A 139,446-nucleotide genomic window follows, 5' to 3' on the forward strand; every position below is an offset into this window, starting at 1 on the left:
GTTCACAAAAATTTACGTTTAACAATTTAATATCTGTATTTTCAAAATTGTAATAATTTAACCGTTTCGATGACATGCCAAATGAATAAATAATACTATTGAATTTTTTCATATTATCCCGATATTCAAAATTAACGTTCGTGGCACGTGCACGTTGTATTCCAATCTCGTGTGTATATTTTTACTACACCACTCTTATTAAAATTACAACAATATTCATGTTTGGTAATTAAAATTAATATTGTTGAATAAATTGAAATATTGATTAATATTTTAAGCAATAAATTAATTTTAATCTAAGATTTAAAAAATAATTTTTAAGACTAAGGATGAAATAATTACCGAAACGAAGCATTTAAATATATAGAAAAACGTAAATTAAAATGCATTAAATTTGCAACGGGAATAAATAAAAAGACGTTTTAACTTATTTTTACAAAATAGGAAAATAAGGATAAAGTAATTAATAATTATCGAATATATTATTAACAAATTTGGAATATAGTGTTATTATTATTATTATTATTATTATTATTATTATTAGTTTGTTTTTTGATGACCTGGAAATTCCTTCTCAAGTCTGGGCCAGGAGAATGCGTATCGTCTCATCGGTCATTGTAAACGACGTCGTATCGAAAGACGAAAGGGCCAATCCCGTGGGCCCCACTCACACGGGCGGACCGTCTCATTGATGATGTTGACTTTTTACCTCGGTAATTTTTATATTAAATTATCAAATTAATTTTCAACTTTTGATTTAATAATTTTAAATTATAAGTTTTATTTTGGCACAAAATTCAAAATTCAAAATTTTATTAGACAGACATTTAGTTTTATATCTGAGAAAATAATTTATTTTATTTTAAAAAAATAATTATGAGTATAATTACGACTATGATTTTTAATATTTTAAATTTATATGGACAAGAAATTCGAATTAAATATATTTTTTATAAAATGAAGAAAAAACTAAATGGAATGAATAAACATGAGTTGTGAGCAAATTATAAAGATAAATTTTTATTTAATTTTTTTGTTTTAAAAAAATGATCGCGGATGAAAATCTGTAATTTAACCACGGTAAAAATAAGAGAAGGTAAATTCCGCCACCTCGCCATAACGGCGTTTACCCGGTTCTTGATATCCGAGTGCGACCGAGCGAATCCCGTAACGGTGGGAATTTTTGGCGGTAAAAGAACCTGTATTCCACGTGTCGATATCCCATTGGCTGTGGATGTATGTATGTATATGAAGCATGGTATCATGACATGTTGTTGTTTTTCCCGCGCAAGACCATGCTAAAGGGTTTTCCTGGAAGAGTGAGAACAGAAGCCCCAAAATTTTAGAGAGAGAAGGGGAACGGAGGAATTCAGAGAGAACAAGCGACAGAGTGAGAAGATAGGGTTCGCGGTTTCGCCCTGGATTTAGTCTCGACGGAGAAAGCCGGCCATTGGAAGGGTTTCTTTACTGGATCTGCTGGTTGGTGGGAGTTCAATTAGAGATCGGACTCATTTCTGAAGCCTTTGGCGAGCAGTTTTGGTCTGTTTTTTTTTCTTGTTTTTCTTCCTCGTGGTTTTTAAGGTGCGTTTTTTCCCGTTCAATGCTGTCGTGCTCTTCGTACCATGAATTTTTCTTGGTTTCTTGTCGGCGCTTTGTTGTAAACTCGTTTCCGAAATTTTATTTTTGAAGTACGTGTGTATTTGGAGGGAATAGAGGTGGTTTTGAAGTGATTGGTTGGGTATTTGCTGAGGAAACGAGTATGGAAATTCCCATAGGTTTGATTTTGTAGGAAGGAGCTGTTTAGTAATTAGTTTGTGGGTTTGTGGGTGTATGAACTAGCTTACTCGTTTGATAAATGTCGGGGGTTTGTGTTCTAGAGAATTGATTTTTACTGTAGTCTTCGCATTTTTGTAAGTATTAAAGGCGCCCTAATTACTAGCTTTGGAATACCTGTTCTTATAGTTTTGGTTTCTCATATTTAATTAACTAAATGGATTGTATGTATCAGCTAGGGTTGTGTTAACGGAAAACATGGAGGAGACGAAGCCATCAGCTACAAATAATTGCCATACCGATGGCGAACCAGACACTGTTGAAGTTCAATTCACAGAATTGTGTCAGGTGTTTTTTTCCCTTCTGATGTCTTTCCAGTTGTGATTTGTTCTTTTTTTCGTGCACACATAACTTGTACATTTATCCAAGTCAAATCATTTACATAAAATTTTACTATAGTTATAATTTGGCTGCAGAATGGATTACATCTGGACGAGAGTTGTTGTAATCAAGCGTTGAAGTTATTTAGAGAAACCAAGCACCTTTTGGTGGCGAATATATCAGCAATTGGGAGTGGAATTGTATATATATCTTTTAATTGTTTTCAAGATTGATTTATTCTTTTTAATAAAAATCACCTTCAATCTAACCAAGTTTTACTTTAACAGCCTGAAGAAGCCGAACGTTTTTGGTCTGCTTTTGTTTTATATTCTGTGAAGAGGCTGAGAGATAAGGATCCAGAGAGTTCACATTCAGGACCTGAGAACAATAGCTTCACTTTATGTCATATATTGAGAATTTGCAAGCTGAAGTACGTTTTTATCGATACTGTTTTGTTTCACTTCTTAGTAGATTCTATTTGTATAGACTTTATTATTCATTTTTTTTTTTGTTATCCTGCTTATCATCCAGTATTGTAGAATTTTTTAAAGAGCTGCCTCAGTTTGTTGTTAAAGCCGGTCCAGTATTGAGTAATATCTATGGTGCGGATTGGGAAAATAGACTAGAGGTACAGTAATTTTTGGCATATATTTTGAGAGCTTATTTTATACAATGTCATCATGTATTTTTGAATTAAGAGCATATTTTATTTAAATTACTTATCGTTTTTCTCGTGTATTTCCATTTTTGCAGGCAAAGGAGTTGCAGGCTAACTTTGTGCATTTGAGCCTCTTAAGCAAGTTAGTCTTCTTTCCTTGGTGCTTTGCGAGATTCATTAGGGGCTCTAAACTAGTTTTTTTTTTTTTTTTTTTTTTTTTTTGTTATAGCATCTTTTATTTCCTTGCTTTGTTTGCATTGTGCAAATCATTCCAGATTTCCTAAATTATTTAAATCACACCTATGTTTCAAGGTACTATAAGCGTGTCTACCAAGAATTCTTCTCCACCAGTGATGCTAATGTTGACAAGCAGTCAGCTAAATCCTGCCATACTGGTTACTTGTCTGATTACCATCGTTTTGGATGGTTGTTGTTTTTGGCACTTCGTGTACATGCTTTCAGTCGTTTTAAGGACTTGGTGACCTGCACCAATGGTTTGGTTTCCATTTTGGTGAGTTTTGTTCTTCTATGAATCTATGACTGCTGTAATTAGTGATAATGGAATGATCTAAGCAGCATTAATGGATCGATGCTGTTCATGAGTTATCTTTTTCTCTGGTCAATCTGAACATAATATTCAGGGTGCTAAAATTATTATTGTGGACTAGAATCTTATCAGATTTATCAAACATAATGTTGGATATATGTACAATGACCGCCCAGCCTTATAAGCAGTAAACTCTTTGACAGGCTATATTAATTCTTCATGTTCCTGTTCGTTTCAGAAACTTCAACATTCTTGACTCTGAACGCTTCGGTAATATTCTCTCCAAATTTGTTATGCCATTTTATTTTCTTATAAACAAAGTTGTCTTTTTCTTATAGTTGCTTAGCTCGCCTATATTTTGTTCAGTTAAGAAAGGAGGAAAAGGAGTGGACCTTCATAGATCACTTTGTAATGTCTATGACACCTCGGAGGAAGAACTGAGGGAAGTAATGGAGAAGGCAAATAGTTTGATAGAAGACATTTTGAAGAAGAAGCCTTGTTTGGCTTCTGAGTGTAACAGTAAAAGCTTGGAGAATATCGACACTGGTCAGTTCCAGTGTGCTGCATTTGATCATTCAGTTGCACTCTATTTTATATCTTACATGCCCTTTGTGAAAATTTCATTTTTTCCTTCGGCATTTAATGCAGAGGGTTTGATATACTTTGAAGACTTAATGGAGGAGTCATCTCTTTCATCCAGTTTAGAAATTCTAGAAAAGGACTATGAAGATGCAATTCGTAATAAAGGTGAGCTTGATGAGCGGGTGTTTGTTAATGACGAAGATAGTTTACTTGGGTCAGGCAGCTTGTCAGCAGGTGCTGTTACAATGAGTGGCATCAAGGTATTTTCTTTTGAGTTATGCTCATATTCCCTTCCAGTGACAACCTACATATTGGTACTTTATTTTCTTATATTCCCATATGGGTTATGATTTTGCTCCTAATCTCTTCAGAGGAAGTTTGACTCAATGGGCTCACCTGCAAGGATGATAACTAGTCCAATGTCTCCACTTCGCTCTCCTAAACATGTTAATGGCACTCTTAATAGTGGCAATGCAAAACTTGCTGCCACACCTGTTAGCACAGCTATGACTACAGCAAAATGGCTCAGAACTGTTATTTCTCCACTTCCAGCAAGACCTTCACCAGAGATGGAGCGCTTTTTGGCTTCATGTGATAGAGATGTAACTAATGATGTAGTTCGCAGGGCACATATAATATTAGAGGCTATATTTCCAAATAGTGCTCTAGGAGAGCGTTGTATACCTGGAAATTTACAAAGTGCAAACCTCATGGATAACATTTGGGCAGAACAGCGACGACTAGAAGCACTGAAGTTATATTATAGAGTTCTGGAAGCAATGTGCAGAGCAGAGTCTCAGATGCTGCATGTGACTAATTTGACCTCTTTGCTGACTAATGAGAGGTTCCACAGATGTATGCTGGCTTGTTCTGCCGAATTGGTTTTGGCCACACATAAAACTGTTACAATGTTGTTTCCTGCAGTATTGGAGAGAACTGGCATTACAGCTTTTGATCTTAGTAAGGTGATAGAAAGTTTCATTAGACATGAAGAATCACTTCCTAGAGAATTGAGGCGACATCTTAATTCGTTGGAAGAACGGCTATTAGAGAGCATGGTATGGGAAAAAGGTTCGTCAATGTATAACTCCCTGATTGTTGCTAAACCTTCCCTTGCTGCTGAAATAAACCGTATGGGTTTATTAGCTGAACCCATGCCATCTTTGGATGCGATTGCTGTTCAAATTAACTTTTCTGGTAGTGGGGTATCAACCATGCTGATTCCGCAAAAGCATGAGAGTTTGCCAGGTACTCTTGTTTTCATCTTTGGTTTATTAGCATTAAATTCAATTGGTTAACACATGGAAATGACTTGTAAAATGCAGCATTAGCAGAAAATAATCTAGTTGTCATCTTAACGTTTGCAGAAATCATCAGTTTTTGTGTTTTAATCTTTATAGATAGAAATGATTTTGACTGCCTTGGAGTTTGTCTCTGTCCAAAAGCGTGCATTTAATTAACAAATGTGTTTCTTTTCTTTCCCTAAATTATGAACTTGGATCTCTATGGCCATCCTTCAGGTCAGAATGGGGATATTAGGTCACCAAAAAGATCGTGCACAGACTTAAGAAGTGTTCTAGTGGAACGGAATTCCTTTACTTCTCCAGTGAAGGACCGTCTCCTGGCGTTCAGTAATATTAAGTCTAAGCTTCTACCTCCTCCTTTACAGTCAGCATTTGCAAGGTATAATCTGCCTCTTCTAAGTGCTACTTCTAACTACTAAACCATTTTACATGCTTTATAACCTTATTTGCAGTCCTACTCGGCCTAATCCTGGAGGAGGTGGCGAAACGTGTGCTGAAACTGGAATTAGCATATTTTTTAGCAAGGTATAAATCATATCTTCTAATTTTCTTTTGATTGGAAGTGTAGTGGTCAGTCATTAACTGTATGATTGTATAAGATATCGTGGATTTGTGAGTAGGTTAAGGATCTACTTCTGGCTACTGTGGTATCAAGATAACTGAACATTTTTGGACATCCTAATTCGTGATTTCTAAAGGACAGTAAGATGACAATGTAATAAAAATTATGAATGGATCAAATTACTTGACTTATTACTCAAATAATGGGATTAAAGTTTGGTGAGCAAATGGCAATGATAAGTGTGTGTGACCTGCACTCTTTATTCATATGTTGAGAATATGAGATCTCTCATCCTACTGGATTTTTTCTATTCTGTTTCCCCTTCCCATTGCTATTATCTATGATTTTTATTTTCCTATTGTTTTCCTTTAACCATTTTGATAATAAGCGCTTTGCACGATTTTCAACTTTTAGATCGTCAAGTTGGCTGCTGTTAGAGTAAATGGTATGGTGGAAAGGTTGCAGTTATCTCATCAGATCAGGGAGAATGTCTACTGCCTTTTCCAACAGATACTCAGTCAAAAGGCATCATTATTATTTAATCGTCACATTGACCAGATCATCCTTTGTTGTTTCTATGGCGTTGCAAAGGTTAGCTCTAATGGATGTTGATAGAGGTTTTGATACATGTTATTAAAAAAAAAAAAAAAAAGAAAAGAAAAAAGAAGAAGAAGATAGTTCTTTGATACTTTTGGGTTCAGTTTCTTCATAAGCAAGCTTAACACAAACGATGTTGCAGATATCTCAATTGAGCCTCACGTTTAGGGAAATCATTTACAACTACAGGAAGCAACCACAATGCAAGCCACAGGTCTTTCGCAACGTGTTTGTCGATTGGTCTTCAGCACGTCGTAATGGGGTATGCTGTTGTTTTTAAAAAGAATTTGATTAATAAATGCACATTAAAATGGGAAGTCTAACTCCTTGAATGCTTGGATTCAGAGATCTGGACAGGATCATGTGGATATAATTACGTTCTACAATGAAATATTTATTCCGTCTGTAAAACCTTTGCTTGTTGAGATTGGCCCAGCTGTTTCAACCATGAAAACCGACAGAGTTCCTCAAGTTATCAATAATAGTGATGGTATACCTGGTCAAGTTTATTTTGGCTGTAATGGTGATTTCGTCTTTGCAGTTTACATATCATTTCTAAATACGTTTTTTGGTCTTCTTTTGTCTTATGATTAGCACCTTGTCCTGGATCACCTAAGATATCTCCTTTTCCAAGTCTTCCCGATATGTCTCCAAAGAAAGTATCTTCTGCACATAATGTCTATGTCTCTCCGTTAAGATCATCAAAGGTATTTGTATATTCATGCATTCGATTCTGCATTTTTTTTTTCTCTCTACTCCGCTGAATTGGTCATTTGAATGTTTTCTATATCTTATCGAGTCCATATTGAACTGTTGAATCCGAAAAATAATTTAATTTATTTTGTTAGTTATTTCCTTTTAACTTGAGGCATGATATTGTTCAGCATTCGTGTTACAAGTTTCATAGGCTATCTTTTGCATCGTTTTATTCTTAAAAAATCATGTAATAATCTTTATTCTGATGCAACAATTAAGGTAACCATGTACCGCAACACAGAGCTATGGTAATGTCGATGTTTCAGTTCAACATACACGCCCATCAATAATTTGAAAAAAAGTTGGATAAAATTATTCCCATGGGTCATCATTGTGTGTGGCACGTATCGTTTATGATCACATGACTTGTTGCTTGTCTTACCTCACAAAAAAAGAGGGAAGAAAAACTTATTGCTTATCCTTGTCATACCCTTATCCGTTTACTAGATGATCCGTATCTCATGGTTTCTTATGCTATAACCTGGCCCAGAGTTGGCACTTTTTAAATGTGTGGAGTTTTCAGTGGACCCGTGGCACCTCCTTTATTCATATTCCATTTTGTAGTGGCATGTCGTTGTCATTAGTTAAATTCTATCTTTGGGGCGTTTCATCCGGATATATTCTTATGAGATCGCTGATTGAAGTTTAATTGTTCCTGTTAGTCTTTTTTCAATAACCACATCACTTGATGATTAGTGACCAATCATAAGTTGCCTTAGTAGTAGCACTAGCACGTTAAACAATATTTGGGGTGGAAGATTTGAACTTCTGACCTCTTGATTGAGAATATATTTCTTAACTAATTGAGCTATACGGTATGTTATTTAACCAACTTTTGAAAAATTGTGTACAGATGGATGCGTTGATTTCACATAGTTCTAAAAGCTACTACGCTTGCGTGGGAGAAAGCACTCATGCGTTTCAAAGCCCTTCAAAAGACCTCACCGCCATAAACAACCGTTTGAATGGTTTGAATGGGTACGCTTCAATTCACGTCAACTTAATTTTTGGAATGCAATTGCTCTTTAAAAAGAAAACAGGATTTTCGTCGTTAATAAGTGGCATTGTTAATATGCTAATTAACAACATTTCTTCGATCAGAACACGGAAACTCCGAGGCACGTTAAATTTTGACGACGCAGACGTTGGTTTGGTCAGTGATTCTCTGGTGGCTAACAGCCTTTACCTACAAAATGGAAGTTGTGGATCATCTTCAGGTGCACCAATTAAATCTGAACAACCTGATTCTTAGCTTACAATTTTCCAAACCCGCAGGTACATATATCTATCTATCCATACATATATCTATCTATCCATATATATATATATATATATATATGTATATGTTCTCTCTTCTCCCCTCACTCTCTTTGCCTCTAAAGTTGTATTACCACGGGGGTATTGTATTGAGCGGTGAGTTAGTGTGTAGAATAGCCGCCACCACTCCCCTTTGTTTTAGGCACCCATCTGAAATTTGTAGTTGGCTATAATTATTTAGTTTAGTTCAATTTCAGCTGTCTTCAATTTGAGCAATTTAATTCATTGCAGCTGTTATATGATAATCTATTACCATATTCACCAGCAAATGTGCCAATGATCTAGGTAAGATATTATGTAACAAGGAGTATTGTGTTAGTGTCTTCGTTTTTTCCCCTAAGATGTACATTGAAACGTGAATTCGGATGATGAACTGCCAAATTTTTTTATCCAAACACATGGAAGTCCATTTGTTCGTAGTCCAAAAACAACTGTTTCACTTTAATAATGTGATGTGATGTGATGTAGAGAGATTTAAATTTCTTAACCTCTCGATTAAGTGTGTTTGATCTAATCAGTTGAACTATGATCAAGATAAGTAAATAAAAAAACAATAAAAAATGGTTTTCAATGCAATTCTTTAGGTGATGGGTACCAAAATAAGTAAATAAATAAATAAATAAAACGAAAAAGATTGTCCCTAGAGACCAACACACATCTTTCGGTCACTAAAAAGTAATATGTACTTACTAGCATAGACAACGATTATCAGTTTATTTAAACCTTTTAAAGCCAATTTTTCATACTCTCAATATCTTTCTTCTAAGCGTAGTCTTCTAATACTTAGACATAATGTGTTACCGTGTTACCGACTTTTTGTCATAATTTATCTCTAAATCACGTCCTAAAAGTCTTGCTACGATACGATACCATTTCTAATGCCATGAGCCTAGGATTCAATGATTCAAAATCTCTGTCCAAACCCTAATCCATCTTTCACCTTGTCTAGCTAAGTTGCGCTCAAAAGCATGGACTTGATATAATTTTGGCCCAAATTCATTCAAAACCAAAATTATATCAAATTCTAGCATCACGAACCATTGTACAACGTCATTGTAAAGGCATATTAGTGAATTCCTAGAACATCAAATTCCTCGTTGGGTTCTGTGGAAATACAACATTAGAATACAACAATCATAACAAAACTTAATGGCATGAATAACCATAGTACATGATGTCAACTCGTTTACATTCTCAATGCCTATTAATATAACTTACATATCAAGAATTAAGAGTCAAAATTGGGAAAATCCATGAATGAATCTTCTGCTACTATCACAAATAACACGCATGGAGATCGAACAAGTTTCAAAACATAATTAGAAACCAAGCATCTGTCATTTGCTGTTCGGTACTTTATCTTAGTGTGAAAAGTTGTACGGGCCAGTGGTGCTTCCTACCATCACCCGCAATCCCAGTAGTCTCGAGTGAAATGTCAATGCTTCGATGTTTGGGCGCACGGACAATGCTAAGGCGCAAATGAACTTTGATAGCAGGGGAGGCAAGGCTGCCCACTGTTGCTGATTTGTTGGTGGCAGATTTGCTTGATGTTATAGCAATTGGTTCTCTGAAGGTTAATATGGTTTGAGACCAGTGAGTTTTGGGAGTGTATGGGGATGTAGATAGAACAGCCGGTGATTCTTTGCAAAATCTGCTTGTAAAACCAGTTTCAAACCATAAGACAACTCCATGACACCAAGATGTTTCAATTTCACCGTTTTCTGATTTGCTTGAAGGCTTATGCAAATTTGGTTCCAACTCAGTACTTGCAGTGAAGTCTACTTCGTCAGCATGCATAGTTGCTAGATCAAAAGTCTGTACCAAAACAAAGAAAACCAAGGCATGTCATTATAAAAGAAACCAGCATGTGAGATATTTTCAGAGTTACATTACACATACCACCTACGGCAGGGGTTAAATCAATCAAGCCATTCTGTTAAACCGTACATATGATGTTCTTAAAAATGATGCAAAAATCATGGATAATTGAAGGAACAGCTCAAGACTTGCTAAGCATACAAATCACTAGTGAAGAGAGGAATACGTAAACAAACAAACTGGGGCAAAATATATCTGAGACCTTATGAGCACAATGCATCTAACTTTTATCCATTTAGGGAGAGGGCAAAATCACTGAAAAGAAGAAGTGTGGAGAAGTATAAAAGATGATGCTGTTAGAATAGTGGAGGTGTTAGCAATTTGACCTAAACACTCACAGATATCAAACAAAGACCATGAGTCCCACTAGATGTAGGATGATGTGAGCATTGTAATGACCCTAAGCCCACCGCTAACAAATATTGTCTTCTTTGGGCTTTCCCTTTCGGGCTTTCCCTCACGGTTTTTAAAATGCATCTACTAGGGAGAGGTTTCCACACATTTATAAAGAATGCTTCGTTCCCCTTTCCAATCGATGTGGGATCTCACAATCCACCTCCCTTTGAGGCCCAGCGTCCTCGCTCACACTCGTTCCCCTCTCCAATCGATGGGGATCTCACATTGTGAGCATAACTTAAATAGTAGTTTGATGAAAGATACAAGAAATAGTGTTTCGAAACAGTATTCACAAACTATCGAGTGAGCACATTAAAATATTTTTGTCCCAGTAATTACGTCTCTTTCTAAGTATACTTCTTTCAGGCCGTGCAGGAAGAAGACTAACGATTATAAGAACCATGGAGGAAAAAAAGATTGCCAAGCTCTAGTAGTATAGTGCAATGCATCCACAATGGATATATTTTCTTTTCGGGTAGTACTTACATGAAGTATTGCTGCACTAGTAACTAAATCGTTAGCCTCCACAGTGTCAACGATGGGACCTTTGGCAGCATCCTCTACAAGTTCCTTCCCTACACAAGACATATTGAAACCGTACACATTTTCCCAAAATGGAAGACTAGTTCCACCAACTCCAAATCCTGCAACAAGCTGAAAAGTAGATAGAGAAGTTACTAACAACAGCAATAAATATAATTTCATGATCAGACCAATCACGAGGTGAATCAGACCAAAGCAGACTTACAATTGTGGCAGTATCTGGTAAGATGGCACCTCCAGGCTTCAACCAACGATCCCTTGCAAAGAGCACTGAACTGAGCATTGACTCATACAGCAAGCAATAGCCCATCCATTCACTCAATAATACGTCAACACTGTGAGGCTGAATCTCTATGTTCTTATCAAGTTCTTCTACCATACCATTAACGACTTCAACAGTCCCACTTGACATGCCACAATCCCCACCCTGTTTCCTATTCCGCAAGAGGCCGTTATCTTTTGCAATCTGTAGCCAAGTTCAGTAAAGGAGATGGTGTAAAATAGACCATCAGAGAAATAAGGAAACTAAATAACTATATTGAAGTTGATTCATTACTTGAGTAGCCACTGCTGCCATCTTTTCACTTGCTTCAACAGCAATAACTCTTGATGCACCCGCTTTTGCAGCAAAGAGACTGGAGAAGGGAAGGAACAGATGAAGATTACATAGACATTGTAATTAGATGAATTACGAGGAGTGTATGGTTTGTCAACGTCAACGAAACTCCGAATGAAAAACATGACAAGAAAGGGGTGAATATGTATATGTATACAGTCTACGGGAGCTGCTTATTGTTATTGCACGTCATTATAATGTTAAAATGGCCCAAATGAAAAATTGCAGCCAATTGCACCAATTTATTTTCCAGCTCACCTAAGTATGCCTGTTCCACAGCCCACATCCATCACAGCTGCATTGCGGAAGAGAGAGGGGTTTTGCAAAATAGCTTGCATATAAGCATCCATTCTGACCTGCATAAAAAGTAGTGTTGGTGATATATTACAAAAATGAATCATTTTATGATGTTCTGTTATAAAGTAGACTGGAAGCAATATAGCACCTTGTCACTTAACATCTCTCTGTGTATGCCAAAAGAGCTATATGAACCAAAGTAGCTTTCATTTACATTCTTGATATCCTTCGAAAAAAAATTTCTTCCGGTTATTTTTAATCGATCGTCTTCCTGCATCTTATCGTTCAATTCCAAGGTCTCTGTGGCTTTCACGGTATTCTCAATCACGGCCTCTAAGTTAATTGGAGTATTCAAATAACCATGTGAAGAAGAACTACAATCTGCCATTTCATGTTCCTTGCTTCGGTTAAGATTAAATGGAAGACTTGCTCTATTCATTTCATCAACATTGCAATTACCTCCATTGGTATCTGTATTCCTCTGTAGATTGTTGGTGATAGGTGAAATGTCATCATCCTCTTCGTCTTCTGCAAAACTGTACAAGAGGGGATCATCTTCACTGAAGGGTTTCAGGTATTTATCATCATTCCAAAGAGCCTTGATTTCATTGAGATTGAGTGTTTTGTGCAAATGGTTCTGTAAATCTTGGCTTGATTGACACAAGAAACCACAGCTCCAACACCTATTTTCTGCTACCTGATCAGTACCAGGAATGTTAAAAAAATGAGTTAACACTTGTTTGAGAGCTAACCAGATTTGTAAACTAAATGACTAAGATCTGTTGATCGTATATTTTCTGGAGCATATCATATCTTTTCTGGATCATTTTGTCAATAAATAGCCAACAAACATGAAACTCACAAAATTTAAAACTCCTAGAAAAAACTCGGCTAACCTGAGATCGTATGTAGTTGATAATTTTAAACGAACCATAAAAGTCTAAACCCAGACCCTTCCTAATGCCGTGAAAATCAAAATTATGAACCGAGTTGCAGTGGTTGAGCAGCGTGGCGCAGTCATTATACTTCGATGTGCAGAACAAACACAGAAAACTCGAGTCAAATCCTTCTTCACCTTCTTCCTCATCTGCATTCCAATCGTCCCAGTCGTCTTGTACATCTTCTTCCTCCTCCTCCTCCTCCTCTTCCTCTTCCTCTTCTCGTTCAATCTTGTTCATGTTGCATACTTCTCTGTCGAGTTCTTTGGGAAACTGATCCATGGAGTATGTCGAGAGGAAACAGAGTATCAAAATTATAGTTATCCGGTAGCTCGCCGGCGATGCTTAAACCCTATCAACCAAGTACCAGCCGCCAGGGCTTTTTCCCTCCTTAGGAATTGACAATAAAATAATAATAATAATAATAAAAATAAATAAATAAATAAATCTAATTATTAGGTCACTTTAAAAAAAAAATATATTTTTCTTATTTAAATGAATTAGAGCATAATTCAATAATAAAATATATATGTTTATTTATACTATAAATTTCAATAATTAAAAAAGTAATTAATTAATTTTTCAATTTATCGATGTCATTTTTTTATTTTCGGTTACTTGATATAAGCTTTTAGGTTTATGCTCTATTATGAGTAAGGCATACATTTTAATATATTTATTACTATTTTTAATTAATTTATTTATTTTTCGTAAGTAAAGATAATTGTCGTGGTTATAACAGGTTAATTCTTTTATTTATTTTAGCAAATATTCAAATAATATTTGATAAAATATATATTTTTTATATTTTAGTTGACAAAAATAATAAACTTTTTGTATTTATTATTTAATTGAACCCATTAACAAAAAAAAAAAAAAAAAAAAAAAAAAAAAAAAAAAAGAAAAAAAGAAAAAAAAAGAAGAGATATATATATATATCTAAAAGAAAAATAAAAATTGGTTAATTTCTTAGTTCAGCAATCTAGGATCCAATCAACCCGATTGGTATCTAAATTTTTCAATAATAAACATTATTAGATTCCGAGGATTAGATCCATCTCCGATTTCTCAGCTCAGGCGCTCAATTTCTCAGTTCATGTTTCCATAGCTGTAATTCCAGTTCTCACTTCAACCATTGATTGTTGGTCTCATCGCCATTGTTTCGGCACTCATTTTCTTCGACAAGGTAGCTGCATATAGCCAAGGTATCGATGGGAGTTTTGTTTCTACTGTCTCTCTAGCTTCCAATGGATTCTCTGAAGTTGCAACTTCTTCCCGGTTGCAGAACTGATACGAAGTGAATTGGATGAGGTCGAGTGTTTTATTGCTGAAAGCTACTTCAATTTGCAGGATCCAGTGGCTTCCGGTATTGTAGCAGTCAGAATCGGACCAGCTCGTGGTTCAGCTTGTACTGGGAGGACTCTACACAGTTTGTCATTTGTAGGAATCGAGGTATGGTTAGATTCCTTGACTGGAACTTGAATTGTTTCCTGAATACGTGAAATCCAGGAATGCACAGGAAAAGTCGTTTATCTTGAATCTATTACCTGTGACGTGCATTTGTAATGCTCTGGTTTATGAATTTGATTTCCAGTTGGCTGTTGATTTAACGCATGATGGTATATTCGTTTGTGACTTTGCTACCAGAACAAATTTTATCGCTCTGAGATGGACCGGATGTACATTGTCTGAAATTGAGGGATTTCACTGTTAGTATCATTTAGCTTCACCATGGAAGAGTAAGTGTCTCCTGGATATCTAATGACTATTCTTTTTATGGAACAGTGAAATCGAAGGCTTATCATTTTAGTGTTACTTGAGTTTGCCTGTTTGGACTTCCATTTCTTTTGTTTTGGATGAACAATGTGTTCTTCCTATCATACAGGGAAAATGCCATCGAGCTTTTACAACGCTACAGGCGGGACAGACAGATACTTCTTGATTTTGTACTGTCTGGAAGCTTGATAAAGAAAGTTGTAATGCCTCCTGGTGCTGTTACCCTTGATGATGTTGATCTAGACCAAGTTAGTGTGGATTATGTTCTTAATTGTGCTAAAAAAGGTGCTTTGACTTGTTCATACTCATATTTATAAGTTTCATTTATTTCAAATATATTCTTATGCTATCATCTGCAAAAACAGGCGCCATGCTTGAACTATCTGAAGCCATTAGAGATTATCACGACCTTACGGGGTTTCCTCAGATGGTGAGTATGACATGCAGCCCCCACTCTCTTCTTAGTCTTGTTTTTTCCTTCTTTATTTCACATGCTGTAGGTTCTGTGAATGTAATTTTCCCCTGTCATACTTGATTTATGATTTGAGTTAATAAATCGTTGCTAATATATATGTTATCTTGACATCCCAGAACAATTCAGGTTCTGGAGATGAATTTTTCTTGGTCACAGATTTAGATTCATCAGGGTCGCCTCCAAAAAGGGCGCCACCTCCTGTTCCTGCTTTCACACCTCCTCCTGTCTATACACCTCCGGCAGTAATTGCACCAGTACCTATTCCCACACCATCACTAACTGAAACAAATGTATCCAGATCCGAGTCTTTTGAGTCCTCACATGCTCGGGAACTAACCGTGGACGACATCGAAGATTTTGATGATGATGAAGATGTTGAGGTTAACAGCATGAGGATGTCAAGAAGAAACCCAAATGATGCAGCAGATCTTGCTCTCAAACTGCCCTCTTTTTCAACAGGTAGTATTAAATATATTGGCTGACGGATTGTGTGTGTTGAAATGGCTGGAGTTGTGTGTAGCTGTAGATCTGAACAAGGCAGTGGGCATGCTTAGCTGTTTTAATGTTCTCCAAGTCTTTATTACTTTCTAGGGTATCTAATGTAACAACATCGATCATCTCCATCTGCATTTAGGCTGCAAAGGATAGAATTTTTGAGGTTATATCTTTCAATTTTTTTGACTGTTGGAGAGTCTGTTTTATACTTTCTGTTTTGTTTGTTACAGGAATCACAGATGACGACCTTCGAGAAACAGCATATGAGGTTCTTTTGGCTTGTGCTGGGGCCTCTGGGTATAACATCTTATCTTGTACTTTCTTGCTTTTGCTTTGACTCGTTTCTGGAGTAATTCTCAAGGTCATTGGAGTACATTATTAATGACTCTTAGGTAACTAACCAAGCAATAAACCACCTGACTACTTGAATAATTGTGAAATAGAATGGCAACTTCAGCAACTAATCAGAAAAATGCAAGGAAAAATAAACATTAACTCCCTATGTCTGTTCTTCCTTTTAATAAAAACCTGTTCTCAAGTTTGAGACGTGGCAGGCTGGTCACGGTACCTAAAAAGAAAATAGAAGTTCCACTTCTTTCTTGTGTTGTAGAAAGGTACAATTAAAAGACTAAGATAACTCTAGTGCTTCCGATGGAAATGAATTCATAAAACTGATCTTTAAGATTATAAGGCATACCCCTTTTTTGTATAATTTTATACAATCAATAAAATTGTTTCCAATAAAAAAAAAAAGAAAAGAAGATTATATACGGCATAATACCGCTGTTAATGTCGTAGGCAGCCGTGCTCAATATCTGAAAACAGTATCACTATCCTCCTTAATGTGATCTTTGCCAATAGGGTTTTTCCGATTTTCTGTTGTGGTAGCGATTGGCCTAGACAAAAACATCGGTCTGATAGCATATGATGTAGCCTAGGAATATTTCTCAAGGAAGTCTCTCCAAAATTTTTCATTCATTAAAGAAAAAAGAATAGGGCTACTACAACAGAGCACAATGGAGGCTTTCAGCTAACTTATCAGCTAAAGAAGTAAGAAATGGTAACTGTAAGCTAGTACAATAGCTACTGATAATGCTGCAAGATAAGGAACATACATGTTTAGCCTTTTAATTCACTGTATCATTTTCTTGTCATATGGCTCAGTTATTCCCGTTTTTGACAGAATTTATTGTTCATCTTCATATTAGATTTTGTTATTTCACAATTTCTTAAATCTGTCTTCACTATTTAAATAGGGGTCTTATTGTACCATCAACAGAGAAGAAGAAAGATAGAAGGTCTAAGTTGATGAGGAAGCTTGGACGTAGTAGTAAAAGTGGAATTGTTGTCGAATCTCAACGTGCTCCAGGGTTAGTTGGGTTGCTAGAAGCAATGCGAGTACAGATGGAGGTAGCCTTGTCATTTAATGCTTATCTTGACACGATGACAACTTTTATACTTGATTTTAAATTATTACTTGCATTGTGGATTTTAATGCACTTGATATTATTTATGGATATTCAGCATCCATAGCAATGGAACAGAACCTGTATTCCATACGATTGATTTAGGAATTTAATTCTGTTTGTGGTGACTCTTAAATGGAATTCCGGGACTCATTGAGCAAGCTAGTTTGCAAATGCACTCACCTCATCATGTTAAAGTTTATAATCCTTTGGGATATGGGGTCTCACCAAATTTTTTGAGAGATTTGGTTGGAATTTACATTACAAAAGCATTTTTCATTAATTTATGAAAATATACTCTGATCAAAGTTAAGAAAACAGCTCCCCTAGGGAGAATAAATGAGTACTAAAAGAGTAATTTCCACTGATATGTCTAGAGAGGTTGAAGAGCATTGGGATATTATTCATTTGGTTGTCTCTATATTGTTCTATTGCAACATTTTGTAATTACTAACATGCTATGTACTAATTCGAAAAACGTTTTTTTTTTCCATGCCTCATCAGCCATTGCCCCTGTTTTTTTGCTTTTCCTATCTCAAATAAATTGTCATTTACCTGAAGAGAGAGAGAGAGAGAGAGAGAGAGAGAGAGAGAGAAAAACATTGAGAACGATTGGGATAGAGTCTGGATGTTTTATCTTCTTTGGAGTATGAATATTAGTATTGGTTTTGAGTTTTCTTTGCTTATTTGTATTGTGGGGCTGATGTGTTTTCATATTGTACTACTATCTTCATTTTAAGAAGGCTACTTATCTTATAAGTCTTCGATTGGAGGAATGCTTTATAGTTCATTTTTGCGGCTAAATTTTATTTCTAATACCATTTGCAGATATCCGAGTCAATGGACGTGAGAACACGGAAAGGCCTCCTAAATGCCCTTTCAGGAAAAGTAGGAAAAAGAATGGACACCCTCTTAGTTCCTCTGGAATTGTTGTCATGTATCTCAAAAACAGAATTTTCTGATAGAAAGGCATTTTTACGCTGGCAAAAAAGGCAGGTAAGTTTCTTCATTCTCTTTACTTGCTTCAACACCCCCCTCTATAATTTTATAATAAACCTTTGATTTGACACGTTAAGTGCTCAAATATTCCTGCTGACTTTGATCTTTTGTATGCGAACAGTTGAACATATTGGAGGAGGGTCTTATTAATCACCCTGTTGTTGGATTTGGGGAATCAGGGCGCAAGGCAAGTGAGTTGAGAATTCTTTTGTCAAAGATTGAGGAATCCGAGGTGCGTGTGTTTTTCTCTAAGTTTCATTTTTTAATTCAATTTTACTAGTTTACTCTATTTTTATGCTAATTTTCTTTCTATGAAGTTTTTCCTTTCCCTGATTGAAAAACTATTTTCCATTAAGAGAAATGAAAATGCAAGAGCAAGGACCTTAAGAAATGAGAGGCCCAAAAGAGGGGCCAGAAATGACGAAGAAGGCTCCAACGGTTAAACAATGGGTAGTTATAAAATCTTTTTTTTCTAGACACCCAAATTCTTTTCCCAATTCTCCATGGGACTGAGCCACCTTTTTACTGTCTTCTAATTTTTTTAAAATTTTAATAAACTAAAATAATCTAATATGTCATACTAAAATGATCATTGATCGTATGTTTATCAAATGTCATAAGTTTATAAAGAGGAAAAACTCAATAATACAACAAATTTAAAGTTTAAATGGTCTTAATCGTGTTAGTTTTATTTCTATTATATTTTATTTCAAGCCTAGTTAGTTACATGACTTGATAGGATTTTGAGTATTATTGTAACATAAAGTCACTCTAAAGGATGCAAAAATGTTAAAAATGTATTTTCTTCCCATGGGAATCTTAGAAACCCTTGTTAAAGATAACAACCTTATGGATGCTCACCTCATAGTCAAGCAAGGATACCGAGATGCCTTGGTATCTGTAAGTCTTGCAAGACAAATATGAAAATCTAGCTATTATATTCCTATAAAACAAATGGCTAGAAAGGTTATACATTTTATCTCAATCACATGGATGAATACGATGTTGGTAATTTTGTTGGAGATTTGGAAGGATAGGAATAAAAGATATTTTAAGATAAACATAGAGGAAGAGTAGGTGTAGGTTGTGGTAGAATTTTGTCTCCTCTCATTTACAGATTGGAGTTCTTTTTCCGTTGTCTTCATTTTCTTTTTTGGAGAATCAGGTTGGATGTTTTCTATCATTCTTATTATCTTTTTATGAAAATGGAAGCATAGTTCTTATGGGAAAAAACTGGTTGTGCCATTCTTTTCATACATATGCATACACACGTTTGTAGCTGACATTTTGGAATTTTCAGTCTCTCCCACCTTCCACAGGGGAACTCCAACGAATTGAATGCTTGAGATCCCTTCGAGAGATTGCCATTTCACTTGCTGAGAGGCCAGCTCGGGGTGACCTGACTGGTGAAGTTTGTCACTGGGCTGATGGTTATCATCTTAATGTCAGGCTTTACGAGAAACTTCTTCTCAGTGTCTTTGATATGTTAGATGAGGGAAAGTTGACTGAGGTTAGTGCTTTGTTTTTCTTTGTTAAACACCATTTTCTAAGCTTGTATGACAAGTCAACTGCACCGGTTACCTTCAACTTTTCCAAAATTTAAAGATCTTATTTTTTCTCTGTCTTCCTCTTGTGACTTATCATTCCACTTTACTCAGTAGCTTAGAGATTTTTTACCCTTAGTAAACCCATTTGTATTCTTCTATTTTTCCTGGTGAAAGTTCGTTTTTTTTTTCATAAAAGAGCACGAAAAGAAAGAAGTAAAGAAATAGAAAAGATGCTATCCTAACTTTTTATTGTTTTACTTCACTCTCTTTTGGAGTTTTTTTTCTTCTCACACACTGTTCGAATTTACATTTATAATTGAAAAGAAAATTAGATGCATTTACCGGGGCATTCCTCTTAATCTGCATGGATGATTCTAATCCGTTTATATTTTCAGGAGGTAGAGGAAATCCTTGAGCTCTTGAAGTCAACCTGGCGAGTTCTTGGAATCACAGAGACCATCCATTATACCTGCTTTACTTGGGTACTATTTCGTCAGGTACGACAGCCAGTAAATTATCAAATGAAAAGTTTAAGCCATTATTTTTTTCAGTCAACCCAGCATTCCTTACTATCAAGTTTCCAGGCATCGTGTTTCTCCAAAATTAGCCTATGAAATAATTGAATATATCACTTCACCAATATAAAGAATGTTCACGTGTGAGGAATAGGGACATATTTTAGAAAAAAAAACTATATTAATGAACATAAAGGTATGCTACACATGATAATTTACAAGGATCAGATATTTATCTAACTTAAAAAAAAATCACGTATGTCAAGAAAGAACCTCAGCTGCTCTAAGAACTAGCAAGCAAGGTGGATAAATGAGTGAAATTGACATCCCCATTGCAAAAATAAGCAGGTATCGTATTTTATCTTTTTCGTGAACTATCAATATCTATACCCCTATTTTCTAAAGTAGTAGTAGTGGCGGTGATTGTTCTTCTTTCCCTTTTTCTTTGCAAAGAAAAGCATTAAAATCACAGAAGCAGGAGTATAAAAGAGGGCAGAGAAATAAGTTCTCTCCCTCCCAAAATGATGGGAACTCAAAGAGGGCCCCGTTCAAGGAAGTTCCCATGCAATGCTGTCCAAGATGTAGCCATGTACTATACATTTTCCAAAAATGAACAAAAGTCTCCACTCTGATTCTTAAAAATGATTATTTTTCCCTCAATCCAAAGCATTTAAAGAAGAGTTCTAGCAGCATTTATTCCAAGTATTTTTTGTTTTTCCTCTAAAATACAGGCCTGAAAATCTCTCTGTAGTTTCTATTTTTATTTTATAAGAAACGAATAATTGTATTCAAACCTGACATTATTGCAGAAGTGCAACAGACAAGCCCAAATTTACAGTTCAGAAATTTCTAGAAAAAAATAAAATAAAATTACAGCATAGGTCAAATGATGGAAAATAATATATGGACTCCTCTTCTGATTTGCGAGGACATGCTAGGGAAAGAGAGCTGGTTTTGTTTTTTTTTCCCTCTCTCTGCAGTTTCTGACAACCTAAAACAATTTGATGAAAAGACAACGTGTGAAACAGAAAGCATAGTAAATATAACTTAGAAGCGTATAAAATTCAGTAGAAGATATGTGGTGCTTATCTCTTACAGGGAATACATTGCGAGACTTGGAATGAAACAAATCATGGGGATGCAAAACATATAGAGGTTTATGAGAAGCAAAGTTTTACCTGAGAAGAGAATTTTTTGAACAACTCATCAGTTTAAGTCTCCGATGTTAGTCTCCTTTGTTATATGTCTGAAAATTAAATTTGCGGGTTGACTTTTTTCCTTAAAAAATAAAAATAAAAATAGTGGTTTGACTTGTTTCTGACGGATCAATTTGATTTTGATTTTGATATTCTTATTGTCATCATTATTTCATCTTGCATTACAGTATGTTATTACATCCGAGCAAGGAATGCTGCAACATGCAATTGAGCAGTTGAAGAAAATACCATTGAAGGAACAAAGGGGTCCACAGGAGAGGTTGCACTTAAAAAGTCTACATTCAGAACTGGAAGAGGAAGGGAGCTTTCGAGATTTCTCTTTCTTAAAATCCTTTATTGTTCCAATACAGAGTTGGGCTGATAGGCTGCTTGGAGACTACCATCTGCACTTTTCTGAGGTTCGGTAAACCATTTTGTGACTGCAAAGCTTGGACTGGAGTGGGATTTAACTTTGTTAATTAGGAAAAATTTTCTAGGCCAAAATACGTAGGGGTGTTAGATTTGGTGCTCAACCAATGAATTTATTGGTTCTGTTAAAAAGTTGACTTGATAAGTGCTCTTTCCTGTTCAATCATTGTAAGTATCACGGTTGAATTTGAATTATTGGCATCTTAAATCTACTATGATTGGTTTGCATTTCTATATTTCAGCGTCTAGTTTTGTGGGTCATTGGAGATAGATTGTGACATAGGTAGAGCCATTTTGTGTTTGTGTCGTCTTTTTTAGGTGAATGGTCTATCACAAAAAATAATCCAATTAACTCAATCTTTATTTTTTTTTTTATTTCTGTATGTTGATTGAATCTTTATAGAATATTAGTTTATTAAAGCTCAAGTCATATATTAAAACTCAAGTCATACCTATTCTTCTCTCTTCTCAGTAAACTGTAAATGAATACTGCAAAGAAAGAGTTTCTCTCATTAATCCTTTTTGTGGGGTTTATTATTTTGGGGTTGGAGTAGTACTCTGTTCTGCTTTCCACAGTGGGTTGGGTCGGTCTTCTTTTCCAACGCTTTTGATGTATGCCTTAGATGATTGTCAAGTGTTCTCTCTCCCGTTTCCCTTATTCTTTTCAGTATTCTAAATATAAAGTTCTGTTGTTCACTATTCTAATATTTCTTATGCACCTTGCAGGATCCTAGAAAGATGGGGAATATTGTCACCGTTGCAATGCTTTCCAGGAGGCTACTTTTGGAAGAATCTGAAACTGTATGTCTATGGTTTTATTAGAAGGACATGGATGCTCCAAATAAGTTTGTCAGTGATGGGTTCTTCTCTCACGCAGGCTAGAAAACTGTAGTATATCCGCTGATGCCAGCTCTTGAGCACAGAGGAATAATTGTCTTTGAGATGATAATTCTCTCTCCAACAAAAACTTCCCCAAAAAGATGGACACCTAGCACTCACAGCACTTACATTTTAAAATACCATCTCCTTTTCAATTAACTCTTAACCCTACAATTCCCTTTTTACCCTTCTAGAATAAGTATGCATGACTTGTAGTCTCACATTAAAAGAAGATAGAGGTCCAGGGTTTGGAAGTCTTAGGATGGTAACAACATGCCTTTTCCAACAACATTCATTCACTGAATTTATTTTCCCATATTCTATTTGTTCTTCTTGTGCTTCAGATATATGAATATTAAAACTTTATGGTTCATGTGTTACAGGCAGCAGAATCAATGTCTAGAACAGATAAAGAGCAGATTGAATTCTATATACTATCATCCCTTAAGAATGCATTTTCCAGGGTAAGCGATTATATTATTTGTGCTTTATTTTCTGACTGATGCTTGATGGATGGGACGTATGTTATTGAGATTGTGGGATAATGTTGGTAAATCCTGGCTTGTAACTTGTAGCATTGCCCCTAAACTTCAATTTGGTGTGGAATGGGGTTTCTTTTTGTCCTATTGTTCTTTATCTCCTTCTTGATATGTTGTGTGTTTGTCTGGCATTGAGACTCCTGGACACCTTTTTGGTTGCTGCTCTTTTGTATGTTTAATGGACTTCTATGTTAGAAGCTTTTGGGTTTGGCTTTACCTCAGAATGTATCTCTTAGCTATGACTTTTGTGGGCCATCTATTTTGTGGTCTAAAAAAGATGTTATGGTTGGCTTTTAATGGGGTGTTCTTTTGATCTCTTTGGGCTGAGAGAAATGGTCAAATTTTTAGCGATCTCCAATTTAGAAGCTTCGTTGAGTTGGTTGTTTTTAGTTATTTGTATTGGCGCAAATGTAAATGCCCCTTTTCTGGTTATAGTTTTTTTTTTGTCTTTAATTGCTAATTGAAGCTCTTTCATGTAGTACACCTTTGGTGACTGGGAGCGTTCAACTCATTTTATTTCATTTATCAATAAATTGTTTCTCTTCTCAAAAACATTACTCAACCATCCATTATTTGTAATTGTACTCAATTCCCTTATAAAAAACTGAAACATTTGAAAAACTTCATTTCCCTGCATTGAACGTTATTTGTTTTACTACTTCATTGTTTTATTCTGCAGGTTTTGCATTCCGTGGAGAAATCTGATAGAAATCACGAACATCCTCTAGCCTTGCTTGCTGAAGAGACAAAAAAACTTCTAAAGAGGGATTCATCTCTTTTCATACCAATCTTATCTCAAAGGGACGCTCAAGCATCCATTGTTTCTGCATCACTTCTCCATAAACTTTATGGTCATAGACTGGTAAGATTATAGCCATTTTTGGTAAGGTTGTTTCATAATTCCTGTCTTTTTAGTCCATGATGCAGTGGGGTATTATTCTGAAATCTCAAGTTCTTTCGAAACCTTGTAGAAACCCTTCCTCGATGGAGTCGAACATCTGACTGAGGATGTTGTATCTGTATTTCCGGCAGCCAATAGCCTCGAGGAGTATATATTAACCCTCATCACATCTACGTGTGAAGAGCTGGGTGCTGATATTCACATCAGAAAACTTGCTCTATACCAGGTTAGACACCAGTTGCAACTTGCTTAAAGTTTTCCCCTTGTTTCTATGAAAAAGATATCTTCTCTTTCGTTCCTTTGTAAGTGTGTAAATTGCTTTCAAGATTATCAAAGGGAACAATTTCTGCCCCATGAGAAAAGATTATAGATATTGAGGTAACATTAATTATAAAATGGGGGATTCTTGATTTAAAAGTATAGAATTTTAAATTTAGTACTTCGTTTTCTAAAAAGATTACAAGATGCTATTGTATCTCTTGGTGTGCTATTATCAATGAGGTTAACATGAGGATAGCTCAACTGGTCAAGGCATGTGGACAGGAGGTTCAAATTCCTCCCTTCTACATGTTGGTATTCACAAGGAGTGGATATCAATAATTCTTATAATAACTGATAATTGATTGAGTCTTGAAGGGGTATCATTAGCAATGAACTCCTAGCTCCATCCAAACAAAATTGGCAAAAAAATCTGTTCCCAATATTTCTTTTCTTTTTGTTTTTATGTAAAAAAAAAATTCATTGATGTATAAAATTTACAGTAGGGATGTTAATCCTTTGTGATTACAAATGACCTTCCCTAGAAATAGCATGGTAAATAACAAGATCAAAGAGCCTAGCATGAGATTGTTCCTTATCTAGGAAGACCCTTCGATTACGTTCTTGCCAAAGAATCAAAAAAAAAAAAAAAAAAAAAAAAAAAAGGCACGGATGAGATTCTTCTACAGCAAAGCTTTAGGATCCTTGAAGGGGTTGTGCGACAGAGCTTGTGGAGGAAATCTTTAACCCCCCAAGGAAAAGTTAAATACCAACCAAAGGCTTTGAGAGCCCTGTTCTAGAAGTGACGGCCATAGGGGCAGTTAATGAACAAATGATTCAGTGATTCATCATTAGTTTAGCACATAGGGCACCACCTTGGGGTCAAAGCCAAATAAGGCATTCTTCTCTGAAGGTGTTCTTTGGTATTTATAGCTTTCTGTGCTCCCAGAAGAAATTTTTTTTATCTTTTTTTGGTACTTCTCTTTCCAGATTTTGTGGGCCAATAAAGGATCCAGGATAGTCATTTTTTTCTCCCATATCAGACAGTAAGGATTTTGTGGAGAAGGATCTGCATTAGGGAGCCATCTCAAAGACTCGATGAGAGGACTATTGGAGCGAAATCTAGGCTCAATTCAGCCCATTCAACAGCTTCCTCATCGTTTAAATGTCTGCTCTCGATGTTTTGTTGAGGCCCTCCATTTATAGCTGACTGAAACCTTCGACATATCTTTTTTCATTCTTTCCATTGCTCTGGCTGCATGCACCAAAAGTAGAAAGGATAATAGTAGCATTAGGAAGTATGGTAAAGCGCATTCAATTTTGGGATGCTATTTTATTTATTGACGATAAGGTGAAGTTCTCCCATGATCAGTTCAATCCTCTATGTACATTATTGATAGTTATGCTTATGCATATTTATGTGTGTTTGTGAGTGTATAATGAAAAATCATACTACCAGAAAGAAAATGGAAGGATACAACCTAGAAACACAAAAAATCAGCCCAAAACAAAAGGAGCCTAGAAAAATCCAAAGACAAAAGCCTCTAGAAAAAAACTCCTACTGTTCACAAATGAGAAGTAAAAGATGGTCATAAAACTCTCTGGTTACAGACACCTAACGGAGGTGTTACACCTGATCGAAGGTCAAACCTTCTCTGAGATGTCTCCACCTAAAAATTCTCCTATTGCTCTCAAGTCACTTTTCTGGGGAGACAAAACTCTACTAAATCTATTTTTCATAAATATAGACGTTGAAGTTGGTAGATTTTTTTTTTTAAAATAATAATAATATAATTTTTTTGGGGTATAAAATCTTAAAATTGCTATTGCTTCCCAGTACTTGGTTCCGTCCATGAATATTTTTCTCATGCTCTCATGGTATCAACATTTCTTAAATTTTTTAGATTGAATCTATATCTGGAACCTTGGTGCTGCGCTGGGTCAACTCACAACTTGGACGGATCTTAGGATGGGTGGAAAGAGCTTTCCAACAAGAGGCAAGCACATAACCTTTTTTTTTCAGTAAACTTCCTAGTTCTGTGTTTTTAAATTCTACCATTCATCCAGGTCATCGTAGTGAAATAGTATTGCTCATATAAATTTAAAACAGAAGTGGTTACTTAAATATTCAAATATAGTTTTGTATTGTAACTGGAAAAGTGTCCAATGAACTATGACTAATATTTGAAAAATGTTCTGTAAATCACCACCAGACAGTTTTTACTTAATCTCGTTTACTTTCTTGGTCGTGAGTTTTGACATATAGGTTGTCCAAGTGGTGTACGATCTCTAGCATGGTAAACTAAAATGAATTTCACTTAGTTATATCGCTTTTGTTCTTACTGATTTGCTCTATTATAATACTTTTAAGGCCATTTTATTATTAATATTAATTCGAAGGTCAACAGTGTTGGATTTGATCAGATTAATTTGTTTTTGAAATGAGATCCTATTGCTACATTTCTGTCGTGCTCTTTCTCTGGTGCCTATGGAAAGAGAGAAATGATACAAATTTTTAAGGCAAGGAGAAAACAACAGCAGCCCTCACTATCTTTTAGGGTCTTTTCTTGGTGCAAAAACTTTCTTCCTTTCAGTAACTATAACTTCCCTTCTCTGATAATCAATTGCAGAAACTTTTTCTGGATGTTTCAAGTTATCAATGAAACTGTTTCCTAAAAAATTTTGTTTTTTAATAATGGGATCTTGTCAAGGATTTCTTATCCGTGTTCTAAGTACAGATTAATTGTGTTTTTGTTTAATCAGGGTGAAAATAACGGTTGGGTGTTATATCCCCTTGGATGTGTGGTTGGTTTGTTTGTACTGTCCCATAAATGAAACGTTGCTGTTTCCCTAAGAACTTATTTCGTCGTAATTTAGTGGTTGGTTTACCCAGTGTCTGATGTATTCTTTTGCTATCTGTAATATCGACACTTTTGTGCAATATCTTTTGGGGCAGTCATGTAATTTTAGTGGTTAGGTATCCCAGTTAGCCACAATTAGCCAATAAGAACAATGTTACCATGCCTATGTTCACTAGGTTGTAGACATTCAAAATAATGAATGTATATGACTACTTATACTCGTGGTAGAGTTGGGCCAAATCAATTTTATGTTACCATGCCCATGTTACTGTGTCTAAACCTATAAATATCACTAGTTCTAAGTATTCAAAATAACATTATATAACTAAGATAAATTATTTTTGGTCCCTAAATTTTAAAATAAATTTCACTTTTGTCCCTAAGTTTTAGAATGTGATATTTTTATCCCGAGGTTTTGAAAAATCCTCACATTGGAAGACTTTGCCAATATCTGCTTATTAGCTACGGGGAAAAAAGTGGCTAGATCTTTTTAATTCTCTAATATTTTAGTTAGCTAACATGACAACAACTTATTACTTTTATTTTCAAGTTCTGCTTACACAGTAATTTGAGTAATAAATTAAACATATTTATCTATTGTTCTTCCCGTCTGCATCTCCCTCTCTATAAATACATACTCAAACAAAAACGTGCTGTCAACCTGACATGCTGCCAATCTATGACAATAAAATCCGCCAATACTTAGGCTTACCTTTAAAAGTGTACCGTCAAGAAGAAGAAACCCCATTCTGTAAACGAGAAAGAACACTATTTTCTTTTAGGCTGATATGCAAAATTCTGTTTTCTGGACTTTTGGGGGCTTTCTGAAAAAGATGAAAAGAAAGTAGAAATGGGTGGGGGCGTGCGTTAGTATTTATTGTTAAATGTTCGAAGGGCAAGAGGGTCTGAAGTTATGATTTCTTTGCTGAACATTTTGTTTAATATAAGTATTTAATGTCTAATGTTATTAAATTAGGTTTAAGAACTAAATTTGCTACGTAAGCTTATTTTGACATATAAAACTAGTTGCCACTTCAGCATAAAATATTGTAAGATATAAGGGTTAAAAAATCTAAGATGTCTCTCATGTCATATCCGTGATATTGACAAGTTTATTTTATTTTCTTGTCTAACAGCTTGCTTTTTTTTTTCTTTTTTTTTTTATCTGCTTTTATCGAACCCTTTAATGTATTAGTAGTAATCTATATATTCTATCTCCTTTTGATACAGCGATGGAATCCAATATCCCCTCAGCAGCGTCATGGAAGTTCAATTGTCGAAGTCTATAGAATCGTTGAGGAGGTATGGCTGTCACTCTTTTATGCTTTTCATGACATTTTTTCCTGGTTATGAGTGTTAACTTGAAACTACTTTCACTCTATTGACGATTGTTATTACATTCTTGTGAATCCTTCTGTGGGCGTGAACACTGGCCTACATTACCGTGCTTGCTAAAATTAGGCATTGAATAAACGAAGGGGCACAGTGAATGACTAATTAAGCGCAACAAGGGTGTGGCTTTGTCATAAAGTTTTATTCATGTTTGTGTTATTGCTGGCCGTAGTGTTATAATTACACATTATAATGAAAAAATGTGCAGTTCAGAAAGAAGTTTATTTAGCTGTCTAAAACCACTTCTTTTTTTTTTTTTTTTTACAATAAACAAAACTTATCATTGAATAAATGAAAAGAGACTAAAGCTCAAGGGATACAAACTTTGCAAAGAAGTAGAACAAGACAAAATATCATAAAGTGACCCAATAGGAAGATCGTCAAAGAAAAGCTAAAAAGTAGACAAGCTTGGAACAAACGAATAAAAATAAAACTTGCGAAGGAAGAACCAAAGAAGCCAGCTCTCTGGAGGCTCACACAAAAGGCCGAAAAAAGCAACATAGAGGCTTCTCACTCCCAAAAAAAAAATCCTTACGCTGAATCTTTGGATAACAATGAAGGAATTTCATGTATTTCAAGACCACAAGCTTCAATAAGAGATGCAAATTTGCAAAGCATTGATGAAGAGAGGAAGAGTCTCCTTTGTTTTCCTAAAGTAAAAAGAAATTGATTTCCCATAGACAGCATTAATGATTCCACTCTACTTAGGCGATCTTTAGATTCAAACACAGAGTCATCATAACGAGAGGGAGAAGGAAGAGTTTTTTTTTTCTTTCTTTTCCGAGAAGAGAAACAAAGTTCATTGATAAATAAAATAGAAGGAGCTTAAAGGGCTCCTAACACCAAGAGGTGACTTACAAGAGTCGAAGAAGAAAGACTATAATCTCTTAAAAGGATGTTTAGTCTTACACTAGTACAAAGCATGAAATAAAATCAAATTAAAAAATGATCAAAAGTCGAGAAATCATCCCTAAAAGTTCTTATGTTCTTCTCACAACAGAGATACCGGAAGAAAGTCTAGTTGATAAAGAGCCACAAGGTCTTTTTCACTCCTTGAGAAGGATGACCCTCAAATACTGAAGCCAGAAGATAAAAAATGTCATTTGGCAAAATCATAGGCGGCTCAAAAGCCTCAAGCACTGTTGTCCAATGCTGAGAAGCAAGGGTGTAGTAGGAAAAAAGATGACTAGGAGATTCTAGGTGAGAATGACACATCACACACCATGAAGAAGATAGAGTAATACACAGCATGGCTAAGTTCCCATAAGAAAATTTTAATTTTCTTAGGGTAAATACTCTTCCAAACACTAAATACAAGTTAGTCGAACTAGGACCAATGAAATGAACTAAAATCATCCGTGAGAGATTTTACAGTAAAAGCTTTGGTGGGATCAAGAGGTCAAATCCAACAGTCATCAGTTGACCCTATGATATACGGCAAGAGAAATTGGGTTAGACTCCAATACCCCCAAATCATTCAGATTACGATGCAAACACAAGTCTCAAGCAGCATTCAAACTATTCCTAGCCTGTGCAGCCGTAAGATTTGGTTTAGTAGTAAAATGAAAAAGCCCTGGATAGGCAGTAGCAAAAGTCTCACAATTCAACCAAGCTTCATTCCAAAAATAAGTACTCCTCCCGTTGCCAAAACATCTTTGGACACGATTAGTAACAAGGTAACATGCTAAAAAACTATGTTAAAAATGCTAAAATGATAATAAAAGGAATTAACCAAGAGTAATATCTAATTAACCACTAATCCTACTACATCGGTAGATATCACGTATTAGTATGTGTAAACTTTACTCCTTGATATCAATGTCAGTATCTCCAGTTATCTGATACTTGTATGTGATTCTTACTGGCATAAGTAACAATCATGGGCATTAACCTCCGGGTGAGTAGGTATCATGTGTAAGTGACAATCATGAGCATTAACATCTGGGTGAGTAGATAGTATGGGCAAAATGTGCCAGTTACAAAATAATGCCCACAATTGTTTTTGGCATTTTTTTTGAACTAGGATGGCTAATGCTAATGAAGAATTAAAGATTGAAGAAAGATTTGGGTGGGTTTTTTATGATTCTACAATTGGCATAAAATTTTTTGCATGCTATAGTTGCTATATCTTGAAGCAGTATAGTATAATTTGATAATCCAGTTGAAATCATGATCGATGATGATGAAGAGGAGAATATTGTTGATGTATTTGTTCTATCTGTTGGTTGTGTGTAATTGGCATTGTTATCTTACGGAACACTGGGTCTTTAGCCCTTCAATGTTTTGGGTATTCTTAGTTTTTTTAATTTCAAAAGCTAGAATCAATTTTACTTCTCTGTTATGTGGTCCTGGGTTGAAAAGTTGAGTTTTCTTGTTTTAGTATAAGGATCTCAAAGCACTCTTGTGGAGCTTTCATTCATAGAAGCCAATGTATTTTGAAAATAACAACCTTCTTGGAAGGATAGTTTCCAGACAATTAATATTTTTTTTGCATTTTATCTTTAAGTTATTAGAAACTTTCTGCTGATGTCTTGAATTGTTGTCGGGATGGTTTTAAATGTCTGTGTGCATGTGTGTGTGTGTCAGCCCATCAACTCTATTTTCTTATAATCATGTTGGCCCTTCTATGCAGACTGTGGATCAATTTTTTGCTCTTCAAGTCCCAATGAGGCTGACTGAACTTAATTGCTTGCTTCGTGGCATAGACAATGCATTTCAGGTGTATGCCAATCGTATCATTGAGAACATGAGTAAGTATTGCATTCAGACTTTTGATTTAATTACTCGTTCACATTTTTATTGTTATTTTTATCTTCTTCAATAAGAGACCTGCTTTCTTGAAGAGAAATGAAACTACAAAAGGGGGCCTACAAGAAGAAATTGCCCAAACATGGAGCTAAATAGTGAGAAACAAGAGATCATAGGAAGTTGCCCTAATGTTTTTTTTTTTTATAAATATAATTCATAATAGATTATTATTATTATTATTATTATTATTATTATTATTTTTAATGAGAATACTTAAATTAAGAGATTGAAATGAGCCTCCCATACGGACATCAAAATTTCTGAACATTCTCCTATTTCTGTCCAGCTAAAAACTCCCTAAAGTAATGGGAAAGACCAGCTTACCCAATTATCATGACCTCATCCTTGTCCTTGTTGTCATCATTGGCGATGCTACTGTTATTACTAGTGACGTTGTTTCTTTCTCCTCCATCCTTCATTTTGTCCTATGTTGCAATTTTTATTAGGAAGTCTCCAAATATCTCTCTCATTCATGTGTATTTTTCCTTTTCCTACCACCATGCTCATCATATTCTTATATTTGAGCTCTACACATCCTTTTCTTTTTCGTGATTTTTGCTTTAAAATTACAAATAACTTACGGTATCTAATTTGTTCATGCAGCAAACAAGGAGGATCTCATTCCCCCTCTTCCAATTCTCACACGATACACGAAGGAATCCGGAATAAAAGCTTTTGTGAAGAAGGAAATATTTGACTCCAAGATGACTGATGAAAGGAGATCCACTGAAATTAATGTGTTGACTACACCAACACTATGCGTTCAGTTGAATACATTATATGTGAGTTTCAGTTGCTATTTATTGTCAACCTTACTTCGTATAAAAAATATCTAGTTCATTTTCCTGTATATTTGTTTCAATTTTATGCTGGATCTTTTTGCAATGATTATTTGATGGTTATAGCCTAAGATGATGACAATTGATTCTGGCTTCCAATCTTAAGTTCGCTGAGTAGAACTTTTTACATGTGGTCCTATGGTTCAACTTTATCTCATGAGATTTGATTTCATTTTATTTTTCAGCCTGCGTTATTACCTGTAGATCTTTCTAAGCTTCCTTGTGCCTTTTGCTAATTCTCAGCTTGCTACCCAAAATTGAAACTCTAAGCTAATTAACAAGGATTATCCTGGAAAAAGCTGAGTTCCTTTCTAGTGCTAGGGGGAAGGGTAGGCTCATGGTCTTCATGGCATTTGTTTCTTTGGAGTGAGGTCTGCCTTTATTTCCAATTCAAGGAAGAGAGAGGAGAAACTATTTTCCAGAAGGGTTGAAGGAGAGTCACAAGTTAGAATTCAGGTCAATTGGTTGATCGGCCCATCAATTTTTCAAAGGAGAGAAAGCAGGCTTGGGGTGTGAACAAGTAGAGGAGCAGAGAAGAGGTCTTGCCTTCATCAAGGTGGAAGCTGGTCGTTGGTTTACTAGTGCCGAAAAAAAATGGATTTTTTTATAACTTTGGACTTGGGCTCAAGCTCAGCAATGGAGGTTTGGGGAGGGTTGGAAGTGCGTCAGGCTTTGATGAAGAATGAACACGCGAAGTATGGTAAGTGCTGAAGGATGTGAAGGGCCGTGTAAGATGTTTGAAATGGAGCAGCTTGATAGGGAAAGAAATTGATTTAGGCCCCAGGTTTTTTCCAAGAGGAGTAAAATGCATGGAGGGTGGAGACCCACTGGCTTCAACTGGTCTTTTTCCTTTTTCGCTTAAACTTTCATTTGGACTTCAAACCTCTCTAATCTTTCAAGTGTCTGCTAGTCATGTGGTTAGTTGCTTTGATGTGGTCGCGGCCATTTAAATTGTTAGTTGGTGCTTATTGCTATTTTCTTCTTTTTGGTATTGTACGGTGTCAAGTCAGTTTTGCCTGAGGTAAAGTTATTTGTTATCAGCTTGAGTTTTAATAAATTCTGCAAGATTCCCTCAGGAATCTTCGTTGTCTTCCTCTTCCACTTCATGGGTACCCTTCAAATGTGGACTTAGCCATGTTGGCTCTCAAACCTAAAGTTTTTAAACTCTTGTGAACTGATTTGGTTCTATGATTCAGTAGTTCTATTAGGATAATCTCATAATTTCTCGTTGGTGAAAGGATCTCTCTACCTTCAAATACAGTCATGTTAAGTTTCTGGAGGAAAAAGAAAACGAGGAGACAGCAGCTTCTTGACTTAGGTTTAGGATTTATGGACCAGAAATGTTCGATACTGTGTAAAAACTGAAGGGTGATTGATATTTTGTACTCATTCTGAAATGACTTAAAACATTGATTTACTAGCAGAGAATTTGCCAACCGTTTAAGGAAACTACTTCCAGGCCTAAATGTTTATTGAAGTAATCTCTTATTGGAGGGAAGAACCCCTCCAGAAATAATAGAATGTAAGGATATGATTTCAGTTTTCAATCTTCAATCCTTTTCCCGGGTTCCCTTTGTTTTTAACGAAGAAGAAACAAGTAATATTGGCTGCTATTCAAGGGTTGTTATATTAATACATATCAATTGTTATAATGCTTGTTTAGTTCTATTATTTTGTTGCATTTAAATCAAAGAAACGATTAGCTCTAGGCTCTTGGTTATTTATCATTCATTTCCAAGTGATGAAGTTATAATGATGATATTGTTGTGACTATTCACAGTATGCAATTAGCCAGCTGAACAAGTTGGAGGACAGCATCTGGGATCGTTGGGCAAGCAAAAAAAATCGTACGGACACACACCTTTATTTATTTATATATATTTTTTGTTTTAACTTTTAAGTATGTGTGAGTGTACGTGCTCTTGTACATTTAACTTCGTTCTACTGAAAGTGTGGTTATTTTTTCTTTAGGATGGCAGAATTTCTATTAATAGAAAATGATTTAGTTATAGGAGGATGGGGATTCCTTTCAACTAGTAAAACTAATTGAAAAAAAAATCCTGATGCAATGTATCAGAAATGTTTTAATTGCAAGCCCAAAAATGAGGCTGAAACTATATTCCTTAGAGTGGACAAGTAAGATATTCATCTTTGTCTTAATATTTGCCTAGTTATTTAAACGAAGCTGCAACTGCCCATTTTCAAATTGCATGCCCATTTCGTAGTTGCACAGTAGATGTTCAACAGAAAGCCATCCAAAATTTTTGAAAAAACTGAATCAAGACATTGAACATAAGGACAAAGAAAAAGTAAAGAATGAGCAAATGCCATAATCCCTATATGTTGAGTGCAGCCGTTGTGAGAAATAAAAATGAGGCCCCTTCTCTATTGAATTTTAATATCTCGGGAATTAGCCCTCAAAAGAGTCTATTATAAGCATCATAAGACATGATGATCGGAAGGAAGCCCCTTATGCTTATTGAAGTAATGGCATGTAACGATAGGCTTGGAAGAGTTGCTACATATTAGTAACATAACTCTTTCTATAGATAACTTAATCGTCCCTTATTGAGTGAAATCTGATATGACTTGCAGATATGTGCAGATCAAACTCTTTTGTATCATGAGATGATGAATTCTCTCAAGAATTAATATTTGATGCAAATCTCGTTTTATCTCTATAGTTTAATTTCCTAAAAGAAGAATCAAATTCACGAATGAGGAAAATGTTGTAGAAATTATGTGAAGTAAATCTGGAAGTAATATAGAGACCACTGTGCTCAATGTATTAACAAAATAGTTTTTTGTAACCCATTACAGAAGGAAATTTTTATGATGAAAAAGATAAATGGAAATTCCCATTTATAACTTCAGGATCCACTTGTTTGGTTCCCCATGTATTTCTAAAAATTGAAATGTATAGTTTGAATTGGGGAATATGTATGCATTCTAACTTTGCTGTGTATTTCATTAATATCAGAGTCACTTGTGAATCTCATGATGGTTATAGACTTAGGAGTTTTATCCTTTACAGAACTACATTATATAATAAACCTGCCTTGTCATACCATAATAATATGTGAATGTTGATTTTCCTGGGTAGAAAAATCCATGGATGAAGAATCAAAAAGTGGTACCAAGAAAAAGGAATCCTTTGATGGAAGCCGAAAGGATATAAATACTGCTACAGACCGCATTTGTGAGTTTACTGGTAAGATTTGTAGGAAGAATTTATTGCTGTCAATTTTCACGAACTCATATCTTCGTAAAACTCAAAAGTTTTCTCTATTTTCAGGAACAAAAATTGTCTTCTGGGATCTGAGGGAGCCATTCATTGATGGCCTCTATAAACCTAGTGTTTTCCATTCTAGGTTGGAAGCCCTAATTGAACCCCTTGATACGGTAGGAGTTTCCTTGCAATCTTCATGTATATTGATAGTTTTGTCACTAATGTATACTTTACCTTGTATTCTGTAAAAAGTTCGTAGTTTTGATATAATAATGAGTTTTCCCCTTCGTTTGATGTCCGTGTGATGTTTTAGATGGAGATTACATTGGTACTCCAGATTCTTTATTTTTTACTATTATTATTCTTTTATGGGAAACAATGCACTCCAGCTTGGTAGTTTTCACATTGTGGTCAATTGTGCAGGAACTAAGTAAACTCTGTGATATTATTGTTGAGCCACTCAGAGATCGCATTGTGACCAGCCTCCTTCAAGCATCACTGGTCAATTTCTTCACCTTGTTCTATGGAAACATATATTTTACTCTCTCTCTGAACTTTCCGTCTTCGCCACTTCATTTAATCTGTATTATCATTTATTTTCTTGTTTCTAACACTGTTTAAATTTTCAGGACGGTCTTCTTCGAGTGATACTGGATGGAGGGCCGTCACGGCTATTTAGCACCAGTGATGCAAAGCTATTAGAAGAAGATTTAGAGGTCTTGAAGGTATTTACGATTCTTTCATTTCAGGGCTTATAAATGTTCATTGTTGGGATATTGGAATTTCAAAATGTTTGAAATTCTTAGGATCAAGAAACCTCGTGAATATGTTGAGTTGCCTTGTTTGTTCATAATGATTTCTATATGAGAAGACTGACCCCTTATCGATTGTTAGGAATTTTTCATTTCTGGAGGAGATGGTCTTCCACGAGGGGTGGTTGAAAATCTGGTAGCACATGTACGGGATGTCATAAAGTTGCATGGTTATGAGGTTAGTTTCTTTCTCTGTTTTGCATTTGTAGTTGATGGTTCCTGCAAAATCCGTAGCCTTAAATCCAAAAATGCTGAAAATGCTTCGTACTTTTCAGTTTTTTCTGATTTTTTTCCTCTGTTCTTAACTTCTTGATATGTCGAGGAGCTGGATCGATAGCCAAAAAATGGCCTCTAAATCACCTCTGTTTTTAGTAAACCCATATGCTGTAGGACGTGTAAACACACAGTAAACCCATAGAATTAAGAGGAGTACGCTCCTGATGTAAATTCGAAAGGTCTCTAGTTCCCATGAATTGTTTCAATTCAACTTGCATTTAAAAAATTTCCTCATTGGATAACAATTTTATTATTATTATTATTTTCTTTCTGAAAATTATGCTTGCTATATCTATATCTGCTCGTACATATGCCTTCTTTGTTTACTATTTTACTTCTTAAAAATGCTTTTAAATCCCAGCAGATTTCGTTGTTCTTTTCCTGGAGAATGAAGTTTTTTTTTTTTTTTTTTTTTTTGTTACTATGTAACAGTGAAGCCCACCGCTAGCAGATACTATCCTCTTTGGGTTTTCCCTTTCGGGGTTGTAGATACTGTCCTCTTTCGGGCTTCTCCTCAAGGTTTTTAAAATGCGTCTGATAGGGAGAGGTTTCCACACCCTTATAAAGAATATTTCATTCCCCTCTCCAATGAATATGGGATCTCACAGTCCACACATTGGTTGTATAAGGGTGTGAAAACCTTTCCCTAGCCAACGCATTTTAAAACTTTGAGAGAAAGCCTAAAAAAAAAAAAGTACAAAAAGACAATATCTGCTAGCCTTACATACATTGTACCACAGTGAACTTGGGTTGTTACATACATTGTACCACAAATATTGTGAGAGATTTGAATCTTAAACTTCATAAAAAAGAATAGGAATAGATATCCCGAACTGTCGAGCTAAACTCAGCTACTACGTCTAATACTCATATACGTAAGCATTTAGGTTTTTTACTTGAACACATTCTTATACCTCAGCAAACTTCACGAAAAAGTAGGCACTTTTTAGCCACTTCTTTTCACAATGTATCTCATATGAATGCCACTCTAAACTGCATAAGCGCAATGGAACCCTTCTTGTTTTGCAGACCAGAGAACTGATTGAGGATTTGAGATCTGCTAGTGGAGGAAACATGCATAGCAGCAGATACAAGCCAGGGGCAGATTCCAAAACTTTGTTGAGAATACTGTGTCATAGGAGTGATTCAGAAGCCTCCCAATTTCTCAAGAAACAGTACAGGATTCCCAAATCTTCAGTGTAAATTATTACCTTGCCCTGTTTACATGATGTTAATGATGTTTAGGCTGCTTAATTGACAGTTTGACCAGATTGTTATGTTTTTTCTTTTCTTAGAAGGATCTATCTCTTCTTTTAATTCAATTTTTTGATAACGTACGTGTTGTAATAGTCGATATTGTTACTTATATTTATTTTGATCTATTTTGTTTCAGGTCTTGTTTGTCATTGTCAATGGGTTTTTTTAAGACCTAAAATTACATCTTCGCCTAAGCTACCCTTAATCATGTAATTAAGGTCTAATTTAATACTTTAAGAGAAAGAAACTGTTGTTTAAAAATAAAAGAGGGTTGTGATGCTGATTTTTATAGCCTTGAGATGCCCATTAATTTTGGGACGAGGTGGTACTCAATGATATTATAGCTTATTTGATAGTTTTTTAGACATTAAATATCATTGGATAGGTTACATTTTATTGGCACCGGAAGAACTAACACATTATGTCAGGATAACGAATCTTCCACTTTTTGATGGAATGGTTAAGAGATTATCTATGACTAATCTCTTCGCAACTTATTAATGGATGGTATATCAATTTGGGTGTGGATGTTCTTATTTGCTTCTCAGAATTACTCTGCTGGGTTTGGAGTCGTATTGACTCAGTAATAACTAAACCATAGGAACATTGTATTTCTATATGAGAATTTGAACTTACAGTTGAATTGTACTTTAGTGAAATAACATCAACAATGTGACATTTTATTATGTTTCATTTTTTTATTTTTCCTTTTACCTCTTCTTTCGTTATTGTATTTCAATTTTTGGGATACCAATATTTTTGGGAGGGAGTCCTTAATTCATTAAAAAATGGGAATACTACCTTCATTAGGATGGCCATTCTAAAAAGTTATTGCTGGTAAATGATCGGTATTTCTTGTAGAACTGAAACTAGTAGGGCAAATGACTACTACATTTTCGTTTAGAGATCTTTTTAAATTTACGAACTTAACATATCATTTTTTGAAACTTTAAGGACTCGATAAAAAGGGTTTTTAATTTCAATGATTAATATATATATATATATATATATATATATATATATATATATATACACGGATTTCTTGAGTGTTCGCGTTTAATTATGGCATAAAACAACTTGCTAAGCTGGTCTTTGGTTGACGCTATTATGTGGAAAAAAACTCTACTCAAAGATTAGAGATGGAACTGGTACTATGTCTCTGTCTTTGACCTCTCGATTGAGCAGTCATTTTTCGTATCTGTCTGTGGTGCGCCCTATCATATCACCCTAAATCTAAGCGATGGAAGCGCCAAACCTTTATAGTGGGGTAAAAGAAAAGAGATTCATTGACTCAACCTATCCCACTAATAAATAGCCTTTACAATTCAAGAAGGGAGAGGGAAGCCGAAACTCGATATATATATATATCATATTTATTTATTTATTTATCAAAAAGAAAAAAAGAAAAAAAAGAATAATAATAATGAATTTGACCTGCCGGGTAATTTTTCGCCGGAAACGGAAATTTGACAGTAAAGCCCAAATTCATTGTTTAAAACCCACGAATTGTGCAGACCCAAAACTGAGTATCTGAAGTTCAGAGAGCTTTGAGAGTGACAACTATGGCGTCGGTAGGAGCAGCCGCAGGTGGAGGCGTAGAGTGGCATGTCAGGCCTCCTAACCCTAAGAATCCAATAGTTTTCTTCGACGTCACCATTGGCACTATTCCCGCTGGTCGTATCAAGATGGAGCTCTTCGCCGATATTGCTCCAAAAACCGCCGAGAATTTTCGGTATCCACACTGCTTTCTTCTGCTTGTTCTTCTTGTTATTCTTTAATGATCTTCGATTGCTGTGAAGCGATTTGAATCATTTACTAGTCGAAAGGGTTTTTTGTTGAAGTTTTAGCTTTGCTATGGAATATAAGTTTGCGTTAGCAGGAAGCCGGAGGTCTACTCTGCTCCGTTGCTCTATTAAAATCTACGGACAGCTCCATCGATTTTTCTAAAAATGAAAAAACTGATTTTCCTTGAGAAAAAAATAGAAGAATGCAAGGAAATACAAATCAAAGAGTTCACAAAAAAGTGAAGAAGAAGGGAAGCAAACTAAAGATTCATCGAGTTTAGCATGGGTGGAAATATCATATTTGTTTGTTAACTTGAATCCACGTTTGCTAATCGACCTGACGAATGGAAGCACCTTAGAAAGAAGATTATAAGTACCTTGAACTTGAACTCTCGTGGATTCAACTACTTTCTTCTCTTACCTCTATTTATATGTAACAATATTGCGTAGAATCATGTAGCTTTATGTATTTGTAACTATTTATGTCTTCCCCGAGACATTGCTTTCTCTTCTGTGTATTCAGTTTGTTTATTTAGCGTTACTTTTCCCATCTATTTCAGTCTCCTAATTTCGATTACTTTGTCTCTGACAGGCAGTTCTGCACCGGAGAATACAGGCAAGTAGAACTCTAAAACCAGAATTTTACAAGTATTTCTCTATTCGACCTAAAATAGGGTACTCTTTTTAAGTGTGAGGAAGTCATTTGAAATGGATAGTCTTTTTAGTATAATCTTGATAGAAAAAATCATGCTAGTGGTAGAACTTCTAGTGATCTTTTCTACTCATCTTCTAATGATTGTAACTATTTTAGAATTCTGTTAGTTCTATCTGCGTCAGCTTAGAGTTTAAAATGGTTTTGTTAACTAGTGTGAAATCTCAGCTACAGATTTCTGAAGAATCTATTGACTAAGAAATTCTAGTTTCATTCTTAAATTTGGGAAATTTTTGAGTTTTTTTTCCCCATTAAGGAACAATTGAACTTGTCACGTGTAAATATAGATAACATGCAAGAAGGCTATGATCCATTTCTTTTCCAAAAAAAAAAGATTTGCAACTGGTTAAACTTCGGAGTTAAAATATTAGGGAAACCTCTACGTACACAAGGTTTAGAGTTGAGAGTCGAAAGGGGCTTTGGGGTTAGCTTTACATTGAACTCCATCGTCTACCCTCTAGAGCTATTAAAATTACACTTTTTTTTTTGTTTCCACATGAACTATTGTGAGTCCAACGTCTCTTATAATATATTAATTTATTATTAAAATTTGTGGTCAACTTTTAAAGGTGGAAGTCTCCAATGCAAGCTCGTTTCATGTATGGTGAACTTATTTCAACATTTGGTCTCAATTGACAGGAAAGCTGGATTGCCTGTTGGTTATAAGGGATGCCAATTCCATAGAGTAATCAAGGATTTTATGATTCAAGCTGGTGACTTCGTCAAGGTAATCCAGTCTATTGGTCTGTTTAGGCAATGTAGGTATTAACTAATATGTGTATTATGTATTGATTATTATGTGCTGATGAGAACACTAAGTACCATCTATATCTTTAATTCTAGTATTCCGGCCCTTCGGTTAACTACAACAAGAATAGGAACATAGTTCTAAATTTCTTGTCTTGAAAGGAAAAGTGATCAAAATCTACCATTTTACAGTTATGTTTCTCCTGCTTTATCTTACTTTGAATCAAACTCTTCTGCTGTATATGATGATTGATCATTATAGTTTTCATTATTAAGGTTAATTCCCAGACAGAGATTACATTTGTCATTTCATTTAGGTTGAACACTTATTTTCATTGTCAGCATGGTTCCTTCCTGTTTTTTTTAATTTTTATTTTTTTATGTCGTTGTTTAAACATATCAACTTAGTCGTCTCTTTTTGTTTTAATGAAAATAAAGAAAACTCCCTCTACTCTGATTGCATCACTTTGTAGAGTGTTTCTTTACTCACTTTCACCTCATCATCTATAAGCATTTTCCGATCTCTTTGTTTTGCAGGGTGATGGCAGTGGATGTGTTTCCATTTACGGACATAAGTTTGAGGATGAAAATTTTGTTGCTAAGCACACTGGACCAGGTTTATTGTCAATGGTATGCTTTTCTATTGAAATGAGATTCAATGCTTTATATATGTTGTGTAATTGTACCTACGTTGCTTAATTTTATTCTCCGTAAATATTTGGCATGAGAGGAATAATGAGATTTTTAGGGAGAATGAGAAGTCGGGTGAAGAGATTTGGGTTGGAAGGTTGTTAGATTTCATGTTTCCTTGTGGTCGTTAGTCAATATTCTTTTTGTAATTATGGTATTGATCTTGTCTTTTATATGTCTTTGTATTTTTCCATTTTTTCAATGATCGTTCGGTTTCTTCCCAAAAAAAAAAAAACAAAAAAGAAAGAGCAGAAGAAAATACTATATTCACTGTAAAATTATGAATTTTGCACGGATGATAATATCGTCAGCAAATTAAACCTTCTGCCATCATAGTATTAAAGGTCTTTGAATCCTAATGGCTTTGATGTTAAGGGCAGGATGTTTGGAGATTCTCTCCAAAGTCCTAACAGTAAGTCTGTAGATGGAGAACTGTTGGCAGGGTGGAAAATTTATTCTTCATCCGTTTTTGTACTCGTTTATCGACTTAACACTGTGTTTCTTTAGATTGAGGTCTTAGGTAATAAATTCTACTCTACTAGTGGAAAAATCTCTGATGCTAGTAGATTAATTATCCACCATGTTTGTTTGTCAAATAATTGATATGCAAGTACAGATTTGCTTATGTTTTAGAGTATTATGTTTAGAAGGTCACTATTCACTATTTTTTTAATCTAGTGTTGTCATTGTATAATTCTTACTTACCATGATGTCTGCTTCTTCTACAGGCAAATAGTGGGCCTGGGACAAATGGATGTCAGGTACTTCAATAACGTTGCTGTCTCTCTCTCTCTCTCTCACACACACACACACATACACACACCCCTTCTTCCGGAATAAGTTCTATTTTCCAAAGAACTTAAATTTTTTGTCTCATAAAAAAAGAGTTTAAAACCTTTCAAGGATGGTAGTCTTTCAACTCTACTAAACAATTGGGTTTCTTTGTTGTAATCCACCTTTGATGACTCCTCATTTCATTCATCAATGAAATATCTTGATTACAATTTTCTCACGCTTTTGTACGTTTGTGTATGTGTTCAGAGTTATTTTGATGAGAGATGAATTGAACCTCCAGTCTTCCACATAGTTCCTACTTCTTTCTAATTTCCAATTTTATATCAGTATCAGAAAACATCCACACATGCTTTCTGGCCATTCTGATAAGAGATCTAATATAGATTTTAGAAGTTGGAACAATAATTTGTATTTCAACAGTCACAGATGGTGAATAACTATCTTTGATATGTTATGCCATAGTATTAAAGACGGTCTATATGATTTGTGCTGATGGGCATCTTTGTTAAAGCTGCTTTTACGTCATTTGGAATGGTAATTATTTTGTTCTTATAGTGATCGCGTTTTGCTGCAGTTCTTCCTTACTTGTGCCAAATGTGATTGGCTCGACAACAAGCACGTGGTGTTTGGGGTATGCTTCTAGTCCTTCAACCTTGTTGTTGCATATTATAATGATAACATATATGATATTTGAAAACGTAAAATTATCTGGTTGATGAGACTCATTGCTTAAATTTTTCCTGAGTCAATCCCTTGGGATGATTCATTGGAGGGAAACATCTCATTATTGTGATTTTTGAATTAAACATACCTCGAGATGTGTTCCCAACCCCCCAGAATGGAATGTTTCTAGCACTACCATAATCATCCACCGCTAATATCCCTCTGCAATCTAACGTACATGTTTTGCTGCTTGGAGAAATCCCAATTGAGGCTTCTGTGTTCATATCACTTTGATGCACCAAAATTCCGTTGATCCCTTCCCTTTCGTGGGAATCTGTAAACCAAATGATTCCTTGGGATTTTAACTTGTAACGTTTCTATACCATCACAAGTGTAAATTCTGAGTGCTAGATCAAAAACGGCCCTAAGAAGCTCAATGTGAACGCTTGCCTGGTTTTAATTGATCAGTTGACTAATGATAATTGAAATTGTGCATGTGTATTTTTCGCTTGCTTCCATGTTTATGTTTAAAATATTTAAGAATAAAAATACTTAAATATTTTAGAAAAAAGATTTAGATATTTTAGAAAAAAGATTTAGATATTTTAGGAGAAAAATTTAGATATTTGAGGAATAGATTGCGTAGCCTATACTATAAATACCTCTCCACTCTCTACGTAGCTCTGCATCCCAAAAAATACAAAGCACAGAATGTAGTAGTACCAAATGTCTTGTAATCTCTTCTCGATTGATGTTAATAAAAAGTGCTGAGTGTTTTCCACAAAAAGTTGTGTTCAACATGATATGTTTGTGTTCCTTGTCTTCATAGTTGTTCTCATCCCTGCATATTCTTTAATCATATTCAGTCGATTATGTTATGTTACTTATTAGAGATGTTTATAAGACGAGATGACTACTTTCCTAGCTTCATTTTGTAGTCTAGGCAGGAATTCTCGAATTTTGTCGTTTTTTATTTTCTGCTCCTAGGGTGCTAGTCTTATCATCTCTGTGGTGGTTTTTGCAGAGGGTACTGGGTGACGGCCTTTTGGTTGTCAGGAAGATTGAAAATGTAGCTACTGGCCCTAACAACCGACCAAAACTGGCTTGCGTTATCGCTGAATGTGGTGAAATGTAAAACTTGAGTTACACACTTCTACTCTGTTGCCCAAAATGTATACTTCTCTAATTGTCATTATAGAGTTTAACTTCCCTGCCAGTTTCTGCTGAAATGGAAAGCAGACCATGCTTTTTAAGGATGTGAATCTGTTCAATACAATGTGCCTTAGGTCCTTGATAGCATTTCGGACGTGTTGTCGGTGGGTGCATGTCAGTTATAACTCCCTTTTTTACCAAGCTTTCATTACGTCTTTCCTTTAGCATAGTTGTTTATTTTCTTTGTATTATGTAGGCGTACTCTCCTTCCTACCTTCCTACTTGAGTTATATGCTATGATCCTACTTGAGTTATATGCTACGAGTGTTGTTCTCGTCTCTATTTGCTTGCTAGCTTGCAACAAATGTTTTTTTAACGGTTTTCAAAACTTTTTCTCTAATTCCACCTTCCTCCCATGATCTCTAACCGTCCTATTTTTTATACATTCTTTTGGAGGAATAGAATTGTTTTCTACCAAAAAAAGAGACTCGCATTAAATAACATACAGATACAATGATACATACAGATTGTTGCAAGTAGCATCTTTAGATTATCACAAGACAGATACCATGTAATCAGGCACACAAATGAAAAATGGAAACTATGGAATTGTTTATCTAATGGCTTTTGTCGATATACTTGGGGAGACATCAAAACGTCATTCACTCTTTTGGACGAGCTAGCCACAGGGAACTAAGGGCTCGTAGTCTAGAGAAGTAATCATGGATTGCAAGAAGAGCACGAGCTGATTGACGAGTTGTCAATATCCGGTGCATTTGTTGCAGTGTCTGTTGTCGTAGATTGTCAGCCTGATATCATTATGCAAAGACCCTGGTTAGAAAAAGTGTCTAGGGAAGATAGATGTAACAGCTCATGCTCAGGCCCACTGCTAGCAGATATTGTCTTCTTTAGGCTTTCCCTTTCGGGCTCCCCCTCAAGGTTTTTAAAATACGCCTGCTAGGGAAAGGTTTCCACTCCCTTATAAAGAATGCTTCGTTCTCCTTCCCAATCGACGTGGGATCTCACAATCCCCTTCCCCCCTTCAAGGCCCAGCGTCCTCACCGATACTTATTCCCTTCTCCAATCGATATGAGACCCCCCAATCCACCCTCCTTCGAGGCCTAGTGTCCTTGCTGGCACACCGCCTCGTGTCCACCCCCCTTCAGAGCTCAATCTCCTCGCTAGCACATTGCCTAGTGTCTGGCTTTGATACCATTTGTAATGGTCCAAGCCCACTGCTGGCAGATATTGTCCTCTTTGGACTTTCCCTTTTGAGCTTCCTCCCAAGGTTTTTAAAACGCGTTTGCTAGGGAGAGGTTTTTACACTCTTATAAAAAGTGCTTCGTTTTCCTCCCCAAGCGATGTAGGATCTGAGAGACAGAATGCATTTCGGTGGGATAAGTTCAAAAGAATGTTAAGCATACCTGGAGAATAAACCCCTCAAGAGTCCCAAGTTTCCCCATGGCCGTGGCCATTTGGCCCATGTAGTTAGCCACATTGCCAGACGCATTCGAAGAGCCAAGTGATCCACTGGACAATGTCTCAGCCAATGATTGCTGCAACGCTTCCATGCCTTGTGACAATGCATCTTCAGTTTGTTGTGAAGACTGCTGCAAGTTTGATATGCCCAACAATTGCTGTTCTGTGAGCGGCTCTAATTGATTTACAAGAAGCTGCAACAAAACCAATCATTTTTAGTCAAACTCACAGCTTTACATCAAAACATCAGTTTACATTGATAATGCTAAGAAACAAAAAAACGTTCCCAAAGCGGAGGACGAAGGGCAAGGGCAGCTAGTCCCACGAGCCCTCTGTCCCACACATCCATTCATACGAATTGTTCACGGTTCCCAAAGCGGAGGAGGAAGGGCAAGGGCAGCTAGTACCACGAGTCCTCAATCCCACACATCTATTCAGACGAATTGCTCGTGGTTCCCAAAGCGGAGGAGCAAGAGCAAGGGCAGCTAGTGCCACGAGCCCTCTGTCCCACACATCTACCTAGACGAATTGCTCGTGGTTTGTTAATTGGCCATAATGTCCGGCCTTCCAAAAGTTTATATCATATCCTTAGTCTACATATTTGTTGTTCTATAAAGATTGTGAGAGCATCAAAATGAGCAGACCTTTAGGAGCTCTGATGAACGGAAACCACCAAGCCACAAAAAACATCTTTCAGCTGGTGTTTTCCACATGCCCGACAATAAGTGAAAAACATCAGCCTTTGCAGCGACGCTTTTTAACTGAAAAAACTCGTCGTAGTGAAGCAAGATGCCATCGACAACCATTCGAAGTTCGGTATCGCTTGCATGAGAGTTTACGGCTGCTCTCAATTCATTGATCTGCTTGTTTTGGTCTTCCAACCAACGGGCGTATTCCACATCGAACGCCATGGCTCCTGCAAATGTGAAGTATCTGATGCTATGCAACTTCAAACTGAAAAGATAGCTAAAAGAAAATACATTTACTATCACAAAGTTGGTTAAGTTTATATAATTCGAGCACACAGTTTCGAATGACGACTGAAATAAACGGAGCTTATTGAGCTCCCAACAACGGAAGGCGAAACAGTGTCGGGCTAATAATCATGTCAGATTACAGTGTTTCTCACAGACAAACATAATCGAATCACAAATTTCAGGTCGTCTCGTGAAAGTAAATATCGTGATTCGAGATAGTTAAAGTACCATTTCCAGCCATTGAATGAGCCTGATCTCCAGAGCTTGATATGAAGATTCCCTAAACAGAGGGACACAATTTATAGGCATTTTAAAGAGATTCAAACTTAGGAGGTAAGAAAAAAAATCATGAGAAGGAAATGCAGGCAACCTGCTGCCGTGCTCGCTGAAGCTCCTGCTCGAGTTGGGTCAACTTTAAACGACTACTCTCGAGCTGTTGAACATATGCCTACAGATAACGTAAGATCGGGAAAAAAGTTGAATTTAGCGACGCAATCATTACATTTGTTGTTTTAAACTAACCAAGTAATCTTCATTACTGATATTAGTTTGACATGCTCGGGAAGAAACACTAAGCACGGAGGCAAATGATGAAGCGTCACAAGGTCTAGAGATACATAAAATAAAGAAACATCGACACAAAGATAACATACATGGCTTTATATAACCTCAAAATGAAACCCTTGACCTTCCACAAGACGTGTCTTTCAAGAGTTTGTAACATTCATACTTTATGACCATAATTAGCTACTATGTAACTGTAACCTAAAAATAAATAAAAAGTCTTAAAACTTAAAATACTTGAATGAAACACCATAAATCTATCCATCGTAAATTTGTAACCATCTAAGAATAAGTGAAGCAGCTTGAAGCCTAGTTGCATAAATGAGACTTGATTCTTCTTAACGTGAAATTGATTGCAACTTGAGTTCAACTTTAACAGAACTTGACTTTATCTTGCGGTAATTTGAACAACATTCTTCACGACTTCCTTCAAGTTCATATTGTATGATTGAGATGCCTTGGTTCATATCACCATGCATCAAATTCGAGATATGTATTGTCATAAGCCTAGACATATGAAACGTGATTGATTATTTCTTGATTATTGCACATACAAAGATCGTACGATAAAGAGGACTATTGGAAGATGGCGCAAATCTCGAGGTCTCTACATCTATGAACCACACATGTCTATACATGCTCTCGAGTGTCCTCTCCCTTTGAAGAACATTGTTGTTTGGGTCCTCCATCTATTTTAGTGTTAAAGAGTTTTCATCCTTAGTTTAATAATTTGTCTTCTTTAGATTGTGAGTCCAGCTAGTTTCAATGTTTGAGTATGTATCCTAGGACCAATAAACGAGCTAGAGCTCCTTTTGAGTTAGCCCATTCTGATGTTAGAAGTCCATGTCCTATTGATTCCGAGAGAAGATTTCGGTATTTTGTACTTTCCAAAGTTGTGAACTCTGATAGATCATTAGGCTTCTATGCTTTCTAGTATGTTGAGGTTGGATCATTAACACTTAATGAGCATGACGAGCATGTTGTATGCCTTTACACGTTTATTATGTATGATTTAGGATTTGGATCGCCCATTGTTGCCCAGTTATGAGTTGGACTACCGCTATGTGCCATAGAGTGCTAGTTATGGTTTCCATAGACTACGAGTTACTGTTTCGCGTATTTTGATCCTAGTACCTAGTCATGAATTTCATAGCTTCATTGGGTTCACCAGGTACCTTGTAGGGACGGATAGGGTGCAACCACTATTCGTGAACTAACCAATAGAGGTAAGGGTCTACTTATTACACATAGCTTAATTCTCACCCATAAGGATTTCAGGAGTTGGAGGGTATACTACTGAATTACCATTGGTGGTGCCTAATGGGGAGAGCCATGACCTATTTACTGTTTCAACTTGAGTGGCGTAATGACAGGTAATTTTACTGTTCTAGCCTGAAAAGGCAAAGTACCAGGTAGTTACTGTTCCTAAGACATGTAGTTCTACTGTTCTAACCCGATGAGGGTACATGAGCAGGTAGTTTGTTGTTCCAGCCTAGAAAGGAATAGTGACAGGTAGTTTACTGATCTTAGGAACAAGTAGATGTTGCCCGGTGTCACAGTCATGCTTGTCCAAGGCCCTGTTATCTATGGCCACATGTCAGATGTCCCGGTCATGCTTGTCCAAGACGTGTTGTCCATGGCCACATGCCAATTCCAAACTCCTTTTACATGCTTTGATCTTAGATAGGTCTTTACTATTACCGTTCACCAGAATCACGTCTACACCCATCATGGCTAAAATGCCCCGAAATGTACTATAGGGATACGACTAGTTGTCTATTCCTCCTACACTAAGTTATATGCTATTTAAGCTATGGTGTTCTTTCTTTGCTTACCGCCATATAATGTTGCTTTCTTCAATTCTTTCAAATTGTTTTCAAATGTATTTCCTCGCTCAAAAGTATTTTCTCGCAAACATGACTTGAGGCTTGAGCATACACTGATCTTGTCCGGGAAGTCCGAATTTCTCAGGTCTAACTTGTTTGCTGGGTTAGAACAAGTGTCGCACAATCACTGTCTCACTGTCGCAAGAGTGCGATTGTGACACCCGACACCATTAAGGAGAATTCGCTAATTAGAGCTCAATGAGTAGATATATATGGAGTACGGTCACCATTTAGAGAAAAAAGAGCTCTCCAGACTTGTGAGCATTACCCTAAGGCCTTTCCATGAGCCACAACCACTTGAGGTTGTAGCAATTAAAACTTTGAGCTAATAATTATATCCATTTAAACCTTGAACTTTTATAAAAATATCAATTTACATCCCTTATTAGATCATGAATGAAAAACATTAGTTCACACGCGTGCAAACTTATAATAATATAATTAAACTCTCGAACATTCATACATGAATCAATTTAGACTCTTAGTTTAAAAATCATTCCGTCTCCAATTCTTACACATGTAAGCTTCTAAAAAAAACTCAAACCTTCTAATTAAAGGTCGTCCCTACATTTGAAATGGATGGTCTAAATTGATTCATTTGTGAAAGTTCAAGAATCTATCCGATACAATTACAAGTACACACCCGTGAGAACGAACGTTTTTCAATAAGTTGCCTTTCTACTACTTCAATTACTTAACAAAATAATAGCAATGGAAACGACACCATGATTGTAAGGACAAATGTAGAGCCGTACCTTTTTTCGCAGTCGACTTTTTCGGGCAGCTTCACGATTCTGTGCAAGCCTACGTAGAGTCTGAAAGATAATAAGCCATTTTTGTCACAGCCAAGAATATGAATATCTGATATCAATTACATAACTAATATAGGAGCACAACCTTCTGATCAGACTTGTCTTTTGTTCTATCACTTGAATCAGAAGCCACAGCAGCATTAAGCAGAACCATATCAAGCTGTAATAGAAATATATATATATATATGAATCATGTAAATGAAAAAGTAGAAGATAGCTCATTGTTAGAATATGAAAGACATATTACCCTCTGGTTTTTGTCATCTGTGTCGACGTCTGTAGAGATGTCGGTCCCTGGACTGCCATCAGCCATGGCATATACTTCGAGGTTCTCTGTAATACTGCAATGATATGGAAACCAAAGGCATCACTGCATGGGAAATGCTGTGGGAGAATGACTGAAAAGGACTACATAGTACTGGATTCTAAATGAAACGACCCTAAGCCTACCGCTAGCAGATATTGTTCTCTTTGGGCTTTTCTTTTCAGGCTTCCCCTCAAGGTTTTTAAAACGCGTCTGCTAGAGAGAGGTTTCCATACTCTTATAAAGAACGTTTCGTTCTCCTCTCCCAACGATGTGGGATCTCACAATCCACCCCCTTCTGGGGCCCAGCGTCCTCGCTGGCACTGAATTGTGAGATCCCACATCGGTTGGGGAGGAGAACAAAACGTTCTTTATAAGAGTGTGGAAACCTCTCCCCAGCAAACGTGTTTTAAAAACCTTGAGGGGAAGCTCGAAAGGGAAAGCCCAAAGAGGACAAAGGCTATAAATAACCTTTTTTTCCGCGGAAAAGATACAATCTCTTTGAAATAAACGAAATATATAAGGTCAAAATTTGAGTTGTCTGTGTCAGGGGAAGATAGTAGTTATGAAAGAGATTAGATCTAATACACCAAGAAGAAGCTAAAAAACAGTAATATTAATTAGTTGTTGTTAGAGATGGGTAGGAAATGCAATTCAGCCTTAGATAGCAATATTGTGAGATCCCACATCGGATGGGGAGGAGAAGGAAGCATTCTTTATAAGGGTGTGGAAACATCTCTCTAGCAAACGCGTTTTAAAAACGTGGAGGGCAAGTCCAAAGAGGACAATATCTGCTAGCGGTGGGTTTGGGCCGTTACAAATGGTATCAGAGTCAAACACTAGGTGATGCGCCAATGAGGAGACTAAGCTCCGAAGCGGGGTAGACATGAGACGGTGTGCCAGCAATGGCACTGAGCCCCGAAGGGGAGTGGATTAGGGAGTCCCACATCAATTGAAGAAGGGAACGAGTGTTAGCGAGGACACTGAGCCCCGAAGGGGAGTGGATGTGGGATTTCACATCGGTTGGAGAGGAGAACGAAGCATTCTTTATAAGGGTGTGGAAACCTCTCCCTGGCAAATATGTTTTAAAAACCTTGAAGGCAAGCCCAAAGAGGACAATACCTGCTAGCGGTGAGTTTGGGTCGTTACAAATGGTATCAGAACCAAACACCGGGCGATGCGCCAACGAGAAGGCTAAGCCCCGAAGGGGGGGTAAACACGAGACGGTGTGCCAGCAATGGTACCGGGCCTCGAAGGGGAGTGGATTAGGGAGTCCCACATCAATTGAAGAAGGGAATGAGTGCCAGCGAGAATGCTAGGCCCCAAAGGGGGTGGATTGTGAGATCCCATATCGGTTGCGGAGGAGAACGAAACATTCTTTATAAGGGTGTGGAAATCTCTCCTTACGCATTTTAAAAACCTTAAGGGCAACCCCAGAAGGACAAACCCAAAGAAGACTATATCTACTAGCAACTATCATTATATCATTATGTTTGAATGCAGCAAATCAGCAAGCAAACCACCTCAGATATCGACTTTCGTGTTCTTAGTATTACACGAACAACATGACAAGTAGCCTAAGAGTTACAACTTAACATGCCTCGATGCAACAATGAGCATATATAAAGGGAGGAACTTACAATTGGTCACAAATGGATATCCCTGAAGCGGATTCGAACCACTTACCCAAGGATTTTCAGTCCTTTGCTCTAACCAGCTGAGCTGAATACGCTCTACCTTACCACTTGACTAGTAAGGGAAAAGCCCTTTACTCAAAGAAACAGTTAGGGCTTGATTTGCTTGTTCGTCAAGCTTTCGAGTCTTGAAACTGCCGCCTAATCTCCGAACACGCTCAAAAACCGAGAGCCGCCCACCCGGCATCCCACTCGCCACTTTCTTCTCATTTCTTTCTCAATTCGCCTGGTTTATTCCCCCTACAACAGTCACCCAAGATACCAAAATCAAAACAACCCAAAAGCCTAGCTAATACTCGCAGGAGATTCGGAGATATGCATAGAAACCGATGAGGCCAGGACAAGATACAAGAAGCCTTGAAGAGAAGATAGAATCAAGTATATCAGCCATGAACAGGAAGCCAACAGGATATCAAGGAATAAGTAAAAACCACCTAGCTACAGGATCATCGGGATATCAGCCACAACCTTTTGGGTCATGGAACTCATAAACCAAAGAGGTCAAATTCAGTAAATATGATAATCAACTGAAGAATCAATCAAACTGATAAACAGAGTATATACTTGATTTACCATCAACCCAGAAATCAAATTTACCCAAATGATGCAGAAAACTCCCTACAAGAGTCAAAACCATAAAAACCCCACAAAACACCGTACAAATCAACAATACCCAGATGTCAAAATCACCCAAAAAGGCATATCAGGACTTGGCAGCATGTATTTGACCTCAAACGAGCGCGACCCAGATGGCGAAAATGGAGGGATTGGAGAAATTAGAAGGCCCCCCTTACTCCGATCATGAATTTAAGCAAAAATCAGGAAGAATTGCAGTAGATAATCGATTGGGGTTGTGTTAAAAGTCTGAGATGAAGGAAAGTAAACCCAGTGGAAGGTTTGATGACGATGATGGTGGGGGCTGTGAGGTGGCGCTCGTGTATTACTGGTTTAGAGTGTGCGAAAGATGATGGTAGAGAGGGACGTTTGGGCGTTGTTTTTGCGTGCAAATCTTCAACTTTCCATTGGCCAATTGTTACTTACCTTTAGCTTGTTGGGTCGGTGGGTTTGACATGGATGATTTTGGGGGCAATTCTTTGTTAGTGATCTAAATTTAGGGATTGAGATTGAATTTGAATTTGAAAATGCATACACCATTGTCAATCTCTTTACAGTTTGTTTGACTGATCTTGTGGCAACTCTAGAAAACTCCCAAATTCTGTTTTTGTGGGTAATTTGTTGAGTAATGATTGGTGGATTTGTTGAAACTATGGGCTTTAAACATCTCAAACTTTTAGTAGAGACCGTTAAAGTAATAACTTGTGATGCTCAAGTAAAAGAGATTCATTTTATCTATGGGGTCGGGACCCGCGGAGGTACATCCCGAATAGGGTGGGGAATAGGGATGGGGAATGTTTTTCTCAGTTACACGGGGCTAGGGATGAAATTATGTTACGGCTCAAATCCACCGCTAGTAGATATTGTTCTCTCTGACCTTCCTCTAAAGGTTTTTAAAACGCGTCTACTAGGAAGAGGTTTCCACGCCCTTACAAAAAGTGTTTTGTTCTCCTCCCCAACCAATGTGGGATCTCTCGTTCCCTTCTCCAATTGACGTGAGACCCTCAATCCACCCCTTTTGGAGATCAATCTCCTTTCTAGCGCATCGCCCGGTGTATGAATCTAATACCATTTATAACATCCCAAATCCACCACTCTATAAATAATGTTTCGCTGTCTTCCTCAACGGATGTGAGATCTCACAAATTATATTTTTCATCTCTGTTTTCGTCCACATACATTTCTACTTCTTAACCATATTAAAAATGAATAAATCAATTAGTTTGGAAACTCTTATTATAAAATTTAAACTAAAAATTACGTTAAGATTTTTTTTAATTATTAAAAATTATGTTGTGATATTAAAATTTAAATTTTTAGAAATTAAGTTTAATATATTAATTTTTAAAGATTTTTTTTACGATTTTAATAAAGATTATATAAAATAAAAAAAATGAAGACTAATCAAAATTATAGAACTAATTAACATAAATAAATATATATATATATATAATATTTTAATATATTTTAATATTTTAGAATATTTTAGTATATGCTAAATTAAAATAATTTAGATATAAGTTTAGTCATTTAACTTTCATATATGTATATATTTGATTTCTGAACTTTCAAAAATATCTAATAAGTCCCTAAACGTTTAATTTTGTATTTAATAGTTTCTTGACACGTTCAAAATTCTGAAAAAAAAAATAAGAGATATGATAGATATAAATGTGAATTTTATATATAATGAAACCTTAGAATATTAATTTTGAGTCGAGGAAATCCGTGAATTTCAAAAAATAGTTTAGGGACTAAATTAGTAATTTTAAAAGTTTAGTGTGAGATCCCACGTCGGTTAGTGTGGAGAACGAAACACCCCTTTATAAGGGTGTGGAAACTTCTCCCTAACATAAGCATTTTAAAAACGTTGAGGGAAAGCTTGAAAGGGAAAGTTCAAAGAAGACAATATTTGCTAACGGTGGGCCTGAACCGTTACAAATGGGATCAGAGCCAGACACCGGATTATGTGTCAGCGAGGAGGTTGTTCTCTAAAGGGGGTAGACACGAGGAGGGTGTTCTCCGTGGGGGGTAGATACGAGGAGGCTCTTCCTCGAAGGGGATAGACACGAGGCGGTGTGCTAGTGAGGACGCTGGCTCCGAAGGGAGTGGATTTTGTAGAGGTCCCACATCGATTGAAAAAAGGAACGAGTGCCAGCGAGAATGTTGGGCCCCGAAGGTAGACACGAGGCGATGTACCAGTAAGGACGCTAGCCCCGAAGGGGGTGGATTTTGTGGGGGTCCCACATCAATTAGAGAAAGAAATGAGTGCCAAGGACCACGAGGAGGCTCTTCCCCGTAGGGGGTAAACACGAGGCGGTGTGCCAGTGAGAATGCTGGCTCCAAAGGGAGTGGATTTTGTAGGGTCCCACATCAATTGGAGAAAGAACGAGTGCCAGCGAGGACGTTGGGCCCCAAGGGTAGACACGATGCGGTGTGCTAGTAAGGACGCTGGAACCAAAGGGGGTGGATTTTGTGGGGATACCACATCGATTGGAGAAAGAAACGAATGCCAGCGAGGACACTAGGCCCCGAAGGGGGGTAGATTGTGAGAATCTTCAGGGGAGGAGAACGAAACACCCTTAAAAGTTTTGAACGAAAACTCGAAATGGAAAGCTCAAAGAAGACAATAACAGTAGGTCGGGGTCGTTACAGAGACCAAATTAACATAAAATTCAAAATTTTCGAAAATAAATTTGTAAATTAGAGTAATTTTTAAGTACATGCATTTGGAAATGATTGATTGTGACATTGATTTTGATAGATTGTGCATATATACCAAAAATCTTTCCAACTTTAGATATGATTGAGAACCTTAGCTGCCTAACTGATTGATTATGTTTCAAAGGATGTCTTGTCGCTTCTGTTCTAACTTCATAATCGGTATCACTTTGTTACAAAAAAGAAAAATTACGAGTAAATTTTTCTATTTAACATTTTTTTTTCTCCCGAACGAGCATAATTTAATTGGCGTAGAACATATATCATCTCTTTAGTTTGTTATGTATTGACATCAGCCTCACGATTTTAAAACGTGTCTACTAGATAGAAGTTTTTATAAGAAATGTTTCGTTCCTCCTAACCAATGTGAAATCTCACAATCCACCCTTTTGGTCTAGCGTCTTTACTGGCATACCGGTTCCAGCGTCCTTACTGGCACTCCGCCTGATATCTGACTCTGATACCATTGTAACGACCCAAGTCCACTGCTAGTAGATATTGTCCGTTTTAACTCCTTATGTATCACTGTCGTTTCCACACCCTTATAAAAAACGTATAGTTCTTCTCTCCAACCAATGTGAGATCTCACAATCAGGGACAACCGAGGATATTGTCCCCTTCACCATCTACAGACCCGAAAAGGATCTCTAATCTAAACTCCATACCTGATCAAATCAAAACAGGGTAGGGCCTGTGAGACCCGACCCCATGAGTAATTTTGCTATCCCCAAGTATAAAATATGAAGATTTGAACTTTTAATCTCGAGAGGAGTACATTTCAATTATCGATGAGACATGCTCGATTTTTTTTCAATTTCTTTTAGTTTCGTCCAACCAATAAAAGACAAATTTACCCTTGAAATTCTTGGTCATAACATGTGATTACATTGCATAATTTCTCAACTTGAAAGCGAAATGGTTAGTTTCTTGGATTTTTCCTTTTGACCCAAAATGTGGCTTTCAAGCTTTCGTGTTCCTATTTTTTTCTCCCTTCATATTATTATTTTATTACAATATTTTTATTAGGGTGGATAATATGATATTTAAAGAATTAAAATCCGCAATATTTACAAATAATATTTCTATTTTCCGGTCGGGTCGAGCGGTCGAGTTATTTAAATTATTTTATAAATTTATATTTATTCACGATACATAATCATTCAACACACTCTTAAAGATATATATAATCATTCAACAAAATCAATGACAAGCAAGCGACGTTCGTGTGCAATTAAGAGGGTCTATGTGAGTATTTAAAATATATATATATAATTTCGAACGAAAATTATTAGTATTTTATTTCTAAAATATCTTTAAATTTTAAAAAATTTAAATATATATATATATATATATATATAATTTGAATAATTTTTAATTTTTTTAGAAACTTTTAAATGTGAACATGATTTTTAAATATTTTTTTTGAAATGATTTTTTATTTTTGGATTATGAAATCAAAGTCAATAAATTGAATTTTTGGATATAATTGATTTACTCAATTGACTTTTTTTTTAAAAAAAAAAAAAATTAATTTTTAATTTCATTCAATGTACCTCAATATTGATTTATTCCCTAAATGCCCTTGTGAAAACAAAGTCTACCCCTCAATATTCTTTGTAATTTATTTAACTAAATAAATATGGATTAATCTCTTTTTCAAATTATAGTTTTGACACGTTATTTAAGTCAAATTATAAACTTTTTTTTTTTACCAAAATTAACAAATTATAATTAAAAGTTAGAATTTTGTCCTTACAATTCAATAAATCGAGAAAATACTCGTGGTATAATAGAGTCTATTTTTTTTAGAGTTTTATCAAATTATAGAAATTAATTTAAATATTTAAAGTTATAAGGACTAAATTCTAATTTTTTAAAATTATAGGGACTAAATTGATAATAATAAATTATACCGAGCACACAAATTTTCATAATTCCATGGATGCCCTTGAGATGCTAGCAAATTTGACATAGACAGCTCCGAATTGTCTCTTTTTTGGTATTCCAAATTCCACTGTGCCCTCTAATTTCCTTTCCGAATCTTTGGGATGTTCATATTTTATTTTATATTTTATTTCTTAAATTAATTCCGTGGAAAGAAAGTAAAAATAATTTTGGTATTTTTTTAATTAAAAAATGGTTTCGTTTTTTAATTTTAGAATCATGTTGCTGACGTGGCAGTGATGCAAGGAAGCTTAACAAACAAAATAAACAAATAAATAAAATAAAATAAAATAATCGTCCGTATGGTATTTCGAATGTATTTTCTTTTTCCTTTCTAGAAGCTTTTTTTTAAATAATAATTAATAATATAGATCTTAATTTTTTTTAATAATTTAATAACACGTGAGTTCGAGATTTAAATCTTTGTCTTGTGAATTGAATCAGTTATGACTTAACCATCGAACTCGAGCAACTTCATATCCAACGACAACTCGAGCAGCTCATGAACTCGACGATGACCACACAACCAAACTTGTATAGCAATGACGACGCAAGCAAAATACTCATGCGAGCGTTGACATGACAATGTCTTCACGTTGACGCCACAAAAACATCGATGCAAGAAAATGATTTTCAATAGCTACTTTCCGTTGACACCATGAATGGCAACGATCAAGTCAGTGTCCAACGATTCCACAATGGTCGAAACAATCCTCTCTAGCGAAGTCGAGGTAGCAATCGTTTTTCCCCAACGAATCGATATCCACGAGGGTTTGTTCCACGTCATTTGGTTGTACTACGAGGGTTTTTATGACCTACATGTAAGCCTCTTCAAAACTGCCTTCTTCAACTGTGGGTGCCTCGTTTATATATAATGACTCACGGTCATGATCTGGATCAGAATTCAGAATCTGGATTTGACACCTGATGACCCCAGCATCTCTTGCGACATGGTCACATTACTTACTTCTCGCTTCCAAGAGTACCCACAGACCAACACATGTCCTTTCAACATATTTTGTTTTCACTCACATGCATCTCACGAGACCACCCAACATAGAAATTGCTCAATGTAGGTTCGGTTCATTCATGTACCCTTATTTACTCGGGTGTCATAGTCTAAATTCAAAATGTTCGATCCTCACGTTCGTTCTAGTTTAATGAAATATTTTTGAATGTAGAGTCACATGTATTATTATTAAATAAAAAAATTCATAACTTTAGCTTTTAAAACAACTATTATACTTTATTTAATACTTTTAAGCATATAATATAAGTATATATTTTCAAACGGTCAAATTGATGTAATGTGGATCATTATTTTAAAACTATAGTGTTACATAAAATAAACCAAATTATTATATACTTTTGACTTATTTTACTACAGACTTTATTAAAAGTGAACAGGTCATCAATAAACAAAAATAGAAAGGATCAAGTCCAATACTTTATTTTTTAAATAATAATAATAAAATAAATAAAATTGGAGGGTGATTATCTCAATGATGAGCAACAATAGCCACACGTATGATTTCAAAGGTCAAATATCAAAAATTTATAAATTATAAGTTAATTATAAATTAGTCGGACCTGATAATCCGACCAACTCAGACTATTTGATCTGAATTATAAAAGTTAGGTTAGGTTGATTTTTTAGATTTAAATTGGGACGAATTGTCGGAAAATCGAAAATTCAGTTTGATTTTTCAATTGACATTTTTTTTATCGGGTCAACCGAACTAACCTTACCATACTTTTAAAAAAAATTAAGAATATTTAATGTTGTAACCGAGGTTAGTAATGCATTGTGAATTGTAAATATTTAATATTTAAAGTTTATGAAATTTTAATTATTAATATAAAGTTGGTAAATTAATTATTTTATTAATACTTTTTAATTTAATTTCAGTCTTTGTAAATTTATCTAATTTTATTCTAAATTCGTCGAAAAAAAAAGTTTATATTTAGCCTCAAGTTAAATAAAAATATTTTTTTAATATTATATATATTTTTTTTCAACATGTATAACGTGACTTTGAATATATTTATTTTTATATTAGATGAGTTGAAAGGAATATTAGATGAATATATACTAAAATAAGAAAAAAAAATGTTAATTATAATTTTAAATTTTTTTAAAAGATAAAAATACTTACTTTTAAAAATATTTTAAAAAACCCCTTTAAAAATATTAATCGTATCAATTTCCGTTCTTTTTAAAAAGATTTAGAGTATTTTTTAGAAAATATCTCCAAGTTCAAAATTAAAATAATTAAAATAAATTTTGATTTTTTTTTTATAAATGATAAAAAAATAATACCCTTAAATCAATATATCTAAATATTATTACATAAATTATATGAATAATTTTTTAAAATTAATTTAATTTTGGAAAAAAATAAAGGTGGAATAAATTAAAATTAGATTTATACTCTTTCCTGGAAAAGCCAATGGTCCCAAACGGTAATTTCACACGTCAGCCATGGATTGGGGGACACGTATTCACGGTGTTCTCAGAATCCGAAACCTAGAATTCCAAGTCAGACATGGCTGCGCACGTGGCTTAATTCTTTATTATTATTTTTCCATTTTCTAAAAATAAATGTTCGAGTTTATCAGCTATTCCAATATTTTACTCATTAATTAATTAATAAAGCTCAGAAAATTATCATTATTTATTAATTTAATTTATCCTAAATAATTTTAAATATATATTTAATATTAAAATATTAAAATTGTTAATAATACATGTCTGAACTAGACTCACGAGTCTGGATTAATTATATTTAATTTTAATAATTAATTTTAATTAAACTAATTTAAAAAGTTATTATTTATTTTATATTAACTATATATATTAGGGGTGATTTAGGGACATGTGGAAAGAAGCTTCTATTGGGTTTCTTTCATTTTCATTGGGGATTTTCCCTATTCTCATTTTTCCCCCAAATTTTCCAACCCTAACATTTTCCCGGAAACCGCCTTTGTTTGTTTCCCGAGAAAATTTCTCCTCGCCTCCGTACTTCTTATATAAATCACCGCCTCACACTTCCATCCTTCCACTCTAAAATCATTCACAGAACTCGGAATCTGATGGATCTTACCGCCAAGAAGCAGTCAAAGCGCCGATCTAGGAAATCGGCCGCCGCCGATTTCAAAGTCGTGTACATTTCGAATCCGATGAAGGTGAAAACCAGCGCCTCCAGGTTCCGATCTCTCGTCCAGAAACTCACTGGCTTGGATTCCGACGCCGAGAGGTTCATGGAATTGATTGCCGCCGCTGCTTCAAGTGATCGGAATAATCTTCAATCGTCGACATCGGCGTCGGCGTTCCTTGATTATCAACTCCTCGGCGATGACGATTTAACTGATTGTGATCATCGGCTTGTGGCGGGAAAGATTGAAACGGCGGCGTATCAGTCGTCGGTGGCTCCGCCGGAGGATTTGGTTATGGAGAACTTTGATGCGAGTTTTGCGGAAATGTTTCAAAGCTTTTTGCATGATTCTTCTTCAACGCAAACTGAGATGCCAGGTTTCAGTGCTCTACTGTAAATTCGATATTACGTTTTAATTTCTCCATTTTTTTTTAAATAATGTGACGTGGATTTTTCTTGTCACATTTCTTTTGTGATCATAATATTATTTTTAATATAATATAGTGAATTTTGAGTAATTTATACTGAGTTTATTTGGATTTGAAATAACTATTGGGTGGTCGAGATCGAACTAGTGGTGTTTAAGTAATTTAGTGACCGAAAGAACTCGATCAATTCATCAAAATCTTCGGTGAAAGTTGAATTGAGTTTATGTAACAGTCCAAGTTCACTGCTAGTCGATTTTGTCCGTTTTGGTTTGTTACATATCGTCGTCATCCTCATGGTTGGAGAGGTTTCTACCCTCTTATAAGGAATGTTTGGTTTCCCTGTCCAACCAATGTGAGACCTCACAATCCACCCCCTTGGGGCTAGTGTCCTCGTTGGCACATCGCCTGGTGCCTGACTCTAATACCATTTGTAACAGCCCCAAACCCACTGTTCATCGATATTGTCCGCTTTGGCTCGTTACATATCGCCCTCATGGTTTTAAAATGTGTCTATTATATATTTTGTATTATTATATTCACGAGATCGTTGTTGTTGTGGGTCATGTGTGTATGGAAGCGTTTATATCTTATCTTTTAAGTAAATGTCAAGCTCATCTTAAATATATCGACAAACTAATATAACGGCATATTCCCAAGATTAATCTTGAGTTTTAATCCATAAATCTATAATTAAAATTAAATCACAAAATATTTTTGACCATTAAAGAATAAATGAAACCCGCTTTTAAAGTTCGTAAGGTATAAACAAAACGTGTTAATTCATATCAAATTACGTATAAATAACTCATATTTGCAAGCAAAAAAAAAAAAAAAAAAACATCTTTGAAGTTCTTAACCGAATCATTGGAATCAAGAGTTATATAATAGACAAATTTAAATGTTCAGAGATTTGAATTTGGGACCAAGAGTATAAGGGTGAGGAAACGTCTCATTAACGGACCATTTTGAAACTGTGAGGTTGATAAGAATATATAATGAGCCAAAATTGACAATATTTGCTAGTAGTAGGCTTGGGTGTGAGATCTTACATCAGTTGAAGAGGGGAACGAAACATACCTTATAAGGGTGTGAAAATCTCTCCTTAACAGACGTATTTTAAATTCGTGAGGCTGACAGCGGTACGTAGGGGCTAATGTGAGATCTCACATCTCTTGGAGAGGGGAACAAAGCATTTCTTATAACGGTGTGAAAACCTTTTCATAACAGACGCGTTCTAAAGCTGTGAGGCTGATGATCGTATGTAATGGGCAAAACGGACAATATCTATTGACAGTAGGGTTGAGACGTTACGAGTGGTATTAGAGCTAGACATGAGGTGGTGTGCCTACGAAGACGCTAGGTGTCACGGTCATGCTCGTCCAGGGCATGTTGCCCATGGCCGCATGTCCATGACAAGCCAAACCCTTGTTATGTCTTTTCATTTGAGTGTTTTTTCCTTTTGTACTTCTAGGGCGTATGACGCCTCAAAAATATCATGTCTAGGCCTGCCAGAACTAAAATGGCCCAGAATGTACCATAGGGGGATATGACTAGTCGTCAACTTCTCCCTACCCAAGGTTATATATGCTAAGCCATTGTTATCTTTCTCTTGCTTGCTTATATAACGTCTCTTTCTAAAATCTCGCTCTCTTCTCGTTTTCTAAAACCTTCTTTTAAAACCGAGGCTAGAGGCTCGACCGTACGTCGCTTGGCCGTAGGCGACGCAAGAACAAATTGGCTTAACTCACTTGTCGCTAGAAAGTGAGTGCCGCACAATCGCTAGTCCGCTGCCTTCGAAAGTGCGATTGTGTCAAGTGGTATCAGAGCTTTGTTAGCTCCGTAACGTCATACAGACCGAGATCATGTCGATGACAAAGTCGACACCCAAAGCACAAGCCGACCGGCTTACGCTAATAGAGGAGGAGATGCTGTTCCTCAAAGAAGTCCCTGACACCCTCCGTTTCCTGGAAACACGGGTGATCGAATTGAGTGAGAAAGTCGTCCAAGTCGACGCAATGGGCAACCGCCTGGATGGGTTGCCAATCGCAGAACTGATGTTTCGAGTGACCTCGCTTGAAGAAAGAGTTGCTCCTACGAGCAGCCCAAAACCGTCTAGTAGTCTGGATAGCTCTGTCGCGCACAAAGAGGGACGTGGCGAAGAGTTCGACGTACTACAAAATACAATGATGAGTTTGTTCAATGGATTGGCTGATGAATTCAGAACAACAATCGACGACCTCCAAGAAAGAATGGCCGCCATGAGCACTCGAATTGAAGTTACCATGAAAGCCATGGAAGGCGTCACGGCTGGACAAACTAATGTAGGATCTAACAAACTAAGGTTCCCAGACCCCAGAGCCTTCAAAGGGAATCGGGACGCCAAAGAGTTGGAGAACTTCATCTTTGACGTCGAACAGTACTTCAAAGCCACAACGGCTTGTACCGACGACAAGAAGGTGACCGTAGCCGCAATGTATCTCATAGACGACGCCAAACTGTGGTGGCGTACGAAGGTGCAAGACATCGAGGATGGATTGTGCACCATCGACTCATGGGAGGATCTCAAGAGAGAGTTGAGGAAACAATTCCTCCCCGAAAACGCAGGGCATATAGCAATGGAGAAAATAGTAGCCTTGAAACACACTGGAAACATACGGGACTACGTCAGACAGTTCTCAACCCTGATGCTGGATATCAGGGGCACAGTAGAGAAGGACAAGGTGTTCTTTATAAATGGTCTACAGCCATGGGCCAAAACAAAGATACATGAGAACAGGATCCAAACCCTAGCTGTCACAATGGCCTGCGCCGAGAGACTCGTAGACTGTGGGAACGAAGCAGGATCCCAAAGAAGAGCGACACCAGCCCCAAACAATGGGGGGCAAAACATACAGACCACCAGGCCATCGAAATGGAAGCCCCAACAGACCGAGCGGATGGACGGATAGACCTCCTCAGAACAATCAAGCGGGGACATCTCGAGGGCCTTACCATCAAAAGAACCACCCGACGATGCCTTTGCAATGCATACTGTGTAAAGGCCCCCACAAGGTATCCTACTGTCCTCATCGGGCCTCTCTCACTGCACTCCAAGTGTCTATTCAAGAGAGCAATGAGGCAAGGGTCGAGACTTTGCTAGACAAGAAGGAAGATCACGATAACCCCCGAATGGGCGCACTCAAATTCTTGTCAGCCCTCCAACGGAAAGTCGAATCGAAGGAGATAATAGAGAAGGGGCTCATGTTCGTAGATGCCACAATAAACTCTCACCGAGCAAGAGCACTCTGATAGACTCTGGAACAACCCACAACTTCATTGCCGATCAAGAAGCCAGAAGATTGGGACTCACCATAGGAAAAGACCCGGGGAAAATGAAAGCTGTCAACTCCGAGGCCTTGCCTATTGTGGGAGTTTCCAAAGGAGTCCCCTTCAAAATAGGGGATTGGACTGGAGAGCTAGACCTTGTCGTGGTTCGCATGGACGACTTCGACGTGGTACTTGGGATGGAGTTTCTCCTAGAACACAAGGTCATCCCAATGCCATTGGCAAAATGCTTGGTGATCACCGACCGCAACCCCACAGTAATACCTGCAAGCATCAAGCAACCAGGTAACCTTCGAATGATCTCGGCCATACAGCTGAAAAGGGGACTCGCACGAGAGGAACCCACATTCATGGCCATACCACTGATAGAAGAAGCAACCACCGAAGAGGCTGTCCCGGAGGAAATCAAGGAAGTACTAGACAGCTATACCGACATAATGTTAGAGAGTCTACCCCAAACACTACCACCTCGTCGAGGCATTGACCATGAAATCGAACTCCTCCCTGGGGTTAAGCCGCCAGCGAAAAACGCATACCGGATGGCTTCGCCTGAGCTAGCCGAATTGAGGAAACAACTGGACGAGTTGCTGAAGGCGGGATTCATTCGCCCGCCAAAGGCACCTTATGAAGCCCCCGTACTGTTCCAGAAGAAGAAGGATGGGACGTTGCGTCTGTGCATAGACTATAGAGCCTTAAACAAGGTGACGGTACGTAACAAATATCCTCTGCCGATAATATCCGACTTGTTCGACCAATTTCACGGGGCCAAGTACTTCACGAAGTTGGACTTACGATCAGGATATTATCAAGTACGTATTGCCGAAGGGAACGAACCCAAGACGACGTGCGTAACAAGATATGGGGCTTTTGAATTCCTAGTAATGCCCTTTGGCTTGACAAACGCCCCAGGTACGTTCTGCACGTTGATGAACCAGGTTTTCTACGAATACCTGGATCAGTTCGTCATAGTGTACCTCGACGACATCGTTGTTTACAGCACAACCCTCAAGGAACACAAAGTGTACTTGAAGCTAGTGTTTGACAAGCTCCGGCAGAATCAGCTGTATGTGAAGAAGGAGAAATGTGCATTCGCACAAACATGCATCAACTTCCTTGGACATGTCGTCAGATGTGGACAAATTAGTATGGATAGCGACAAGATAAAAGCTATCCAAGAATGGAAAGTTCCTACTTCCGTATCTGAATTGCGGTCCTTCTTAGGACTAGCCAACTACTATAGGCGGATCGTCGAAGGGTTTTCACAACGAGCCGCCCCATTGACAGAGCTGTTGAAGAAAGACCACCCTTGGTCGTGGTCGAATGATTGTCAAATGGCCTTTGAAAATCTGAAAACAACCATGACGAGGGGTCCTGTCCACGGGTTGGTAGATGTCACAAAGCCATTTGAAGTAGAAACTGATGCTTCCGACTTTGCTCTAGGTGGGGTTCTTATTCAAGAAGGTCACCTCATCGCTTACGAAAGTCGAAAGCTCAACGATGCCGAACGAAGATACACTGTCTCCGAGAAAGAAATGCTGGCTGTAGTCCATTGCCTTCGAGTCTGGAGACAGTATCTCTTAGGATCACAGTTCGTAGTGAAGACGGATAACAACGCCACTTGCCACTTCTTTGATCAACCCAAATTAACAGCAAAACAAGCCCGGTGGCAGGAGTCGTTGGCCGAATTCGACTTCAAGTTCGAACACAAAGCCGGAAAGAGTAATCAAGCAGTCGACGCGTTGAGTCGGAAGGGCGAACATGCGACCCTGTGCATGTTAGCCCATATTCATTCAAGTAAGATCGATGGATCGATGCGCGACATCATCAAGGAACATTTACACAAAGACCCATCGACCAAAGCTGTCGTCGAACTAGCTAAAGCTGGAAAAACACGACAGTTTTGGGTTGAGGGGGACCTCCTGATAACCAAAGGAAACAGATTGTACGTCCCAAGAACGGGGGAACTGAGGAAGAAGCTCATTCAGGAATGTCATGATACCTTATGGGCCGGACACCCTGGGTGGCAAAGAACATACGCCCTAATAAAGAAGGGGTACTTCTGGCCAAACATGCGAGACGACATCATGCAATACACCAAGACATCCCTCATCTGCCAACAGGATAAGGTCGAGAAAGCCAAGGTCTCTAGACTCTTGGAACCTCTACCTGTGCCAACAAGACCCTGGGAAAGTGTATCTCTGGACTTCATAACACACCTTCCAAAGGTCGGGGAATATGACGCCATCTTGGTTATTGTAGACCGGTTCTCAAAATATGCGACATTCATCCCCACTCCCAAATTATGCTCGGCGGAACTCACAGCCCAACTGTTTTTCAAACACGTCGTAAAGCTATGAGGCATTCCGTCGAGCATCATCAGTGATAGGGATGGCAGATTCATTGGGACATTTTGGACTGAGTTATTCGCTTTCTTGGGAACAACCTTAAACATCTCCTTGAGTTATCACCCTCAAACCGATGGACAGACAGAACGGTTCAATTGCTTGCTCGAAGAATACTTATGTCACTTCGTCGACGCTCGCCAAAAGAACTGGATACAATTGTTAGATGTCGCTCAATTTTGCTTCAATTGTCAAACAAGCTCGTCTACAGGGAAGAGTCCCTTCGAAATTGTAAGTGGACGACAACCGGCCTTACCTCATATTATTGATCATCCTTATGCAGGAAAAAACCCTCAAGCTCACAACTTTACAAGAGAATGGAAGCAGACGAAAGACATAGCCCGGGCATATTTAGAGAAGGCTTCCAAGCATATGAAGAAATGGGCGGACAAGAAGCGTCGCCCCCTTCAATTCCGAGCAGAAGATCAAGTCCTCATCAAGCTAAGACCAGAACAGATCAGATTTCGTAGCCGAAAGGACCAGAGACTAGTTCGTAAATATGAAGGCCCGGTTGAAGTTCTTAAAAAGATCGGGGCTACCTCCTACCGAGTTGCACTACCCGCATGGATGAAAATCCACCCCGTCATTCACGTGAGCAACTTGAAGCCCTATCACCCTGATCCAGACGACGACCAACGAAATGCAACCACAAGACCGAACATCGATCTGAAGCAAAAAGAAACAAAGGAAGTGGAAGAGATCTTAGCCGACAGGGTTAGAAAGATAGGAAGACCTGTACGGACGATTCGTGAATTCCTTGTCAAATGGAAGAATCTCCCTACAGAGGAAACAAGCTGGGAACGCGCCGAAGATCTGAACTCTGTCGCCACCCACATCGCAAGGTATGAAAGTAGTCGATTGACAGGGACGTCAACCAATTAGGTGGGGGAGGATGTCACGGTCATGCTCGTCCAGGGCATGTTGCCCATGGCCGCATGCCAATGACAAGCCAACCCTTGCCATGTCTTTTCATTTTAGTGTTTTTCCTTTTGTACTTCTAGGGTGTATGACGCCTCAAAAATATCATGTCTAGGCCTGCCAGAACTAAAATGACCCAGAATGTACTATAGGGGATATGACTAGTCGTCAACTTCTCCCTACCCAAGGTTATATATGCTAAGCCGTTGTTATCTTTCTCTTGCTTGCTTATATAACGTCTCTTTCTAAAATCTCGCTCTCTCCTCATTTTCTAAAATCTTCTTTTAAAATCGAGGCTAGAGGCTCGACCGTACGTCGCTTGGCCGTAGGCGACGCAAGAACAAATTGGCTTAACTCACTTGTCGCTTGAAAGTGAGTGCCGCACAATCGCTAGTCCGCTGCCTTCGAAAGTGCGATTGTGTCACTAGGCCCCCCAACGGGGGTGGATTGTGAGATCCCATATCGATTGGAGAAAGGAATGAAACTCCTCGAACGCGTTTTAAAACTATAAGACTAACATCAATACTTAATGGGTCAAAAAGCAATAATGACAGTCGTCTACATCCCCAAAAGTTCAAAAGTCCACCGAGAGAATGCTAATAGGTGCATTTGAATGTGAGCATATGACACTATTTGTGACATCCTAGTTCAAAAGAGATACATGAATGAATCGAAACCACATCTGAACGAGACAAAAAAATTACGTTACTACCCATATCAATAAGGTGCACTTTCTTTTTTGGTGGCTCAATCATAGAAACTCCATTGTTAAACGTGCCTTACTTAATGGATGTGACTGATGACAAAGTGAGCTGAAATGATTCGTGTTTTCACTCTTAAGTAGTGAGGAGTGGATAACGTGACCGTCGTAGAGGATGCAAAGGAATGTCAGAGCCATTAGATATCAACTCCCCATCTGAATCCTAGATAAATTATCAATTCACTATATTAACTAATGTTGGAGTGAAAATATATTATTTGAGTATATAATATTCTTTTAACGTAATTACTGATGATATTTTAAATAAATAATTGAAATTGCTTTTCTAAAATATAATACAGACAAAATAGTTTTTGGGCCTAACTTTAGGGCCTGAAGTATTAATCTGCAGTTTGAGATCCAAAACTTTATTGGGCCTGGGCCCAAATATGAAGAAGCCCACTATCCAGTATGAGGTGCTCTAGGGTTTTTACCGCTCTTCTCTCTCTATATATATTCAGCTTCCGGATATTTCGGAGGAAAAGGAAAGCGGCCGAGCAACACAGCTGGGAGCTGAATCACACCCTTCTTGCAGCACAGCCCCTTCCTTTTTTTCTCTTGTTGCCGCCGTCGCTCGCCGGAAAGTCACCATCACCTTCTGCTGTGGCCCTTTATCCATCTCTTGCTCATTCTTAAGGTCTGTCCGGATCTATGGTTTTTCTTTTGTTTTTCGTTTTGGTTTCTTTAGTTGAATCAACTTCAAAATTGGGGAAATTTGGAATTAGGTGAGATTTAATTTGAAATCCTTCCGAATTCGAGGAAAAGAAATAGAAGGTTTGTGTTATGTGCTGTTTAGATTTGGTTGAATCTTCTCGGATAGGAATTTTGTTCGTTTACATCGCTATTGACTGATTGTACTGATTAGAATAGATCGTGATCTGAGTGTCAATTCACAGTTAGCAACGAGTAAAATCATGGTAGGAGTTGTTGTTCATGTTGTGTTTCGGACTAGGGGAGTTATTAGACAGATGAGGGTTTTATCCTGAAGCACTAGGATCGTTTGGAACGAAGATTTTATAACAGCTCAAGCCGACCACTACCAAATACTGTTCTATTTGAGCTTTCCCTTATAGGTTTACACGCCCTTATAAAGATGGTTCGTTCTTCTCTCCAACCGATATAGGATCTCATAATCTACCCCTTCGGGCCCAGAATTCTTGCAGATACTCATTCTCCTCTCCAATCGACGTGGGACCCCCCAATTCACCCCCTTTGAGGCCCAACGTCCTTGCTGTAACACTGCCTGGTGTCCATCCCTTTTGGGGCTCAACCTCCTTGCTGGCATGTTGCCTGGTGTTTGGCTTTGATACCATTTGTAACAACCCAAGCCTACCACTAGTAGATATTGTCCTATTTGGACTTTCCTCATGGGCTTCCCCTCAAGGTTTTAAAACCCGTCTGCTAGGGAGAGGTTTTCACACCCTTAAGAATGCTTTGTTCTTCTCTCCTGCTGATGTGGGATCTCACAGATCTTCTTTGTTTTATTGAAAGGAATCTTTTAGTATTCGTTTGAATGTTAGGAGAGGCTAACCGTTAATTTGAATGCATTATTTATCAATCTTGTTTCTTTTCCAGATGGAGAGCGGGAAATATAAGGATGATGGAGATGATAAGGCGAAAGACAGAAAATCCAATATTTGCCTCGAATGTGGCGCTGCTTTCAAAAAGCCTGCTTACTTGAAGCAACATATGCAAAGCCATTCGCTCGAGGTATCTTGAGATGTTCAATATCAATTTCGTTTGCTTAAATCAAGTGCCCATGTTTGGTTTTTTATTTTAGCCATCCTAATTACATGTTCTTCGCCCGGTTTTCATTTATTATGAATTATTCACAGGTTCTTACTGAATTCCTTCCTGTCAATTCATTATCTTTTCTCTTGAATTGAAGAACATTGGTTTTGCAGGAAAATCCTTAAATATATTAACATAATATGAAAGATTCTGGATACCTCAGCGTGAAGCATTGGATCCCACATTAAGAACTCCAAAATGTATGAGGCTGCATTTTCCTAGCTTGATTGGATCAGTATCAGGTTGGGAGACCTCCTGAGAAGCTCCATCAAGGGGCCTCACTCACGCTACTATAGTTCGAGGTTTGAAGTCGAGTAATTAAGAATGTTGGGAAGTTACTTTTTAGTTATTTAACGTAAAGTTGACCGATCTTATTGTATTATGTTAATGCAGAGGCCATATATTTGTACCGTAGATGGCTGTGACGCGAGTTATAGAAGAAAGGATCATTTAACTCGACACCTTCTCCAGCATCAAGGAATGATATTCAAGTGTCCTATCGAAAATTGTAGCCGTGAATTTGCATATCTATCCTGTCTGAATCGACACTTGAAAGTTTTCCATGAAGGTGATACTCCTGAAGTTGAATGTCAGAAGCGTTTTGTTTGCCCGGAAGATGAATGTGGAAAGGAATTCAGATATGCCTCTCAACTGCAAAAACATGAAGATTCGCACGGTTGGTCCCGATCTTTTCTATAAGAACTTAATTTTGACTGTTTGACTCGATGTATTGTGTATTAATTTCAATATTTACTGTACCGTAGCTAAGCTAGACTCGGTAGAGGCATGCTGTTCTGAACTGGGTTGCATGAAAACATTTACGAACAAGCAATGCCTTAAGGCTCATATGCAGTCCTGCCACCAATACATTGAATGTGAGATTTGTGGTGAAAAGAAATTGAGAAAGAACATCAAGCAACATCTCCGACAAAAGCATGAAAGTGATGGTCCGCAAACGACAATTCGATGCACGCACGAGGGCTGCAGTAATGTCTTTTCAACAGTAAGTAGCTCAAACTCTGCAAACATCTCCGAGCTTTGTTCTTCTTTAGACTGGAACGATCTTTGATGTGCTCCTTCGTTATTGATCTCCCAGAGTTCGAATCTCCGTCAACACGTAAAGGTCGTGCATCTGGGACAAAAACCTTTTGCTTGTTGTTTCCCTGGTTGTGGCATGAGATTTGGGTACAAGCATGTTAGAGACAATCACGAGAAAAGTGGCCAGCATGTCTACACCGATGTAAGTTAGCATTTAGCCATCGTTGCGTATTCGTATACTTTTGACCTTTAGATAGATGATTAACGGAGCGTTTTTCTCTGGAATCAGGGGGATTTTGAAGTAGCTGACGAGCGATTCCGCTCGAAGCCAAGGGGTGGGAGAAAAAGGGTTTGTCCAACTGTTGAAATGCTTATACGGAAGAGGGTTACCCCCCCAACTGAGCTGAATTTCATGATGGATGAGGACTGTTAGTATGTCCCTACTAGAAAAGTACCCAACCCAACCCAGCCAGACCCCTTGTTGATACTAATCCTACGCTCATTAGAAGTATTTTGATAGCTTATGACTGATAGAATCTGTATGTATAATCCCGCGTTCATATTAGAAGTATTTTGATAGCTTATGAATGATAGAATCATCTGTAAGTAATGTAATATATACTACACTTTCCCAGAATTAGAACAGTCATAGTATGTATTTTTGTGTTCTTTGTATGATAATCAAGGAGTCCTTTGATTGTTATCGACCGTTCTTTACCTATTGTAACAGTTTAAGCTCACCGTTAGTCGATATTGTCTTTTTTAAGCTTTTTTTTTTCAAGCTTTCACTCAAAATTTTTAAAATGCGTTTGTTAAAGATAAGTTTTCACATCTTTTGGGTTCAACGTATTAGCTGGCCACTCGTTCCTTTCTTCTATCGATGTGGGATCTTTTAATTCATCTTTGTTGGAGGCTTAGTGTCCTTATTAGCATATTGTCTTGTGTTCACCCCTCTTCAAGGCTTAGCCTCATCGTTGGCACATTGTATGGTGTTTGATACTATTGCTATTTGTAATGGTCTAAACTCACCGCTAATGGATATTGTCATCTTTGGGTTTTTCCTTTCGGACTTTTTTTCAAGGTTTTTTAAAACATTTGCTAGGGAGGTTGCCACTCCTTTTTAAAGTGTTTCATTTTTCTCTCTAATCGATGTGCGATCTCATACATATCATATTATTTAACACGAATAAATTCATAGCATTTTATCCATACTTATCATATATGATAGATCATGGTGTCTCATGAAGTATATGCATCACAAAATTTATTCAAAAAATCATAACATGAATAGTAACACATAGATAGAGTCATAGAGTACGTGTTATTCATGCCTCAAACAATTTCATACAATCTAGCTCCTTGTTGACATTCACGATTCACATATTGTTTATAGTTTAAGACTCACTTGATGCTTCTAAGCTCATCTTAGCCCGTTGTTTTTAGGTTCATAGAACAAATAACGAAATACAATATAAAATTTTTGAAGGGTCTAATTTTAATTATAAAAAAATCGAGATTATTTCATATCACAATGTAGTACGTGGAATCTAGTAGAGTCCCATTTCATTTGATTACTTAGCAGAAAAGACAAAATATAAACATTTTTCATATGTTTAAATCAATTTGGATCTTGTGAAATGAATGTCAAATATAGGAGGTTAAAGGTTAAAGGTTAAAGGTTAAAGTCAAACGTAAAATTTTCTAAAGTAAAAAATGAATGTCAAAAAATGACAACTATTACCCTTTCTAAAACAAACATCGAATTTTTATTTTCACATTGAAATGACGTTAAATAATTTTCACGTGTTATATTTAGGAGTGTATATAAGTTCGGTAGGTTGAACTGGAAATTTTTTGGACCAACTTGAAATATTGGGTTGGGTTGGTGACTCGAGCAACCCAAATAAAGTTTATAACCCAACTCAACCCAACCCTCTATCTTGTTATTATTTAAAAAAAATCTTACTTATCCCGATACATGTTACATTAATAACTAAAATCTTATAAACTATAAATATCAAACATTTACAAGTCACAACGTATCATTAATATCGATTATTTAAATATTCTTAGTCTTTTTAAAATAGGGTTCACGGTTGGGTTGACTCAACCAGATGTCAATGTGCAAACTAAACCAAACTTTCAATTAAAAAAAAAAAAAAAATCCAACCCAACCCGAACAAAAAAAATAGCACAACTCGACCTTTATCGTGTAGGTTGGGTAGTCGAGTTAGTCGGGTCAAATGAATGAACAACCTAGTTACATTTAAGAAGAGAAATCTTCCATTACGACTTCTAGCTCGAGCCTCTAACCACTAATTCTCATTTACGAGGGAAGAAAGCCAATGAAAAACATAAAACAAATGCAAGAACGAACGTTTCGAAGCCTTCGACGTTTTAACTTCTTATAGAATCGACATATAGAGTAGGTTTACGATTTTAGAGCTTTAAAAAATAGAAGATACTAATTCATCTTCTTCACTTATTCTTAACATGAAAAGATTATAGAAAACGTGAACTCTAAAAGTGTTCTTATCGAAAATATTTCTTTATGTAATGAAATTGACATTAAAATCCGATTTTTTTTTTTTTTGAAGTATTTAAATCTAAAAAGAATAGAAAGTTATATTTTCTTTAAAACTCTTTCTCATACATCAATAGGAAGAGAACTACTTCGAACACGACATGGGTGTCGGAAAAATTTCTCGAGTTCTCATCTTCCTTTTTTGTTTTTTTTTTCAAAAAAAAAAAAAAAAAAAAAAAAAAAAAAAGAAAAAACAAGAATTTTTATTATTCATATTAAATGGGACAACCTTAAAACCTAACATTTTAAGGTTTTAAAACCTTAAAACCTTAAAACCTAACATCGTTCCACTTTGCTTTATTTTTTTTCTTTTCATTTATTCGGGTTTTTTTCCGTTTCATCAATTTTATAGCGGAAGTAAAATGGAGGTATGAATAATAGTAAGATCGTCGATATCTTCTAGACTCTCGTAATTTTCTTGATGTCGGGTTTATTTTTAGATTACAAAAATTATTTTTATTCAATTTAGTCCATATATTTTAAAATTTGTAAAAATTTAGTTCTTTTTGGGCAAAATATACGACTAAATTTTAATAAAATGTATTAAAAAAAATTAAAATTACAACCAATAAATTATTGCCGACTAAAATTTAAATACTAAATTATTATTTTCTTTAAAAATCAATATTATTTGAGGAGAGGGAGGGGAGGAGCGCGTGAGATTCACACGTGAATTGTTAGAGAGTCAAATTGAACGAAATTGCAGCCATGTGGAGTGGAAATTTACCCACTTGTTTTATTCTCTATCTTCTCTGCAACTCTCTTGAGTTGCGCGTGTAAACCACGCGCATCCACTCATTAAAATAAATAAATAAATAAATAAATAAACAAAAACAAAAAAAAAAAAAAAAAAAAAAAAAAAAAAAAAAACTAGTGCACTGAATTGAGACGATTTGTCGTTTCCAATAAATTCCCCAAAATCACATTCTCCTTCTTTTACACATTTTTCACTTTTACGACAATTCGTTTCCACCAACCTAACTCTACAATTTTATCTTTTTATTTTATTTTATTTTATTTTTAAAAAATATTACATCATCATCGACACGAGTCGATACTCGACAAGGTTTCGAATGACGTGACGACAATATTTTTATAATTTAAAACTATATTTTAAATTGATTTGAATAATTATTAATAATAAATAAATCTTTAATTTAGCACGTAACTGATATTATTAGAATCGGACACATAAATGAATTATATCTATAATATTTATTTAATTTTAAGATGATATTAATATTATAAGCTTTTGTCTTATTTTATGTGTGTAATTTAATTATATTAAATACATAATGTTTGGATAAGGAGATTATAGATATAATATTCATTTAATTTAAAAAAAATGATTAATTACATTTAAAAAAAAGTTATGAAAATATAATAATTGATTAATGTTGCTTTATTAAAGTCAATATTGATGTTGGTCATGACTTCCAATCTTATGATTATTACAAAAATACCATACTGTATTTTTTTTTTAATTTATTTAACTTTATTCTATGTACATTTTCTTACACTAAATTATTTAACATGTTTTAAATAATTTAGTCCATTTTTGCAACAAATGGCATAATCTAGATGCTTTGGTAAAAAAATTTCAAATTGAACGGCCTTAGTCCATTGCCAGTAGATATTGTCTGTTTCGGCTCATTACGCATCGCTGTCAGCCTCACGATTTTAAAACGCATCTACTAGGGAGAGGTCTCTACACCTTTATAAGGAATGTTTCGTTCCCTTTTCCTACCGATGTAGGATCTCACAAAAAACATCCCTGGTCGACTTCTTCAGTTCGATTCAGTTTCAGTTAGTTCGGTTAGCTCGTAAAAAAATGTCTGTATACCTACTACTTTAGACAATCCTTGAATATGATTTAAGCTCGGTTTTCTGAATGAATCGAATATCTAAGAAATGATCAACTACGATGAGTTTAAGAGCACCAAAGTAAGCCTTAAATAGTGAAATTATTTAATGTATGAACAACACGTACCATATGGCCCTATTTATGTGTTATTATTTATGTTACGATATGTAAATGAGTTATGTGATGCATGTACTTTTGTTTATGTTTGATTATGACTGCTATGTTGATATGACCATGTTTATACGTTACAAGACACTATGATATACCATGTATGGTAAGCATGAATGAATTACCATGAATATGCATGTATGTCTCGTAAGACTGTGTATCGTTTCATTGAACCATGATTTTTAATGTGGGACTGCACATATATCGTATGTCGTATGATCTTGGATTATTTCTCCAGCATGTTATTTACGGACGCATTCGTGTTTCTTTCTTTTCCGTTGGTGAAGTGCGTGAGAGTTTAGGAGGTATATCAACGAACCCATGTGTATGTACTGGATCGTGTGCAACCGTGCTTAGAGAAGTACTAAACACTCAACCTTACCCAGAAAAAAGTAGAGCCCAAAGACCAATCATGCAAAATTGGGATTTTCGACATCCTCGCTGGCACTCGTTCCTTTCTCCAATCGATGTGGGACCCTCCCGCCAAATCCACTCCCTTTGGGACCAACATCCTTACTGGCACACCGCCTCGTGTCTACCCTCTTCGGGGAACAGCCAGCGTCCTTACTGGCACACCACCCCGTGTCTACCCCCTTCGGAGAACAGCCAGTGTCCTTACTAGCACGTCGCCTCGTGTCTACCCCCTTCGGGGAACAACCTCCTCGCTCACCGCCTCGTGTCTACCCCCTTTGGAGAACAGCCAACGTCCTTACTGGCATACTGCCTCGTGTTTACCCCCTTCGGGAAACAACCTCCTCGTTCACCCCCTTCGGGGAACAGCCAGCGTCCTTACCGGCACACCGCCCCGTGTCTACCCCCTTCGGGGAACAACCTCCTCGCTCACCGCCTCGTGTCTACCCCCTTTGGAGAACAACCAACGTCCTTACTGGCACGCTACCTTGTGTCTACCCCCTTCGGGGAACAACCTCCTCGCTCACCCCGTCGTGTTTACCCTCTTCGGGGAACAACCTCCTTGCTCACCCCCTCGTGTCTACCCTCTTCGGGGAACAGCCAACGTCCTTACTGGCACACCGCCTCGTGTCTACCCCCTTCGGAGAACAGCCAGCGTCCTTACTGGTACACCGCCTCGTGTCTACCCCCTTCGGGGAACAACCTCCTCACTCACCGCCTTGTGTTTACCCCCTTCGGAGTACAGCAAACGTCCTTACTAGCACACCACCTTGTGTCTACCCCCTTCGAGGAACAGCCAGCGTTCTTACTAGCACACCGCCTCGTATTTACCCCCTTCGGGGAACAACCTCCTCGATGGCTCTGATACCATTTGTAACGGCCCAAGTCCACCGCTAGCAGATATTGTCCTCTTTGGGCTTTCCCTTTTAGACTTCCCCTCAAGGCTTTTAAAACACGTATGCTAAGAAAAAGTTTCTACACCCTTATAAAGGGTGTTTCGTTCTCCTCCCCAACCAAGGTGGGATATCACACTTCTTAACGTTCATAATAATCTAAAAAAAACGATAGGTTGGGTCGGATTTGGTTGTAACTTTATTTTTTGGTTTGGGACGACCCGACCAAAAAAATATCAACCTATGATTCCATCAATATTTTTTATTTTTAAAAAATTCAACACAACCCAAACCAAAAAAAAAAAAAAAAGAATTTAACCCGACTCAACCTGGGTTAGATAGTTTGGATCGATCGAGTTCTCTAGTCATACCAACACCTCTATTGTTATTAGTAAATTTAGTTTATTTATTTAAAAAATAAAATAATTATATTTTTTAAAAAAGAAAAATATATCAATTAATTAAATTGATTGACTTTCATTGGAACTTGAATGAACATGCCTTTATATTCAATTCATTGTCTTTAATTGAAATTTGAATCTACACATATATTGTTCTATGAATGTGTAAAGTTCAAATTATTGTAACACAATTTATTTAATTTAATATTAAAATATTTAAAATTTGGTACGACCGGCCTTTCTTAGTCAATAGCTCGCTATTAAATGACGAGGAACAAAGTCTAATTTAATTCACGAGAAAATATTTCAAATAAATATATACTTAAAAGTACAGAATAAAACGTGTAAAGTCGGGCCTGAATTCAAACATAAAGATTTCTATTGTCTCGGTCTAGACAATTATGAACTTCAGGAGACTTGACAGGGACCCAAATAGCGACTAGTTCGGTCCACACTCGAGAGTGAACAGTAAGCTCTTGCTTTTTTAATATTAAATTAGTTTGGTCGAGATTTGATTAGAAACACTGTTATGATGTTTAAGGGTATAATTGTAAATCTACACCACTATTCTCATTCTAAAAAAATCAATTAATTTAAATGTTCCGTTTGAAGTTCGAGTTCGAGTTCGAGTTATCTCTTAGCTACACGTTCGGTCTATCTAATTTATTCTCAAAAGAAAAGATAATATAAATTAATACATTAATTATAGGTCACATATTTTCATTTATATCATATTATAAAATAATTCTCGAGCAACACTACTAATTTAAAATTTAAAATTTTAATATTTTAAAAACCCAATTAAAATTTATAATCTGACAAATTAATTTAATAATCATATAATTATAAAAAATATATTTCTCTCACATGAAAATCAATTTAGATAAATTAAATATATTTGGAATCAAATCTTTAAAAAAATAATAAAAATATATAAAATGGAATATTACGTTTTTGTTAGAAAATATAAATATTATTTTTTTAAAAAACAAGAGAAGATTTTGTTAATTATTATATTATAATGTTTTGAGATTCAATTCAACTAATTATTTAATTAATTAATGGTCTTTTTTAGACATCCGCATCCTAAACGGTGTCGTTTTCTTCAATGAATTTAATTATTTAATCATTTTGTTCCCGATTCAAAGAACCGAACCGCTGAAAAGCGAAAAGCTTTAATGTTTTATTTTTAAAAAAATAATAATATTTTTCGTTATGGTAAGGTGTCAATTAATTAATTAATTAATTTTTGTGCTTGAAACCGAAACGTAATCTGATGAATATATCGGGATCTGTCCGTTTGATTCGGTCCGATTCGGTTCTTCACCCGACACACTCTCTTCCAACCACATTCCCAATATATATATATATATATGTATGTATATATTCACATGTAATGTAATAAGTTATTACAATATGATAAGACATTAGATTATAAAATGTTACATTAATTTAAAATAATAAGACTTTCAACTTAGTATTAATGTTTTTATCTTTACAAAAATGTTACGTGTTCGGTTATATGGAGGTTGGTTCATACGAAATTTAGATGGCTGCCTCGTCAGAGTGTCGAGGTGAAGTGATGTCTTACTTGCTATGTGTTAACTTAGGGTAAAGGTGATCCATTGTGTCTGTGAGATCCTACATCGGTTGAAGAGTGGAACAAAGTATTATTTATAAGAGTGTAGAAATATTTCCCTAGTAGACGCGTTATCGACTAGCGGTGGGCTTTTGCTGTTTTTAGTGGTATCAAAGTTAGGCACCGAGCGGTGTATCACCAAGCGATTCGACATTAGTTGGAGACGGGAACGAAGTAATCCTTATAAGGGTGTGGAAACCTCTCGATACGTAACGGGTTAAAACAGACAATATCTGCTAGCGGTGAGTTTGAGTTGTTATAATGGTATCAGAGCTAGACACTGAGCGGTGTGTTAGCGAGGACGCTGGTTTTCACAGATATCTCGTATAGCTATGAAAACTCCCAATAAATTTACAAATAATAATAATAATAATAATTAATTCTTTTCATTAATAAAAAAAAAAGGTAAAAAATCGGTGGGTCCCACAAGGTAGAAATTCAAACGGCGGTGATGATTTCCTCGTCGAGTCCATAGATACTTCCACGCGCTAACCCCCAGAACGTCCCCACACCTATATAAACCCCCCTCCCCTTCAATTCCCTGTCAAAAAATCGTCGCCGCCGCACAAATTCAAAATCAAAATCGCCGCCGTCGTCTTTTCCGGATTCATTTCACACGCATTGCTGTCGGTAAGGGACATGATCAAATCGCCGATCGTCCGACGATTACTATGGTACGTTGCTTCAATTTAGTGTCCGTTCTCGTCCTCGCCGCCGTTGCGGTTTCCATGGTCGTTCTGCCGTTGGTTCTCCCGCCGCTACCACCGCCGCCGATTGCGCTTCTCTTCTTTCCGGTTGGAATCATGGCGGCGCTGCTACTCCTCGCCTTTTCTCCCTCCGATGTCGGCGTCGGAAACATCGTCGTTTGATGGAAATGGCGGATCATTGTGCCTTCCGGCGACGGCATTTTTTTTTTTTTTTTTTTTTTTTGTTTTTATTAAGATAAATTATGAGAGATTTTAGATATTTTTAATATAGATTCGATGTAGAAAATGAAAGAGCTTAGAAACGTTGTGAAAATGAAAGTGAATTTCTTTATTAATATAATTTGTTCCATTTTCCATATTTTTACAAAATGAATATTTCCTATTCATTTTTGCACGTCTCCGGAATAATTTACTAAGAAAACTCAATTCCATTCTCGATCTTTGTAAAAAAATCTATTCATTTTGATCAGTATCGGGCAAAGATTTCCTAAGAAAACTCGATTTTTGCAAAAATTTATGTTCATTTTAGCAGGTATCCAGAAAAGATTTCTGGTTGAAAACTCGATTTCATTCTCGATTTTTGCAAAATTTTCTAATCATTTCGGCAGGAATTAGGCAAAGATTCTATGTCGAAAACGGGCACGATTATTTAAAATTATTTCTAATGGATAATTTTCCTGGTACAAAATCATTATAATAAATTCAATTATATTAAAGAATTAATATATGGTTCGGCCGAAATTTTAACAAATTATATATAAAAGGTCGGAGACCCGAGAATAATCTGATCTTTGACCCATTTAACTAACGAGAAAAAATCTTTTATTAATTTATTTTTGGTTTAAACAAGTTTAAGAATTTATTTAATATATATAAATATGGACAATTATTTAATTTTTAAAAGATTTAATATAATTTTGGTTTTTTTAAATATATAAATAAAAAGGGTAACAAAATAAAATTATATTCTTTACGTTCAAATTTAAAAGAATAAAATACCTTACCCATATGGAGTTTTAACAACTTTTGAAGGAGATGTGCGTGCATGACACGCGCCATGGAACGTGCGTGGTAAAAGCAAGATGGTGGAAAAAGAACAGAGGTTTAAACGGGTCTCTTGTTGGGGCAGAATTTTGTTGACCGTGGGCCTGTCGGTTGGTTGGGCCTTTTTTTTTTTTTTTTTACCTAAATACCCTTATTATTTTTCTTTTTTCTAAATAGTCCCTATAATTTAATGAAAATTTTATAAATAGTCATAGGGACTAATTATCAAAATTTTAAAATAATTCTTTAAAACTATAGGGACTGAATTTGCAATTTAAATTATGATCGATAAGATTCTTTTAATTCTTTTTTAAATTCTAAACATATTTATCAAAACATTTATATTATCATCGAAATCTATGAAACTATAGGGACCGATATATTTCATCAATAGTGGGCTCCGCACAAGTGGTTTAATCTCTTGTTCATTCGGACTTTATACGTTTAAAATGTAGCTATTAAAGGCTTAAAAAAGAATCTCGAGGCCACCACTAGTAGACATTGTTCGTTTTTGCTCGTTATGTATCATTATCAGCCTCATGATTTTAAAACGCGTTTACTAGGGAGAGGTTCCTGCGTCCGTATAAAAAATGATTTGTTTCCTTCTCCAACCGACGTGGGATCTCACAGTTCACTAATTCAATTCAAATAAGTAACATGGTTATGTCGGGATTGTCTTTATTCTAAATCCCAAACATGGGTCGTTACAATTTAGTTCATTTTAATTGGACGTGTTTAAAAAAGTTTAAATTTTAGAATTTAAAAGAAATTATGAGATCTTAAAACATTAATTATTTGTTAAGCATATCACATGAAACCCTTATCATAAGTTGAACAACAAAATGTTAATGTTGAAAGTAACATAATATTATTATTTTTATAAACTTTATTTTATTTTATTTTATTGAATTGAATAATTTATATTAATAATTGAAATTCTCATGGAATAAAATTATAATTTTATTTTATTTTATTTTTATAAGTAATAATTTTATTCTAAAATTTTAAAGTTTTATTTCACTTTGATATTAAAATTGGGCATTTTTCAAACATTATTATAAATTATTTTGTTGGGAATTAAATTAATAAGATAAAATATTTTTTAATACTAAAAAAAATAAACCAATTAAAGTTTGTAAAAAGTTGGCTTTATATTTTCTATTTTTAAGATTTCCTAATATTGCATAATATTTTCTATTTAAATTTTATTATTATTTTTCTCTTTTTTTTACCACGTGGAGGATCTCCATATCTCATTATTGATTTGGCAAATCTAAGCCAATTCTTAATGGGCCAAGGCCCAAGGCCCATGGCCCACTTACTCCTTGGGAGGGCTAATTAAGTTTTTACCTTAGTAATTTTAAAGGTTAATTAGTTTTAGGGTTAAAAAGAAGAGGGTAATTTTGAAAAATTTTGCATGGAGGTAGTGATTTCATATCGTACTTAAAATAGTGTCGTTTGTGTCATTCATCTTGATAAATATCGAACTAACCCTAAAGAGTAAGGCCCTCGCCACTCGTTCTTTAGCTTCTGTTCAATCTCGTCTTAGACATCGTTTTTCTTTACGATACTGCCATTCATGCCTAGACTGTCTCTCATGGCTTCTTGCCCTCTCTCCCGTTCTCCCCTTTCTTATTCTCCATTTGAAGTCATTGCCTTGCTCTCCCCTCTCAGTTTGAAGTTGTCGTCGCTCCCTGTCCTTTTTGAACTACAAATAGAGCCCTCTTAAGATCCAAAACTCGATCAATATAATAAAAATTGGTAAAAATAGAACGATCAATCGATTTGTTGACTACACACCTAAACTGTAACCCGTATGAAAATTAAGAGTATTTGATGTTTATAAGCCGTATTAGTGATTGTTGTGACTTGTAAATGTTTGATAGTTGACTTTTATAAGATTTTTTTTTTTTTAAGTAATTAAGAAAACAGAAAACCGACAACTCAATCCAATTAAAAAAATAAAGAGTTGGGCTGTGAACTCTGTGCAAGTTGCTCGGGCCACCAACCCAAGTAACTGAAAATTTTGGGTTGACCCAAATGATTTTTCCAAGCCAACCCGTTTAGACCACTACTGTGATGTCCCACATTGGTTGAGGAGGAGAACAAACCACCATTTATAAGGGTGTGGAAACCTTCCTCTAGCAAGCGCGTTTTAATCCCTTGAGGGGACCGAAGAGGACAATATCTATTAGTAGTGAATCTGAGCTGTTACAAATGGTATCAGAGCCAGACACCGGACGATGTGTCAGCCTTCTCGCTGTTCCCTGAAGGGGGGTAGACACGAGGCGGTGCCAGTAAGTACGCTAGCCCCAAAGGGGGGTGGATTTGGGGTCGGTCCCACAATGATGGGAGGAAGAAAAGAGTGCCAGCGAGGACGTGCGTCTCGAAGGGGGGTGGATTGTGATGGAAACAGAGCTTTTAAAGCCTTGAGAGGAAGCCCGAAAAAGAAAGCCCAAAAAGGACAATATCTGTTAACGGTGGATCGGGGCTGTTACACCTACAAGTTGCTCGTTAAGAATAAAATTAAGGTTTGTAATGATTATTAATGATGATTGTTTAATTAAATGAAGTGGGCCTCCCAATCCTTGATGAAGAATCAGCAGCCTTGCTACCAGCTGCAAAGAGCTTAGCAATCTCCAGCTGAGTGTTAGCAATAATCTCTGTTCTTTTCAGATCCATTTCTCCTCTTTTAGCCTCTGCTTCAGCTCTCATCCTTTCGATATCCCTCATCGTCTCCATTCTCGTTTGCTCCGACCTCGTCACGACCTCAGCTAGCCACCGAATGCTGCTAGCGATCTCATCCAGCTCGTCCGACATCCTCGTTTTCTTCTTCTTCTTCTTCTTCATCTTCGTCTTCTTTGCTTTTGGTTGTTGTTTCGATCTTAGCTTCTCGTTGTCGCTGTATGGCATTGCTGGTGTGCTACTATCTGTCTCCAGTACAACGTTGTTGTTGTTGTTCTTGTTCTTTTCCTCCTTATCTGATACTCTTGTTTCATCAACTCTATCCTCCTGCTAATAATGTCAATTTGTCTCAAAAAATACCTTAAAACTTTCAAATATACTGTTCTGCTCCCAAAAAATGTTCAGTTTAAAAAATACCCTTGAACTTTTAAAAATTTCATTAATGCCATTCAAACTCTTGAAAAATTTAAAAATACTGTTACGGCTAGTATTATCTGTTAAAAAAAAAATACTCGTAAACTTTTGAAAATGACATTAATACCCTTAAACTTTATAATAAATAAAAGTTTATATGGACAGAAACACGTACCTATACTTTATAGATTATTTTAAAGGTAAATACCTTTAAACTTTTTTTTTTTTAATTTTATTTTAAAGATTACGAGTGTTAATGCTAATTTTAAAAATTTATGGGTATTTCAAAAAACGTGGTACTGAAAATTCTTTCCATGTATTATCGGTAAGGGTAATTTTGTATTTTTTTAAAAAGTTTTAAGGATATTAACATATATATATTTTTTAATGTTTGAAATAAACTATTAATAATGGTATTTTTTTAATTTTAATTTTTTTTTAGATTTAAGGGTATTTTTTTAAAATAATAAACTTTTAAGGGTATTATTAAAAGTTTAATCTTTTTAAAAAATATATAAAATTTGTAAATAATTTTATTAATTAAAAAAAGAAAAGTAAAAGGGACAAAGAGCTATAGCCAATAAAAGTGGTTCAAAAGAGAAATCAATCACCTTTGGAATAATCCCATCAACACCATTAGATCCAAGACAATTCAGCGTCGCCTCGAAGGGCGGAGGAGGCGGCGGCGGTGGCGGCGGCGCATCAACCAGAATCACCGACGTGGCAAGAGGAGGTGGTTGAGTGTTTCCCCGGAGCAAGAGATCAAGGCGATGATACAACGGCCAGGAGGAGGAAGCAGCGGCGGCGTCAACGGCGGAGGCCGATTCGGAACGATACCGCTTCTTCATGGACTCAATTTTATTCTTACACTGCGTTTGAGTCTTAGGCGATTTGGTGAAGTTAGCCCTTGAAGAGACATGACGAGCCACATCTTCCCAATCATGGCCTTTGAGTTTGGCTCTATTTCTAAGAACCCATTTGGATTCATATGCTTCCAAGAGGGTGGCGACCGCGCCTTCGCTCCATTCGTCGCGTTTGAGGCGGTCACCGACCGTGGAAGAAAGGGCTTTTTTTGGAGAAGGGTCGCCGTGCGTGGCGGCGGAGGGAAGAGGAGGGTGGTGGTGGTGGTGGTTTGTGTCGGAGATGGGTGGAGATGGAGTGGGGTTGATATCCATGGAAGAGAAGGGTTTGCATGCTAGGGCAAGAGGGAGTTTAGGTTTTAAGTTGCCCTTTTGTTAATTAGCTGCTAACATCTTCCAATACCAAAAGGTTTGAGCTTTTGGGAATATGACCACTAGCGTTGTTGAGAGACAATTGGAGAATATCTTCCTAGTGGCCAACTATAAATGGGTATTAATTCTAAATTTTGATAGACGTTTTACGAGCACACAAGCAGCGTGATGATGAAGATTTGAACTTTTGACTATGAGAAAAAGTATGAACGTGATATTAGCTGTTGGTTTATGGTCTGGTCGATAAAATGGATAATACTAAAACAGTGAAAGATAGGTGACAAAAGTGTCAAAAGGTTGACATTCTTTCGGTATGGAGATTGTGTGATTTGTTCTAATGAACGATCGATAGAAAAAAAATATCTTTGTTACGTACACTTTAATAATTGGAACCCATCGTTAGTAGATATCGTTCGTTTTGGCCTGGTACGCATCTCTGTTAGTTTCAGGGTTTTAAAACGTGTTTGCTAGGGAGGTTTCCACGCCCTTGTGAGCATGCATGCCCTCTTGGGGGCCTAGTGTCCTGGCTGGCATGTCGCCTTTTGTTTAGCTCTGATACTATTTGTAACCGCTCAAATCTACCGCTAGCAGATATTATTCATTTTGGCTTGTTACGTATTGGTGTCGGCCTCACGATTTTAAAATGTGTTTGCTAGAGAGAGGTTTCCACGCTCTTATAAGGAATGTTTTATTCCTCTCTCTAACCGATGTGGGATCTGAGATCTCACAATCCACGCCTTCTTGGAGGCCTAGCGTCCTCGTTGGCGCACTGCCTGGTGTCTGACTTTGATACCATTTGTAATAGCTCAAACCCACCATTAGTAAATATTGTCCGTTTTTTGTCCGTTACGTATCGCTGTCAGTCTCGCAGTTTTAAAATGAGTTTGCTAAGGATAGATTTTCACACACTTATAAGGAATGTTTTGTTTCTCTCTCCAACCGATGTTGGATTTGGGATCTCACAATCCACCCCCCTCGGAGGTCTAGCTTCCTCGTTGGCACACCACCCGATATCTAACTCTGATACCATTTGTAATAGCTCAAACCCACCGCTAGCAGATATTGTCCACTTTGACACGTTACATATCATCATCAGTCTCACAGTTTTAAAACGAGTTTGCTAGGGATAGGTTTCCACACCCTTATAAGGAATGTTTTGTTCCTCTCTCCAACCGATGTGGGATTTGGGATCTCACAATCCACCCCCCTTGGAGATCTAGCGTCCTCGTTAACACACCGCCCAGTGTCTGACTCTAATACCATTTGTAACAGCTCAAACCCACCGCTAGCAAATATTGTCCGTTTTGGCTTAATACATATCGACATCAACCTCACAGTTTTACAACGCGTTTGCTAGTTAGAAATTTCCACACCCTTATAAAAAATGTTTCATTCCCCTCTCCAACTAATGTAGGATCTACGATCTCACATACACAGTAACAAATACAAGTAGTTCCAACAACTTTACAATCTACACGAATCAAACTATCATTAATTCCATTCCTCCGTAATTGTTCAATTACAGCCCAACGCACTGCTTCAGTGGCTCAATATAAAAAACGATCAGCTCTATAACTTTTAGTGTCATATCTTCCAACACCAAATCGAGTACGGTGCGGTTTGCAATATGGTGGAGTTTTAGTTGGAAACTAAAATAATTGAAAGAAATAATAAGAGGAATGAGAAAGGGACATGGAACCACTAGCATTTGGGGAAAAAAAAGGCAATAGAGAGTAAGTGGGCAACCTAAAGGCATAATGAATTGATATCACTCTTTGTCAAATGAGTTAATAATTAAAACCCTAAAAAAAAATTATTATTATTATTTATTTATTTTTAGAGTGATATGCTTTTAGGGTTTTGGTAGCTTTGATATCAAGCCAATCCCATCCCATATCCATTGAGCATATATGTCTAAAAGATATTTTTTTTTTTTTTTTGTTCATCGTTCAAAATTCTTTTACTATTTGTTATATCACGGGTTATATTAAAAATAATTATATTAAAATTGAGTTGTAAATCATAGTTGTCTTTTACGATCCCGTAAAAAGTAAATAACTCGTTCCTACTGGTTTTTATACCTAATAATGTTGTTGGATTAGGTAAATTTACAAATTCAAAATAAAATGATTATCAAACGAGTCAATAATAGTCGGTAATAAGATTAAATGGTAACAGAGAAAATGAGCGGTGGGAGAGTAAGACGTGGTGGGTTAGCCACGTGGGCCTGTCGCCCACCCGAATTTACCACCACCACTAGCTTAACGGGTAGTACCGTCTCCACCACCACCGGCCAATGTGCCAAAAAAAAAAAGCCTTGGAAATATTAAAAGTTGCACTTTAAATGGATTCCCTTTCTCTCTTTTGATAGCCTTTTGCTTTACACATTTTTAATAAATAAATAAATAAATATATAATGTTTTAGAAATAATTATCAAATGGGTCCTAAAAAATAATTTTCTAACAAATTTTTCTATATATATATATATTTTTTTTAGTAATACTAAAAAATATAAATGTTTTTTTTTTAATTTTTAAAATGTTTTTATACTTTATTTATTTTATATTTCCACTCAAAAATCGTTGAATTAAATTTTTTTAAAAAAAAAATTGAATTGAGTTGAATTTTTGAAAAATAGAAAAGAATAACCTGACAACCTAAAAATAGAGACATGTACGGTGGATAAATAAGATTTTTTAAATAATTTTTTTAAGAAAAAAATAACCAGACAACACAGCTCAATCCAACCTGAAAATAGAGAGTTGAGTTGAGTTATAAAGTGAGTTACTCCAGTTACCAATCCAATCAATTTGAAATTTCAGATTGTTTCAAAAGATTTTTCCTACTTAATACCGTCCAAATGAATGTTCTCAAACAAAACCGAACCTATGATAGGTAAAAAGTTATTTAGTGGAGTTGTGATTCCGACCATTAGATGCATAAACGGTCAAACCACAATTTTTTTTTTTTTTTTTATGTGTCGTCTCAAATATTCTTTTCTTGTAGATCGTATTTTAATTTTGTCCACATGGTTCGAATAAAACATCATAATTATATTAATGGTCTTTGAAAAATAAATTTAAAATTAAATATTTTTATTAAAATGTCAAACTAATAATAAATAAAAAGAAACACAATAACACAACCATAAAAACACTCTTTTCAATTCAACACCAATTCAAAATTACTATTTTACCCCCTTCCCATAACCAACTCAAACCATGACCGGACACTCTTATCCTAAGACCTCCGAAAGTAAAACATCACCGGAATCGGAGACGACACGTTCTAAGAGCACGGTTCGCGGGCGACACCGACACGGGAATTGGGAATGTCGAAGACGATACGGTGGTTTTGTTGTTGCATGTTGGCAATAACGTTGAGGACAGAGTTGACATTGTCGGGCGCCGAGGCCATGGCAAGGCAGGTGGTGGATCCGGCGGTGCTGTGGATGAGGAAGTTGTCCGGTGGGAGAGTGACGTTCATTGCGTCGAACATGAAGGTTATGGTGGGGGAGACGATGGGGACGGTGTAGCAAGTGTCGAAGCCACCAAGAGATGAGACGGTTGCGTTGCCTACTCTTCGCTGGAACTCGTCCCTCACTGCCGTGTACGCCGGCGCCACTAGTCTTGTGAACGTCGTTCCTGAATAATTATACCAATCAAAATTAAACTTACATTTAATAATATGATCATAAGCTATCGTAATTTTGTTTTTTATTTTTTAAATGTATGATTTATTTATAAATATATGATCATTCCTTAAATTAGTTAATCTAGGATTCCCGACAAACAATCTTACCTGAATCAATGATGGTGCCGGAGCCCGTGGCGGTGTTAAACGCGAAAGCACTAGAAGGAATGTCGACGACTTTACTACCAACTCTAATCCCGATCAAATTGACATAATACAACGACGACCGTCTCGGGTTGCGGAGGAGCGGTGTGTACTTAATCCTCTTAGGCTGAGCCACTGGCCCGAGCCGCAACGACCCAGAAAAGCTAGCCGATTTGAAGCTGGGAAGGCAGTAGGAGAATGTGGACTGGTACAGACTCTGGGTCTGCGACAAGAGCGACAATGAGCCACGGCCCAGCCCCAATAGCCCCTGCGGCGGCACTGAGCTCCCGGTGGCCTTCGTGATGCACCCGAATGTGAACGCCGGAACCGAGTCCCTAGCCAGCGTTATGTTGTCTTGAACCAAATCCGCCGCCACCGTCGAGCTGCCGTATGTCATGTTGAAACCGCACGCGCTGGTACCGCAACTGGGGTTCGGTACCTGAGATTAACGTTAAAAGAAATTTTGTGAGTCATAAATATTTTTTCAAATTCTAAAATTAATTATAAATTTAAATATAATCTTATTTCATACTAAAATTCCAAATTTTAATTTTGACAATTCATAACCTAAATTTATGATTTGGTTAAAAGTAAAAAAAAAAAAATTAAATTAATAAAAAACCTCTTAAATTTTGTAATTGGTTTAAAATATATACTTAAATTTTCAAAAATACCCTCCAATTTTTTTTTCTAAAAGTCAAATAGTTTTAAATAAAATATTAATATTTTTTATTTAAATAAGTTTAGAATATTATTAAAACTTTTAAGAGTACATTAAATTAATTAAAATTTCTATAAAAAAATGTTTAAAAAATTCAATAATATTAAATAAAATTATTAAAAAATTACAATAAGTGTATTTTATCTTTTATTTTTAAATGGTAAGATTATTATTAGTACAAAAATAAATAATATATTTATTAATTAGAAAAAAAAAAACAAGAGATCACGTGCAAGTGTGGACAGGGAATTGGAAAAATTTGTTGGTCCGTGACTGAACAGTCAGTCGGTGACTGACAGACAGACATTATAGAGATACCCAATAGTATATGAAAATAAAAAGACTTTTTTTTTTAATTAGTACGGAAATCCAATAAGAACTGTTTTTCTGACAATAATGCCCTTAAAATATCATGAATTTATTTATTTATTTATAATTAAAGAAAATGGAGTGGGCCCTACCTGGCTGCATTGCGGGGACTGGCAGGGGAGCGGCCGGAAGGAGGAGGATTGATCAGAGGAGAAAACGGAGGTTCCCGGGCAGCCCACGCAGCCGGAACACGGAATCCACGTGGCATCATTGCTGGTATCCAGGGCCAATAGCAGCGTCTGGGCAGGGGTTCCGATGTTTGCCCGGACCACGTACGACGGGCTCTGGATCACCTGGCGGCCGGAGGCGATGGGCGCGTCGGAGCGGCGGGCGACTAGGGAGGAGAGTAGCTGGAGACGAGCTTCGTCCTTGGCCTGCATTTGGAGTACTCCGTCGGCCCATGACAGCGGCTTGGAATGGATGGAGATGTGGAAGACGCGGAGGGAGCCGCCGGAAGCGGCGGCGAGGAGGCGGAGGAGGAGGAGGAGAGAGAGGAGGAAAGTGGAGGGTTTTGTGTTCATGGCTTTTGATTTGAATTAGAGTGTGGATTGTGATAATGACGAAGGGGTATTTATAGTCCATTAAGCTTTTATCAAAATAAATAATTATTTTAATTTTCAAAATTATAGAAATTATGTTTTAAATTACAAAATTAACCAAATTATTAGATGCACATTTGGGAGTCTGGAACAGTATAGCACTCATTTTGGAGTGGACTATCCTGGGTTTACCGTGGGTACAATAATTGGTACACCAGAAGTGCGTCCTTCGAGGTTCTCTCGAGCTAGGGCAACATCCTCTCAATGCTCTAATACGTACACTGCATATGGATAGAACTATCTCACGACGTTCTGAACCCAGCTCATGTAATGGCCAAAGTTTCATTCTTGCGAACATACTCCCCTGGCGGGATACTTAAACGCGTTAGCTATAGCACTGCACGGGTCGATACGCACAGCGCCTAGTATCCATCGTTTACGGCTAGGATTACTGGGGTATCTAATCCCATTCGCTCCCTTAACTTTCGTCTCTCAGTGTTAGTGTCGGCCCAGTAGAGTGCTTTTATTGTTGGTATTCTTTTTGATCTCTACACATTTAAACAACCCAATCCTTGGAACATACAGCACGAATATGAAATTTTTCAAAATTTATTGATTAATTATTAAAGTTCGTAAAAAAAATTCTCGAACTACATTAAATAATACTTTAGAATAAAATTAAAGATGATATATTTAAAACTATGTTCCCATTTTTATATCAAAAAATGAATTTATGGTTTTTTTTTCTTTCACGATTGGTAGTGGTATAGGGCTAAGAGGAATAGGGATCGGGAATCTAAGACAAAGAGTTAGTATTTGTTTCGAGTATGCAAAGGTAGCCTGTGAGTACTAACATGGTCAGCCAATCGAGCGCGATAGGTATTCTTTTAGTTCAACGTGAAGGGATAGAGATTGAATCTTGTCTTAACGAGTTGAATGATTTTGAGCTCGACTGAATTTAAGTAATATTAAATAGGGACAGAAATACGAGAGAATATTCTTGTGGGAGTGGAATGGAATCATTATGAGAATGTAAATGGGGATGGGGATGGGGATGGAGACGGGGACCGGGAGTTGTTTTTGGGGAACAGAGTGGACTCCATTTCATCGTTGGAACTCTCGTGCCAATTCATATCTCTCTTCCCCACTTCCATTTCTCTTTAGGATTCTCCCGCTCAATTTTAAAATTTAATAATGATGAATTGATAAACTTTTCAATTATTTGAACTAACACAACCTAAACTATACGAGTCAGGTTGAATTGATCAGATTTTTTTGAACACTCTTAATTGTCTTCCACAAAAAAAAATTGATGAACAAACGTGTTGTCGTTCCATTTTGGTCTGGATATCTATACAGTATTCTATATTCAAGAAAGATCGTTAGAACAAGTTGTTGATGTCTCGATACTAATATAAGTAGCTTGCACTTAGCTCGAGAAACAAGGTTTTTTCTTTCAATTCTTTACATAAATTAATCAACACCCAGCTCATTCATTCTCGATATCATAGCTCAAACAGATCAAAAAAAGACAAAAAATGACCAAGTTTTTCTAAAAGGGAGAGACAAAACAACCATGTTCGTGTAGGAAAGAGTCAAAATATGTGATGAAATTGCATGTGATTGCACTTTTATCAACCAACATGGCTTGTCCTTTCCCTAAAATTAAAGCCCTCGAATTAGCGTTTCAGTAAACATTATTACTTCTCCATACTCCTCTCAGGTGTTCAAACTTCAGTTCAAAAGATTTCGATTTGGGTCGAGTCAACTCAACCAACTCAGCCGATTCGAAAATAGGGTTTACGACTCAATTCTCATTTTAAGATTATTACGAAAAATAAGAATATTTGGCATATTTAGCAGATGGGCCGTAAACCCTATTCAAGTCATTTAGAAACAAAATTCTTCGACCCAACTTAAACTAATTTGTGTACGCTCTCGATGGTTATCAATGCGTGTACATCTCTAATAACCATCAAACGTTGCGTGACTTGTGCATCGATCATTTGCTTTAAATTTTTTATTTCCTTTAAATTAAAAAAATAATAATAATAAATAAATAAATAAAGTAATAATAATAATAAATAAATAAAAAAGGGAAAAAAATGATTGAGGTAGCTTTTTGCAGGCTTTTCCCATTGTTAGTCGCTTTTGCTTCACGAGAGGATTTTTTTCCTCCCTTTTCCTAATTATTGTGCCTTAAATTATTATTATTTTTTAAAAAAATTAATAACAAAAAAAAATTTAAAAATATTTTTAAAATTAAAAAAAAAATGTTTAAGGGTATTAATGGAAATTTTAAAAATTTAAAAGTATTTCAAGGGTATTTTTTTAAATTTTTTAAAGTTTAAATTTATTTTTAAAATAAAATATTAACTATGTGTATTTTAAGATTGGTGGTAAAAAGTATTATTATTATTATTTTTTTTTTTTTTTTTTTTGTTAAAAAAGGTCTTTTGGTGGGGTATCCATACTTTTAGTTGTTTGGACATTTTTGTCCTTTGGTTTATGCTTTTTTAAAATTATTAATTTTGCTGATTTAAATTAATAAGATTTAAAAAGATGAGTGACTGAAGTATGGAATTAAAAATAATTTCTTTTCCATAATTTAAATTTTAAAATAATAATTATGGGAATGTGATAATTGCAATTTAATTTATTTATATATAAATGATGAATCTATAAACAAATATTATATTTTATAATTAATGTTCGTGGAAATCATTTTATGGATAGGAATAATGGATAAGATTTTTATGATTGGTGTTGGTGGGGGTGACGAGCTAGGAGCGTTCGGGGTGAAGAGAAGAATTATTCAATGAAGTTGTTTAGTTTCGGGAGTTAGTTAATACGAGGAGTTATAAATCTCGGTTTGAAATGGAGAATTAATAAGTCTGTGTTTGGAGTGTATCGTTGTCTGATGCCTATCGAGGGTCGAGGACATGATTAGAACAAAAAAATTTCGGGATATATAATGTGTAAAAAGGGCCGGGTTGATAATTACACAAAAATTATTAAGATTTGGGGTTTACTTTTTATCGTTTATAGTTGACTTTTTACTATTTCAAAATGTGTAAAAATATGTGATGTACATGACAGAAGTGAGAGAGTTGGAAGGAGACCGATGATCAAAAGACGTATTAGGTCGAGTGTCTTTCGAAAAACTATTATTATCATAGGATTAATGTTAGTGGTTGCAAAGAGATAGGTCGGGGAAAAAATAGACCTATAGAAAGACGGAAATGAGGTAATCTATGCAGCTTTACCGAAGTTACAAGGGAAAGGAGAGAAGCAGATTTATCCGGATCGAAAAAGTAAATTCCGAACATGTCTAGTCAAGAAATTGTTTCGAAAAAAGCTATTTTGGTTCTCAATGTTTCTCCACACCCAATAACCGGTTGACTGTCGAATATGCACAATGCAAATCTGTATGAGTGGATAATGTAACGGTCCAAGTCCACCACTAGCAGATATTGTCCTCTCTGGGCTTTCTCTTTTAGGCTTCCTCTCAAGTCTTTAAAATGCGTATGCTAGGGACAGGTTTCCACACCCTTATAAAGGGTGTTTCGTTCTCCTCCCCATATCACAATTCACCCTCCTTCAGGCCCCCAACGTCCTCGCTGGCACTCGTTCCTTTCTCCAATCAATGTGGGACCCTCGCCAAATCCACCCTCCTTCGGGGCCCAGCGTCCTTGTTGGCACACCGCTTCGTGTTTACCCTCTTCGAGGAATAGCCTCCTCGATGACATATCACCCGGTGTCGAGCTCTGATACCATTTGTAATGACCCAAGCTCACCGTTAGCAGATATTGTCCTCTTTGGACTTTTCCTTTCGGGCTTCTCCTCAATACTTTAGGGAGAGGTTTCCACACCCTTATAAAAAGTTGTTTCGTTCTCCCCCTCAACCGATATGGGATAAGGATAATGGGTTGCTTATCCCGTATAAGAAACTTGTTTTTATTATTATTATTTTTAATTTAAAAATAAAGAAAACAACACTATTGTTTGGAAAATAAATATATTTTTCTATTTTTCTCAAAAAAATAAAAAACAAAAATAGCGTAAAATTTTCATAAATTTAAATTTGGGCTTTTATAAGGGCCCAATAACTTATCAATATTCATGGGCTGTTCTTAAGCATGGGGCTTTTGCAAGCTGTTAAATTAATGGGCCCCTTTTTTCATTTACTTTTATATTTAGCCTCAAAACTTTATGATATTTCAATTTTACCCTCTATTTTTTTCACCTTTTTATTTTAAGTTTAATTCATAATAATATTTTTTTATATGAAAATTATTGGGTTTTATTTTTTGAAAATTTAAATTTACTCGTCCCCATCCAACCGAAACAAGACATAAGAATACACGCGATTGGCTGAATTTCTACACGATTTATTTATCACTCATTTGAATCTCCTCGATCAACTCATTGTCCCGATCAACCCATCGTCGACTGTTTTACTTTACCGTTGATTCTCGACCCTCTAAAAGAATTTTTATTTGATTTTGCTTATGTGAAAGCTTTGCAACGAGCACATGGATGAAATTTATAATTATCCTCGATGCCACTTCTCGAGATCTCAAGTTAAGATTGGTGGTTTTTCTTTTTTAGTTTCTTGATCGGTTGACCTTCTCCTCCTCGTCCCTCAATTACCTTGCAACATCCCATACCATCGAATCGGCTCATCGTGGAAGATACTCGTCCGAGAAGAAAATAGAGAAGGCACTAAAAGGAAGCACATTAACAGATAAGCTTAACTAGTTCAATTCATTTTAACATAATATTGTGTGTCGAGACGGTTAGAGGTCACCAACTATTTGAATTCTTCTCGTTCAAAACAAAAGCCTACATGGATATGGATATCACAGTAGTTCGTGAATATTTTCATAAAAACGGGTTATAAATATTTTCATAAATACGTATCCACATACTTATAAAAAATGTTTTGTTCTCCTCTCCAATCAATATGGGACATCAGAATGGGACGTCTATGACAATCCTCAGACTACAGAAGAAATATTCTTAATTATAGGAGAAATTTGATATTCAAATTTACTGGAGTTGTACGCGCGAGTCCAAGTTGGATTGGATTCTAGAAATCTTTTGAACCAACAAAAAAATTTTAATTTGGTGAACGGAGCAATCTAAATTGTGTTTACAACCCAACTCAACCCAACCCAATCTTTTACTTTTAGGTTGGGTTATCAGATTATTCTTTTTTTATATTATTATTATTTTAAAAAATCTTATTTATCCATAGTACACGTTACTGTATTATATACTAATAATCAAAATCTTATACAACTCAGATATCAAACATTCACAAGTCACAATACATCGTTAACATCAGTTACAAACGTCAAATATTCTTAGTCTTCGTAATAATCTTAAAAGTAGAGTAAGACAGAGTTAGGCTGTAATTCTATTTTTGGGTTGATTAGGTTGGCCCGATAAAAAAATGTCAACCCGCGAACTGACCAAAATTTTTAATTTTCAAAAAATTCAACCTAACCCAAGAAAAAATAGGCTGGATAGTTCGAATTGATCGAGTACTCAGATCATACGAAAACTCCTACGACCAATTGATGGTCGAGATTAATAATGAAAATAAAAAGGGCTTTTCATAGTTTCCTTAATTATTATATTTTGTTAATGTATATTTACTAAACTAATATTGTTGGTGGGACCATAAATCCTAGAACATGATCTGTCCACCTCATCTCTTACATAGGCTATTTATTATTTATCCAATTAAATAATAGGGCGGCTCAACCCCTTTTTCTCTCTTGATTTCTTTTATTTCTCCTTTCAAATATTATTTTTTAATTTGAAAAATGTTAATTGCCAAATATGTGGGGAGAGACGTTTCGTTTAATGATAACGTGTTTTGAATTAACGGTGCTTAGGTCCCCGTTCTTCGCTCGTTTTCCAACTATAGTTAAAGACCCAGATATTCGATTTTGCTATAAACACCCACGATGTCCAAAAATTCAACTCCAATGACTCTAAAATTAGTCTCGGGTAGAATTAGGTGCTTCTTTCTGTCCAGTTTTTAAATTTCATACTATTCTCCGATCTTAATTCTGGTTATTATTAATTTAATAGCCAAAATTATAAAATAAAATTTTGATTCTATTTTATTTTATTAATAAAATATTAAATAAATAATCATATAAAGATTGATTTTTTTTTTTTAATTTAAAAACAGAAACAAAATAATAACAATTAATTAATATAATAAAATAAACAAATTAATTTTAAGAAAAACATCAATTTAATATACGTTTGTATCGCTCACAAATCTCTATTTAAACTTCCATCGTTCATTGGCGAATTCGGGGAGCGTCTTCGAGATCTATGGCGGCGACGGCTACGAAACCGGTGGTTAAAGTGGCGGCTCTGTGCGGCTCTATTCGCAAGGCCTCCTACAATCGCGGCCTAGTTCGCGCCGGTACTCTTGTGTCGATTTCTTATGCGTTGATTTCTTGTTTCTTTATATCGTTGATTGTTGAAATTTGGTGAGGGATTTTCATTTTTGTTGCGATTTCTGTTGATTAGCGATCGCGATTTGCGAGGAATCGCTTGAAGGCGTTGAAATTGAGTATCTGGAAGTGGAGCCTCTGCCGATGCTCAATACGGATCTCGAAACGCCGCCGGATGGTTTTCCGGCCGTCGTTGAAGATTTCCGGCGGCAGATTCGTGAGGCTGATTGCATTCTCTTTGCTTCTCCGGAATATAATTACTCCATTGCTGGTCTCATTTCTTCTCCTTCAAGAAATCTGTTAATGGCACGATGAATTTTTATTTTTATTTTTTAATGTATATTTTTTATAATTAAAAAATTATTTTATTTGTAACAAAATTAGGATTAGATATCTATTTAACCCACTGAGCCCGAGCCCTGATCAGTGTGTGTTAGATGAACACGACTCTTCACAATCGTATGATATTGTCCATTTTGAGCATAAGCTCTCGTAGCTTTGCTTTGGGTTCCCCAAAATGCATCATACCAATAGAGAGAAAGAGCATTCTTTGATTATAAACCCATGATCATTCCCTAAATTAGTCAGTCGATGTGAGACTTTCATCATCTAACACCTCCCATCGAACAAAGTGTGTCTCCCCTTAATCGAGACTCGACTCCTTTGGAGTCTTAGTCATTTTTTACTGCCTTCGAGGAGATTTGACTCCTTTTTCTTTTGGAGTCCTTTGTTCGATGTTTGAGAATTTACCAATCTATTGGCACAACTAAGTTTAGGGCATGGCTCTGATACCATGTTAGACAAACACGGCTCTCCACAATTGTATGATATTCTCCCCTTTGAGCATAAGCTCTTGCTTTGTTTTGGGCTTCCCCCAAAAGGCCCTCGTACCAATGGAGAGAGTATTCTTTGTTTATAAACCCATGATCATTTCTTAAATTAGCCGACATGAGACTTTCATCATCCAACAGTGTGGACCTGAGATTTTCGATAGGTGGTGGGGATGGATACAAAGAAGGCCTCCCAATCCCCGCCTTGACTCGTGAATATAAGGATGGGGAGAGATTTTTTTCGATTAACTAAAGCAGGGTTGAGATAAGGATTATAATCTCATCCCGATCTTACTCTATCATGCCTCATTTGAAAACGCCATATTTTTTAAAACATTAATAAATATTTAATATTAACGACATATTTATTCTCGATATTTGAAAATATTTTAAAAGAATAATTGAATTCAACCGCAATAATTTGATATAAATTATTTTTTAAATATAAAGATACCTTTAATTCCGATAAAAATATAAATAATGCGCATGTTAAAGTTTTTTAAATTATTTTTTAATCCAAATTATTAAATTATTTATTAAAAAAAAAAGTGATTAAATTTAAAAATAATCGTAGCCAATCTAATCATTGCTGCAGCTCCATTGAAGAACGCAATTGATTGGGCATCAAGGCCACCAAACGCATTCGCCGGAAAGGCGGCGGCCATCGTGAGTGCCGGCGGAGGGTTCGGCGGCGCACTGGCACAGTTCCATCTCCGGCAAGTGGGAGTCTTCTTGGACCTTCACTTTGTCAACAAGCCAGAGCTTCATGTGAATGCCTTTCAGCCACCTCCCAAGTTTGATGACAATAATGGCGACTTGATTCATCAAGAAACCAAGGATAGGTTGAAGCAAGTTCTTCTCTCCTTGAAGAACCTTTCTCTACGCCTCCGATCAAATTAAAACAATACCCGACCACTACTTTGATCTTTCGTATCTTTGCTTTCATGTTTGTTTTTGTTATCTCGAACCCCATTTGAATAACATCGATCGTCCTATTTTTCGTTGGTATTTATCTTTCATATAACTTTAACATGGCTTTGACAACAAAATCGATATTTGTTTAAAAAGTTGAGGGCAAAATAGGAAAGGAAAGAAAAGTTTTTACTCGATAGTAGCTTTTTCATGTATTATCGACAATTTATTTCGATTTTTTTTATTCTAGACTGTGAGATCCCACGTTAGTTAAAGAGAGTAACGAAACATTTCTTATAAAGGTGTGAAAATCTCTCCCTACTAACACGTTTTAAAATCGTGAGACGGATGGTGATATATAACAAGTCAAAGCGAACAATATATGATAGTTGTGGGGTTGGGCTCTCTTAGAAATTAACCAGAGATCTAAAAGAAAAAAGAAACATTTCTTATAATAGTGTGAAAACCTCCCTCTATTAGCATGTTTTAAAATCAAAATATTTCTGATAAGGGCGTGGAAACCTTTCTCTAGTAGCTCGTTTTAAACCGTGAAGTTGACGGGAAATTTTTTAATTTTTTTCTAATTATAAAAAATAAAAATAACACAACTGTTGATTTTTTTTTTTTTTTTTTGGGTAAATAAATAATTATTAATGTTCCAATAATTAAAGGGCCTGCAATTGGATTTATAGGCCCATTAGAAGAAAATTGGGCCGGATTAGAATTGAGAATAAAGCCCAATGTTCCAATGGGCCCGAATTAAGTCAACATTTTATATTTGCCCCTCTTTTTAGCAAATTTATAAATATGATAAAAAAAACAAATTTTCATTATATTATTTAAATTTTAGTACACAAAATTTAAAATGGATTAAAGTTAAAAAAGGGAAAATGAAATATGGGTAAAAACGTGGAGTGATGGAGACATAGGGAATGAAATGGTAAAAAACAGAGAGTAAAAAAAAGAGTGTAAAAATGTAAAAGTAGCCTGAAAGAGAGAATTTACAGTGGGGGCGGCCGCCTAAATCTCTGACCAGTTAAGCTACTAAGACATCACCAATTTTTTACCTTCCATTTATACCTATTCTCTCTTTCCTCTCAAATGGTTTTTTTTTACCCAAATGGTAAAATTTTGTTCACATAAAATTTAAATTTATATTAATTAATTTTTAATTTTTTTAAAAAAATTTAAAATTTTATTAGACACTCACAAAAAAGTAGGATTAAATAAACACAAACATGAAAGTTTCGAGACTAAACTTGAAATTTAACCTTATAAAGAAAAACCCATAAAAATTTCGAGACTAAATGTTAGAAAAACCCATTAGAATGTTAGATGAAAACGACCATAATTTAGATATTTACCTTAATGAAGTGTAAAAAAACCCACCTGCATCAATTTTCATCCAAACTTCTAAATATTTTTACTCTAAAGGTAATTTTCAAAAATTTACGAGAGGTTAACGATCCGATTACAACTTCTGAAATAAGTGATATAATAATTCAAGTCCACCGCTTGTAGATATTGTCCGTTTTAGTCTGTTACATATTTTCGTCAGTCTCACAGTTTTAATTCACATCTATTAAGAAGAGATTTCCACCCTCGTTTTCTAAACCCTAAACCCTAATGGAAAGAAGATTGGAAAAGGCAGTTTCTGTTTTGGTTACTTCCTCAAGCAATTGGGTTAGCATTAGCGTTAGCAATAGGTAGCCCACACTCCACTCTGCCATTTTTGTGTACCTTCGCTTTTTAACCTTCCCAAATCCCTTTTTTTTCAAATTTTAGGGTTTAGGTTTCAATCAACTCGGGTTAAAGTATTTGATCCGTTAAGTATATAATATTGTAAGTTTTAGTGAGGCTGACGAAGATACGTAACAGGTCGAAATAAACAATATCTACTAGCGATGGGCTTGAACGATTACAAAGGGTATTAGAGCTAGGCACCAAGCAGTGTGACGCGAGAACACTAGGCCTTCAAAGGGGGTGAATTGTGAGATCTCACATAGAGAAATGATCGAAACATTTCTTATAAGAGTGTGAAAACCTCTCCCAATAGACTTTTTTTTTTTTTAATTGTGAAGCTGACCACAATACGTAATAGGCCGAAGCGGACAATATTTACTAGTGGTAGACTTGAGCTAATACAATTTAGAGACTATGTTTAGCTCATATAGTTGGTATAAATAATAACTAATAATTCATGTAAGTTTTTCTTAACTATAATTACATATTTTCTAGATTACTGTCGTAATTTCGTTTCATTCGTGTATATATATATATATATATATATCTTTTATTCGGAGGTCACAAATTATGTCACTCTATTTTGTCTTATTATGTATTTTAATTTATTATTTAAAATTTTTAAATTTATGTCTAATAAATTTTTAAAATTTGAATAATATTAAAGAGATGTTTAAAATTTTAATTTTATATTTAAATGATTAATGAAATTTTAATTTTGAGTATAAAATAAGGATTTTTTATATAACGTTTTTAAAATTTTTATATCTATTAATTTATTATTATTATTATTTTGAGTTTAACCTTTAATTATTATTTTTCAATAATTCCAATTAAAAAAATCATAATATTATTTTGTTTAAATAAATGAAAACTTTAACGTGCACAAAAAAAAAAAACAAACCGCCGTTGACGGCGGCAACCGCCTCTCAAACAGTGGCGGCGGGAGAAAGCGTGCGCGCACATTCACCTCGCCGGCCATATTTTTGTCAAAGTGTTTATTTAAAAATTTATAAACAAATAAACATAATTACTTTTGGAGCAATTTTAATTTATTTTAGGCTTCACAATGTCAATGGATTATTATTGTTATTTTTTAAGTCAACTCTATATTTAATATATTTAGAAACGTTAAAATATAAAATAAAATTTATATTTTGATCTAATCACTCTTTGAATTAAAATTTCTCGACATGTACTTAACCTACGAAATCTAATCACATGAACTTGTTCGGGTTTGAACAGACATCAAATAACCATACCCAGTGCCTTTATTTATATCTTTGACTTATTGTCGTCTTCTTTAAATAAAATGAAATTTTCTTTTTACGATTCAATAGACAGTAATACGGTAACATGACGTTTGACAGACTTTGTTATGAAAGATACTTACCTATCAAACAAAGACGACCCCCAACAAGTAAATGCTAGGTTACAAAAACTTTTTACTACCATCATTCTTTTTTACCTTGTAGTGGTAGGGTAACACATAAATTTTACACCAACCCCTTGGTGACATAAAATTTAACTCGATACCCACCCGGTTACTCGGGTTGGATTGGACATTGAGGTATATAAATAATAATTAGGCTAAATTATACCAAATATCCTTAAAAATTTGGTGTATATTTTCGTGAGATCTCACATCGGTTGGAAATAGGAATGAAACATTCCTTAAAACGATGTGAAAACCTCTTCCTAACAGACGCGATTGAAAACTGTGAGGCTGACGGTAATACGCAACAGACCAAAGCGGACAATATCGGTTAGCAGTGGGCTTGAGCTGTTACAAATGGTATAGAGCCAGACGTCGTTTGGTGTGCCAACGAGGACACTAGGTCCCAAAAGGGGTGGATTGTGAGATCCACATGTTGGAGAGGATAACGAATCATTCCTTACAAGGGTGTGGAAAACTCTCCTTAACGGACGCGTTTTAAAACCGTGAGGCTAACAACGATATGTAACGGACTAAAGTGGACAATATCTGTTAGCGGTGGGCTTGAGCTGTTACAAATGGTATAGAGTCAAACGCCGAGTAGTGTGCCTAGTGAGAACACTGGGCTTCTAAGGAGGATGAATTGTGAGATTCCACATTAGTTGGAGAGGAGAATGAAGCAATCCTGATAAGGGTGTGGAAAACTCTCATTAACAGACGCGTTTTAAAATCGTGAGGCTAACGACGATATGTAACGGACTAAGGCGGACAATATATATTAGCGGTGGACTTGAGCTGTTACAAATGGTATAGAGCCAAACGCCGAGTGGTGTGCCCAATGAGGACACTAGGCTTCTAAGGAGGATGAATTGTGAGATTCCACATTAGTTGGAGAGGGGAATGAAGCATTCGTGATAAGGGTGTAGAAACTTCTCCCTAACAGACACGTTTTAAAACTGTAAGACTAACGACGATATGTAACAGACCTAAACGAACAATATCTGTTAGCGGTAGGCATGAGTACAAATGGTATCAGACCAAAGTGGACAAAACCATTTACACAATCAAAATTTAACAAACGTGAATTATATTATAAACGATATGACGTATATTTTTGAATTTTCACATAAGTTGTTGCATCAATTTTAAAATTTAAGGATAAAGACGAGAACTTTTCAAAGCTCGGGAGTATAACTGAAACCCTATCGATCGAGAACAAGGGTATTATAGGAAAGTGAAAGATTTGGAGTGGGAAGAAGTTAGAAAGACATGGAATTGAGTGCAATAGAAAAAATAAAGAAAGAAAAAGTTAAAAGACAAAAAGAGTATTCTAAGTCTGACAACACAACATTGTACACATCAAACCTTCATTGTTGGTCCAATGCTGCCCTTTGTCTTTTCCATATCATCACCACTTTGCCTCTATTTATGTTGACAATACACACACCTTTGTCTCCCCCACCTCTCCCTATTTGCCAATGGCCAACCCATTGCCCATAGGGCATATGCCCTACAAAATTTCCCCATTAATACAAAGATCTCTACTTTTCTTTTCTTTTCTTCCCTATCAAATGGCCTTTCGTCTTACACGTTGCCTAATATTCGACCCTTCAAACTTATGTCTTTTTCTTTAATGGGTGCATGTGGGTCGATCCTATTCGGTTTTAATTGGGTATGGTTGGTGTGCAATTACGCTATTCAATCATTTTCGGCTTCTGGGTCTTTTAGCTCTGGCTGATTATGATTGAATTACGTGCACACGTCTTTGAGACATAGAAACTGATATGAGTCTTATAGATTAATAGTGTTTGCCAAATTATAAAGACTATTCATGTATTATTGCTAATGTGGTCTTAACTGAATCAATTACGTGAGTGTTTGTGGTTGAAAGGAGGATATGGTTGGCCAAAATTTGGTAATTGGATGGTCAGTGCAGTGTATAACAATTCAAGCCCGTTTTGAACATAAGCTCTCATGACTTTGCTTTTAGATTTGCTAGCGGTGGACTTGAGTTGTTACAAGTGGTACCAGAACAAATCACTGAACTGTGTGAGATACTGACGATAGACGTGTTTTAAACTTATGAGGCTGATGACGATACAAAACGGGCTAAAGTGGACAATATTTGCTAACAGTGGAGTTTGTAGACCGCTCGGGTTTCGATATTAATAGTTCTCAAATTGGTATATAAAATAATTATATAGGTTTGAATATTGAGAGATTATATTAAAGAAATTGCCAACAAGATAAGTTGTGGGAAATGAAAATGTTTTGTTTGATAGCCAAAGTTGAATAATGGTATGTCCAAATACCTTTGTGAATGGAGGGGGCATTACTTTTTTTTCTTTTTTTCTTTTAATTTAAAAATAGCAATAATTTGTAATATTAATTAAATAAATATATTATAATGTTTTTTCAAATAATTAAACTTTCTTAGTCAAAAGCTTATATATATATATATATATATATTAAAAAAATAATCTTGAATTGTGGAATCACTTTAGGGTTGTCTGGGTGTATTTTTTTTTTTTAATAATTATTTTGGGATTTTATTTTTTTTAATCCCTTTGTTTTAAATTTTAAAAATTTCTAGAAATTAAATTAAATTTGATATATATATATATATTTATTTAAACCATAAATATATTCTTAAAAAGTTATTATTATTATTTTTTATTTTTAGTTTCTTGAAATTAATTATATTTTTCTTAAAATAAAAATTTGTTTAATATTAATAACTAAAATATCATAAAACTCAAATATTGAACCTTTACAAGTCAGTATACATAGCTTTTATGAGTTACAGACGTCAAATATTTTTAATTTTCGTATTAATCTTAAGAGTAAAATAAGGTTCGGTTGTAACCCTATTTTTCAGGTTGGTTAGGTCAACCTCTGAACCTACTCGATTTTTTCGGTTTTCCAAAGACACAGCCTAACTCAAATTGAAAAAAGAAAAAGTCTAACCCAACCCAACATTTACTGTTCCGATTGAATAGTGTGAATTCGTTGAATTCTCGAGTTATATGAACACCTCTGAGCCAGAACCGAACATCATTAAAAAACATTTAATACTCGAAGATAAACAAAATCGAAGGTTTAAATTACCATAATACCCAAGAATTATGTCAAAGAAAATTTGGGAAAAAAAATTAAAATATTGTTGGATGCATGATCCATCATCATCATGTACTCATGATGGATGATTCAAGTTTTGATGCATAAAAGGACAAGTGTCAACTTTTAAAGCCACTAACGTTAACTCCCTTGTGGGCCCCACTTCTCTCCTGTTTTTAGGGAGTGGAGTGGGCCTTTTGGGCTTTGACCTAATTAACATTAACAAAGTAGCCACCACGTCTTAATTTTATTTTATATTTAATTAATTTCTTAATATTTTAATTAATATATATTTTCTTTCATTTTCTCCCACGATTTTCTCATGGGTAATTTTTAAATAATTTTGTGCCCTTAATCATGTCAATAACGTTGCTTAATTATAAAACATTCTTTTAAATATAAATTAATTGATCCATCGTCTGAATTAAATTAATTTTTTTACTCATTTATTCCGACAAAACTTAACCTAAAATTTTACTTTCTCGAAAAATACAAATATGTATAGATTTACTAATTTTAGGTTAATTTCAACACGTAAGATGAGAACGAAACATTGTTTATAAGGGTATGGAAACCTCCATAGCAAATGTGTTTTAAAAATTTTAAGGGGAACTGAAAGTTCAAAGAGGACAATATCTTGGACTGTTACAGATTATGTCTAATACAATCATAGAAGACCGTACTTAGACCGTAATAATCTTCCCGACACTCCAATTAATTTTAATAAACCATGTTTATAAAAAAAAAATAGGAAGACACAAAATTACTCGTTTTAGGTTAATTTCAACCAATTATGTAAGATCCCACATTAACTAAATAGGGGAACGAGTGTCAGTGAGGACGGTGACTTCGAAACGAGGTAGATTATGAGATCCCACCTCGATTAGGAAGGAGAACGGAACATTCTTAAGGGTATGGAAACCTCGTTAACAAATCATTTTAAAAATTTTAAGGGAAAGTTCAAAGATGACAAGACATTTACAAATTATGTTCAGTAGAGACATAGAAGATCGTACTGGAACGGTAATAATCTTCCCGACACTTGATTAAGAAAAAAAAAAAAACACAAAATTATGAGCATGTTTCTCGTCCCTCCAAATGTTTGGTTTTTTAGTTATTTTAGGAACCAAAAGCGGGAGGGAAAAGGAAATGGGGTTGAATTTCTTGGTCCAAATAATTCTAAAATTGAAAAAACTAAAATTAAAAAAAAATTAAAAAAAAATTAAAAAAATTAAAAATTAAAAAAAGAAATTAGCGAGACAAAGAGAAAGGGTCCGTCATTGGTATCAAGAACCTTTTGCTTTCCTCCTCATCAATCAAACAGCTTAATTCTTTGGTTATCCCTTTTTTAATTTTTTTTTTTAGGAAAAAAAAAAAAATTGATTCTCTTTCCATTTTCCAAAATCCGAGACTTACCCATTTCACAAAATCATGATAGAACCTCAAAACTAGAGGAATCACTCTCCGAAGAACACAAACAACGCCGTATTTATGTAATCCCTCTCCGTTTCATTCCCTTTCAATCGCTCTCTCTTTCCCATTTTCCTTCCCTTTTGAAAGATTCGATTAACCGACGTTTTTCCCGATCTGGGTTCTTCGATTTCCGGCGAAAATGGGTAAAGAGAGTGATGAATCGAGGGAAGAAATGACCTAAATGACACCAAAATCCCTCAAAAAACACAGAGATAGGAGAGATTCAGAGTGATAATGTACAAAAAAAACGCTGGACTCGTCAAGGCTTGGAAAGCAACCGTTCGTAAAACCCACAACTCCGCAAAGAAAAGGGCTAATAGCATATTTGCAGCAATGTCCGTCGCTCCAGCAGACGACGAACCAGGCCCTGGTGAGCTTCATCACGCGGAGAGAGCGATACCCAATGGCGATTTCTACACAGGGCAATGGATGGATAATATGCCACACGGTCATGGCAAGTATCTTTGCACCGATGGGTGTATGTACGTTGGCGAATGGTATAAGGGCAAGACATTAGGCAAAGGCAAATTCAGCTGGCCTTCTGGTGCTACTTATGAAGGCGATTTCAAAAGCGGCTACATGGATGGTAAAGGTACTTATACTGGCTCTTCTGGTGATACTTATAGAGGGTGTTGGGTTATGAACTTAAGACATGGACAAGGAACACAAAACTATGCTAATGGGGATTATTATGAAGGGGAATGGCGTAGAGGGTATCAAGATGGGGAGGGGAGATATCAATGGAAGAATGAACATCATTATATTGGTCAATGGAGAAATGGGAAGGTTCATGGTAATGGAACAATGGTTTTGAATGATGGGAATCGATATGATGGGTGTTGGGAAGATGGGTTACCTAAAGGGAATGGAACGTTTAGATGGAGTGATGGGAGTTGTTATGTTGGTGTTTGGAGTAAAGAATGTGATGAACGGAGTGGAACATTTTATCCGTGTGGTTCATCGAAGGATGAAGAAATGGCATCTGATCCTCAGGGGATGTTGGTTGAGTATTTGAATGATTGTGTGGTTTGTAATGGGGAGAGGATATTGATTTATCCGTCTCAGAAGATGATAACATGGTCGGGGATTGATATCGGTTCGTCGCCGCAGAAGTTAATGGTATCTAGGAAAGGGATTGATGGGAATAGGAGATTGAAAAGATTATCTGTTGATGGGAAAGTTTCGATTTCTAGTTTTGATTCGATGAATGATGGATCGACGAATGAAGGGAGTTCGAGAAATGGGAAAGGAATTGGGAGTCGTCATAATCATCATCAACAACATGATTTCGAACAGAAGGGGAAACGACAATCGAATTTGAGATTTCAGCCTGCTAATAGACAGGGTGTTACGATATCAAAAGGACATAAGAATTATGAACTCATGTTGAATCTGCAACTCGGGATTAGGTATATATAAATGATTCAGCTACGTCTATCACGATGCTACTTCGTGTTCGAATGTTGTATGAAATGAATGAGTATCTGTTAGCCAACTTAGTGATCTTTTTGTTCCATAGCGCAGGCATTCTGTTGGGAGGCCAGCTCCAGCGACAACGCTTGATCTAAAGTCGTCGGTTTTCGATCCGAAGGAGAAAGTCTGGACGAAATTTCCACCGGAAGGTTCCAAGTATACACCACCTCATCAATCTTCTGATTTCAAATGGAAGGATTACTGTCCTGTTGTCTTCAGGTCAGTGCTAAACGTAACGATCGGCATATTTCTTGTTCGGTTCGAAGTTTTCAGTCATCTTATCGAATTTGTAATTTCAGGACTCTTAGGAAACTGTTCAAGGTCGACCCAGCTGATTATATGCTATCTATATGTGGAAACGACGCCCTTCGGGAACTCTCGTCCCCCGGAAAAAGCGGGAGTTTCTTTTATTTAACCTACGACGATAAATACATGATTAAAACGATGAAGAAGGCTGAAGTGAAAGTTAGTCCTGTCATGTCTCTCAGCTGTCGTATATGTTTCTACGAGTTGAATATATTCCAATCTTAACACGCCACGATAACGTGCAGGTTCTCTTGAGGATGCTTCCTGCCTACTATAAACACGTTCGATCGTTCGAAAATACTCTCGTCACCAAATTTTACGGTCTTCATTGTGTTAGATTGACGGGTACTTCACAAAAGAAGGTATTAAAGGATAGTAAAGCATTACAATGGTTGATATAGATCCTTAAATTCATAGATGTTCTTGATTTATAGGTTCGATTCGTGATAATGGGAAACCTGTTTTGTTCCGAGTACACTATCCACCGACGTTTCGACTTGAAAGGTTCTTCACATGGTCGGATAACTGATAAACCGGAGGCCGAAATCGACGGGACGACCACGCTTAAAGATCTCGATCTTAATTATATATTCCGGTTGCAGAAGATTTGGTTTCAAGAGTTTTGTAGGTATGAACTTTTGAACATTTTTCCTTATCAGTTTTGTTTGCAAATCATTGCTGTTCATGACAAAGAATTTGTGTCCAGGCAAGTAGACAAGGACTGTGACTTTCTTGAACAGGAGAGGATCATGGACTATAGTCTATTAGTTGGTCTTCACTTCCAAGAAACTTCGGATCAGGAACCGAACAGGCTCGATAGCCAAGATTCAGGTATTTGCTCATCGGTTAAGTTTCCGTTCCGAATCGTAGTTTCAGCAAGTAATCTGATATTCGAAAATGTATCTTTCAGAAAGTAGAGATCCCGACTATGAAGCAGACGGTCAATTCACGGAACAAGACTCGGGCAGGTAGAATGAACTCGAGTTATTGATGTTGTAATAGCTCAAGCCTACCACTAGTAGATATTGTTCTCTTTGGGTTTTTCCTTTTGAGCTTTCTCTCAAGGTTTTTAAAACACATCTTCTAGGGAGAGTTTTCCAGACCCTTATAAAGGGTGTTTCGTTCTCCTCCTCAACTGATGTGGGATCTCACAATCCACCCCTCTCCGAGGCCCAGCGTCCTCGCTGGCACTCGTTCCTTTCTCCAACCGATGTGGGACCCTCACCAAATCCACCCTCCTTTGGGGCTCAGTCTCCTCGCTGGCACCTTGCTCGGTGTCTGTCTCTAATATCATTTGTAACGACCCAAGCCCACCGCTAGCAGATATTGTCCTCTTTGGGTTTTCACTTTTGGGCTTCCTCTCAAGGTTTTGAAAACGCGTTTGCTAGGGAGAGGTTTCCACACCCTTATAAAGGGTGTTTCGTTCTCCTCCCCAACCGATGTGGGATCTCACAATCCACCTCCCTTCGAGGCCAGCGACCTCATTGGCACTTGTTCCTTTCTCCAATCAATGTGGGACCCCCCCCCCNTGGGGCCCCCCCCCCCCAACTAAATCTACCCCCCTTCGAGGCCTACCGTCCTTACTGACACATCGTCTCATGTCCACCCCCTTCGGGGTTTAGCTTCCTCGCTGGCACATCGCTCGGTGTCTGACTCTGAAACCATTTGTAACAACCCAAGCCCATCACTAGCAGATATTGTCCTCTTTGAGTTTTCCTTTTTGGGCTTCCCTTCAAGGTTTTTAAAACGTGTCTTCTAGGGAGAGGTTTCCACACCCTTATAAACGGTGTTTCGTTCTCCTCCTCAACCAATGTGGGATCTCATAGAAATCCTGCAAGAACCTTCTCACGATACCGTTGTAGTATAGCGAGAAACTCGACCATCCCGGCTTGTTTTCAAATATTTTGCTGATGCACCATGCTAGCTAATGTGCCTAATTTCTTCCATGCTCAAGTTTATTAGCTTTCTGAAATAGATGCTTTCTTGTTCAACATCAGTACCAAATTACTTCAATCATTTACTTTTTCAGGTGGGCTTCCATTAGATTAGGCATCAATTTGCCAGCACGGGCAGAACGGACGGTGAGACAAGGAGAACCCGAAGCTCAGCTAGTAGGAGAACCAACTGGGGAGTTATACGACGTGATCATTTTCGTCGGTATAATCGACATACTACAACACTATGACATCAGTAAGAAACTCGAACATGCTTATAAATCGTTTCAATACGATCCATCATCGATATCTGCTGTCGATCCAAAGCAATATTCAAAACGGTTTCGAGATTTCATCTTCAGAATTTTTGTAGAAGACACTTGAAGAAGTTAATACTGACCAACCCAATTCATCAAAACTTGCACCAGTGGCCATCGTTGTACAGTCGGTCCGTTGTGAGAAATGATATCGGTTTTTGATAGTCGTAGCGTTCGGCCACGAGAAGAAGACGTAAATCAAAGAAACAGGTAACCATTTGGTGTATAAAGTAAAGTAACCATGTAGAGCTTTGGCAATTATGCATTGTATTCTTCCTTCTAAGTTAGAAAATTGTGATATGATTTAGAAAAGTTATAGATGAGAGTTGTGCACCCAACTCTTACTAATTTGTAAATGTATCTCTTAACCCAAACCCAATGGTTGAAGCCCCAAATAACTCCGATTTCCATTGTTGTTCTTTCTCGTTGCTTTCGTATAACCTACGCTCTTAAGCCCACCGCTACCCGATATTGTCCTCTTTGAGTTTTCTCTTCTGGGTTTGCCCTTAAAGTTTTTAAAACGTGTCTGCTAGAGAGAGTTTCCACACCCTTATAAAGAATGCTTCGTTCTTATAGAAACAGGTAGTAGACTAACTTAATCTTAGGACGTTTTGGATATAAGATACTGAATATCGTCTTTATAGCTTAAACCCATTTGCCATTGGGTTCTCGAACATCTTTTTTGCGTACCGTTTAGTCACATTTCTTTGCTATTTGCTATGATATGTAGTCGGGTCGTTTCCTACTCTTTGTACAATGAGGGGCCAATAATACATGAAAAGACTAGGGTGTGATAGTGAGCTATGGATTTTGTTTGCCTTCTCGGGTTGGCTTCGACTTCATGCATATAGCTTCCTACATATTCACGATGAACACGGTCTTAATCATAATTAGAAAAGATCCATATCGGTGACAATATTTGAAGTTGTAGCTAAAATTTAGCATTCACAAGTAGATACTCGACGGTTACGAGCGTTTCTTAGATAGACAATCAAACAAGAGATGGGGGCAAGCAAGCTTGCTTGCTTCATCCTAGTAGAGATATGATATCTTTCAAGGTTCCGAGCCGAGAGCCGAGAGCCGAGAGCCGAGGTGAGACCGAGGTTTCGGGTAATCGTTAGGACGAAGAGTTTAGGAAGAAAGAAGAGGAATGTGTCTATTCCCTGTGATGGCTACCACTTTCCAAATGGAGATGTGAAAGAGATGGGTATCCATTTTTGTGATCAACAACTCCTTGATCATACAGAAAGCCTTTGAAGACATGGCCACCAATGTTGACTGTTGCTTGGTATGCTAACTCTCCTTCACCACTGCTAATGGCTGTCACTCTATGGTACCGGAACACCGCCGGGGCACGAACTTGCCCCGGTAGCGACTTCTTGAAGCTTGCATCTGTTGTCAAAAGCCATCAGAGTTCCAGAAACAGAGCAGATTTAAAGATGAACAATTTGAATCTACTGAATTCAAGATCATGAGGAAAACAGAGTGAAATATGAAAAGATTGTTGGGTTTTCTCAAGAACAGATAAACAAATCATTACACACAGAGAAACAGAGAGAAACAGAGAGAATCAGAGAGAAACAGAGGAAAACAGAGAGAAACAGAGAGAACCACCTTGATGGTTGGAGGTTGTTTCAAAGCTCCTGGAGGTGGTGGCAATGGAGGCAGAAGCGTGAGAGGCGGCGGCGGGAGTACTCTGCGAAGGAATCAAAACTCTGGGTCTTTTAGCACCAGCAGACGAAGAACCAGAAGAACCACCGTCGCCACTAGCAGTGGCAACGCCGTCCATCACCACCAACATCTGACGTTCACGGCGGCGAGACGCCGGAACCCAAGTACTCTTCACATGAGTAGAGCAATGATTCCCACGTCCTTTACAACAAGTCCTGCACCTCCGATACTCACACTCTTTTTTAGCTCTGTTTCCACAGTCCCTACAAACCGCCATGGAGCTCTCGCCGGCGTCGCCTTTGTCGCCGGCAATAAACGAATCCCCTTTCCCAAACCCAAAATCATGGGTTTTCTTCAGATTCTCCAAACTCCGAGTACGATCACTAACTTCCTCAGCCGTCTGATTAGGCGGCGGCTGAGGAGGAGGCGGGAGAGATGGGGTTGCCGCTAAAAGTGGAAATATGCCAACGCTGACACCAAGAGCGGCGGGGGAGTGGAGAGGAAGAGAAGAATGATGATCGGAAGTAGACGTCGGAGCTAAAAACAGAACATCTCTGAGACCCAACATTGAAAAACAGAGTGAAGAAGATGATTGATTGGAACAAACTGAAGAGGGTGTTTCAGATTTGGGAAGAACAGTACTTAAACGATGAATAAATTTGTTAAGAGGAAAGCAAATGCAATGATGTTGGTGTGTTCATGGCGGGGAATTTCTCTGAATTCACATTAACAGAGGAGAGAAAAAAAGGAAGAAGATGAAGTGGAATGAATAATTCTCCAAACTCTGCAGTGACAAAGTTGTTTTTAGATTTGAAAAGGAGAGACAATTCACTTTTTTTTTTTTTAACAAAATATTTAAAATTATATATTAGAATTTAGAACACAATCCAACTTAACCCTCTACGGTCCCGCTATTTTTTAATTATTTAAAATATCGAACTTATTTATCATACAACGTTACATTAATAACTAATTAATTACAAAAGTCAAATATTCTTCATCTTCGTAATAATATTAAAAATACAGTAGGATTGAATTGGGTTGTCCCTATTTTCATATTGGTGAGCTTGACCTAACGCAAAAAACGTCAGTCTACGAATAAACCCAAATCTTCGATTTTTAAAAAATTCAACCCAACTCGAAAAAAAAAAAAAAATTAAAAAAATCTAACCCAACCCAACCCAAACTTTTATGGTTTGGATTAGTGAGTTTGGGTTGATTGGGTTCTCGAGTTATATGAACACCTACTTTTAAACCTTCTTTAACCCTACATCTTTAGGGTCACTCTCATTCAAACGGGTATCAGTTCAATTCATACAACTCTTATTGATTAGTGAGTTTGCGTTGATTGGGTTCTCGAGTCATATGAACACCTCAACTTTTAAGCCTTCTTTAACCCTATATCTTTAAGGTCACTCTCGTTTAAACGTGGCATCAGTTCGAGTTCAAAATTTATTAAAAAGCTTTTTTTAAGTTATTGGATTTTCCTTTTATTTTTCACTATTTACTACTAATTTAATTAAACGAAGTTTAATTATTAAGTATTATTATTTGGAGGAATGTCCAATCAAATCAATAGGCCTTTTTTTTATTCACTTTTTTATGGTAAAATAAAAATAATATAATAATAGAAGATGATTCATTTTGCCTACCACTTACATCAAATGTAATCATCTTATTTTATTTTATTTATTATTATTATTATTTTATCGAATATATATTAATTACGGTTGAGCTATGATCACTAATTTAACGGTCTAATTAAAATATTAAGAAATATGACGTGTAATTAAAAAAATTAAAATAATAATAATAAAAAAAAATTATTCCAAAGTGAAATATGGGGAAACCCTAGATTCATCCAAATGTTACCTAAAGAGACACCTATGAGCCATAGAGGGATGGACCACCTACCCTCTTTAATGGAACCCTAACCCCTCCAACCATAGGCCCCTATGACCTACAAGCCACCCCCCAAAAGGTTCTTACACATTTTTCAAGTTAGTCCTTTCATTTTCTCCTTTTTCTTATTTTTACCCCTCTTTTTCCCTTTTATTATTTTCTTTCCCTTCTTTTTTGGGTTACTTGTTGGGGAATGGGCACATTTTTATTACCTAATAATTATTTCATAACCATGCTTGTTTTAAATAATTAAAACCTTCTAGTGGGTTATTTTTTATTTTTTTTTATTTTTTTAAAATATTATAATTAGTTTAATTTATCATTTTAAAAAAATAAATATATTTTAGGAATATTTACCTAAAGTTAATATTATTGAATTTTCTTTTAAGAGCGTAATTAATGTCACTTTTTTTTTTTTAATCAAATAGTGGTTATTATTTTGTGTTTATAAATTTGTACCTCTATTATTTACGTATTTAAGATAAATATCGGGATGTCTATCGAATAGATAGAGAGATGACTTTCTCGTCCTCGTCTCCGTCTCCTATTTTAATTCTCATTTTTATAAAAAAAATTTGTTAAATTTTGCAAGGACTCCGAGAATGATTTTTTTTTTCCTTTTAAAATTTACGATAGGTGAATTTTCTACCGAGAATCGTTTACGGTTTTTTTTTTAATCTCAATTTAACCAAATATTTTTTTGATAAATTTTCAAAGGGTTGTTTTTTTTTTTATGGGAAATATCCATTAATTTTTAATTAGATAGCTAATTAATTTTCAATTTCGTAGAAATTAAATAATATTACATATAATTGTGACCATGTCACAGAGGATGCAGGAGAGTATTGGGATACACGGGTGCTAAATTCAAATAGGGTTTGAAGCGTTACATTTTAATTCAAATGCTTAACTATATAATTTAAATATATACAATTATCTAAATCTAATTTTGTCGGAAGCGTATCTATAAATACATTTGTTCGTGATGTTCTTCAACTAATTTATGTGATGGTCGACAACCATATTCGTCTCATAAAAACACTATTTTCACATATTATTGACATAATATGTCACGTAACCAAAGAATATTCTATCATATATGTGATGGAAATTAAAAGGTAAAGTTGTTCAATTAGTCGATTTCCATTATCGTCGGCATCATCTCTCGCTCTCACCTGCATTCACCAACGACTCGCCTAAACGCTACATTTTGCATGTCAATGACTCGATTTTTCCTTCCTTTGCCATTGTGTCTTCCTCCACCGTTTTCACAATGAAGGATAAAACTTGGTTTTTCGTCAAAATCGATTAGCTGAACCAACTGGAATGGATTTAAGTCATAATCTTATAAAATCTAGTTTTTAGAATTTGGGACGGTTGTTAAAAAGATCCGATCATAACTTCACATTCAAAAAAACAAACTAAATTCTAGTCGTCGGGTTGTTTTCTTGTTTTTTTTATTATTATTTAAAAAATTCTACTTATTCATAATCCATATTACATTAATAACTAAAATCTTATAAAATTCAAATATTCATAAGTCACAATGTATCATTACCGCAGACAATCTTCATAATAATCAAAGAAGTAAGGTAGGGTTTGGACTCGTAGATTAGTCGAGTTGACCAAGCTAAAAAAATGTCAACCAACAGACCGACTTAGATGTTGGGTTTTTCAAAAATTCAACCCAGCCCAAATCAAAACAAAATCTAACCCAACCGAAGAGAGAGAAGGGTAAATGAGGGGTAAAAAAAAGGTAAATGAAAAGGTAAAAAGTGGTTTTGGGAGGGTAAAATTTGAAGGATGTGAATGGGGAATAGAGGACTATGTACTAACCCTAAACCACCTATTCTACTTCTCCTTTTCATTTAGGTCTTCTCTTCCATATTCCTCAACCCTTCTTGTTTCTTGTTCTTATCTTCACCTAACCCAATACTATGCTTTGCTTTTTCCCCCCTCTACAAATTGTTGACTCTATCATAGACTTGAGAACCATCTACGTTTTGTTCGGTAATAATTTGGTTTTCGTTTCCCACTTTTATAAAAGTAGGTTTGATTTCTTCTCATCTTTTTCAAACATTTATTATAATTATTACTATTTTGTAATATACAATTTCAAAAATAAAAATGAAAACAAAAATTCAACTGTTTGACGACCATTTATTTCGATTTTACTGGTAAGTTTTTCAAAAATTAAAAAAAAATATATAGTTTTAGAAAATTGGGCTTTAAAAATTTAAATATTTTATTCAAAAGTTAAATTCATGGACGAGAATTAAAAAGAAAACAAGTTCGATTCTCACGATGAAATAGAAATTTAAATGTTTCAAGATAAAAACAATGGTAAAAAGGTAAGAAAATAAGAACAAGTCAAATAACAAGTGGTTACCGACATTATATTACTTTCTTTAAAGAAATTTTAATTCTAAGCTAAATTTTAATTCTAAGCTAAATAAAAATAAGGTTTATTTTTATTTGAGTTAAGACACCATGCGATGTGATCAGTGAGAAAATTTAAACCTCTTACTTTTTGGTCAAGAACACATGCCTCAATCAGTTGTCCCGTGAACATTCACAAATGAAAAAAAGAAAACAGAACTTATTGTTTTATTTTGATTTCTATTTGAAAAATAAAATGCGTAGAAAAGACGATAATAAAGATCATTTCAAATCATATTTTCCTCGATTTGATAGGGTACCAAACAAATTCAAAGATTAATTTGAAAATGGAGACCGTCACATTTTTTTTCCACACGACAAATGAAGATTTGAACACGTTAACTTAATTGACGTAGAAATCTTTTTGACATGAAACATAAAGTTAAAAATAAAAGATAAACAAAATTGTAATATATCTTAAATCCATCGTTTTTTTACCACTAATTTGTTAATATAAATATAGCTCAACTAACATAAAACACATGCACCGTTAACTAACTAACTAAAGACGATGCATGTAAGCAAACGACAGGCAAATAATCTTATCTACTCCCTAAATCAGGAACCTAAACAATTATAGCAAAAGGTAATCCTCTATTGAAAAGAACAAAAGAACAGATCGATACTGTAGCCAAATAGAAACTATCAGACAAACAAATACAGAGGTCCTCAGACAAAATTTCTGATAATCATTAGTGTTGATTTATGAGCCAAAAATGTATGCTAAGCGGTAATTAAGCAATGAAAATGACATTGATTAAACGTCATCAAAGGCGTTATCTTAGCCAGAAAACATGAAAATATGACTGATTGTGAATGTCATAGCGTACACTGAACCTTGAACTATTATGTATGCAGACATATGCTTTCCATGTTAATATTCACATGTATTATTGACCAGCAAACAGTACAGATGGTGTAATGCATGCACGAATTTATCTTAGAGCTAAAGCAAATTTCGGATTCTAAGTGATGTCTAATAACTATGAATCCTTTAGAGAATAAGCACGCACCTTCAAGGGTAAGCCTGTTCACCACCAGTATATGTTGCCTCGATCGAAGCAGACCCTTCAGCTGCAAACTCGTCCCATGAATTTGTAGATAGGATAACAAAGTCTGCAAGCTTTCCAGGGGACAGAGATCCGAGATCTTTGTCGAGAAAGGAAGCATAAGCAGCGGATATTGTGTACCTGCAGGGTTGATGTGCAAATGTTATTGAATAGAAGTTTATTTCATCGAAGAGGGGGAAGAGATGATTACTTGAAACCATGAAAATTACCTACTAATGCAAGAGACTTTTCAAGTTAAAAAAAAAACAGATGAGAAGTATCCTGCATGACATTTCTGCTTTTGCAACTATATCAAGAGAAGCTATTGGTCTAAGCCTCCTTTGAAACATTAACTAATGGCAGCAACTCAAATCCATGTTGGGATTATAACAGAGAGGTTGGGATTTGGGGCCTTGACCATATAAATATTTTCAAGTTCTATCATCACCCCATGTTTTTGGAGAATCAGAACAGGTTTAAGATATCTCCCAACTGTGTTTTTTCAAGCGGAGAAAACTTCTCAAATCAATTTTCCATTTTTATTATTTTGTAAATAAAAGAATTAATTCGAAATTAAATATATGAAAATATATACTTGTAAGCCCGAAGGGAAGGAGAACGAAACATTCTTTATAAGGACGTGGAAACCTTGCCCTAGTAGACGCGTTTTGAAAAACCGTAAGGAGAAGCCCAAAAAGAACAATATTTGCTAGTGGTGGGCTTGGACTATTATAAATGATATTAGAGCTAGACACCAGATGATGGGCCTTGAAGGGAGGTGGATTGTGAGATCCTACTTCCATTGGAGAGAAGAACGAAACATTTTTTATAAGGGTGTGGAAACCTACCTCTAGCATACGCGTTTTAAAAACCTTGAGGGGAAGCCCGAAAAGGAAAGCCCAAAGATCTCATTGATTTTGAGGAACAAAGTTATATATAAAGTCTAGAACTCCTGGGTTTACAAAAGAAAACACAGAAAACCCAAAGCATTTATGAATCATCAAAGGATTTTAGCTTTCCCTTTAAACTTACGGCCATGTGTAATAATCTGAGTCTACCATTTTTAGCCAATGAAACCAACACCCGAGATAGGATGAAGTAATGAAATAGTATGTTCCACTCTTTCCTCTGTAAAAGCATTCGAAGAGGATATCCCTCGTTTTCTTCTGAATGTTTGCACAAAGAACGCCCATCAGATTATAGGCATGAGTTCAGACTCTTTTTTCTCAAAGTTCTTTAGCAAATATTCAGCCCCTTGTGGAGGAATACTTAACACTGTGACCAATATGTAAGTTTTAACACATAGGTAAGAACTTAACACTTCTATTTATAAATAAATTTTAAAATGAACAATTACAATCGAAAACACTTGGGTTGGGTCAGGTTTGGGGTGAGGAAATGAAATCCAATCACTGTCCATATCACCGAAATAAAATTTTATAAATTATCTTCTAATCCTGTCTCCAATTCAAACAAGGATTTTCCATTCCATTTATGGTAGGTTCCATATGTACTTTTTCATCTCAACGATAGGTCAGGCCCCATACTTGACAAGGGTAATATTTGAAAAAACTAAATTGCTTCTATAAATGCTGAACAGACCTTAGCATTAGAAACAAACAAAAGCGAACTAAACAGGTACATTTGAGAAAGTGTTACTTACGCCTTTATTGCTTCATCGAGTGTGAGGCACTCTGATGGAATCCAAGCGTGATCCCAGGTTGGAGGTATCCTTCTCAATGCAGTCTTGATACCACCCAATGGATTGATATTTGCAACCTACATACAAGAAGAAATATTAAATCAGCAACTTAATATATATATGAAATTTGTGTCATTTCCTAACTTGGAATTTTTAAGAACAGCAGTGTAAAGAATTAAGTCTGCGTATTATTTAAGTCATAAAAATGTCACGAGCTCACCGGGCAATCAGAACCAAATGCTAAGCATGCTTTGCAGGTTAACAGTGATCTAAACAAGAAAGACTCTTTCTGAGCCCTCTGTGCCCCAAGTTTGTTTGTTGCTGACTCTGCATCATCCAGAAGGTGCTCTGGCTGCCAAGAAATAGATTAGATGATCCATCAAAATAGATGAAACTGTTAAAGTAATGTCGAACTACCAACGTTCTAAATAGTAATGTTAAGATCAAAGTGTAAATCAGACTAAAAGGAACGCTTATTAAAATTTTTAATGTTTTGGACAACAACTAGATACTAACAGAAGAAGATGAACTTAAAGAAGAGAAAAATGCAAAACGGGTTTTGACAATGCAAATAAATTATTAAAGATAACATGGCGTAGATGATAATTTCCACAGATATAATCAATACATGGGAATGGCTCACAGTCTTAGAAAAGCATCAAAAAGAGAATTGATTACATCCATATTTTTTTATCCATTTAAATTTCTCCATACTATGTTCATAATATGAGAAAATTGATGTGAGGCGTAACTTTAATTTGATATGACAGTTTTGTTAAAAGAACATTTCACGAATAGGTCAAATTTATCAGGACCTAACATACAATCATGCAATATTGAAAAAGTAGGACTGTGGGAAGAGAGCATAATCACTGACATCCAAATTGAGAAAAACATAAGCTTTTCATGGTGGACAGTTTGACCTATTCTTTTTCGTGGATATTCTTCATGCCCCATGGCCCAAATATTAATCCTTAATCAGAGAATTCGAAAATGGAGACAAACAAGTCAAAAGAGTGTCCATATGAGAACAATACGAGACCTGGGCTGAAGCAATAATCCCAAGTTTACCAAATCGTTCAGGAGCTCCAGGTGCCAAATGTTGAGCATGCTCAACCTACTCATGAGAAACAAAAAATAGTGATGAGATATATTTATCAACAGATTGATCAGCTTCCCTGTTTCTTAGAACACATTACCCTAAATCTTCGATCCCTTGGTCCATTTGTGGAAATTACAGATTCATAGATATCAAGGATCATATCATTTGCTTTGTCGCCAATGGCATGAATAGCAACCTGAACCAAATTTAAGGTAAACCTATTGAATCATCATGTTGCAATCATGCTTGTTTAGATGAATCATAAACAATAACAGAGAAGGGGAAAAAATGACTTGAAGCTTAGATTTATCTGATTCCATGGTCATATTGAAAAGGTTCTCACGTTCTGTCATTTGCATGCCGCAGTTATCAGGCTCATCAACATAAGGCTGCATAGATGGTAACATAAATATTTACTGAACTACGAGCCACATAATATGGAAACAATGTATAAGAGGAGTTTTACTAGAAAGATGAACACGTTGAAGATACTTCTGTTCTAGAAAAGCTCAATATGACAATTATCATCAAAAAGCAGTAAGAACCAAATTAAAAGGTAGGCCCTAAAGGAGTAACCGCAAATGATCTCAACTTTAGGTACAGACTTCAAATGAATGTTTCAACTTTGAACATAGCGCTCACCTCATGAAACAGAGCAGTATGTGAACCTAAAGATCCATCAGCAAAACCCTTGACACCACCCAAGTAAACCCATGGGCTCACAACTTGTCCCATTTTGTGAATAAGATCCTGTGGGAGATAAAAGAAATGTTAGAATCAACAACAAACAAGGGAGATGCTAAAGCAATTAAAGTGATTGAAGGAGCCTGTATAGCTAAGGTTGTTGCACAGTAATTAGTAGCGCAGTCAATTGAAGCAAAGACCCTCAAAGGTGAACTTTAATCAACTACCCTAAATATTGATAATAATAAGAAGAAGAAAAAAGTACAAATTTTGGTTTTCTCTACTGAAAAATGAAAGGGTCAAATAAGCCTCCATATAAAGCTGAACTTTTAAATGATTAAACAAGCAACCAGCATACTACAATATGGTAACTTATTATTGATAAATGAGAACGGAGTTATTATAATTACCAGAAAGTTAACAAAAAATATATATTTACTTGGAAAGCATTTAGAAGCCACTTGTATATGGATACGGTGAAATCTATTCCTCTTAAATGATGAATTGTAATATATTACATTAAAAAAACACAAGTAATCAAATTAAATAGGAAAAGCCCATATCTATGTTAATTTGCATGTTAATTTTTCCTCCATGCTTCTTATTGTAAAATTAACCAGTTTACATCCTGAAAAAACTGAATATATACATTCCAGAGAAGATCCATTATTAGAGTTAGCATGCAAACTTGGAAATATGATGAACATTATTTAAATAACATTCTTTTGGGTGTCATACGTGTAGATATGACCATGTTTCCATTGGAAAAAACAAGCAAACCCTGATCATCATCTTCCCTGAAGAATCTGCCCACTGATACACATCTGCCCATTTAAAATTATTGACGTAAAAAAAATGGTTTACTACATGAAAATGGAAAGCAAGGAAAGAAAATCATATCTGACTATTGCGAGTTCTACAGCTGTATAAGTAGACATTTGAGGAGGCAAACTAAAGCAAGCCAAAATAAAAATGAGGCCTGAACTAGCAATTTTCTGACATAGAAAACACAGATTTAGCATGGCCATCCATAGAAGAACCATACAAAATTTACCTGAAAAATCTTCCCACGATAATTTCACTGATTCTCCTGGATAATATCTCCCAAAATCAACTATTGTTGTAACACCTCTAGCCAAAGCAAGTTTACTGACTCTTATCAATGCTTCTCTTCTTTCCTCCACTGTTACCTCGGGAATAAAAGGTAAGACCAATTTCCGTGCAGAATCAATCAACACTCCAGTAGGATCTACAGGGTGTAGAAAATGCTTTATAGATAATTTCATTTGGCCTCATTAAGATCAAATTCACCACAGAAATGTAGAAAAGGAAGCGAACAGAAAAAAGAGAAATGATGTGCATGTACAAGAACTTTTTAACAATTAATTTTTAATGCCGTTAAGACCAATGTTCCAAAGCACCACAAGTTTCATGAAAGTATACCAATGTGGATAAATGTGCCTATTTAAAGAATAAGTTTCTTTTCCAGAAATTGACTGGTTTTTCATCACATAAAAATGAAAAAGGAAAAATGCTATTTCTTAGTCAATGAGAGCCTGCTTTCTTTATGGGACCCTTATGAACAGAAGATGGCATAAGAAGAATGCTGCAAAATATTTTTGAAAAGGATTATTCCTGTTCCTTAAATGCCGAAGAGGAGGTTTAGTCTATTTAGCTTCATTGCTTTATCAATAAAAGTATAGAAGAATGCACCCAACCAGCTTCATATTGGAAAGCAGAGCGACCTTAATTATACTAAAACTTTTAGATTTTGAAGTTTGCATAACCTGACTCCTATCCAAGTAAGTTCATCTGACATTTTAAATCAAATAAGTTACAGCTTCGATAAAAACTCAGGCCCCACTGAAACAATAAACCACAAAAAATAGAAAATATGCCGAGCTAGATTCTTGACTCTTGACCATATATAATTTAAATAAGAAATCAAATTTTCATTGAGAAATATGAAAGAATATACAAAGGCATTTAAAAAAATCAGTCTGGACAAGAGGAGGCAACCCCACCTGAAGAGCCTCCAATTCGAAAAATAGCACCTATCTAATAATTACAAAAGGTCTTAATGATCACTGCCCATCATGCTCGACCACATTGAACTATCTCACTGTCATACTTGGCATCTTTTTTTCTTTCTTTCTTTTTTTTTTGGTGTTGAAGATGAAAAAGTATTTTTAAATTATCCTTGGAATATAAAAGATACTCCGTGCTCTAATTTCTCCAAAACTATTTTCATTGTTAACATATTTTTGTTTCCTACAATTTTTCAACCATATTGTAAAACAATACCTCCACCAATAGTTTTCACTACAGTCCCGCCTTCTGGATCTTCTGTTAAATTAGTGATTCCAGCCAATTTAAGTGTTACATTATTAGCCAAGCTCATATGACCATCAATCCTTGACACAAGAACCTGTAAACAAAATTTTGAATGTAAAATAAATGATATGTGATATGTTTCATAGAGTCACATTAAAGGAAGAGATGGCTTACAGGGTTAGATGGCGTAACATCATCAATCCAAGAAGCCATTGGCAATTCACCTCCCCAAAGATCATTGTTCCATCCACCACCCAATACCCAATTTCCTTTCTTAGCATCTGGATGTTTTTATAAAGCTCCAAAATTAGAAGGCTCTACATAATCATCACGTACAAGCCCATAATATTATAATAAATTATTTGGAAAAAACGCAGTATATATCTGTTTTATTTTGTAGCAGGGAAAAAAATCAAGAAGAAATATGAAGTACAAGGAGGCTACGACCATCTAGGCAACCAAAGAGAGGCCCGACAAAAAACAAGCATTAAGAAACAAAGAAACTAAGCAAAGCCGTAAACAATATGAACCTTAACTCTTCCATCCTGGTAGGAAGGAGGACTCAAACATTGTAAGAAGAAGGTTTTAGAAAAGAAAATAGAAGAACTTCCCATTATGAGGAAAGTCTTGTTTTCTCAGCATTCTATTTCTTTTAGAATGCCCAGTAGGAGTCTTTTATTGGTAAGAGTTTCCTAATACTTTTCGTTCATTACATTTGACCAACTGGGAGGCCTTTCCAATCTCACAGGTTCCTTGGATGAATGTCTTACCACCCCAAGGTACCCTTCTTATTCTCATTTTTTGTTTGTCATTCTTTTTCCTTGAATCAAAGGTTTGTTACTTACTATTTTTTTTAAAACAAGTACAAAATAGGATAAGGCACCGCTATTGCTTAAACCAGAACTAACCATAGGATAGCAGCACTTACAAGACTAACTTCAACTAGAGATTAGGTCCCATGAACTATTGCAGTTTTACCAAGAACTCTGAAGTTAACCGAAGGAATCACCAGTTTAAGCCAGAAGTGCGGAAGATATAATTCCAATGGCTTCCAGTGAAATCACATTTCAAACAAATGGGTTTGGGATATCTTCTATGATTTTTGCAAAGGCAGCATGCTTGAGGTTCTAGACTGCATGAGAGGTTATTTAGTTGGGATCTAGGAGTCCCAATAAAAAAATATCCCTCCAAGTCATTTATAATTGAAAAAATACGAACATATAAGCATTGAAGAAACAGAGACCAGAAAAAGCATGAATGTCTTCACCTCCACAAATCCCACTCAAATTAAGCCCTATCATAAACTTTCATTTTATTTTTTGTGTCTCTTTTGCGTCAAACAAATGGCTACCTTTCAGGTAAAAACATATAATCTATTAATTATCTGTGTAAAGCTACATAGAACCAACATGATAAATACAAATGGACTTTTAGGAAGATCATTTTGTCATAATGTAATCAAGAAGCAAGGACAAAATTATATGCGTACCAGGTTGTCAATATGAGGACACCATACATTTGAAATCAAAACCGAAAACATTTGATGAGTACGACAATATTTTTTGCTGGATTCATGAACTATGATAAAGAGAGGAAATTACTTTTAGCTGCTTCTGCAATCCTTCTCACAAACTCGCTTTTATGATTTACACCATGAAGGTTCACTTGCTTCATCTGATTCATATGTGAATAGCCTAAACTCAAACTTTTGAGACATCGACAAAGGGTATATGGAAATTCCGTTGGAAATAAAACTGAATTCAAGCTGTTAATAACGCAATTAGTTAAGACACATGAAGCTTCACTAAAACCTGTAGTCCTTGATAAATTAAGTGGCCATGTGAATCAATAAATCCAGGAACCACAATTTTCCCCCCGAGATTCAACTCTTTTGTCCCTTGTCCGACCAAGTCCTGTATTCACATAAACGATGAAATACTACATAAGAGAACGGAAAACACATTTCGATTGCTCAAAACTCAAGCTCATTCAAATGGAGAGTAAACTACTTTGAAGAAAAGAATAAACTCAATATAAGTTCAATATTAGCAATAACGACTCCAAAATTCTCCTCTATAAGTACAATCATTAAAAACTACAAAACTTCCGATACTGCCTTCTGTGAAACGGAGTTGAATCTAAACTCGCTCAAATCTCTAAATTCCAACTGCAGCACGCGCATTCAAATCTGAAAAAGCGAGGGAAGAGATTTGAATAACCTGGACAGCGGAGTAAGTGCCAACACGAAGAATCCTGCGGTTGCGTATGGCCATAGAATCGGCGAAAGGAAGAGAATCATCGCTGGTGAAAATGAGTGCGTTCTTCACCACCAAGTCCGCCACCGCACAGGAAGACGACGACATCGCCATGGGAGCTTGAATTTCAGCTCGAACGTGAAGATTAATGGAGGATACGGAAAGACTAAATTATAGAAAATGTAATATTTTATTTCAATAATACTTAATTTTTATATTATCATTAACTTTTAAAAAAAATATATATTTAAAAATATTTAAATATTAAATAGAAAACGTTAACATTTAGCTTTAATAATATATTGAATTTCAAAAATTAAAAACAATTCTTACTCAAAAATATTCTTTTTTCCTTTCTCTCACAGCTTTTTTTATTTATTTATAACAATTTAATCAAATTAGTACATATACAAATAATTTTACCGTAAACCTAGTCTAAGATCCAATCCAGCCACAAAATCGGCCGAAAAATATATATGGAGTTTGGTTTTCCCATTTCCATTTTCGATCGAGGCTTCTCGTGAGCTTGTCATGATAAAGACGCCACACAGTTAAAAAAATATGACCGTGATAACCTCACAGCCAAACAGTCATCATATAAACTGATTATTAATATCTAAGATATATTCCATAACTAATTATTATAATATTATATTTTAATACAAACTATAGTCTGCCAAACTATAGTCCAAATAAGTATTCGCGAACACACGTGGACGCCCTTTTATGGGAAGAACTTTGGTCATGTGAGTTTTAATATGGTAAGAAATCACTTGTCCTTCGTCGGCTTCCATTAAAAGTTCATCTGAACTCACAAACAACAATAGCTTCTCGACTCCAAAAAAAGGACCAATTGTCATTAGTTTTGACCATGAAAAGACATCTTTCTCCATCTCCCAAACTGAGAACGTTTTTTCATTCCCTGCGTTTGAGCCGTGAAATACAACAATTGATCCATTCAACATTCCCATACTTATATTAGGGTTTAACTTCACATCCTCCTCCACTAAATTGTTCGGTACTGGAATTTTGCCAAAAATTTCTTCGCTCATGTCAAACGTGCGTATAATATTTCCTTCTGTATTTCTTGACCACCAATAAGATTTTCCTTCATGATGCATCTCAGGAGCAAATGATATCGATACACACATACAAGTAGGGGATTCAATTTCCCTCCATCTTTCTTTCCTCAACTCGTAAATTTCCACTCCAAGTGGACGATAATAGTCTCCATCTTGGTCACGGAATTGTACAACCCTAACTATCCGAATCCAACACCGTTTGTGGATGAAGAATCCATGTCATAGGGATCTCCATAGTGAAGAATCGATGATGGAAGCTTACGAAACTTTTCGGTCGTTAGATTATATATGAAAATATCCCTAATGAAGGAAAGACAAACTAAGCCATGAGAACGGCCACAAATTTCAAAATGTGCAGTATCTTTGAATGGATTGTTGACATCGAGAATGGACATAGATCTACCGGGGGCATGAGAAAACTTGATGATGGAGGGTATATACGTATAGTATTGAGAATCGACCATTACTTGACGTTTGATAAAAATACATTTATCCTGTAAAGAAAAAATTGCAGGATCATTAATCAGAGCGTACCATAATTTGTAAACAGACTTAAATTGAAGTAGAGACTCTGCGGGAAGCCTTGATAGAATTTCGATCAACAATACTATGGCTTTTTTTTTTTTTTTTTTTTTTTTTTTTTTTGCAAACCAAATAACATACCAAAAATTAGATAATTTTTGTTTTTTTAATGCATCCTTAATGGTTGAGGAATAATTAAGAATTTTAATAATAAAATAGTAATAATGAACTTACTTTCAAACTTCATATATTATACTTAAACGTTCAAGAAACCATCACTCACTACACATAGGAATCTAACACATATTGCGACTGTAGAGGGTGACCCGACCCGTGACCCAATTTGCAGTCCAAGATCAGTGCCTTCCCAAACTGCAACTGCTTTCAATTGACCCGACCTAGTTCCTTCCTGTGCCAATGTTATTTTGCCAGTGTCATATAGAAAGTGCGAGTATTCCTTCCTCCGGCCGTCGCTGTTGAAAAAGATTTTTTGAATATCAGATCATTGTCGATATAAGATCATAAATATCATCTAATATAATCTTAGGCCAGATTCATTCTTTGTTTTTGGCATGATATTCTGCTTTAGGTTAGGATTTTATTTTTACTGTATATGGAATATATGTTAGATATTATATCTTAATTTTTTTTTTTCTTTATGATTTGATTTATAGTATATTTTATTTTATTATGAATATTTAATTAATTTATATTTTTCTTACGTGAAGGTACTGTTGGGGTCACTTGTTGACTATTTCTTGTTTCAGATTAAGGCAAGACATTCATGTACGGTTGACAACGACATCGCAACTCGAGACCATGGTACATGCATAGGGTAGTTACATTTATTTTCATTTTCTTAATCTTAGGTTAGAATAAGATGTTTTTTTTTAAAAAAAAAAAAATTTAAAAGTTTATTTATTTTGTTTAGTCTTTTGTTGTGTGATTCTAAAGGTGTTTTCAAAACGGGTAAGTCCATGGCTATGTTTTAAGGTAAAGGTAATGTTTTATGAAAGTTTAAACGAAGTATTTTCGCATTCATTTTTATGATATTTATATACAGTAACGACCTTAAATTAAGTAGAAAATTTCGGGTAGTTACATGTGTACATGTATCGTGTGGGGGCAAGATCCTAGTTGAATCATATCATATATATATACAAGGAGTGACCTTGCCGCTTTTAAGACACGACCCTATTGTAATTACTTATATGCTCGAGTCTTTACTTATATGCTCCTTCGCTACATCGTTTAGTACTGAACCAAACTATAGTCCAAATAAGTATCAACGAACACACATGGAAGCCCTTTTATTGGAAGAACTTTGGTCACGTGAGTTTTAATATTGTAAGAAATCACCCGTCCTTCGTTGGCTTCCATTAAAAGTTCATCTGAATTCACAAACAACAATGGTTTCTCGATTCCAAAAACAGGACCAATTGTCATTAGTTTTGACCATGAAACGACATCTTTCTCCATCTCCCAAACGTCGAACGTTTTTTCATGCCTTGTTTTTGAGTAGTGAAATATAACAATTGATTCATTCAACGTCCCCATACTTATATACTCCATACGCTCATTCACTACATCGTTCGGTACTGAAATTTCGCCAAAAACTTCTTCACTCATGTCGAACGTGTGTATAATATTAGTTCTTCCTTCTTTGTATGCCCACCAATAATATGTTCCTTTATGATGCATCTGGGGAGTAGGTGCCCTCGTTACACGCCCACAAACAGTGGATTCAATTTCCCTCCATTTTTCTTTCCTCAAATCGTAAATTTCGACTCTAGCCGGGAGATTAGTTTCTCCATATTGGCTCCCAAATTCTACAACCCTAACCACTTTGAAATCCCTAGATTTAGAATTGTATCCAAATCCAACTGCATTTGTGGACGAAAAATCAATGTCATAAATATCCCCAGGATAATGAAGAATCGATAACGGGAGCTTATGAAACTTTTCGGTCGTCATATTAAATAGGAAAATATCCCTATTGAAGGAAAGACAAACCAAGCCATGAGAATGGCCGCAAATAACGAAAAACGCAGTATAACTGAATGGATTGTTGACATCGAGAATGGACATAGATCGATCAGGGGCGAGGGAAAATTTGATGATGGAGGGTATATACGTAAAGTGTTGAAAATTGACCATCACTCGACGCTTGATAAAAATACATTTATCTTGAAAAGAAAAATTTATAGGATCGTTGATCAAAGCGTACCAAAATTTGCAAACCGACTTAAATCTGAGTAGAGACTCTGTCGGAAGCCTTGATAGAATTTCGATCAACAATACTTTAGGGAGATCTTTCAAAGTCGCCATTAGAAGGCTTTAAAAAATTTTCAATTCAGGCTTCGAGTTTTATTTGACGACCTCTTCATTGTTATATAAGGATGAGGTGAATCCAACAGAGAATGGGCTGTAAATTTTTTTTTTTGTTTTTACTGCAAACAAAATAACAATTAAATATAAAAAAAAAAAAAAACAAACTTACCTGATTTTGGTTTTTTTTTTCATCCTTATTTACCAAGGAAATTACCAAAATTCATTTTTTTTAAATTTCTTCTCATAATAAATAATAGAGTTAAATTTAGGATTTCATGTACACGACTGGATTCGAACCTGCGCGTGGGGTAACTTAAAAAAATTATCTTAATATTTGCATTAAAAAACGTAGATGTTGAAGATATTTAATTTTATTTTTTATTTTAAATATGCAATAAATTTATTTTATTGTTTATCAATGAATTAATTATTTAAAGTACTCATTTTTAATAAAATAAAAATAATTCATAATATATAAAATATGATGACTCACTTATAAATGTTTTTTTTTTATTGATAAAAGTATTTGTTTATTTTGGGATTTTAATTAATTAAAGCAATAAATTGAACCAATTTGTTTGATGATGTATATAAAAGGTAAGATGCTCACTACTTAAAATTCATATTATCATCTAATTATTGCATTTTTTTCAATTTAATTATAAAATTATTCATATTATTATCTAATTATTGCATTTTTTTTCAATTTAATTAAAAAATAATTAATTTAATTTGAAAGTGACCTTTACTTGAATTTTAATTTGAGGATGAAATTTGTTTTATTTTTCTAAAAATATAAATCTCAAATTCGCTCATTTTTTTAAAATTATTAATATTTTATTTATTTATTTATTTTTCCCATTTTTTTCGTGGGGAGTGAATTTCTTTCATTTTCCTATATATATATATATTGCCATTTTATCTTCTCAATCTCTATCTTCCATATACTCCTTTCTCATTCTTTCTCTCTTGTTTGAGTTCGTTTTCTCTGCTAAGTTTTAGTATTTTCAAATAGTTCAACAATGACTACCGACAATGTGCACCAATACTCTATGTTATAATTCACCTCCAAACGAGTTTGCCGTTCATGGTCCTTAGCCGAGCAACTACTCCAACGCCAAGCTTGTTTGCTGAGGAACAAAATTTTCTTCGAAGAATAAGGTACCATATTGTGTCATGTAGAAAATTGAGATTTTGTCTATCTATTTAAAAGTATATAACTCTCTCCATTTGTTGTCCATTTTGAACGTTGTCAACCTCAGCTCGACTGGTAGCACATCCCACCAATCTATGTCATCGAAGGTGATATTTAGGTCGCAATAGGAAAGAAGTCAGTCCTCCACTGCAGCATCAATCATATAACTAAAAACCATCGATGGTACAAAATTATATTGTGTTTTGATAAAAATGGAGTGACTCTTATTGACTGTCTGTTTGCTCGTAAGTGCCCAACTTAGTGTAGGTGGCTCTTACCTTAACAATTGTTTTTTTCCTGTCCCTTAAGATGTGCTTCTATGTTATGAAAAAAGTGATGAGGTAAGAGCCACTTAAACTGAGTTGGGCACTTTGCGGCCGAATGGACAATCAATGAGAGTCGCTCCATCTTTATCAAAGCATAATATGATTTCGTGCAAATGATTGTTTTTAGTTGTTTGATTGATGTTGCAGTGAAGCCCTGATTTCTTTCCTATTGCGGCTTAAATGACGTTGGAGTAGTTACTTGGCCATAGACCATGAATAGTGAACTTACTTGGAGGTGAATTAAGACAGTGGGTACAGGTGCATGTGGTCGGGTGGCCATTGTTGGACCATTTGAAAGTACTCAAATCGAGCATTTACAAACAAGATCAAAATCGAGAGGGGGAGCACAAAAAGATGAACATTAGCCAAGATCAAACTCAAGCAGATTAGAATTCTAAACCCTTTATCTCATTTTTCTCCCCGTTTCTTTTCTTTCTTTCCCTTTCTTGCATGGATGATAAAATGACCAATTTACCCTCTAAGTTGACTTTGACCAATTAATTCAGTCTCCAAGACCCTCGATAAAATTACAAAAGTTAACTAAAATATTTTGAATATTAAGGTGAATTTAGCTTACCTTCTCCTTCATTTATTTAATTGCTTATTGTTCTTACATTAAATGAAAATTAATATAAAATAATTTTATAATTGATTATTTTATGAATAATATATTTAAATTATTTCCTTTAAAAGTAATTCACATGTTTATAGTGACTTATATGAAACCATTGACTAACATAAATATATTTTTATACTCTAATTAGTAATATAAAATAATTATATTAAAATTTGAAAATACAAAGATAATTTAATTATTGTAATAGTTATTTAGAATTAGAAGTATAATTTTATTAAATTCAAATTACAATCTTAAAATTTAAGACATATTATTCTTAATTAATTACTAATATATTTTTTAATTAATGAAAATTAAATTAAATTAAATTTATAATTATTAACACTACATTAAAATTAATAATATAATAATGCAAATATACTAAATTATTTTATTATTATAAATAAATATAATTATATTTGCTTAATTCATTTTTATGGTAACATATATTAACATAAAAAATTATTAAAATTAAATTAATATTTGTTTTTAAAAGATTAATTTCCCAAAATTGCAAAATCAAATGTTAAGTCTTGACCACAAATTAAGGAAGGAGTTAGGTTGAAGTCCACGTTGGCAGAGTAAAAGCGACAGCTCAGCAAACCTCCACCACAAATTAAGTCTTACACCGGGCCCACTCCTCTTCCCCAAATGCGAAATGAAACCCAAATGAAATTCAAATTCACCTCCGTCCAATCAAACTCCAGTATTTGATCAGTCTTCCCAGCCACAACCAACTTCAGATACGTTTCACACGTGTCGTCTCGCTCGCTCCCCTCCACTCCACTTCACAGAACCCACGTGACGTCACGTGCTCACCTTCCCTCCCAGTTTCAACCAAACCAAACCCATTTCTGGTCTTCAATCCCAAATCTTTCTAAACCTCTGTTCATTTGGTTTTTTTTTTTTGGTGAATTTTTCGCTTCTGATTCTGTGTCTTTTCTTGTTCGTCTTGTTTTTGTTGGACGTTTCCCAGCTTTAGATCGGCGTTCTGTTTCCGGAGTTTGATGCTTTCTGTTGCAGATTTCGAGATTTTCTTTCCTTAACTTTCTTTTCCGCTAAATTCGGCGATGTGCGGATCAATCTTCGATCAGTTGTTGGATTTGAATTCTGGATTAGAGATTCTGTCAAGGTTTTTCAGCTATGTTTGATTGGAACGACGAAGAGGTAACTCCTCCTCCTTCCGTTTTACTTCTTTAATGTGATTTTTTGTGAGTGGACAGTGTTTCTAGGTATTGATTAGCTTGTTTGGTTTTTAGTACTACCATGGAATACTTTAATTTTATTGCAAGGTTGAGAAATGAATCTGATATTTAGGGATGCCAATTAGTAACTCGTGGACTGGGGAAAGCATTTTGGGAGGATCTAAATGAAGCATTTTAGGATTGGTAGCAGAATAAAGTTCATTGTATTATATCTAACTGGTTATGTGGTTGAACATTTAAGTGATTCTATGATGTATTGCATCGTTTTCTTTCCTTGTTTTTGATTAGAAGTGCTGCTAAAATCATTGTTGATTACAATTGATAATTAGGGAACTACTAAAATTTTCCTCTCCTAAATTATGATCTTAAATTTCTGTGGAAATTTCAGCTTGCGAACATAATATGGGATGAGACTGCTGATAGTGATGATCATATTGTGCCTTATCCGGAGGCTAGTGAGAATTATTATGACAAGAAAGAATGGAATCAAGACACAGCATACACGAAGCTTGTGGAGCACAAGTCACCTGGGACTAATGCTGATGATGCCCATGGAAGAAAGCTGGAAAGCCTTCCTGTCAACGAAGAAGGAACCTCTGCCTCAAACCTCAGCAATGATCCATTGGTTGACTTATCCTTGTCCAAAACTTGTCAAATTGACCAAGACGCCAATGGTACTGAAGAATCTCGTGAATTAACTGAAATTAGCAAATATAATTCATCAAGACATGGTAAAATTATGTTTTTGATTTTCAGTAAATTCTAGATGATTATGTGCTGTTACATTGACGAGCAACAGTATAAAGGGTCGACTGTGTACTAATTCTTTTAATGGCTTGTATGTTGATAGCTGTAACAACCAAAGGTGCACAAATTTTTCAAAGTACTGAAGAAGGTGAAGAAGGTAAAGAACAGGGTGATTTTGTTGACTATGGATGGGCTAATATTGGAAGTTTTGATGATCTAGATAGAATTTTCAGGTACACATGTAATTATTCTCTAAACTCCTTGATTGAAGATTATTAAATTTAAAAAAAGAACAACAACAACAACAATCAGAAACTCTTCTCTTGACTGAAGTCAAATGATAAGCATGATGAAGAGGAAAGCATGTTGTGACCGGACATTGTTTTATATCCTTTTGGAAGAGACCGTTGTTGTCATGTTTTCTAGATGAAGCGAAACAGATTCTCATAGATCTCCTCCCTTGTGTTGTTTAAACGTATTCTTCATGTCCAATTGATTGATTCACTCCCTCAGAGAAACAATAATCATTTTAGTGTAGTTTTTTTCCACTTATATACACACGTACATATTATTACTAAAGTGCAATGTAACTGAAGTTTTGGGATTGTAGTATGCCTTAATCTTGTTCGTATTCTCTTGCCCTTATCTTTTAGTCTGCAAAAATCCAATAATGATTTATATTATCTTATAACCGAAGTACGGGGTACCAGTGCATGTGTACGAGTTAATAACTAGTTCCTTTCTTTTTTCTTTTTTCATTTTTTTTTCTTGGTCCTGTAAAAAGGCTATTTTATTCTTTGAAATGTTTTTTCTTTTACCTATTTTAGTTCTTTTTTTCTCTAACCAATGATATCCATTGCACTGCATATCCTCACAAGTGGCAATTTTGTAGCAACGATGACTCAATATTTGGCCAAGTAAGTCTCAGTGATCCTGATGAGCTATGGTCTTCTTCTTTGAAAGATGTGTCCAACAGCACAACAAAACTATTCCCAACCAAGGAGTCACGGAATTTGGAGTCAGGAGTGGACTCTGGTAAAGGCAAGAATCCAGAGTATTCGAGACTAAATGAGCAATTATCTATTCTTGGCAATGAGCAAAACTTTGATGCTAGATTGCTTGGGTTGCAGACTAGAAGTGCAATCTTAACTAATGTGGAAGAAGATGCCACTGGAGCAATCGCAAATGATGGGGTATGATGCATGTTGAAGTAGTGATTAATAGAGTGCATCTTCTGTTTCTATTTTTTGAGCAAACTGAAAATTCTATGTAATTTTTTGGCTTATTCAGACAGATTTGGAGAATGTGGAAAAGCCAGCTGCAGCCACCCTTCATCAAAGAGCTGGCAATATCTTGACTGCCAATGAGTTTTCAAATAAGGTTCTTTTCACATTTGTTTATTGAAGTAACTAGTTAATTAGCGTAGCCTTTATTTTGTTGTCTATATTTAAGCTTTTTTTACCTGCTGATGAAAATCACATTTATCAAGAAGTGATTATGTTTTAAATACTTCAATGGTAATTTATCTAGCATAATGCTCATCATTTGCAGAAAGCATGCTTTCCATTTTCAAGTAGTTTAATTTTCATAGGATAACCTGGTTGTAAAAAGTCACTTCTTGAATGTATCTTTGTTGATATTTGAGTTATCAGTCACTGGGTTGCCAGTTCCGATGTATCAATGCATTTGAATGTACTTCCACTGGTTAAGGATGTTTTTCTTGAACTGTTCTGGAAGGTGGTACCTCATGATCCCACTCTCACGTTCAATTTTTCTGCAACTCTTTCCCATATCGATTGGAGAAGGGAACGAGTGCCAGTGAAGACGCTGGGCTTCAAATGGGGTAGATTGTGAGATCCCACATCGGTTGGGAAGGAGAACGAAACATTCTTTATAAGGGTGTGGAAACCTCTCCCTAGCAGACGTGTTTTAAAAACTTTAAGGAGAACCCCGAAAGGGAAAGTCCAAAGAGGACAATATCTGCTAGCGGTGGGCTTGGGCGGTTACAAACTACCTTTGACAGGAAGGTTACTGTAACTACAAGTATTAGAGGATTAATTTCTGATTTATTCGACAATACTAACATTGTAGCAATGGCCATTAGTTAGAACTGACAGGTGAGGTTAGCCTGGATACTAGTAAATTTGAAAGGAGCAACAGACACTTATTTCTTGTTGTCTGTATATTATGTGTCTTCGTCTTCCTTTTTCTATTTACCAACCTTTATGTCCGTTCTCTAATATTTATTACTTTTCCATGCTTCAGATTGGTGGTATGCAGAAAAGACTGTTGAAATCTCGTAAAAGAACTGAAGGGAAAAGTGAGGAGAAGATGTTTCAAGATATTCGTGGTAATAACTGGCCTTCATCAACGAGCCTAGCAAGTCACTTTGATAACAATTTAGCTCTACAACTGGGAACACCTTCACCTTCAGTTATCACTAAACATACTCAGCTTCAAGGACTTGAACCATTGCAATACCAGCAAGCTTCAAATCCCTTGGTGCACCAACCATTTTACGCAATTGCTGCAAATGCGTATCCCGGCATGCCTTTGCTGTCCCAAATGCGTATCAGTCATGGTATTTCCCCAGGTGGTGTGAGTCGTGTAGACAAACCAGCTGACAGCTTTGTGAAGTCTCTTACCATGACCCCTCAAGAAAAAATCGAAAAACTGAGGAGAAGGCAGCAAATGCAGGCAATGCTTGCCATTAAAAAACAACAGCAACAGTTCAAGAATCAAGCCTCTATTGCTAGTCAATCCATTTCTCCAAACAGTCCCCAAGAAATTCAGTCTCAGCACATTGAAAAGACTGATCTCGATTCCGAAGAAATATACACTCTTCCTGCACTAGATCCAAAGTCGCCTTTAGAGCAGGACAATTCCTATACAATCTCCTCTGCAGTTGATCGTTGTTCTATGGAAGAAACAATTCTTTGTAGGCTTCAAGAGATTATTTCAAAGGTACACCTGACTTGTTTGTGGATTACTTTCCTTCTATTGTAACCTGACTTTTGTTACAATCCTCTAGAAATGTTTTACTACAGCTGGATTTCAAAATCAGACTTCGTATCCGGGACAGCTTGTTTCGATTGGCTCAAAGTGCAATGCAAAGACATTATGCTAATGATACAAGCAGCTCCAACAAATGTACCAGAGATGAGCATGCCATCAGTGCAAAAGGAGAAATCGATAGTCATTGTGGGTTAGTCAACACACTTAAGTTCTCATTCTCTCGCGTAAGGTTGTTCAAAGATTCTCCCCTTTTCTTTTGCTGGGTGGCATGAGTTGAGTAACCAAGTCCATTCTTAGGATGCAACCACGGTGACAACAAAATAATTTTAGATTTCTTAGAAGTAGTTGATTTTCAGTGAGTTCCCTCTTAAGTTCTGTGATGTCCTTTTCATTATCTTTTTCTTTTATCATTTTCTAGAATGTCTGGGGTGCGGGACGCTGAAACAGAGACGAACCCCGTTGATAGAACTGTGGCTCATCTGCTGTTTCATAGACAATTTGAGTTGTTGCAAAACTATCCTGATGCACCCGAATCTCCTATTTCCACCAAGCTTTCTTATGAGCAGCAGAAGGCAGGTTTGAAGAGCATGCCAATGGAATTCATACCTGACAGCGTGTCGGGCAAGCGTCATATTTCTCTGGATGGGTCTAAAAGTTATTCGGATAACACGTCGAATACTGGACTGGTAGATGATGCTGTTTTGGAGTATGTAGCCTCCCACTGAGGAGATGTGCATGTTGTTATGAAAATATCATACGGGTAATTTACTTCATTCCTTTCTTTTCCATGCTCAGTTGCTAGCTTCTCATGGATGACTATATGGACTATTGCAAGTGTCTTCATTTCCTTCACCTGCCTACTACATACAGGGGCTTCAAAACATCAACCAACTCGTGGATCTTGAAGTATTGAAATCTCGAAACGTACATAATGAAGTCGGAACAATGATTTGGAGTCCAACTTGTTTGTATCTTAACATGCACCAGCAGTAACTGAGTTGTGATAGCACATGTGATGCTGTCTGTAGTGTTATAAGCATTTGAATGCCTTATTTTAGTCGGTCTTGGATGATTGAAACATAACATTAGATCCTGTTATTCATCACTCCATATCATTGGAGTTTCCCCAACTAAAGTAAAATTTTGATATGCCTCAAAAAGTAGAAAATTCTATATAATTCTATTATATATAGAACAGACACTTGATACAATTCTATTATATACATAGAAAAGACACTCGAGGCGAAGATGAAGTGATTTTCTCTCGTTTCTTATCTGTTTAGTTAACGAAAAAAAATTCTACCCACCTTCAACTCAAGAACGTTTAAGATTATGCTCCACCCTAGTATTTGGATATACCAAGAAAGATGTACGGCCTAAAGATTTTCTCTTGTTTCTTATCTATTGACTTTCTCTTGTTTCTTATCTATTGACTTTTTGGTTCATCACGAGGAGAGATCGAGCTTCGAAAAATAGTAAATGGTCTTCTCAACAAACAAATAAATGTACTACCATTAACTTTTTACACAACTTTCTTTCTTTTAGGTATTTTTACTTGTATGAAATTCCCATATCTGGAAATAGATCCAGCCATGGGCCACAATTTTGGGCCTTCACAAACTCCAGAGATGGGTTAGCCATTTAGAAATTGAAAGCCCAGAAGAAAGCTAAGTCACATATCTGGAAATGGATCAATCCATGGGCCGAAACTTGGGCCTTCACGAACTCCTGAGATGGGCTTGCCATTTATAAATTGAAGGCCCAGAAGAAAGCTACTACCGAAATGCCGAAGCAAATGACAGAAGGTAAGCTTTGATGTCGTCATTTGTTGAGCGAGTCCCGAGCTTTGTGTGGGCTATGGCAGTCAAAACTCGAAGGCCTATATGAGCTAAGTGGTAAAGAAGAGCCAAGCTGAAGGCCGTGATTTCGATGGCTGAGACTCCGACGATGGAAGATAACAAGCAGAGGAAGTGGAAAAGAAAAGGCACTTCATCCTCGTCGGCTCGAATCAATAATTTGGACGATGGCTGTTTGATGCATATTTTCAGCTTCCTTTCCCCCATACCAGGTACCTTTTGTCTCTCTCTCTCTCTGTTGGCTGCCTGCCGCACTGTGTTTCAATTTGTTATCCAATGTTTTTTCGTAAAATTTGTTTGATCTATTTGAGGATTTCTTTTTGTTTCCTCTTAAAATTGCTTCGTTTGGATGAAATTGAAGGATTCTTCTGGTGTGCCACAAATTAAGAGGGTTTTTGGGAGGAAGAGAGTGAAAATTTGCAATTTAGGTATT

The 139,446-nt window shown here is 35.9% G+C and overlaps 15 protein-coding genes and 1 long non-coding RNA gene across 29 annotated transcripts in view; 10 read left to right on the forward strand and 6 right to left on the reverse strand.

The window, feature by feature from the left end:
- The first annotated feature begins 1,293 nt into the window (after window positions 1-1,293).
- Window positions 1,294-8,866, forward strand: LOC111449698 (retinoblastoma-related protein-like). Of its 5 annotated transcripts, none has more exons than XM_023089707.1 (19): window positions 1,294-1,581; window positions 2,013-2,121; window positions 2,250-2,354; window positions 2,442-2,584; window positions 2,686-2,782; window positions 2,908-2,954; window positions 3,125-3,323; window positions 3,563-3,629; window positions 3,726-3,905; window positions 4,008-4,201; window positions 4,313-5,189; window positions 5,462-5,624; window positions 5,698-5,770; window positions 6,222-6,398; window positions 6,547-6,666; window positions 6,750-6,894; window positions 6,999-7,111; window positions 8,014-8,129; window positions 8,262-8,866. In XM_023089707.1, exons 2-19 carry the CDS (start codon window positions 2,032-2,034, stop codon window positions 8,410-8,412), a joined length of 3,057 nt encoding a protein of 1,018 aa, XP_022945475.1. In that variant the 5' UTR covers window positions 1,294-1,581; window positions 2,013-2,031; the 3' UTR covers window positions 8,413-8,866. The 5 variants fall into 5 exon arrangements, with proteins under 5 accessions (XP_022945475.1, XP_022945474.1, XP_022945471.1 ...); XM_023089706.1 differs by having other exon boundaries at window positions 1,295-1,581; window positions 2,009-2,121; window positions 8,014-8,138; XM_023089703.1 differs by having other exon boundaries at window positions 1,295-1,581; window positions 8,014-8,138.
- Window positions 8,867-9,597: 731 nt separating this feature from the next.
- Window positions 9,598-13,542, reverse strand: LOC111449957 (probable protein arginine N-methyltransferase 3). 2 transcript variants are annotated; one of them, XM_023090061.1, is made up of 8 exons: window positions 13,104-13,542; window positions 12,667-12,904; window positions 12,356-12,588; window positions 12,169-12,266; window positions 11,851-11,929; window positions 11,500-11,760; window positions 11,238-11,405; window positions 9,598-10,292 (listed from the first exon to the last, which is right to left on the reverse strand). In XM_023090061.1, the coding sequence occupies exons 1-8, from the start codon at window positions 13,425-13,427 to the stop codon at window positions 9,834-9,836; spliced, it is 1,860 nt and encodes a 619-aa protein (XP_022945829.1). In that variant the 5' UTR covers window positions 13,428-13,542; the 3' UTR covers window positions 9,598-9,833. The 2 variants fall into 2 exon arrangements, with proteins under 2 accessions (XP_022945829.1, XP_022945828.1); XM_023090060.1 differs by having other exon boundaries at window positions 12,356-12,904.
- Window positions 13,543-14,119: 577 nt separating this feature from the next.
- LOC111449639 lies at window positions 14,120-38,229 on the forward strand. Of its 4 annotated transcripts, none has more exons than XM_023089622.1 (28): window positions 14,120-14,350; window positions 14,431-14,597; window positions 14,793-14,884; window positions 15,031-15,206; window positions 15,287-15,351; window positions 15,513-15,855; window positions 16,122-16,188; window positions 17,148-17,301; window positions 18,186-18,353; window positions 18,478-18,588; window positions 19,657-19,866; window positions 20,299-20,400; window positions 21,803-22,033; window positions 22,770-22,844; window positions 23,306-23,386; window positions 24,141-24,323; window positions 24,433-24,588; window positions 26,525-26,617; window positions 28,712-28,783; window positions 31,506-31,623; window positions 32,285-32,463; window positions 34,301-34,367; window positions 35,624-35,731; window positions 35,816-35,922; window positions 36,173-36,250; window positions 36,379-36,474; window positions 36,644-36,739; window positions 37,867-38,229. In XM_023089622.1, exons 3-28 carry the CDS (start codon window positions 14,877-14,879, stop codon window positions 38,038-38,040), a joined length of 3,318 nt encoding a protein of 1,105 aa, XP_022945390.1. In that variant the 5' UTR covers window positions 14,120-14,350; window positions 14,431-14,597; window positions 14,793-14,876; the 3' UTR covers window positions 38,041-38,229. The 4 variants fall into 4 exon arrangements, with proteins under 4 accessions (XP_022945390.1, XP_022945389.1, XP_022945388.1 ...); XM_023089621.1 differs by having other exon boundaries at window positions 14,496-14,597; window positions 14,740-14,884; XM_023089620.1 differs by having other exon boundaries at window positions 14,496-14,597.
- A 1,367-nt stretch (window positions 38,230-39,596) lies between these two features.
- LOC111449641 (peptidyl-prolyl cis-trans isomerase CYP22) lies at window positions 39,597-44,823 on the forward strand. Its single transcript, XM_023089625.1, has 7 exons — window positions 39,597-39,826; window positions 40,471-40,494; window positions 41,230-41,317; window positions 41,875-41,967; window positions 42,756-42,788; window positions 43,397-43,453; window positions 44,510-44,823. Exons 1-7 carry the CDS (start codon window positions 39,657-39,659, stop codon window positions 44,618-44,620), a joined length of 576 nt encoding a protein of 191 aa, XP_022945393.1. The 5' UTR covers window positions 39,597-39,656; the 3' UTR covers window positions 44,621-44,823.
- Window positions 44,824-45,112: 289 nt separating this feature from the next.
- On the reverse strand, window positions 45,113-53,384 carry LOC111449640 (transcription factor TGA2-like). Its single transcript, XM_023089624.1, has 10 exons — window positions 53,027-53,384; window positions 52,300-52,593; window positions 50,603-50,696; window positions 50,441-50,515; window positions 50,299-50,358; window positions 47,464-47,541; window positions 47,322-47,373; window positions 46,761-47,032; window positions 46,062-46,310; window positions 45,113-45,446 (listed from the first exon to the last, which is right to left on the reverse strand). Exons 3-10 carry the CDS (start codon window positions 50,666-50,668, stop codon window positions 45,300-45,302), a joined length of 999 nt encoding a protein of 332 aa, XP_022945392.1. The 5' UTR covers window positions 50,669-50,696; window positions 52,300-52,593; window positions 53,027-53,384; the 3' UTR covers window positions 45,113-45,299.
- Window positions 53,385-60,538: 7,154 nt separating this feature from the next.
- On the forward strand, window positions 60,539-61,306 carry LOC111449759 (sigma factor binding protein 1, chloroplastic-like). The gene has a single exon (XM_023089795.1). The coding sequence runs from the start codon at window positions 60,727-60,729 to the stop codon at window positions 61,183-61,185; it is 459 nt and encodes a 152-aa protein (XP_022945563.1). The 5' UTR covers window positions 60,539-60,726; the 3' UTR covers window positions 61,186-61,306.
- A 7,791-nt stretch (window positions 61,307-69,097) lies between these two features.
- Window positions 69,098-72,152, forward strand: LOC111449986 (transcription factor IIIA-like). Of its 2 annotated transcripts, XR_002711745.1 has the most exons (7): window positions 69,098-69,257; window positions 70,196-70,330; window positions 70,805-71,087; window positions 71,176-71,414; window positions 71,508-71,651; window positions 71,739-71,947; window positions 72,008-72,152. XR_002711745.1 is itself a non-coding variant. In XM_023090109.1 (6 exons), exons 2-6 carry the CDS (start codon window positions 70,196-70,198, stop codon window positions 71,880-71,882), a joined length of 945 nt encoding a protein of 314 aa, XP_022945877.1. In that variant the 5' UTR covers window positions 69,098-69,257; the 3' UTR covers window positions 71,883-72,152. The 2 variants fall into 2 exon arrangements, 1 of the variants encoding a protein (XP_022945877.1); XM_023090109.1 differs by having other exon boundaries at window positions 71,739-72,152.
- An 11,522-nt stretch (window positions 72,153-83,674) lies between these two features.
- On the reverse strand, window positions 83,675-85,626 carry LOC111449627 (trihelix transcription factor ASIL2-like). The gene is made up of 2 exons (XM_023089603.1): window positions 84,871-85,626; window positions 83,675-84,172 (listed from the first exon to the last, which is right to left on the reverse strand). The coding sequence occupies exons 1-2, from the start codon at window positions 85,432-85,434 to the stop codon at window positions 83,720-83,722; spliced, it is 1,017 nt and encodes a 338-aa protein (XP_022945371.1). The 5' UTR covers window positions 85,435-85,626; the 3' UTR covers window positions 83,675-83,719.
- Window positions 85,627-88,592: 2,966 nt separating this feature from the next.
- Window positions 88,593-90,969, reverse strand: LOC111449626 (aspartyl protease AED3-like). Its single transcript, XM_023089602.1, has 3 exons — window positions 90,512-90,969; window positions 89,294-89,768; window positions 88,593-89,136 (listed from the first exon to the last, which is right to left on the reverse strand). The coding sequence occupies exons 1-3, from the start codon at window positions 90,938-90,940 to the stop codon at window positions 88,781-88,783; spliced, it is 1,260 nt and encodes a 419-aa protein (XP_022945370.1). The 5' UTR covers window positions 90,941-90,969; the 3' UTR covers window positions 88,593-88,780.
- Window positions 90,970-97,292: 6,323 nt separating this feature from the next.
- LOC111449628 (NAD(P)H:quinone oxidoreductase-like) lies at window positions 97,293-99,278 on the forward strand. The gene is made up of 3 exons (XM_023089605.1): window positions 97,293-97,409; window positions 97,517-97,711; window positions 98,866-99,278. The coding sequence occupies exons 1-3, from the start codon at window positions 97,316-97,318 to the stop codon at window positions 99,168-99,170; spliced, it is 594 nt and encodes a 197-aa protein (XP_022945373.1). The 5' UTR covers window positions 97,293-97,315; the 3' UTR covers window positions 99,171-99,278.
- Window positions 99,279-106,808: 7,530 nt separating this feature from the next.
- LOC111449789 (phosphatidylinositol 4-phosphate 5-kinase 6-like) lies at window positions 106,809-111,398 on the forward strand. Its single transcript, XM_023089831.1, has 8 exons — window positions 106,809-108,359; window positions 108,475-108,642; window positions 108,723-108,888; window positions 108,975-109,091; window positions 109,164-109,357; window positions 109,436-109,560; window positions 109,640-109,697; window positions 110,759-111,398. The coding sequence occupies exons 1-8, from the start codon at window positions 107,185-107,187 to the stop codon at window positions 111,045-111,047; spliced, it is 2,292 nt and encodes a 763-aa protein (XP_022945599.1). The 5' UTR covers window positions 106,809-107,184; the 3' UTR covers window positions 111,048-111,398.
- Window positions 111,399-111,771: 373 nt separating this feature from the next.
- Window positions 111,772-113,471, reverse strand: LOC111449793 (protein SHI RELATED SEQUENCE 6-like). The gene is made up of 2 exons (XM_023089840.1): window positions 112,595-113,471; window positions 111,772-112,372 (listed from the first exon to the last, which is right to left on the reverse strand). Exons 1-2 carry the CDS (start codon window positions 113,217-113,219, stop codon window positions 112,137-112,139), a joined length of 861 nt encoding a protein of 286 aa, XP_022945608.1. The 5' UTR covers window positions 113,220-113,471; the 3' UTR covers window positions 111,772-112,136.
- A 4,192-nt stretch (window positions 113,472-117,663) lies between these two features.
- LOC111449791 (putative amidohydrolase YtcJ) lies at window positions 117,664-130,050 on the reverse strand. 2 transcript variants are annotated; one of them, XM_023089836.1, is made up of 15 exons: window positions 129,950-130,050; window positions 126,083-126,284; window positions 125,675-125,776; window positions 125,465-125,537; window positions 124,038-124,144; window positions 123,834-123,957; window positions 122,584-122,778; window positions 122,268-122,353; window positions 121,488-121,595; window positions 121,139-121,234; window positions 120,943-121,041; window positions 120,786-120,860; window positions 119,964-120,095; window positions 119,705-119,820; window positions 117,664-118,182 (listed from the first exon to the last, which is right to left on the reverse strand). In XM_023089836.1, exons 1-15 carry the CDS (start codon window positions 130,048-130,050, stop codon window positions 118,008-118,010), a joined length of 1,791 nt encoding a protein of 596 aa, XP_022945604.1. In that variant the 3' UTR covers window positions 117,664-118,007. The 2 variants fall into 2 exon arrangements, with proteins under 2 accessions (XP_022945604.1, XP_022945605.1); XM_023089837.1 differs by lacking the exon at window positions 117,664-118,182 and having other exon boundaries at window positions 119,964-120,091.
- Window positions 130,051-130,996: 946 nt separating this feature from the next.
- On the forward strand, window positions 130,997-132,150 carry LOC111449799. The gene is made up of 2 exons (XR_002711726.1): window positions 130,997-131,214; window positions 131,316-132,150. It is a non-coding gene; the product is annotated as an uncharacterized LOC111449799 (long non-coding RNA).
- A 530-nt stretch (window positions 132,151-132,680) lies between these two features.
- LOC111449790 (protein LNK2-like) lies at window positions 132,681-138,317 on the forward strand. 3 transcript variants are annotated; one of them, XM_023089833.1, is made up of 9 exons: window positions 132,686-133,357; window positions 133,784-134,126; window positions 134,246-134,375; window positions 135,035-135,335; window positions 135,433-135,522; window positions 136,408-137,106; window positions 137,190-137,347; window positions 137,576-137,917; window positions 138,028-138,317. In XM_023089833.1, the coding sequence occupies exons 1-8, from the start codon at window positions 133,334-133,336 to the stop codon at window positions 137,880-137,882; spliced, it is 2,052 nt and encodes a 683-aa protein (XP_022945601.1). In that variant the 5' UTR covers window positions 132,686-133,333; the 3' UTR covers window positions 137,883-137,917; window positions 138,028-138,317. The 3 variants fall into 3 exon arrangements, with proteins under 3 accessions (XP_022945602.1, XP_022945603.1, XP_022945601.1); XM_023089834.1 differs by lacking the exon at window positions 138,028-138,317 and having other exon boundaries at window positions 132,681-133,357; window positions 137,190-137,466; window positions 137,576-137,638; XM_023089835.1 differs by lacking the exons at window positions 137,576-137,917; window positions 138,028-138,317 and having other exon boundaries at window positions 132,681-133,357; window positions 137,174-137,316.
- A 646-nt stretch (window positions 138,318-138,963) lies between these two features.
- LOC111449797 (F-box protein SKIP5-like) overlaps window positions 138,964-139,446 on the forward strand; it is a 3,862-nt gene continuing 3,379 nt past the window's right edge. The window contains exon 1 of one of the 2 annotated variants that reach the window (XM_023089843.1): window positions 138,964-139,225. In XM_023089843.1, coding sequence (XP_022945611.1) covers window positions 139,087-139,225 — 139 coding nt within the window. In that variant the 5' untranslated portion in view covers window positions 138,964-139,086. The remainder of the gene's footprint in view (window positions 139,226-139,446) is intronic. The other variant, XM_023089845.1, reaches the window with a different exon arrangement.

This window comes from Cucurbita moschata, unplaced genomic scaffold, assembly GCF_002738365.1.
Source record: "Cucurbita moschata cultivar Rifu unplaced genomic scaffold, Cmos_1.0 Cmo_Scf00011, whole genome shotgun sequence".
NCBI lineage: Eukaryota > Viridiplantae > Streptophyta > Magnoliopsida > Cucurbitales > Cucurbitaceae > Cucurbita > Cucurbita moschata.

What these genes read in the sequence shown, in the direction of transcription:
- LOC111449628 (XM_023089605.1), top strand. Translation starts at nt 97,316, where the DNA reads ATGGCGGCGACGGCTACGAAACCGGTGGTTAAAGTGGCGGCTCTGTGC. An exon ending in TCGCGGCCTAGTTCGCGCCG is followed by an intron (nt 97,410 to 97,516) that starts GTACTCTTGTGT and finishes TCTGTTGATTAG; the next exon opens with CGATCGCGATTTGCGAGGAA. An exon ending in ATATAATTACTCCATTGCTG is followed by an intron (nt 97,712 to 98,865) that starts GTCTCATTTCTT and finishes TCATTGCTGCAG; the next exon opens with CTCCATTGAAGAACGCAATT.
- LOC111449640 (XM_023089624.1), bottom strand. Translation starts at nt 50,668, where the DNA reads ATGGCTGATGGCAGTCCAGGGACCGACATCTCTACAGACGTCGACACA. An exon ending in TTCAGCGAGCACGGCAGCAG is followed by an intron (nt 47,374 to 47,463) that starts GTTGCCTGCATT and finishes CCCTCTGTTTAG; the next exon opens with GGAATCTTCATATCAAGCTC. An exon ending in TTGAGGGGTTTATTCTCCAG is followed by an intron (nt 45,447 to 46,061) that starts GTATGCTTAACA and finishes TAATGATATCAG; the next exon opens with GCTGACAATCTACGACAACA.
- LOC111449698 (XM_023089706.1), top strand. Translation starts at nt 2,032, where the DNA reads ATGGAGGAGACGAAGCCATCAGCTACAAATAATTGCCATACCGATGGC. An exon ending in ATTGGGAAAATAGACTAGAG is followed by an intron (nt 2,783 to 2,907) that starts GTACAGTAATTT and finishes CCATTTTTGCAG; the next exon opens with GCAAAGGAGTTGCAGGCTAA. An exon ending in AGTTATCAATAATAGTGATG is followed by an intron (nt 6,895 to 6,998) that starts GTATACCTGGTC and finishes TCTTATGATTAG; the next exon opens with CACCTTGTCCTGGATCACCT.
- LOC111449627 (XM_023089603.1), bottom strand. Translation starts at nt 85,434, where the DNA reads ATGGATATCAACCCCACTCCATCTCCACCCATCTCCGACACAAACCAC. An exon ending in TTGATGGGATTATTCCAAAG is followed by an intron (nt 84,173 to 84,870) that starts GTGATTGATTTC and finishes CATTATTAGCAG; the next exon opens with GAGGATAGAGTTGATGAAAC.
- LOC111449641 (XM_023089625.1), top strand. Translation starts at nt 39,657, where the DNA reads ATGGCGTCGGTAGGAGCAGCCGCAGGTGGAGGCGTAGAGTGGCATGTC. An exon ending in AAGCTGGTGACTTCGTCAAG is followed by an intron (nt 41,318 to 41,874) that starts GTAATCCAGTCT and finishes TTTGTTTTGCAG; the next exon opens with GGTGATGGCAGTGGATGTGT. An exon ending in GACCAGGTTTATTGTCAATG is followed by an intron (nt 41,968 to 42,755) that starts GTATGCTTTTCT and finishes CTTCTTCTACAG; the next exon opens with GCAAATAGTGGGCCTGGGAC.
- LOC111449957 (XM_023090060.1), bottom strand. Translation starts at nt 13,427, where the DNA reads ATGGATCAGTTTCCCAAAGAACTCGACAGAGAAGTATGCAACATGAAC. An exon ending in TCAACTACATACGATCTCAG is followed by an intron (nt 12,905 to 13,103) that starts GTTAGCCGAGTT and finishes GGTACTGATCAG; the next exon opens with GTAGCAGAAAATAGGTGTTG. An exon ending in CTAGTGCAGCAATACTTCAT is followed by an intron (nt 10,293 to 11,237) that starts GTAAGTACTACC and finishes GTTTTGGTACAG; the next exon opens with ACTTTTGATCTAGCAACTAT.
- LOC111449793 (XM_023089840.1), bottom strand. Translation starts at nt 113,219, where the DNA reads ATGTTGGGTCTCAGAGATGTTCTGTTTTTAGCTCCGACGTCTACTTCC. An exon ending in AACAACCTCCAACCATCAAG is followed by an intron (nt 112,373 to 112,594) that starts GTGGTTCTCTCT and finishes TTTTGACAACAG; the next exon opens with ATGCAAGCTTCAAGAAGTCG.
- LOC111449986 (XM_023090109.1), top strand. Translation starts at nt 70,196, where the DNA reads ATGGAGAGCGGGAAATATAAGGATGATGGAGATGATAAGGCGAAAGAC. An exon ending in TGCAAAGCCATTCGCTCGAG is followed by an intron (nt 70,331 to 70,804) that starts GTATCTTGAGAT and finishes ATGTTAATGCAG; the next exon opens with AGGCCATATATTTGTACCGT. An exon ending in GCAGTAATGTCTTTTCAACA is followed by an intron (nt 71,415 to 71,507) that starts GTAAGTAGCTCA and finishes TTGATCTCCCAG; the next exon opens with AGTTCGAATCTCCGTCAACA.
- LOC111449759 (XM_023089795.1), top strand. Translation starts at nt 60,727, where the DNA reads ATGGATCTTACCGCCAAGAAGCAGTCAAAGCGCCGATCTAGGAAATCG.
- LOC111449789 (XM_023089831.1), top strand. Translation starts at nt 107,185, where the DNA reads ATGTACAAAAAAAACGCTGGACTCGTCAAGGCTTGGAAAGCAACCGTT. An exon ending in TACTGTCCTGTTGTCTTCAG is followed by an intron (nt 108,643 to 108,722) that starts GTCAGTGCTAAA and finishes TTGTAATTTCAG; the next exon opens with GACTCTTAGGAAACTGTTCA. An exon ending in ACGGAACAAGACTCGGGCAG is followed by an intron (nt 109,698 to 110,758) that starts GTAGAATGAACT and finishes TTACTTTTTCAG; the next exon opens with GTGGGCTTCCATTAGATTAG.
- LOC111449626 (XM_023089602.1), bottom strand. Translation starts at nt 90,940, where the DNA reads ATGAACACAAAACCCTCCACTTTCCTCCTCTCTCTCCTCCTCCTCCTC. An exon ending in AGTCCCCGCAATGCAGCCAG is followed by an intron (nt 89,769 to 90,511) that starts GTAGGGCCCACT and finishes CGTTAATCTCAG; the next exon opens with GTACCGAACCCCAGTTGCGG. An exon ending in CGGCACCATCATTGATTCAG is followed by an intron (nt 89,137 to 89,293) that starts GTAAGATTGTTT and finishes ATAATTATTCAG; the next exon opens with GAACGACGTTCACAAGACTA.
- LOC111449639 (XM_023089622.1), top strand. An exon ending in TTTTGGAAGAATCTGAAACT is followed by an intron (nt 22,845 to 23,305) that starts GTATGTCTATGG and finishes CATGTGTTACAG; the next exon opens with GCAGCAGAATCAATGTCTAG. An exon ending in CCGCATTTGTGAGTTTACTG is followed by an intron (nt 35,732 to 35,815) that starts GTAAGATTTGTA and finishes CTCTATTTTCAG; the next exon opens with GAACAAAAATTGTCTTCTGG.
- LOC111449790 (XM_023089833.1), top strand. Translation starts at nt 133,334, where the DNA reads ATGTTTGATTGGAACGACGAAGAG. An exon ending in TTGATTGGAACGACGAAGAG is followed by an intron (nt 133,358 to 133,783) that starts GTAACTCCTCCT and finishes TGGAAATTTCAG; the next exon opens with CTTGCGAACATAATATGGGA. An exon ending in CCAATGAGTTTTCAAATAAG is followed by an intron (nt 135,523 to 136,407) that starts GTTCTTTTCACA and finishes TCCATGCTTCAG; the next exon opens with ATTGGTGGTATGCAGAAAAG.
- LOC111449791 (XM_023089836.1), bottom strand. Translation starts at nt 130,050, where the DNA reads ATGGCGACTTTGAAAGATCTCCCTAAAGTATTGTTGATCGAAATTCTA. An exon ending in GATTGCAGAAGCAGCTAAAA is followed by an intron (nt 124,145 to 125,464) that starts GTAATTTCCTCT and finishes AAAAACATCCAG; the next exon opens with ATGCTAAGAAAGGAAATTGG. An exon ending in ATCGTGGGAAGATTTTTCAG is followed by an intron (nt 122,354 to 122,583) that starts GTAAATTTTGTA and finishes TTAAATGGGCAG; the next exon opens with ATGTGTATCAGTGGGCAGAT.